Below are 143,595 nucleotides of genomic sequence, written 5' to 3'. Positions count from 1 at the left end.
GAGGTGATACCTCGTTGTGGTTTTGACTTGCATTTCTCTAATAATTAGTGATGTTGAGCATCCTTTCATGTGTTTGTTGGCAATCTGTATATCTTCTTTGGAGAAATGTCTATTTAGGTCTTCCGCCCATTTTTGGATTGGGTTGTTTGTTTTTTGGATATTGAGCTGCATGAGCTGCTTGTATATTTTGGAGATTAATCCTTGGTCAGTTGCTTCGTTTGCAAATATTTTCTCCCATTCTGAAGGCTGCCTTTTCGTCTTGTTTATGGTTTCCTTTGCTGTGCAAAAGCTTTTAAGTTTCATTAGGTCCTATTTGTTTATTTTTGTTTTTGTTTCCATTTCTCTAGGAGGTGGGTCAAAAAGGATCTTGCTGTGATTTATGTCATAAAGTGTCCTGCCTATGTTTTCCTCTAAGAGTTTTATAGTGTCTTGCCTTACACTTAGGTCTTTAATCCATTTTGAGTTTATTTTTGTGTATGGTTTTATGAAGTGTTCTTATTTCATTCTTTTACATGTAGCTGTCCAGTTTTCCCAGCACCACTTATTGAAGAGGCTGTCTTTTCTCCATTGTATATTCTTGCCTCCTTTATCAAAGATAAGGTGACCATATGTGCGTGGGTTTATCTCTGGGCTTTCTATCCTGTTCCATTGAGCTATATTTCTGTTTTTGTGCCAGTACCATACTGTCTTGATTACTGTAGCATTGTAGTATAGTCTGAAGTCAGGGAGCCTGATTCCTCCAGCTCCATTTTTCTTTCTCAAGATTGCTTTGGCTATTGGGGGTCTTTTGTGTTTCCATACAAATTGTGAAATTTTTTGTTCTAGTTCTGTGAAAAATGCCATTGGTAGTTTGATAAAGATTGCATTGCATTCTTAGCTTTCTATAATTATCTCCAAAACACTAGCTCATTTTTATGTCCTTTAAGGGAAAAAAAGAAATATGAGAAAGGGATATTGCAGAAATCAAACCCTGGAAACTTCCCTCAGCGATTAATTCTGAAGGAAGGTCTCAGTAGTCAAGGCTGACTTTTTAAGTAGACCAGATGAAGCACTGGGCTGACTTTTCCATTTCCTTTTTTTTTTTTAATTTTTCTATTTCCTTTTAAACGTAAATTAGATTAATTGTTGCAATTCCTTTTTAAAAACAGATTAATAGAGCACCTACAATGAGTACTAACAGGTACTTTGCATATTTGTAGAAAAGATACATGTAGAACAAGACGCATGGCTCTTATCTGGAAACTCTTCTTTTCCTCACCTGAGAAATCCCTCTCAGGGATATTTTGATGGAAAGGAAAAAGATGAAAAGCCTTTCACATTATTTCAAAGCCTTGTCACACGAGGCCAAGACAAGCCCAGATGTGGCTCTCCTGCAGGCTTGGGCGTGCGGATTGGCTAACAGGCCTGAGGAAGGGCGGGATGAATCCCCATGCCTGGCTGAAGAGGAAGCCTTTAATCTCTAGGCCCAGGAAACAACCAGAAAACCCAAATTTCTCATTTCTCCTCTTGCTTGCTTCCTCTCCTTCACGAGGGGAGACTGTTAAGTCCCCAGCAACCCCAGAAGCAGGACAACGAGTCATTGGACACGGAAGCATTTCCCACTCAAACAGGCCCCAGGGCTGGGTCTGCCAGTTTCTGGTTATTTGGGGGAAAAAGGCACAAATTAACTCTCAGTCCTCAGCACCCAAATATATGACTCTTAGGCAGCCTGCTGCATAAAGAAAGGACACAAAATGAGGAAATGCAGAGCAAAGTGTCAGAGACGTTTCTGGAACAAACTCTTTCCTGCCCAGGTCTTCCTAATCCAGATTTTCAATTTCTGGGGAAAATCGCTTTCTGCAGTGGAAATCCCCTAGCAGAGTGGGAGGCATGGAAGGGTTCATGGCCCCGGGCGGGTCAGAATCAAGTACCAAAGGGCTACAAAGGAATATCCCCTTTTCTGTGTTTATGAAGATTTACTGAAAAGTCCTTTGAGGAAGTCATTCTGCTTCTCAGAGCTCAGAGAAGCAGAAAAGCTCCCATGGGCCTTCTATAAGTTTTCTCCCAGTTCTTCTACTTGGAGGTGATGGTTGAAGATATATCCAACACAGTGATTTCTGTTAGTTCCATGAGTTCCTTCTTTTCAGGCTGTAGATTTGACAAACAGCAATTACAAGAACCTAAATGAGTACAGCTCTCACAGCACTTGTATTTCCCTATGCTCTAATAAAACAAAGCTCCTCACCAGTTTGACATACAAGGAGCTCCCTCTCCCGCCTCCACTCTCACTCATAATGAAAGGATCGCTCCTTTAGGGTTTTACAGCTTTCAAAACACTTTCACTTGTTCAAGTCTTATGCCACGGGGGCGTCGGGACCTCCTGATGCTATTCCTCCCCCCAGCCCAATGCCGAACAAGATGCCGAGTTCAGTACTAGAATAACCATACTTTATATTGATAGATCTTCTTAGTTTTCAAAACACTTTCTCAATATGGTATCTCATCTGAGCATACTAGTTCTCCTTTGAGATTAACAGGATGGAAACCTACATCTCATACTAAGGATAAAGGAAACTGAAGCTCAGAGCACTGAATGATTTTCCCAGGCCCCACGGCCTCTGACCAAGAGATCACATCAGAACTTCAACTCCACCCACCACTAATAATATACCAGTGACAGCTAAAGTTTATGGAGCATCTTTCGTAGTCCAAGCAGGACTAAGCATCTCATAGGCATTTCAGCCAGAAAGTGGAAAGGAAGACAGTGACCTTCACTCACTGCTGGATTCCCAAGGACATCAATCAAAATGCACTTTTTAGGCACCAACCTGGGCCCAGCAAAGCAGGAGCTTTAGAAATACAGGATATAGGGAATTCCCTGGAGGTCCAGTTGTTAGGACTCAGTGCTCTCACTGCCAGGGGCTGGGGTTCAATACCTAGTCAGGGAGCTAAGATCCCACAAGCTGTATGGTGCAGCCAAAAAAAAAAACAGAACATAGAAGATAGTCGCCTTTATGGTACTCATGGTAGAGTCAGTGAGACAAGATAAGATCCTTCGAGACAGAAAACAATACAATCTAATCCATATTTATGGCCTAAATTGGTAAGCCGACTAAACTCTCAAAGTTACAGTAGCTCAAAGGAGAACTAAGATGGAAGATTTAGAGCTGCACTATTCAGTCTGGTAGCCAATAGCTACATGCTACTATTGAGCACTTAAAATGTAGCTGGTCCAAACTGAGATGTACTATAAATTCAATCTGCACTCTGGATTTTAAAAATTTAGTACCAAAAAAATTATTGTAAACATATCGCATTAATAATTTTTAGGATTACACATTAACATTATAATGTTTTGTGTATGTTGGGTTAAATAAATTAGTAAAATTAATTTCACTTTTTTAATGTGACTACTAGAAAATTTTAAATTACATATGAGACATGCATTATATTCTCTTTTTTTAATTCAAGTATAGTTGATTTACAACATTCTGTTAGTTTCTGGTGTACAGCAAAGTGATTCAGTTATACATTATATATACATATTCTTTTCCATTATAGGTTATTACAGATATTGAATATAATGCTGTACAGTAGGGCCCTGTTTATCTATTTTATATATAGTAGTTTGTATCTGCTAATCCCAAACTCCAAATTTATCCCTCCCATAAGTTTGTTCTCTAGTCTGTGAGTCTGTTTCTGTTCTGTAACATTGTGTCATATTTTAGATTCCATATATAAGAGATATCGTATGATATTTGTCTTTCTCTCTGACTTACTTCACTTAGTATGATCATCTCTAGGTCTATCCATGTTACTGCAAACGGCATTATTTTATTCTTTTTATGGCTGAGTGGTATTCCATTGTGTGTGTGTATATATATACACACACACACACACACACACAATGGAATATATATATATATACCACATCTTTATCCATTCATCTAAATGTCGATGGACATTTAGGTTCCGTGTCTTGGCTATTGTAAACAGTGCTGCTATGAACATTGAGGTGCCTGTATCTTTTTTTTAATTAATTTATTTATCTTTTATTTATTTATTTTTGGCTGCGTTGGGTCTTCGTTGCTGTGCGTGGGCTTTCTCTAGTTGTGGCGAGCAGGGGCTACTCTTCATTGTGGTGCGTGTGCTTCTCATTGAGGTGGCTTCTCTTGTTGTGGAGCACGGGCTCTAGGCACTTGGGCTTCAGTAGTTGTGACACATGGGCTCAATAGTTGTGGCTCGCAGGCTCTAGCGCAGGCTCAATAGTTGTGGCACACGGGCTTAGTTGCTCCGCGGCATGTGGGATCTTCCCAGACCAGGGATCGAACCCGTGTGCCCTACATTGGCAGGTGGATTCTTAACCACTGCACCACCACGGAAGTCCCACCTGTATCTTTTTGAATTAGAGTTTTCTCTGGATATATGCCCAGGTCCCATTTGTTTATTTTTGCTTTTATTTCTATTGCCTTGGGAGACTGACCTAAGAAAACATTGCTACAATTTATGTCAGAGAGTGTTTTGCCTATGTTCTCTTCCAGGAGTTTTATGGTGTTCTGTCTATATTTAAGTCTTTAAGCCATTTTGAGTTTATTTTTGTGTATGGTGTGAGGGAGTGTTTTAACTTCATTGGTTTACATGAGGTTGTCCAGATTTCCCAACACCACTTGCCGAAGAGACTGTCTTTTCTCCATTGTATTGAATATATTCTTGCCTCCTTTGTTGAAAGTTAATTGACTGTAGGTGTGTGGGTTTACTTCCAAGCTCTCTCTTCTGATCCATATGTCTGTTTTTATGCCAATACCACACTGATTTGATTACTGTAGCTTTGTAGTATTGTCTGAAGTCTGGGAGTGTTATGCCTCCAGCTTTGGTTTTTTTTCCTCAGGATTGCTTTGGCAATTCTAGTTCTTTTTTGGTTCCATATACATTTTAGGATTATTTTTTCTAGTTCTGTTGAAAATGTCATGGGTAATTTGATAGGGATCACATTAAATCTGTAGATTGCTTTGGGTAGTATGGCCATTTTAACGATATTAATTCTTCCAATCCAAGAGCATGGTATATCTTTCCATTTCTTTAAATCATCTTCAATTTCATTTATCAATTTTTCTTTTTTTAAATAAATTTATTTATTTATTTATTTATTTATTTTTGTCTGTGTTGGGTCTTCGTTTCTGTGCGAGGGCTTTCTCCAGTTGCGGCGAGCAGGGGCCACTCTTCATTGCGGTGCGCGGGCCTCTCACTGTCGTGGCCTCTCCCGTTGCGGAGCACAGGCTCCAGACGTGCAGGCTCAGTAGTTGTGGCTCACGGGCCCAGCCGCTCTGTGGCATATGGGCTTCCCAGACCAGACCAGGGCTCAAACCCGTGTCCCCTGCATTGGCAGGCAGATTCTCAACCACTGCGCCACCAGGGAAGCCCTATCAATGTTTTATAGTTCTCAGCATATAAGTCTTTCACCTCCTTGGTCAGGCTTATTCCTAAGTATTTTATCCTTTTTGATGCGATTTAAAAAAAGGATTGTTTTTATACTTTCCATTTCTGATATTTCATTGTTAGTGTAAAGAAATGCAACAGATTTCTGTATGCTAATCTTGTATTCTGCTACCTTACTGAATTCGTTTATCAGTTCTACTAGTTTTTGTGTGGAGCTTCACATTATATTCTATGGGACAGTGCTGGTTTCAAATAATGATTAGTCATCATGTTTTAGATGCCTAACTAAATGCTAAGCACTTTATGTGCATTCCTTATTTAATCTTTTCATCATCTCCACAATTTCATTGTTATTCTATTGAATATTTTACAGATGAGGAAGCCATGGCTTAAAGGAGTTAAGTATATAACTATGAAAAAGGGTAAGTTAAAACTAAATGTGGGACTTCCCTGGTGGTCCAGCGGCTAAGACTCTGTGCTCCCAATGCAGGGGGCCCAACTTCGATCCCTGGTCAAGAAATTAGATCCCGCATGCCACAACTGCTACAACTAAAGATCCCACATGCTGCAACGAAGATCCTGCATGCCGCAACTAAGACCCGGCGCAGCCAAATAAATAAATAAAATAAATAAATATTAAAAACAACAAAACAAAACAAAAAAACTAAATGCATTTCAATGGAAAGTGTCCACAATAAATTGTGTTTGTTTTTTTTTTAAACAGTGATCAACCATTATCAGAAAAATAAAATATGCTTATATCATTTATTTTAAACAAGACATTAAGTGACTTGCCCATGGCCATCTAACTGCAGGGCCAGGACTTGAATCCTGGGCCTGGGATGACTCCAAGTTCATGCTCTTATCCCCATGACAACCCACAGAGGTCAAAAGGCTTTGGAGGGCATAGTAGCTAAACTGTCACCCATGACAGGTCTTCTCTCTGTAATATTCCTGGAAAGCAGCTCACTAGCGCCTGCTTGAATACCTATAGTAATGGGGAGTTCATTGCCTTGCTAGGCAGCATGCCCCATTGCTGGCTACATGGTTATTAAGACTTTCCTCCATTAAATGAGGAGGAATCTGTTCATCCTAAGTTCTGTCCTTGAGTTTGGGATCCTCTTAGTGGAGGTGGCCTCCTTGAGCTAGGCTGAAAGGATGGGCTGGTTTGCACTGGTCTCTAAGGAGAGAGCTCAGGAAAGGGTCCAGCAGGTTAGCCACTGCTTCACAGGGAAGGGAGCCCAAATCTGGTTACACCCCTCCTCCCACCTCCAAGGCCCAGCACTTCCTGCAGACTGACCCAGGTAAAACTTGCCTGCTTGGTGTGCACCGCCTCCCGGATGTGGGACCACAGCTGCAGCCAACACCTGACTTTCTATTCACGGTAAAGCCTCCATCCGCTGAAAGGATAATCATCTGCCTGCTGCTCTGACAGGTTCTCATCGGGTGAGGGTTGAACGCTGGGTCTTTAGAAAAGACACACGAAACGGCAAGCTCCTGGCCCGGCTTTGGCAGCTTCCCTCAGCTACTCTAAAGGGAAGAAAAGAAATTGCTGGGATAGAGGTTGGGGGTGGGACTAGGCATAGAGAGGGAAGAAGAAGAATTGGGGATGCTAATGAATTCCTTGTGATCTCACTTTTCTTCTTCCAGCACAGGTCCCTCTGCAAAAATTGATGGGGCTGCCTTGCCAGCCAGAGCCTGAAAATGTGCCCAGGTAGACAGAACCCCAAGTCCCAGGACAGCCTGTGAAATGCTGGCTGCCTACAAACATATAAAAGGGCAGGACAGAAAACAAGAGGGATCTGCAACTGACAGCCCCTCCTTGGCATTGTACTTCAGGGCTCTGCTTTCCCTGTCTGGCCCCTCCCAGGGACAGCAGAGCTGTGAACCCAGGAACACTGATAGCCAAGAGAAGTGGCATCACCAAACCCTACCACTGCCTCTTGCCTCCTCTCACTGCCACTTTCAACATCAAAAAATAATAAACTGGGACTTCCCTGGTGGCACAGTGGTTAAGAATCCGCCTGCCAATGCAGGGGACATGGGTTCGAGCCCTGGTCTGGGAAGATCCCACATGCCACGGAGCAACTAAGCCCGTGAGCCACAACTACTGAGCCTGCGAGCCACAACTACTGAGCCTGTGCTCTGGAGCCTGCAAGCCACAATTACTGAAGCCCATGCGCCTAGAGTCCGTGCTCCGCAACAAGAGAAGCCACTGCAATGAAAAGCCCACGCACCGCAATGAAGAGTAGCCCCCGCTCGCCACAACTACAGAAAGCCCGCACTCAGCAACAAAGACCCAATGCTGCCAAAAATAAATAAATAAATAAATAAAAATTTAAAAAATAATAATAAACTACTATGTTGTACACCTGAAACTAATATAATATTGTAAATCAATGGTGCTTCAATTTAGAAAAATACATAAAAAATAAAAATAAAAGAAATGCCCTCCAGGAGTTTTAGTAAAGGGTCTGAAGCCTATAATTTGATCCCCAGTTCCATTCCATCTGCCAAAGCTGTGTCAGGCCCCATGGTCACAACAGCAGGCCAGCCTTCTACCAGCAACCACGCCATGATTACAGGTTGTTCCTAAGAGCTGGTATAACTAGCAGGGTTAGGCTCAAGGAAACTCATAGTAGCATTATTGATTGCCAGTCATGTTCTAGGCTTTGCCCTAAGTGCTTTATATACTTGCAACAAATTTGTGAGCCAGGAATTATTCTTATTAACATTTTAGGAACGGGGAAACTGGGCTCAGAAGCATTAAATGACAAGATTGCCAGCCAAAAAATAGCAGGAAGGGATTTGAACCCAAATCTGTCCTGCTCTTAAAATCTGTGCTTTAAAAAAACAAAACGTGGCTTCCCTGGTGGTGCAGTGGTTGAGAATCTGCCTGCCAATGCAGTGGACACGGGTTCGAGCCCTGATCTGGGAAGATCCCACATGCCACGGAGCAACTAGGCCCGTGAGCCACAACTACTGAGCCTGCGCGTCTGGAGCCTGTGCAACAACAGAGGCCGCGATAGTGAGAGGCCTGTGCACCGCCATGAAGAGTGGCCCCCGCTCACCGCAACTAGAGAAAACCCTCGCACAGAAACGAAGACCCAACACAGCAAAAATAAATAAATAAATAATAAATTTATTTTAAAAACTAAAACAAATAAAATTAAAAAAACAGAACAAGGGACTTCCCTGGTGGTCCAGTGGTTAAGTCTCTGTGCTTCCACTGCAGGGGGCATGGGTTCGATTCCTGGTCGGGAAACTAAGATACATGCTGCGCGGCACAAGACCACCACAAACTAGCACCATGAATCGTCACCAAGTTATAGTGACCGTCACCAAGTTATAATGACTGTCAACACTGGGCTTTCCTTGTTGCAGCTCTACGCCCACGCGTTCTCCTTTACTGGGTTACTTTGAAGCAAACCTAAGTTTTGTCATTTCATCTGTGAATAGTTCAGCCTGTGTCTTTAAAGGAGAAGGATGCTCAAAATCTGTGCTCTTGACCTCCTCAAAATAACGACCCTGGGTGAGAGATTACCAAGAAAGTACCCAGAAAACTTGCAAGGTTTCCTTCACCGCCAGAGGGGAATGAAGCATTCCCCAGCTGCCTTCAGCCTTTCCGAATAATGTGGGAAGGGTACAGTCATTATCTACTAAGTCCAGGAATACCCATCTGGTAGCCCAACATCATGGGGACCTGGCCACCTGGCCACGTGGACAACATTCCTGCCTGTTACCCCTGAGTAAAGTTTATCTGCTGGAAAACGTTACCTAACCAGTTCTCTCCAGCTGCACTATCTCAGAACTTGTTACCTTGTTGGCTGTCATGTGCCCATGGAATAACGTTAACATTTACTTGACACACCTACTACGGGTCAGACACTGAGTTAGGGGTTTCTGTATGTGTCAGGAACCAAACGCTTGATTTTTAAAATTTTTTATCTGATTTTTGTTGTTCAAATTTCCATTTGGTTCAGAATTCCAAATTCTAGAATATTATGGGAAGGACTCTATATAATCCCTTCAGGGGCTGAATCCATCAATCAGCAGCATTTCTTAAGAACATGCACACTTGCATAAGTCACCCTGTGAGTCACCCTGGAGCGTACCAAGTATAGAAGACAGTTCCTGCCTTATACTACAGTGGAACACATTTCTCTGTATTCAAGTCTACAAATAGTAATCTCCTTCTCCTGTGCCACAGGGCTTGCAATCCCCATCCTAAGGAGCTTGGAAGTCTAGTAGGATAAGACAAAGTACACAAATAAGTAGATCTATAAACCGGAACACACCAACTGGCACAGCAGACGTAAAAATAACACGTCCTGGGAGTCAAAAGGAAATAGCAGTTATGCGTGACTGGGGGGAATCGGGAAAGCTTTGGTGGGGAGGTGTAAACAGATTGTTTCCCAGGTATTGGTGCAGTTTGCTCTACAAGCCACGTGCCCTAGACTCTAGAGGCCGCACACTGTGTTCTACTCTCCAGTTCTTCCTCGCCATGACACTGGTGATGGCCCTTACTGAGTGTAGCTGGCTTTGGTCCCATCTGCATTCTTCCATGAGTCCAAGGTGTGCATGACTGCTCTGGGCTGTCTGCCTCTTCCCATCCAACCCTGGTTGCTGCTACTGCTGGCTCTCGGGGTTTGCTTGTTAACCCCAGAAGCCTGGGTGATGCTGCAGCTCTCTGTGTCTCCAGCAGATGAGTTTGCTCATCGAATATTCGGTTTTCTGGGCATCATGAGGATGACAAGGGGGTTGGAGGCACCACTGGAGGAAAGAGTTATACCTTCTAGGGTTGGGCCTGAAAATAGACCCGTCATTAAGGTTTTTACAAGCAGAGGTGATGGGAGAGAGAACTATAAGAAGAAAGGCAAAGGCAGGAATAGAGTGTTTTCAGAGAACTCCAAATGGAGGATGGGCTTTTGTGGAGGGCAAGATGGGGAGAACCGTGGAGGTTCATCTGGAGAAGCAATCTGGGGCGTTTTGTGAAAACCCATAAGAACATGCTGAGGACTTACACGGGCAATGAAGAGCTAATAAAGGGACCTGGCAGAACTGTCACTGTACCTTAGGAATGTCAATCAGGCAGAGCAAGTGACATGGATTAGAATGGAGGGATAAAATGAAGGCCAGGAGACCAGCTAGAAGGCCCAGGGTGTACGCTCTTTGCAATTATCTGCTTACTTACCCATGACCCCCACTGGAAAGTGGGCCTCTTGAAATAAGCCTTCTACTTGCCCTAAACATCTTGGGGAATGGGCCTGTACTGCATTAATTTTTTTGTTTCCCTAGTGCCTGACATTAGTAGGTGTTCAATAAATATTAGTGCCTGGCACATAGTAGGTATTCAATAAATATTTGTTAAAAGAAAGAAAAAGATAGGGAGAGAGGGAAGAAGGGAAGGAAGGAAGAAAGAAAAAAAGCCACACCTGTGATAAGCTATGGAGATGGTTTAGGGGTGAGGTAATGAGGCCTTTCTGTAGGGGTGGAGGTAGTAAAAATGGTAAGGTCGGGGAGCCACAGATTTCTCAGAAAGAGCATCTGTAGAACTTGGCAAGTGACTGGTTGTGGGAGTAGAGCAAGAGCAAGGAACCTAGGATGATCGGGAGAATGGTAGGACCATTAATAGAAATAAGACAAACGGGAGAAGCAAGTCAGTGGGAAAAGGCAGGACTGTTACCTGAAAACTGTGTTCTCCTCTTGGTGGGTATCGAGCCAAAAGACACAACCAAGCCAAAGAGCAGGAGAAGGAGGGATTTATTACTTGCAGCAAGTAAGGAGAACACCAGGGATCTTTCCCAAAGCAGTATATCCCCAAACAGCAAAATTGGGTAAGAGTTTAAGCTAAGGGTATATGCATATTCATGAAGGGGCTTGGGCAGTAGGCAGAGTCCAAGCTTTAGTTGATGGAAGTCACGAGGGTCAGAAAACATCCACATCTTCATCCCTTAGGTTCTGGCTGATCTGGTGGTTGAGCGTCTCAGGCTAATCTTTACCATTGGGAACAGGACTGGGAGTCGTTACAACTAACTTATCATCTTTGCTATTGTTACTTCTCTTGCCTGATAACAGGCAGTGTTCCTGCATTCTTTGTTCACTTAAGATAATTAAATACTGAGACCTGAAGGGTAAGCTGGGATGAAGTGAGAGAGAGGCATGGACATATATACACTACCAAATGTAAACTAGATAGCTAGTGGGAAGCAGCCACACAGCACAGGGAGAGCAGCTCGGTGCTTTTTGACCGCCTAGAGGGGTGGGATAGGGAGGGTGGGAGGGAGACACAAGAGGGAGGAGATATGGGGATATATGTATATGTACAGCTGACTCACTTTGTTATAAAGCAGAAACTCACACACCATTGTAAAGCAACGATACTCCAATAGAGATGTTAAAAAAAAAATACTGAGACCTGTTCAAGGACAAGCATTGTGCAGGCTTAGATCACAAAACGGATTAGGCCAAAAATGGCTTCTCTTATGTCAACAAACCCATGCCTGGTTCTCTTCATCTGGGGAACCACTTATCCCATCTGCTTACAGGATAATTTTCATTTTGGACATTTGGAGTTTCAGGTCCCAGCAAGTCCACCCAAAGTAGTATCCAGTACACATGGAGCGAAAGTTCAGGAAGGAGCTTGGCTCTAAAAGTACAGACCGGCAGGCATCTGCAAAGAGGTTCTAGTGGCAATCGTGGGAGTGGGTGAGATCACCAAGCAGAGAAGAGAGGAAACAAGAGGCCTGAAGGCAGAGTCCTAAGGAATGCCAACATTTATGGGATGAGAACAAGCAACGTTGGAGAGAGAAAAGCGAAATCAGGAAAGTACAGGATCAGGATAGCCGAGGAGGAGGTTTCAAGCAGGGGGAGGCCATCAGCAGAGCCAGATGCTTCTGTGGTCCAGTAGGATGAGGCCTGTAAAAGAGCCCGCTGGATTTGGCAACAGGAGGTCTCGAGAGCCCTCAAAGGGTGCAGTGACTGTGACACGCTGAGAACGGGATCCAGATTGTGCTGGGTAAGAAAGGAGTAGGTGGTGAGAGCCAAGAGGTAGTCAGCTAAACTGCTCTTGAAGGGCTTTGGCAGCTATGGGCAGAAGAAAGGAAGGACAACGGCTTGAGAGGGAGGTAGGATTGGAGGAAGATGGGCTTTTAGAATGGGTGTAATGAGAACAGATTTGCAGGCGGAAGAGAAAGAAGCTGTGAGCTGGAAAAGGAGGGAGACGGGGCATTTGGGGGAGCAGAGCAAGGTCCCAGAGAAAGGGGAAAACCAAGAGAGCATATTTTTTTAAAAAGCCTACAAATCAAAGCAACACATAAGTGGTAATAATAAGTCCTTACATTTGAAAAGCAGTGAAATGCAATCTGCAAAGCATTTTAATATGCTTTATCTCATTTAATCCTTGTGACAGGCATATTATTATTATTTCTACTAAAATACAAGGAGGTTAAATGACTCACCCAAGATCACACAGCTAATAAACAAAAGAACTTGGGATCAAAAAGCCAATCAAGAGACTCATTGATTAAAATGCCTGGGAAGGGACTTCCCTGGTGGTTCAGTAGTTAAGACTCCACGCTCTCACTGAAGGGGGCTGGGGTTGGATCCCTGGTCAGGAAACTAGATCCCAGATGCGGGCCGCAACTAAGGAGCGGGCGAGCCACAACTAAGGACCCTGCCTGCCACAACTAAGACCTGGCACAACCAAATAAATAAATTTTTTAAAATAAATTTATTTACTTTATTTTTTTATTTTTGGCTGCATTGAGTCTTTGTTGCTGCGCGCAGGCTTTCTCTAGTTGCGGGGAGCAGAGGCTACTCTTTGTTGCAGTGCACAGGCTTCTCACTGCGGTGGCTTCTCTTGCTGCTGAGCACGGGCTCTAGGCTCATGGACTTCAGTAGTTATGGCACGTGGCCTCAGTAGTTGTGGCTCGCAGGCTCTAGAGCGCAGGCTCAGTAGTTGTGGCACGCGGGCTTAGTTGCTCCGCGGCACGTGGAGCAGGGTTCGAACCTGTGTGCGCTGCATTGGCAGGCGGATTCTTCACCACTGCGCCACCAGGGAAGCCCTGTAAATATATATTTTTAAATGCCTGGGAATTCCCTGGCGGCCCAGTGTTTAGGACTCTGCACTTCCACTGCAGGGGGCATGGGTTCAATTCCTGGTTGGGATCAGATCCAGCAAGCCGTGTGGCCAAATAAATAAAATAAAATGTCTGCTGTGCCTGGCACCATGTTAGGTGCCAAAGATCCCAAAGAGAGCAGGAAATAGCTCCCGCCCTCGAGGAGTTCACAACCCAGTAGACTGAGCTCCACGCTACTGACAAATAGGCTCCAAGACATAAATGTGCTCAACGGAGGGCACTAATTCAGACTGAGGAAGGAGGAGGAGGAGGTTTCAATGGAAGCTTTCAAGAGGAAGTGAAGCTGAGCTGAGACTGGAAGGATAAACAGCAAGGAATGAGCTGGCTAAGAAGTGAACGAAAAGAGGAAAGCGTTCCCAGCAAAGTACACTGGTGTGCAAGAGCCCTAGGGCCTTTGGGAAGTGTGAGTTATTCACTCTGAGGGCACACGGGGTGGGTGTGGCAAGGTACAAGAGAGGCGCATGCCAAGATAAGAGTAGGGGAGCTTGTATGCTACGTGGAGGGATTCTAACGTGTCCTGAAGGTGAGTGCCCCAGTGAAGGATTTTAAACAAGAAAAGATATCACCAAATTTGCACTCTAGAACCATCACACTGGAGAACCCCTGGAGGCAGTGTGGAGGATGGATTAGAGGAGGATGTTAGGGGAAGCAGGGAGATCAGTTAAGATGCAAATGTAGGGAACTCCCTGGCGATCCAGTGGTCACGACACCAGTGGTTACGACTCGGGGCTTTCACTGTCGTGGCCCAGGTTCAATCCCTGGTCAGGGAACTAAGATCCCGCAAGCCGCGTGGAGTGGCTTGAAAAAGAAAAAAAGATGCAAATGTAGTGGCCTAAGCAAGAAAGGATAAGGGCCAGGCTGGATGGGGCAGTAGCACTGGTAATGGAATAGAAAATGAATATATAATGATATACTATAATATAGAAATTTATATATACATAATTATATATATAAAGAAAAAACTGGCCCTCCTTAGAGAAAGAAGGAGATAAGGATATAAAGAAACAGAATGGTGTAAAATAGGTTCCGGCTGAAACAGAAGCAGGAAGAGAAGCAGATATTATTAGTGGAGGTGGAGAGCTGAGTGGAAAAATGAGTTGGGACATACTGGGTTGAGAAGCCCCTGAGCCATCCAGGTGGAGGTGCCCAGTAGGTAGCTGGTTATGAGGACCTGGAGCTCCTGGGGAGACTGACCTGGAGATACATCTTTGTGAATCATCAGCATAAAGTAGTGAACAGAGCCACAGGTGGGGGTGAGTGTTTAGATGAAGAAGAGAAAATGGTCTCTTGCACAGCCTTAAGGAACATTGGCATTTAAGGAGTAGGTAAAGAGAAAAGAGCTGAGAAGGAGGTGAGACGGAGAAACCAGAGAGATAGGAGAGAAAAAAAGGAGAAAATGATGTCCCAGAAAAAACTGAGATTGAAGCAGGTCACCTGGGAGAACGCTCCTGAGAGTAAGAAGAGAACCATCTTTGTTCGTTTTCAGGAGGAGTGGGGTATGGCTTCCTCCAAGCTGGTCAGAGGTTTTAGGAAATAGAAGGAAAGTGAGAAAAAGAAAGGCTGAGAAATAGAAGCGAGAGTTGAGCCCATCTCCTCTCCTCTTTGCCATGTTTTCTTGCTCTTGCTGCGATAATCAGTGCACTCATAGAAAATAAAACTTGTTATTTGATAAAATGTGGAGAATCAGATGCTCAAAATGCTTCTATTATGTGCTTCAAAACCCAACACGCTGAAAACAGATCATCCAATGTGCTCACGCTGTCCTTAAAAATGTTCCTTTGATAAACATTAACTGTTCTGTTTACCAGAGATGTTAAGGAGGAAAATAAACAGGGCAATTTAGAAGTATTTAAAAATTGAAGTTTAAACCATAAGAGAAAACAAGAGGCAAAAATGATCCAAAACTGCATGAACATTGCAGACCTCAGCTGCCCTTGAAATCTTTTTCTCTGCCTAACATTACATAATTCTTCATCAGCCAAAGATATCAGTTTCACATGCTAAAGTTCAATGAGTATGTGTCATACTTAAAGGACAGGGTATTGAAAGGAAAGAATAATATAAAGAGATGGAAGAAAGGTTTGGCACATAAAGGCAATGCACATAAAAGCCTGAGTATTTTCTAAAGAAGCTTTAAGAATATTATTGAAAAATAAGTGATGCAGACTTGCATTTTGGATGATACCATAAATCCAGGCATCCTAACTAATTCCCCTGCTGAAAACGAAAAATTCTGGATGAAACACGAAAAATATTTTCTTCTAAATGCATGAATAAAAACAAGGAATATTCATCCAAAACCAAGTGATGGTAGGAACCCAGAGATAAATGGAGAAATTATCAAACCAGTTGGCTCTCAGTTTTCAAGACCTCAAGGAGCTCCAGGGACAGGAGACAGAGCCCCAGGTCTGCCTAAGGTGGAGATTCTAACTGGATACCTCCTCATACAGGTCAGGCCCTTAAAGGCTATACTTTTACTGTTAGGCTAATCCAGAAATAAATCTAATCCTTCCACCTGGAAGGTCTGCAACCAAAATGGGCTGTCTTGATTCTTGTTACCACAGGAAGGTGAAACAACTTCCTGAAAATGTGTAACCAAAAGCTAGCGCTAAAACAAGTTTGCAGTGCAGATTCATATTAATTGGATGGTCTGAAAAGCCTCTAGCAGAGCATGTAATGTAAAGTGGTCCTAAGTGCTGGGAGAAGCAAACACAAATCCTCTTAGATGAACCCACCTTTATCTCAGGCCCTCCAAAATTCCCACAGATAAAATTTTAAGAAATATTAAATCACAGTCAAAAATCACAAAACCCTTGGGGGCTTCCCTGGTGGCGCAGTGGTTGAGAGTCTGCCTGCCAGTGCAGGGGGCACGGGTTCAAGCCCTGGTCTGGGAAGATCCCACATGCCGCGGAGCAGCTAGGCCCGTGAGCCACAATTGCTGAGCCTGCACATCTGGAGCGTGTGCTCCGCAACAAGAGAGGCTGTGATAGTGAGAGGCCCGCACACCACGATGAAGAGTGGCCCCCACTTGCTGCAATTAGAGAAAGCCCTCGCACAGAAACGAAGACCCAACACAGCCATAAAATAATAAATAAATAAATAAAATTTAAAAAATATATATATATATATCTGGTGCCCAGTTGAAGATCCTAGGGGAATAGGGAGAACCGGGATAAATTATTAACCCCTAAGAGTGCTGCAAAAAAAAAAATCACAAAACCCATAAACAAAAAGGTCCTACTGTATAACACAGGGAACTATATTCCATATCCTGTAATAAACCATAATGGAAAAGAACATGAAAAATAATATATATATATATACACACACATATATATACACACACACACACACACACACACATATATATATATATAACTGAGTCACTTTGCTGTACAGCAGAAATTAACACAACATTGTAAATCAACTATACTGCAGTAAAATTTTTAAAAAATGATTTTTAAAAGCTGCTTAACATCACTAATTATTAGAGAAATGCGAATCAAAACTACAATGAGGTATCACCTCACACCAGTTAGAATGGGCATCATCAGAAAATCTACAAACAACAAATGCTGGAGAGGGTGAGGAGAAAAGGGAACTCTCTTGCAATGTTGGTGGGAACGTAAATTGATACAGCCACTATGGAAAACAGTATGGAGGTTCCTTAAAAAACTAAAAATAGAATTACCATATGATCCAGCAATCCCACTACTGGGCATATACCCAGAGAAAACCATAATTCAAAAAGACACATGCACCCCAATGTTCATTGTAGCACTATTTACAATAACCAGGTCATGGAAGCAACCTAAATGCCCATCGACAGACGAATGGATAAAGAAGATGTGGTACATATATACAATGGAATATTACTCAGCCATAAAAAGGAACGAAATTGAGTCATTTGTTGAGATGTGGATGGATCTAGAGACTGTCATACAGAGTGAAGTAAGTCAGAAAGAGAAAAACAAATATCGTATATTAACGCATGTATGTGGAACCTAGAAAAATGGTACAGATGAACCGGTTTGCAGGGCAGAAGTTGAGACACAGATGTAGAGAACAAACGTATGGACACCAAGGGGGGAAAGTCGCAGGGGGGTGGGGATGGTGGTGTGATGAATTGGGAGATTGGGATTGACATGTATACACTGATGTGTATAAAATTGATGACTAATAAGAACCTGCTGTATAAAAAAATAAATAAAATAAAATTCAAAAATTCAAAAAAAAAATCACAAAAACTAATGAGAATATACTGTAGCATAGGGAACTCTACTTAATGCACTGTGGTAACCTAAATGGGAAGAAAATCCAAAAAAGAGGGGATATATGTATAGCTGATTCATTTTGCTGTACAGTAGAAACTAACACAACACTGCAAAGCAACTATACTCCAATAAAAATTAATTTAAAAAAAGAATTTATACCCAAAATATTTAAAGATCTCTCAAAACTCAATAAGCAATTCAATTTTTTTAAGTGGGGGGAAAAAATCACAAAACCCAAGGAAGCTAAGCTCCAGGAGCAAGAGATGCAGGAATATAGGCAGCAGAATCAGATTTATAAAAACTTTAGATATAGGAATGATCAGAAACACAATATAAAATAACTATTTTAGAGCTTTTAAGAAATAATATGAGTAAATAAGAAGAGCTACAAAAATGATCAAGTAGTTTAAAAAAATAAATAAAATTCTGGGACTGAAAAATGTAATAAATAAAATTTAAAACTGAGTGGACTGAATAGCAGATTAGACACACTGAAGAGAGAATTAGTGAACTAGAAAACACCTGAAGAAATGACTCAAGCTATAGCACAGTGAGACAAAGAAATGAAATATGAAAGAATACTCAGATTCAAGAATTCCAATTAATTTCTTTCCTTTTTTTTAATCTATCTATCTATTTATTTATTTTTGGCTGCATTGGGTCTTTGTTGCTGTTCGCGGGCTTTCTCTAGTTGTGGCGAGTGGGGGCTACTCTTCGTGGCAGTGTGCGGCCTTCTCATTGCGGTGGCTTCTCTTGTTGAGGAGCACGGGCTCTAGGTGCGCCATCTTCAGTAGTTGTGGCTCGCGGGCTCTAGAGCGCAGGCTCAGTAGTTGTGGCACACAGGCTTAGTTGCTCCGCGGCAGGTCTGATCTTCCCAAACCAGGGCTCGAACCCATGTCCCCGGCATTAGCAGGTGGATTCTTAACTACTGTGCCACCAGGGAAGCCCCCACTGAATTTCTAATAGAAATAAAAGGAGATTTCCAATCCAACACATGATAATAAAATTGCAGAACACCAAAGACAGACTAGATCGTAAAAGCAGAGAGAAAGGTCAGATAACTTCAAAGCTGCAACATTAGACTGATAGCCAACTTCTTAAGAGCAACAATAAAGGTAAGAAGATAATGGAACAGGACTTCCCTGGTGGCGCAGTGGTTAAGAATCTGCCTGCCAATGCAGGGGACATGGGTTCAAGCCCTGGGCCGGGAAGATCCCACATGCCTCAGAGCAATTAAGCCTGTGCACCACAACTACTGAAGCCTGCGTGCCTGGAGCCCGTGCTCTGCAACAAGAGAAGCCACCGCAATAAGCCCGCGCACTGCAAACAAGAGTAGCCTCCGCTCGCCGCAACTAGAGAAAGCCCACATGCAGCAACAAAGACCCAACGCAGCCAAAAATTTAAAAATAAAATAAGAAGATAATGAAACAATACTTTCAATGTGTTGAGAGGAAATTACAATCAACTTAGAATTCTATACCCACTGAAAATCTATAAAGAACGAAGGTGAAAAAGAAGGAATCTCAAACAAATGAAAAGGAGGGTAGAGCGGTAAATGGTAAAATAATTAACCACATAGGGACTATCTATTTTATCTAATCTATTGACTACATAAAACTATAGTAAGTTTCTAAGGCATTAAAAAAACTAACAAAAGGGTATCTGCTGCCATCTGGCCCCAGGGACCTCAGTATAGGTCTAACCATGGCTCTGTGCTACCCTGTGACCATGGGCTCAACAAGGGCCAGAAGGTGACCAAGATCATGACCCAGCCAAGACACAGCTGTGGCCTTGGGCACCTCATCAAGCACACCGAGTTCCCTCAGGACATGATCCAAGAGGTGTGCAGCTTTGCCCTAAATGAGCAACATGACACGGAGATGTTCAAGGTCTCCAAGGACAAGCAGGCCCTCAAGTTTATCCAGAAAACATTAGGGACACATATCTGTGCCAAGAGGAAAGCAAGAGAACTGAGCAATGTCCTGGCCACCATGAGGAAAGCAGTTGCCAAGAAACTGAGGCCCCTCCCTGCTCTGTGCATAAGAAAAACTGTACAGGAAAAAAAAACCCAAAAAACAAACAAACAAAACAACAAAACCCAACCTCAATTAAGGTAGAACTAAAATATACAACCCAGTAACGTAAGTCAGAAAGTGGGTGATTGGAATTAAAGTGTTTTCAGGTTCTCACAGTGTTTGGAAAAGGCAAAAGGGTAATGATTTACTTTGGACTTTGATGAGTTAAGTACTCATAACAAATTTTTAGATCAAGCACTAAAAGTCTAAGAATAAAATATTTAGCTTCTAAACTAATGGGGGGGGATGTAGTGATAAGAAGTTGGCAATCAAAACAAAGTTAAGAGGGCAGAGAAAAAATAATCATAAAAAGGGGAACCAAATAGCTAAAAAAAAAAATCAGTAATTGCAATAAGTATAATGCGATAGATGCTGCAGTTAAAGGCTTGTCAGAGCAGTGAAAAATCCAGCTCTATACACTTTTTAAAAAACCCATCTAGAATATAAGGATACAGAAAGGTTGACATCAAAAGAATGGAAAAGACACACTAAGCAAATACAAAGTAAAAGAAAGCTGACATAACTATGTAAGTAACAAAGTAACAAGATAAAATGTACTTGAAAGCAAAAAATATTATTAGATACGGAAAGTTCACTACATAATGATGAAAACTATACTACAAAAACTGACAGACTAAAAGACACGACTGAAAAATCCATCATCATAACGGGAGACAGTAATATCCTCAAGTGATCAATAAACCAAGCAGGCAACAAAAGAAAACAAAATCAGTAAGGATTTATGAAATTTGAATAGCACAATTACCAAGCTTAATTTAATGGACACATTAAATTAATATAAATTTAAATTTAATTAATTAAATTAAATTAAAAACAATGCCAAAGCAACATTCCAAAACATTACAAGGACAGCACAGAAAGGAAAATGATATACCAAGTTCACTCACGAACATAGGTGCAAATATCCTAAGTAAACTATTAGCAAACTGAATTCAGCAGTGTTTAAAAGGATAATACATTATTCCCAAGTTGGATTTACTCCAGGAATGTCTCGTAGACTGAGTATTAAGAAGTCAATTAATTATTCATTTTCCTAGGTATAACATATTACGTTTTAACAGGAAAAAGTCCTTATATTTATGAGCTGCATACTGAAGTATGTCATCATATTTGCAAGTTATCTTTAAATGGTTAAGAAAAAAAAACATACAGGGAATTCCCTGGCGGTCCAGTGTTTAGGACTCAGCGCTCTCACTGCCCAGGACCTGGGTTCAATCCCTGGTCGGGGAATTAAGACACCACAAGCCGTGTGACATGGTCAAAAATAAATAAATAAATAATAAAATAAAATGTGTGGACTCAAAGTTATCGAAAGAAAAGAAAGAAAAAAATATACAGCCCACTCAAAAAATGTATATATAAATATACTCAAAAAAAGAAAGAAACAAGAAAGAAAAAAATATACAGCCCACTCAAAAAAGTATATATAAATAAAAAAATAAAAAAGAAAGAAAAAAATATACAGCCCACTCAAAAAAAGTATATATAAATAAAAAAATAAAAAAGAAAGAAAAAAATATACAGCCCACTCAAAAAAGTATATATAAATAAAAAAATATATAGCCCACTCAAAAAAAGTATATATTATTTATATATACATAGATAAAGCAAAAATAGTAAAATGTTCACAATTTTTGTGCCTAAATTATAGGTATATGTGTGTTCACTGTACTATCCTTTCAACTTTTATGTACATTGGAAATTTTTCATAATGCAAAGTTATGAAAAAGGAAAACCAAGTAATGAAATGTACCACGTTAGCTGAGTAAGGGGGAAAAGTCTTTGACAAAATTGAACATACATACATGATTTTAAAAAAGAAAAACTATTAGCAAAGATAATGATGAGGGCTTCCCTGGTGGCGCAATGGTTAAAAATCTGCCTGCCAATTCAGGAGCCAAGGGTTCAAGCCCTTGGGAAGATCCCACAAGCCGCGGAGCAACTAAGCCTGCGAGCCACAACTACTGAGCCCGCGTGCCACAACTACTGAAGCCCGCACGCCTAGAGCCCGTGCTCCGCAACAAGAGAAGCTACCACAATGCGAAGCTTGGGTACTGCAACGAAGAGTAGCCCTAGCTTGCCGCAACTAGAGAAAGCCTGTGTGCAGCAACGAAGACCCAATGCAGCCAAAAATAAATAAAATAAATAAATTTATATTTAAAAAAGAGAGAATTTAGCAAGCAAGTGTATTAGAAACAAAATCAATAAATGAAAATCAAGCTCATTTCTATACACCAGCTACTAATAGATTAAAAATATGAAGTACCCAGGAATAAATCTAACAAAAGGTGCACCAGATCTCTATGGGGAAAAATTATAAAGCTTTATTAAGAGATATTAAAGAATAACAAAATAAACAGAGGGCTTTGCTATGTTCATAGACTGTAAGATTTGCATTAATAAAAATGTCAGATGTCCTCAAATAGATCTATAGATTCAATGCAATCCCATTCCACAGATGAATTTAAACCTTTTTTTAAGAGGAAGGAAATTCTAACATATGTTACAACATGGATGAAGCTCAAAGACTTTATGTTAAATTAAATAAGCCAGACACAAAAGGACAAATAATGTATGATTCCACTTATATAAGGCACTGGAGTAGTAAAATTCACAGAGGAAGTGGAATCATGGCTTCCAGGATCTGGGGTGGGGAGGAGAGAATGAAGAGTTAGTATTAATGAGTACAGAGTTTCAGTTGGAAGATAAAAAAGTTCTGGAGATGGATGGTGGTGATGTTGCACAACAACATGAATGAACTTGATGCCACTGCACCGTACACATAAAGATAGTTAAAATGGTAAATATCATGTGTATTTTACCACAACAAAAAATGGTTAATCCAAAATTCCAGATAATATTCATCTCTGGGAGGAAGAGAGGAGATGCAACTGGAGAGAAGTAGGCATGGGTCTTGACAATGTTCTATCTTGGCCTGGTAATAGATTCACAGGTATTCATTGTTGTTGTTTAAACTAAACATATATATTTTCACACCGATTTTGTATGCATGCCATATTTCTCTTAAAATTTTAAGCACATATATACACATAAATATAAGGAAAATAAATGTATGTGGTAAACCTGTAATGAAAAGCAAGGGAATTTATAAACACAAATTCAAGATAATGGTTCCCTCTGAGGGAGAGGGAAGGAAAGGGATCTGGGAGGGGACCCTAGGGGACTTCAGAGGTCACGATGATGTTTTGCTTTGTTTCCTAAAACTGAGTGGTGAGGTATACACAGGAGTCTGTTGCATCACGATTCTTTTCTCCTCACACATATCTTTCAAATATTCTTTTAAATTTATTCAGTGTTTAATAAATGTAATTTTTACAGAGATCCCTAACAATATATATTTTAGAGTTTTGGCTTTATTTGTAAGCCTGGCACAGTGTCAAACACTGAGGCCAGCTACTTAATTAGATATGTCTAGGCTACTTCTTTCCTAATACCTTTGTGGTTCCGTGGTCTAAAGAAGTACTTGTGATGTGATGAACAGACAACTTTAGTATATAATAAACCATAACTCTCCTTTATGCAAGTGGTTAAAAGGAGAACGTGCCCTCCTTTGGGGTATATTAAAGTTTTGCTGCAGCTCCTCTAGTTCCTTGCAGGGTAGAAATTGGGCCACTATGTCCCTTGGCTGCATTCATCCCGTTAGCTTTCTCTGCCTTTTTCCCCAACGTCAACAAAGAAATAATACATAAAATACAACCACATAAAAGATCCTGTCATTTTTGACAAAGGAAACATTTTTCCAGGATAAAGTACCAAGCATCTCTACTATTATATTAGAAAGTGAGTAAGGCTAATTATGGGGGCCCAGAGAGCTGTTTGGCAGAGCCCTCATAGCCACAAAGAACCCCAAATTTAGATCTTGGACCTCATCTCCAAATGAGATTACAATACAGTCACAAAGGCACACAAAAAAGATTTTTAAAAGACATTTTTTATGTAGTTTGAAGTGCATGTCCCAATACCAGACCATGATTCCTGTAGTGCCCTGTGAGTTGATATTTATTATAAGTCCCACCATTATCTTCTGACTAGCAGTTATATTAAAATATATTTCTTGGTTTGGCATTCTAACTTATTAAATGTAAATATGTTAAAATTTACCACTAATTGTATAACACTGCTTTGGTGTTTCTTCATTTTGTAATAAATCAGGAGCCTTTAAAAATTAGGGTTGCCAGGTTTAGCAAAGAAAAATACAGGATACCCAGTTTAATTTTAATTTCAGATAAACAACAAGTAATTTTTAGTATGAGTATGTCACATGCAAAAACGGACACTTTTTTAGTGTATGTATGTCCCAGATTTTGCATGGGACATACACATACTAAAAAATTACTTGTCATTTACCTGAAATTAAAATTTAACTGGATGTCCTGTGTTTTACCTGGCAGCCCCATTAATGGAAGTACCCAGCTTCTCCACCTCTGAGTGCCCCAGAGTGGGTAGAAAAAGGAAGTAATATTTATTGAGTGTCTGATATGTTATGAGCCAAGCGCATTGCAAGCGTGATCTCATCTAAACCTTGCAACAACCCTATGGGATACTTATTATCACTCCATTTAAAAGTGAACAGTATAGCACAGGGAACTATACTCAATATTTTGTAATAACCTAGAATGGAAAAGAATCTGAAAAAAAGTAGATATGTATGTAGGTATAACTGAATCACTTTGCTGTACACCTGCAACTAATACAACATCGTAAATCAACTATACTTCAATTAAAAATTTGTTTAAATATATAAAATAATTTTTTAAAGGAAATTTTTAAAAAGTGAACACAAAGCTTGAATAATTTATTCAAGGTGAGACAACAGAAATGAGATGGATGAAGAATCAAATTCAGGCTTGCTTCCCAAATCTGTACTTTTTCCCTGTCAGTGCGCCTCCCATCAGAAAGCTTTCAGATGGCCCCTCTTTCTTTTTTTTTAAGGTTTAATCAAAAAGGGAAATACTCCAAAAGCTTTTTTATCATACCTTAATATTTCATGTGAAATATTATATTTTTTCATATCTAATTAAATTTGTTTGCTTTGAGTATAATGTAATTATAAGTGAAATTTGCATAGCCTGATGTGTTTCGAGGAATTTATGTTAGTGAAGAGTTTTGCCTTAGGAAGGTCAGGTAATCTTTTGTAGCTCAGTTTCTTCATCTATAAACTGAAGGTGTTCTGTGACAACTAAAGCTCTTTCTAATTCTCCACCTTGAGGATTTCCACTCCTCATTTAAGAAAACATTAAATTTTACACAGCTCTCTGCTGTCACCTGCTGGAAAAATTACAGAACCTATTTCTACTTGAAATGCACTCTGTTCAGTAGCCAGTGAGCTCTCTAGATCCTGTGGCTTGTTTACTTAGTAATTTCAGTCATTAATAAGAATTATAGATTTCTGAGTTTCCCCAATTTCAGTGTTTTCCCAATTTCAGTGTTTTCAATTTCTAAAACATTCCAAATGAACCAAGCCATCTGAGTTGACCATCTGGAAATTAATTTTTTAGCAGTTTTTTTTTCCCCACAGGGGAGTATTTTCCGTACTTGTTCCGTGTTTTGTAATGACTGTCCTCCCAAAGCTACTCACACAAAATTTGCTTTAATAATTGCTGTTAGTGTTGCATTCATGAGATCTGATAAGAAATACTTAATAGAACAGAAAAAATTTTTTTTTCTTAAAGTATCTTTTAAAGATTTCTGGAACATTTAATTTTTGTCTTCTAAAAGGCAAGGGTACAAATGCTCATCTACTTTCACACCCTCACACACAACCTGGAATGCATGTACATTTTTTTTTTTTTTACCTAACTGCTTTATATCTGGAAAGTCTAGTTTTTTAACTGGAAAAGTGTCCCTGAATTAAAGACTAAGTGCTGGCCTTAACTTTTTTATTTTTTTAGAGCAGTTTTAGGTTCACAGCAAAATGAATGGAAGGTACAGAGATTTTCCATCTACCTCCTGCTCCCGCCCCCCCCCATCCAACCCCCAGCATCAACATCCCCCACCAGAATGTTGCATTTGTTAAACTTGATAGACACAGTATTGTCACCCAAAGTCCAAAGTACATTAGGTTTCACTTTTGGTGTTGTACATTCTAAGGGTTTTGACAACATATAATGACATGTATCCAGTATTACAGTATCATACAGAATAGTTTCCCTGCCCTAAAAATCCTCTGTGCTCTGCCTGCCCATTCCTCCCTCCTCTCTAGCCCCTGGCAACCATTGCTCTTTTTACTGTCCCCATAGTTTTGCCTTTTCCACATGTCATATAGTTGGAATTATACAGTATGTAGCCTTTTCAGATTGGCTTCTTTCACTTAGCAATATGTGTTTAAGTTTCCTCCATGTCTTTTTGTAGCTTGATAGCTCATTTCTTTTTAGCACTGAATATTCCATTGTCTGGATATACCATAGTTTATTTATCTATCACCTACTGAAGGACTTGGTTGCTTCCAAGTTTTGGCAGTTATGAATAAAGCTGCTATAAACATCCATGTGCAGGTTTTTGTGTGGACATAAGTTTTCAACTCCTTTGGGTAAATACCAAGAAGCATGATTGCTGGATCATATGGTAAGAATATGTTCAGTTTTGTAAGAAATTGCCAAACTGTCTCCCAAAGTGGCTGTACCATTTTGTGTTCCCACCAGCAATAAATGACAGTCCCTATTACTCCACATCCTCATCAGCATTTGGTGTTGTCAGTGTTTTGGAATTTGGCCATTCTGATAGGTGTGTAATGGGATCTGAATGTTGTTTAAATTTGCAGTTCCCTGAGGACATATGATGCATGGCATCTTTCATATGTTTATTTTCCATTTGTATATCTTCTTGGGTATCTGTTCAGCTCATTGTTTAATTGGGTTGTTCATTTTCTTACAATTTTAAGAGTTTTTCGTATATTTTGGGTAACAATCCTTTATCAGACATGTCTTTTGCAAATATTTGCTCCCAGTTTGTGACTTATTGGCCTTAATTTTTAAAACAAAACCATTTTCCAGAATTCTCAACACAATGCTAAAAGTACAGCCCAAATAATTCAATTATAAAATATAAAATATGGGATTAAATTTATTGCCAGTTGGACATGAAAAGATGCTCAACATTGCTAATTACTAGAGAAACACAAATCAAAATCACAGTGAGATATCACTTCACACAGATCAGAATGGCTATCATCAGAAAGTCTACAAATAATAAATGCTGGAGAGGGTGTGGAGAAAAGGGAACCCTCCTACACTGTTGGTGGGAATGTAAATTGGTGCAGCCACTATGGAGAACATTATGGAGGTTCCTCAAAAAAACTAAAAATATAGCTACCATATGATCCAGCGATCCTTCTCCTGGGCATATATCTGGAAAAGATGAAAACTCTAATTCAGGGAATTCCCTGCCTGTCCAGTGGTTAGGACTCCACGCTTGCACTGCAGGGGACACGGGTTCGAGATCCCTGGTCCGGGAATTAAGATCCCACAAGTCGTGCGGCCAAACAACAACAACAACAAAAACTTTAATTAAAAAAGATACATGCACCCCAATGTTCATAGTAGCACTATTTACAATAGCCAAGACATGAAAGCAACCTAAGTGTCCATCAACAGATAAATGGATAAGAAGATGTGCTTCATATATATAATGGAATATTAGCCATAAAAAGAATTTAAAAATGCCATTTGCAGCAACATGGATGGACCTAGAGATTATCATACTAAGTGAAGTCAGACAGAGAAAGACAAATATTATATATCATTTATATGTGGAATCTAAAAAATAATACAAATGAATTTATTTACAAAACAGAAACAGATTCACAGACATAGAGATCAAACTCATGGCTACCAAAGGGGAAAGCCGGGGGAGGGATAAATTAGGAGTATGGGATTAACAGATACACACCACTATATGTAAAATAGATAAGCAACAAGGATTTACTGTATAGCACAGCGAGCTATATTCAATATCTTTTAATAACATAAAATGGAAAATAATCTGAAAAAATATATATAATTGAATCACTTAGCTGTACGCCTGAAACTAACACAATATTTTAAATCAACTATACTTCAATTTTTAAAAAATTTATTGCCAGTTGGGGTTGAGTTGGCTTCTGAGAGTGGGAGCCAATAGCTAGTCCCTTCATATCTGAATCCACACTATCTCAGGGTTTTTTTGTATAGCTGCCTGGAGCCTGATGCAATCTAAGGGGTAATAAAATCAGAATCCTGGGGAATTCTCTGGCAGTCCAGTGGTTAGGACTCTGTGCTCTCACTGCCCAGACTAACATCCCACAAGCCATGAGGCCAAAAAAAAAATTCAGAATCCTACACCTTTCTAAAAACTAATCTTGAGGGAGGGCTCCTTTTGAAAGGAGATCAGAAAAAGATTTTGGGAAAAGGGCATAGTGTCCACTAACTGCTGTGCTATTTGTTCCTCAGCCTCATAATTTCCCAGACAGAGCTATCAACTGGCTTAAATATTTGAGTACATTTATTTATTGCTATATTTCGGTTTATGACAATACTCGTTTAAAAATATCCAAAACACCTTTTCAACCCTTCTCCATCTCTTCCATTTGTGCTACAGTAATATACAACAGTGTACATTTTAAATATTTTTTCTAATAATGCAAATAATGTGGACTCAATACAGAGAGCTTGGAAAACCCCGAAATGCACAAAACAAAAAAGAACTTACTTAAATCTCCCTTAATATTGCCACGCAAAAATAACTACTGCTGACATATTACTAGTGTCATTCCTCCTGTTACCTGAAAACTGGGTTCGCCTCTTAGTGGGTGTTGAGCCAAAAGACACACCCAGGCCAAAGATAGGGAGAAAGAGGGATTTATTACTTGCAGAAAGTAAGGAGAACACTAGGGATCTTTCGCAAAGCAGTATCTCCCCAAACAGCAAAATTGGGTAAGAGTTTAAGCTAAGGGTACATGCATATTCATGAAGGGGTCTGAGCAGAGAAGTCAGCATAGAATTGGGACAAAGGTCAACAGAGTTCAAGCTTTAGTTGATTAAAGCCAAGAGGGTCAGAAGATGTCAACATCATCGTCCCTTAAGATTCCAGTTGATCTGATGAGCGCTTGACGGGGGTTTGAATTCTGCAGAACAGCTCAAGAAAGTGCTTCAGGCCAATCTTTACCTTTGAAACAGAACCTGGAGTATTTACAACTGATTTATTATCTTTAATATTGCTACTTATCTTGCCTGGTAACAGTTTGTTCTTTTGTTCCCTTAAGATCATTATTACCCAGACCTGTTCAAGGGCAAGCAATATGACCAGACTTAGATCGCAAAATGACTTAAGCCTCAAATGGCTTCTCGTGTCAAAAGGCTATATCTGGTTCTCTTTCTCTGGGGACCCCCTACCCTATCAGCTTACACTTCCAGTATTTTATATACTTATATATACATTTTTTTTCATTTTAAAATAGTATAATACCACACACATTACTTTATAAGACTTTTTTTCTCTCTCTTTTTTTTTTCCTTCTTTTTATATAGTAGACTTTTTAACATAGCGCTTTTCCAGGCAAAATTTGACATGACCCAAACGTAATCACTAAAACTGGCTTCATGCTGGGAAGGACACTGGAGTTGAAAATCTTGGGAAAGACACAACTTGTTGGGCCTTGGTGTCCTTGTCTGAAAAGTGAAGAATTTCTTGCTATTCTCCTGCCAAAGCCTTTTATTGGATGAAATCTTGTCACCATGTTACATCCTAAGGACTCTATGTAACAGTCCCTGGTTCCACATACCCTTAGTTTATACATTTTTTACTCTCGTTTGTATATTTTATTCTCTGACTGCCCTATACAAGTCACTTGAACCTGCCTTATTATTTTTGCTGGCAATTTTTGTGATTCAGCTGACTAGTCTTTAAACATGAAGAGTCAAAAAAGAAAATACCCATCTTTTCCGTTAAAAAAAATGAGGACAAAAGAGAAGATAAAAAGTCCTCAATCAGTGGGCTTTGTTCTTAGTATTTAAAGAAATAAATGCACAAAAGTAAAGGACAAATAACTGTTTCAATTCAATTCAACCAGTTATGATTTAGTCAGAAGAAAAGGTAACAGACTTAGGGACCAAAATAAAGCAACATCAAGAGAAGATGAGAAATACATCAGAAGGATGGAATAGGATTTGGAAATGCCAAGGAAATCAAATTAGAAAGGAAATTACTTTGTCTAAAGAAGGGAATTTAGAAGTAGCTTTAGTTATTTTCAATTATATAAAAGATATAAGCCAACTATGTGTTTTCTCTATCAAGAACCAACAGGCCTGTTCTGATTTAGCCTGTTAGATTAATTAGATTAATTTGGACATTAAAAAACTGTTCAATAAGGGTTGGGAAATCAGAAAGTAAAACGTGGAAAATGTGCTTACTTTTTGTACAGGGACTGCTGTTGTACTCTGATATCTGCTCTTCCCTTCTTATATAGTAATAGAATCCCCTATTTTTAAGCTGGGCACAGGGCCCTCCAAAATATTTCTCAGTTAGGACTGACTATGTTACTAAATTCTGGCCAAATCCACGTCAAGGGAAGAGTCTTTGAAGTGTCAGGGAGAAGTCCCTTCTTCCCCCTTTCCTCCTTCCTGCTGACTGGAATGTGAATATGATAGCTTGAGCTCAAGCAGCCATCTTGGGCCATGAGGTGGGAGCCACAGGTTGAGGATGTGGAGCAACAAGATAGAAGGAGCCTGGGTTCCAGATGATTGTGGAGCTGCCACACCAGTCCTGATTACTTATCTCAAAACGTTGTTTATATAAGAAAAATTAACTTCTATCTTGTTTAAGCTACTGTAGTTTGGAGTTTTCTATCACTTGAAGCTTATCCTAATTTTAAGTGTTATCTTCTTAAAACCAGAATTTGAGAAAGTTTATCCTCAGATGAATATACAAAGTGCTCCTTGCAGCACTGTTTAATATTAAAAAATTGGAAACAAACTAGTGATGTGGAACCAATTAAACAAATGTGCGATATATCTTTATAGTGAAATACCATGTAACTAGTAAAAGGGATGATATAGATCTATATTTATTGGCCAGGAAAGATTCCAACAGGAAGGAGATGTACCGAAGTGATATCAGTGGTTATCTCCAGGTAGAAAGGTTAGGTTGATTTTTGGGGGGTGGGGGGGAAATATGTATATTTTTACATTTTTCTGCAATAAACATTGATTTCTTGTAGGAATTTTAAATTAATATTTTTAAGGAAAAGAAACCTGTATATTGTTTTAATCAAAGAAATTTGTGGAATTTCCTTACCTAAAATTTTTGTGTAATGTTACAAGTAACCAGCTGTTTTTGAATAATTTAGGTCAGCTCTCCTCCTACTCTGGAATTCAGGGATGAAGGTATAATTTGATCACTCAGCAGCAGTCAAAGGTAAAGGGAATGATATTTTAGGCTTTCATAACATAAAATAATAGTTAAATGCTCATTTTATTAAGTAAAAATAATTGCAACAGACTTTCCCTCCCACACATGGCACATTTGAGAGTCAATTTACATACAGATCCTTGCAAAATTCTGAGAAACAACTAAAACAGCACTAGCACCACCTAGGTTTGGGTTGGTTTACATGTGTGTATGGGGATGTAGCAGGGCAGCGAGAGGAAGACCAAGTCAACTAACTCATCCCTAAATTGAGTTCCACCGTTACTGCCGTCAGAGAGCTCACAATCTAACAGGGTAAGTTGTACATAATTAACCATGAGTCAAGGCCGAATGAAGTGACCATAGAGAAGTACCAGCAAAGAACGAAGAAGGTTCAAAAGAGGAAAAACATTTCTCACTTTAGGGATTTTAAAGGGTTGAAAAGGAGGAGGTGGCCTTCGAAATGTTCTAAGTCGGTGTATCTCAAACTTGACTGTGGATTTTGTTAAAATGCAGTTTCTGATTCAGTAGGTCTGGAGCTGCATTTGAGTTTCTGCGTTTCTAACAAGCTCTCAGGTCACTTGGTTCATCCAGGGACCTCTCTTGCAGGAGCAAGGGCCTAAAGGCTATCTTAGGATGTCAAAAGGTAGAGTTGGAAGAGACCTTTCCGAGCAGAGAAATCAGTATGAACAACAATACCAAGGTGACAGCAAGGGGTTCAGTTAGGGGGAAATAAGGCTGGAGACATAGAATTTGGCCACATGGAAGCAGTCCTTGAAGGCCAGGTTGGGAAACTTTTATTTAATTAAAGGCAATAAGGAGCCACTGAAGGCTTTTGTGCAAGGGAATTATATAAGCAGTAACTACAATTCTCATATAGAGCCCTATAAATAAAACAAGCTTAATAAGTCAACAAATATTTGAAGTTAGTAAATTCAGAGACCATCAGCAAATATGTCTTCAGTTTTCACCCACTGTTTATGAATACAAAATTAAGTATGGGGCCTTGGAAGGGACCTATGCAAGTAGGAGGCTCTGAAGCTTAAGTTTCCAAAGCCCCATGGTAGATCCATCTCTGTGTCTGTTGTTCTTTCATCTGTGAAGGATACAAAAGAGATATATGGCATCTCAAGAAGTTTACAGCGTGGTTTAGGAGAGAAAGCATACTTATTGAAGAAACAAGCTTTATGCAGGTGTCAATCTTAAAGTGGGTCCTGGAGGAAGATTTAGAAAGAAAGGAAGTCATTTTTGATGGAAGGTTCTGCACAAAGAGTGGGGGTGAATCTGCTGAAGAAGAGACACCTCCTCCCATCCCTCTCCCCCTTCCCCCCCATCCTCGCTGAAATAGCAGATTTGATTCCTGCTACATGTTACTCCAGGATGGGTGCTTGTGACCATGAGCCACTAGAAGACAGAATCCGTACTTACCCTGCAATTAACACGGGGCTTGGCAGAAAATGAGCATGGATCATAAATAATGAATGAACCAATAGAGGAGGAATAGATGATAGAGGACATTGAAGAAATGGCAGAGGGATTTGAGTTTGATGTGGCTGACAAGGCAAAGTCACCATAGGTTCCTGAGATGGGGAATGACAAGGTGGACACACAGTACTTCTACCTAAACTAGATTGCTAATCCAGCGGACACCTGGCTGAAATCAGCACTGGGCACAGCTGACCACTCTCGTTCTTGAAGCACTCCCTTTCAAGGCTTCTCTGTGACTCCATTCTCTCCTGGTTTTCTCCAGTTTACTCCACTAGATACTCCTTTTCAATCTCCTTGCAGAACTTGTCTTCCTTTCCCCAATCTCTGAAGGTCACTATTCTTCTATTGCAGAAAACTCTTAAATTTATATATCCAGCCCAGATTTTTTTCCTCCAACCTCCAGATGTAATTCAACTGCCTCCTTGACATCTCCCTTAGATGTCTCATAGACATATCATATTTACCATCTGCAAAATTAAACTTTTAATTTTCTGCTAGAAAAACTCCTCCCCACTGGCATATCACAGTAAATAGGATTACCATCCACTCACTTATTAAAGTTAGAAGCCTGGGAATCATCCCTATCTCCTTCCTTTCCCTCCCTCCCATATCCAATCCATCAGCAAATTCAGTTACTTTTATCCCCAAAATATATCTCAAACCTGTCTCTCCAAGGCCACCACTCCAGCCCTGCACAACATCCTAACATGTCTTACCTCTTCTACTCTCACCCACCTCATTCATTCTCCACATAAAAGCCAGAGCAATCTTTAAGTGATGTAAATCAGATTGTATCACTGCTTAAAACTCATCCATGACTTTCCATGACACTTTGAATAAAATCCAAACTTCTCATCACTCCACACCTTGGTATCCACTAGGCACTCATAGCCCACAGCATAGGGGCTGAGACCTTGTCGCAGACCTAAAAAAAAATGCTTGAGACAGGGGAGAAAAAAAGGAACTGGCTCTGAATAAACTTTGTAAGTCAAAATTAATGAATATTTGTGACTGCATGATATATGTCAATTAATCCTAAATTTCATCTCAACCTTTATGAAGTTATTTATATATTTTATTTTACTGAGGGATGTGGGTACATATTAATTTCTTGGATATAATGTGGAGTGGGTCCCCAAAAGCAGGAGTATAGAGAGCCTTCAGGGGGTCGAAAATGGCCCTCATTTAAGGCCTTTATATAAGGTCCTGCACACCCCCATCTATGCTGCCTTCTCCACAGTCTCCATGAGGCCACTCCTAATTGCTCACTAAACTCAACCAGCCGGCCTTGCAAATGCCTAGAACATACCAAGATCTTTCCTGCTGTTCCATTTTCTCCCAGCCCTTCTCCTGACTGGCTCCTTCTCCTCCATTAGTTCTCAAATTAAATGTAACCTCCTGAAAGGGACCTTTCTGACCAGTCCATCTAACGTAGGTGTACACTCCCTACCCCCAACCTTCTCATTTTCTGTTGCCTTATTTCCTCCATAACACTGCTCTCCATCTGCAGTTTATTTTGTCTGTTTATTCTATATTTCCCATTAGATTAATGAGCTCCATCAAGGCAGGAAACTTATACATCTTGTTCTCTGTTGTATCTTTAGGGCCTACTCCAGTGACTGACCCAGAGCAGGTTTCAACAAATAGCTACTGAATGAATAAATGATTGAGAACTTAATCTTTAAGGGAGGAGGGCCATGCAAGGAAGATTTGTCTTGGACCCCATCTTGAGATGCCGGAGGCACTCACCCTCCTTTGATTCTAGGCACCCAGATAGGTTTAAAAAGGAACGTTTGGAGGTTTTTCCCAACAGAAGTTTTCATGAAAGCTCTTGTAACCTACCCTCTTCTGGGTCGGGGGGGTCGGGGTGGGGGGAGGAATTAAAAACCGGCGCAAAACTAGGTTAAAGGGAAAGGAAGTGGTTTGGGGCAGATGTGTGCTGCGCCAGGTTCGGGCTCTCTTCGTTTTGCACCCTCCCCTCCCCGTCTCTAACGGCTCCACCCCTTCCTCTCATCAGCCTGAAGCAAAGGGTGGCTTTGGGTTAAGCTCAGGATCCAAAGGCCTCATCCTCGTTAATTATTCATGGTGTAGGAGGGCACTGTGGGTGTCGTTCTTTTGAATATTTATGACGGGGCGGGGCCTCCCTGCCGCTGTGGCTCCTGGGAGGGTTCTAAAATATTCTTGTGGAAGGAGGGTACTATGGGAGCCGAGGTTCTTGCTATTCATGAGGGGGCGGGGCCTCCTTCCCGCTGGGGCTCCTGGGAGGATTCTAAAATATTCTCGAGGCCAAGGGGGCGCCTGGGAGGCTGGAGCTGACGGGAGCCGGAACCTCCCTCTTACCGGCGGCAAAACCTTGAGGAAATATTTTCTTTTTTAAACAGTAAGAAATTTGAGGATGGTAGGACAAAACGATTAAGTCCCATTTTCTTGTGATCTTTTAGCCGGAAAACTGTCAAAATCTGTGGTAAAAAGAGATTTTTTTCCCCAATGCTTTCTGGAGATAGTTTCATCTTTTCATGGGCTGAAGAGGGTCAAAAATGCACCACAGTGTGCTTTGACTCTTATATTGACCAGTTTCTCTTTTATGGCCTCCCTAGTTTACCTCTTTGGAGATGTTTTGGGCTAATTCCCGAGCAGATGGGGGTGGGTCTCTTCAAAGGATTTTCTTAGGTTAAAACAAAGTAGAAATCCTAGTGAATTGCTGTTGGACGGTTTTCTCTGAAAAGGGGGGGAAAAGTTCATCCAAGAGGGCCCTCAAAGCCTTTCACACGTGGGCAAGAATGAGTCGGGTGGAGCAGGGTATTGAAACATCGTCTTATTAGGATTATTTGGGCTCGTGATTCTCATTCTCTAGAGGGCTGAGAGGAAACCAGAAATAATTTGGAATTACACCTTTAGGGTTTTCAGAAAAGCCTGCTATCTCCCCCAAAACGTTCAGGTCTGAGGAAAATAAAGAATTGTAAGAGGAGAGTTCAGTTTTAGAAGAATTTGGGTTATTGTGTTTCAGTCCTCTCAGAGGTTTAAAAATATATGTAGTGTGTAGTTGACACACTAAAGTCCCCTGGGTATTGGGTGTCAGTGAGTCTCTGAAGAGCCCACAGGCCCCCATCCAAATCCCAGGTTACCTGGTCCTCAGAGAAACAGAACAAATCCTAGGCCAGATGTATATTTTACTATAATGAAAATGCTTTAAAATGCCTACTGTGAAAAGTTAAAAGCAATCTTATGGATTAAATAAATTAAGATTCTTCCATTTGATGGAATCCCATGCAGTTCTTAAAATATCAGTACATATACTTGCAGAAGTGTATCTATTGGCATGGAAAGAAATTACAATTCTAATTACAATTAAAACTGAAAAAGCAGATTGCAAAATAGTGTGAACAGAGATTCCCTCTTTTTTTGTAAAAATGAAATGTATATGTAAAATTCTGGAATGATATAAACCAAAGTGCTTAATTTTAAATGTTAAAAACCAAATGAATTTAATTTTCTTTTTGTTTTGCTGTATTTTGTAAAAATTTGACAATGCACACGTTACTTGTGTAATTTTAATGATTATTTTTAAATATCTGCTAAATTGAATGCTGAAGCAAAGTGCTATGTATAGTATGTTTTTTTTTTTTTAATTAATTTCTTTATTTTTGGCTGTGTTGGGTCTTCGTTTCTGTGCGAGGGCTTTCTCCAGTTGCGGCGAGCGGGGGCCACTCTTCATCGCGGTGCGCGGGCCTCTCACTGTCGCGGCCTCTCTTGTTGCGGAGCACAGATTCCAGACGCGCAGGCTCAGCAATTGTGGCTCACGGGCCCAGCTGCTCCGCGGCATGTGGGATCTTCCCAGACCAGGGCTCGAACCCGTGTCCCCTGCATTGGCAGGCGGATTCTTAACCACTGCGCCACCAGGGAAGCCCCTTTAAAAATGTCACATAAAAATGTCACATTTCTTTTCTTAGAATATATCTCATCCAAATACACATCTCATTTTCTGCTAAAGCTCTATCTAAAATATTTGGCTAAGAGGGAAAAGATCTTTAAGTATTTCATATCATGCTGAGATGAATAAGTAGACTCTACTGGTTGGACTCCATAAATTGGACATCACATTAAAAGTTTTGTAAATATAAAGAGACGGGTGTTGCCCATCAAAGTATGAACCTCTCCATTTAAAAAAACAACAGCTCTTCATCATTATGACTTCCTTTCTTCGTTGTCTCTTTTACTTTGTTTTTCTAATCAGGATAAATCCATGAGATAAGAAAAAGGATGGCATCTAGAGTAAATACCAGTTTCACTTTGATTCCCAACCAGAAATACAGACGTAGTAATCATCGATCCAGCCATTTTCCCAACATCCTTGACCCAGATTCTCAGCCCTTATCAACGCTTGGAAATTTTAAAGCCTTGCCTTTGGAAATATTCCAAATAATCTTAAGATGTTTGTCAGGTGAGGTTTGGGGTCTATGAGTAGGCTACATGGACAATTGAATGTTTTATTTTCCCCAAGAACTAGTTTGTCATCTTAGGCCCTGCTAGAATGTTAATGGTGTTCACATTTTTTATTTTTAAAATTTCATCAGTGTTAGGTAAGTGGTACTCAAAGAAAATATGATACTCAAATGCTTTAAAACATGCTTCTAATTATAATGACATGGTAATTTGACTGTTACATCCCCAATGTTTCTAATTCATTGAGAACTAGATTTAAAACAATTTTAAGATTTTCCTTTTTCCCCACTTTTATTAATTTATTTATTAGTATTAATAATATTATTATTGTTATTAATCTATTATAAATTAATAGATTGTGCTAATAGTGATGTTCTTGTATTTAAGCCGTTCATATATATGTGTGTGTATGTGTGTATATATATATATATATGTTTCTTTTGATAGTGAAGGATATCAGCATGCTAAGCATGGTGTCCAAAACAGTCAGCCAGCACATTATTAATTATATCTCAACCTCATCAGGAAGCAAAAGACTTTTACTACAGGACTTTCATAACCTTGAGCTGCCTGACAGGAGACAAGACTCCACTATATTGGAACACTACAGATCTCTAGGTAATTTATGTAATGTAATAAGAAGTGTAACAAGTAAAGAACTATACTTAGTTAAGGGGATTTTATTATACAATTCTGTAAGGCCTGTGCGAAATGGAATACTTCCTATTTCTATGATGCTTTTACTCTTCAGTGTGAGGACTTTCCCTTAATAACAGTCCCTTACACTTATATTTAAAGATGAGAGAATGCACTTTAAAGTGTCAGTCCTTGTGATTTCATGTGGATACAATGTCACCTGTGCTTATTGTCTAGGTGGCTTGCCAGTTTAGGAAATTGATGTATTTTTCTATGCTTTACTTCCTGTGAATCCAATGAGTTTTATCTCTGTACTGCTTTTCCCTTTCAACCATAATCTAGTTCTTAAAATAGAAATTTAAGCATATTATTGTGGAAAATCACTTATTCTCTTATCAGAAACAGTGGTTTTCTTCTTTTTTTAAAGCACTGTGCACATTTACTAATAAATCATTATGCTATTATTAAATTAACCTTATCAAAGGAAATTCTGGACAATTTCTTCCCTTGATTTGTAATCATTTATGTCTTTTACCCCATTCATTGATTTCATTCTCCCTAAGAGTGCTGAAATAAAATTCTAATTTTGACTTGACTAATGACACCAGTTTAATTATGAAGCTACTTATAATTAACCAAAACATGGCAATAAAACTAAATATCAGAGTGATGTTGAGATGTAAATAAAGGCATAAGAGTAAGTTACCTTTTAGTAGCCCAAGGATGCCTAGCTTTAAGATAATAAAATAAGACTATATAGATGTGTAAATACATCAAAGTGTATTTGACAAGTATACTTAGTAAGGCTAAATGAAAGGTCTGTAATCTGGTTACAATGTTATTGGTTTCAGTATTTATGATTAGGCTTTGTGAAGCCTGTAACAGAATAGGGCAATTACTTTTTGCTACTTGTCATTGTGAATATCTTTTTTCCAGTATCATCGGCTGCGGAGGAAGGCTACTTGGGAAAAACTTATTCTTTAGTTTTAATTTGAAAGAATTTTTTCTCCCTGACCAGGTTCAATTGCATAAACAAACAAGATAGCATTAAGACAATTATGTGGATAATTCAGTTAAAAATACAAATATGTATTAATCTTAAAAGCTAGCTTTTAAAAATGGTTTTACTCATGTAATGATTTCAACCTTCCATTTAAATTTTGTGCAGACACCTAGCTTATGACTAATTCTTTAGACAAATGTTTTATATACTTACCATTTCCTCATGTTGCCATTCCTATCTGATCTGTTCTTGTTTTCCGACATTAAAATAACATTTTCAGAATTCTCCATTCTAAGGATTATAAATTTTAATTTGCTTCTTCATACAAAACAGAGCAGATGGCCAGTGTGGAAAGAACATTACATCTGACTCTATTTTAGTGGGAAGAAATTAAAGAAGTTAGTCTCTAAAGGGTATAGCAGAGCACCTGTGTTAAAAGAACAAATAAGTCAGCCAGTATTGGTTTTTATGGTAAATTGAAACCCTTAAAAATAGGCGTTCTACATTAGAAAAGGCAACCAACATACAGTTATAGCTTACAATTCCCCAGCTATGATATGCCATGGGACTGGATGCCAAAACATGAAAGGAAGAGAACTCAGCCTGAAAACTAAACACTGAAAATGTCTTTTTATGTACAAAAATAAGGAGGGCTTATGTTTAAAACTCAATTCTGGTCATGTGTTGCCCAAACATAGCAACTTCTAAAAATAGATTCAATTCCCATAGATTCTACAGAATTATATATAAAGTAGTTATTATATTATGTAAAAAAGTAAATGCAGAGAAGATGAAAACTGAAGAAAGTCGTGATATTCAGATATATATTTTCCTACCATGTATCTTATTTTTAGTTTGAGGACATTTGGCCTTATAGGAATGTTAACAATGTATTGCCATTTTAGGAAAACAGAACACTTAAAGTTAGAGGAAACAAATTACAACCATACACTTCCTGTCACTGTAGTTCAAGTTACATATCTCACTGGGAAACTGAAGGGTTTTTTTTTTCTTTTTTAAATATCTAAACACAAAATTCTATACATTCTTAACATGCAAGCCCCATAAAAGGATATCTCTGAAGGAAGAGATAAATATTTCATCCAAACTGGATACTTTCTGTGAGAGAAAAATCGACTTCTAATCTCTGAAATTTTAAGTACTTACGACTTCAAGTTTTTGTATTTGGAGAAAGGAGTACAAAATCTCTTTTCTCATTCTTTCCATTAGCAACTCTTAAAACATTTTCCATGGTGGACATGAGCTTAATTTTAAGAGATATTGGAATATGTTTTCTGTGGAATAAAGACAGTAGAGTTTCCCTGTTGTGTTTTGTGTTTGGTTATTGTATCTTTTTAAATCTAAATACTTTCTCGTATCTGTACTATAGCATCAATTTCACAATTTTTTGTAAGATTTTATGCCATAGCCTCTTAGGTGGACACCAGAGTCACTTGGTAAACACCATATATAAGTGTTCTGCACCCTTCCTCCCAAACTTCCTCTTAAAAACTCTATCAGCTCACAGCCCACTATCGTATACTTGACTTTCAGGAAACATTATGCTGTGAGTTATAGATATTCTTAAGTTAGTTACATTGTTGTCATTTTTTCATGTGTCTCTTTACTTTCTCAGGTCTACTGTTTAAAAGATGTACATTGCTGCTACCCACAAAGGAAAGACTAAAGTACATTCACAAGATACTCGCAGAAGTAAGATCATACTTCTGAATTAGCTCACAGTCTTGATTTCCAGTAAAGATATTTTATTATTAATGTCTTATATTCATTTTAAATCTATCTTTAATTAGTAGAATTTCATGAATTGGTACTAAAAAATTGGTTGATGATAATCTAATACTTTACCAAGTGCTCAGAGATTATAAAACACCAAAATGTAGTATAGGAGTATTTTACTTATTATAAAATAATTTTTACATATAACTAAGTACATCATTCAAGTTTATTAGGTTTATCGGAGTAATAAAAGTATTTTTACCTCATGTGGGAATTCTGAGGTTATTTTAAAGTGGTGATTTAGATATTTTATTAAAATGAAAATTATTTTCAAATGTTAACATTTTACTATTTAAATATATGTATTAAACTATTTTTAATATATAAAATGACAAACCTTTTATGATAATTTATGATTTGGAAATGTGTATCAATATGTTTGGGCATAATCTCTGTTAGACATTGAGTTTTACTATATAAACCTAATATATATCTAATACTGCTGATTCAGTTTTACACTCAATATGCAAACTGTTTCTGATCCACTGGCTTTTTTCATGTCAGTGTTTGCATTGAGTTCAGCTGTATGTTATTGCAGCAGCTTCCAAGATGATCTTCCTGCCATTCACTTCTTCACTTCCCAAGACATTCTAAATGCTGAATCACTTACATCAAATTAATTTTCTTGCTTTTAAAAATATTTCCGTGGCTACTCAGTTTCATCAAGATAAGGTCCGAAGTCCACAGGTGGTATTTAGGGTTCCCCCTGACAGTGCAGCCTGACTTTCTACTACTTTGAGCCTAATTAAGCTGCTCATATCTTTCTGTCCAAATGAATATTTTAAATTTTTACCTCTATACCATTTTGCCCTTATTGTTTCCCTCACCAATACGATCTATTGATTATATTTGAATCCTACTTAAAGACATTGCTTGTTTCACATCCTTCATAAGCTTTTTTAATCATTCTCAAAATTATCTTTTCCCTGCTTTCATTGTATCTGATATGTTTGGTCATTTTAGCATTTATACATACTTTATCCTGAAATATAAAATTAATTTCATGTATGTATATCTTATTGTTCTAAAAAAATTGTGAGCTCCTTGAGGCAAAGACTTTGTTTTATATTTCTTTCATAATCCCCACCTATATAACATGAGACTAATCAGTTATTTAGTGTTTTAGTTATTTTCAGTTTAGACTGAAAACAATCCTTGCGTATTTCCATTAAATTTGAATGTCAAATCATTGCACAGTTCCACTGAAAAGGAGGAATTAACAGTTGTTCTCTTTACAGGTTTCCTGTTTTAAATTTAACGGCTGTGTAGCTCCATTGCAATGTTTAGGATTACCATGTTACGGCATGTTTTTACAGGTACATTTTTTTTTTAGTGAAAGAAGAAAAGGAATTCTTTTTGAACTGTTATCAAGTAGAGCATGTTATCTGTCTTTCTATAGGATAATAAAAGTAATAATGATCTAAAAAGAAAACAAAATAACATTGTAAAGGTTTGAGAATGTGTTAATCTAATAATATGTTTGCCACCTCAGATTTTTTTCTTGGATTTCTCACTGGTAAGAAATGTTTAACACTTATTTGCTCTATACCCTGAATGTCCTTGAAGTTTCCAGCCAATTGTAATGACTAGAAATATTGTGGGGTAGAGGGTGTGTGTGTGCAATGAGTTTTAAGTCTTGGGCTAGTTATTTAGGATATGATCTTAGAAATGAACTGTATAAAAAAAATAGTAACTATAGGAAATGATAGGGATAACTAACCTTTTTGTGGTAATTATTTATATACATATATATATATATATATATATATATATATATATATATATATATAATTACTGTGTTATATGCCTTTAACTTATACAATGTTATACATCAATTATATCTCAGTAAACCTGGGAGGGGGGAAGAAATCAACTGCATGATTTTAAGAACATTTTTTACTATTTTATTATAAACAAAGAAGATAATAACATTATTATTAATGCTGTTCAATATATTATTAATATATTGCACTGTTCTAAGCAGTTTGCATGTATTAACTTACTTAACTATTACAGCAACCTTATGAGGTTTACAACAATCTTACAACAGTCTTGCTTATATCCCATCCTGCCAGCCAGCCACCATCTGTGTGTACAGATTCCAGGGGCATAGGCCCTCCTTCTAGCCCTCTTCCAAGATAGATAGATTTCTGCTTTTTCTTTTTCCCTTTGGAACAGGTAATATGAGCACATGTATTCATATAAAATTCAAAAGGTACAAAATGGTATAAAGTGAATTGTAAGTCTCCTCCCAGGCCTGTTCCTTGTTCACAGATTTCCCTTCAACAGAAGTAACCACTGTTAGCAGTTTCTAGTATGTCCTTCCAAACAGAATAAGATTCATTTTTAAACTACTGAAATGTAGTTCAACTATTTTAAGAAAAATTGATATGATTAATCAACTTTTTCAAAATCTACATATAGTTGAATACCATTTGAATTTTTTCATATATGTTTAACTGTACATTCTGGTCTCCTCAAAGATAATTATTATATTTGGTCCTAATAAAAATTGGTTTTTGTTCACACCCAAATGTCGTAAATAAATGCTCATAATTGTCACATTAAAATGAGGTCATTATCATTTGTAAGCAATAGCATAAATGATAGCTAGAGGGGATCAAAAGGGTTCTACTGTAGTCTAAAACTAAGCCACAGTATGGTTGTGAGTCAGATGTCTAAAGTTGTATCTATATTGTCAGAATTCAGGATTCAGTACCATTTAGTTCCCTGAAAAGATACTCCCTATGCAACCAAAAAGAAACTGGATTTTGGAGCATTTCTAGGTTTTATTTATATAAAATTTCCTACGAATTTGAACAGTTCCATAGTGGATAAAAATTGCATATTGCCTCGATTTTATGCTACCGCAGTTATGGTCATAAGGCAATAGTGACTTACGTTTTGATTTGATGGTTTGAACATCTGAAATGTTTCCTTTATCATCCTCAGACCTTAACAGCAGGATGGGATGAACTTGAGTGCCATCGTGTTTATAACTTCTTATGTGAGCTGACTAATCTCTCCCGCAAGATGCAGACAGTTGTCTGCAGCAAACCAGGTAAAGAACGAAAATTCAGAGATAACATTATACAGAGATTAAAATAGAAAAAAAAAAGTATAGTTCTAAAGTGTATTTCAAAATAAATTGTGGCATTCGTTTGTAGTAAAAAGACAAAGAGATGTAAGGGAATGATAAACACTGAATCAGATAGTGAGGCAGAAGTGGCCTGTGATTAGAGAAAGAGAAGCGCTCACAGGGCTTCAACCACATTAATAATCTTTTATTCCTTAAACTGGTGGAGGATACAAAGGTGTTCATTATAGTATTCTTTAAACTTCTATATATACCTGAAATAGTTCATATTTTAAAAATTATAAGAGGGACTTCCCTGGCAGTCCAGTGGTTAGGACTCCATGCTTCCACTGCAGGGGGCATGGGTTTGATCCCTGGTCGGGGAACTAAGATCCTGCATGCCACACGGTGCAGCCACAAAAAACATTATAAGAACCCTACAATTTAGCAATTTCACGCTGAGAAACTCCCACAGTATGCACAAGGAGATGTATAAGAATGAGCATTGCAGCATGTAACCAGGGAAAGCTGCAAACAATGTAATGCCTGTTGTCAGGAGAATGGATAAATGAATTATGGCATATTTATACAATTAAAACCATTAGTAGTGGGCTTCCCTGGTGGTGCAGTGGTGGAGAATCTGCCTGCCAATGCAGGGGACATGGGTTCGAGCCCTGGTCCCGGAAGATCCCACATGCCACGGAGTAATTAAGCCCATGTGCCACAACTACTGACCCTGCGCTCTAGACCCTGCGAGCCACAACTACTGAGCCCACGTGCCACAACTACTGAAGCCCGCGCGCCTAGAGCCTGTGCTCCACAACAAGAGAAGCCACCACAATGAGAAGCCTGTGCACTGCAACGAAGAGTAGCCCCCGCTCGCTGCAACTAGAGAGAAGCCCATGCACAGCAACGAAGACCCAACCCAGCCAAAAATAAAAATAAATAAATTTATTAAAAAAAAAAACAGTAGTAGTTAAAATGAATTAACTAGAGCCATGTGTATTACTATGGATAAATCTCAAAATATAATTTGAGAAAAAAAGGTTACCAAACAATACTTTTAATATGATACCATTTATATACATATTAAAAACATGCAAAACAATTCTATATATTCTTTATGGTTATATACATATGTAAAAAAGTATAAAAACATAGTTGGGAGGTATGATAGTTAATTTTGAGTGTCAACTTGGGTAGGCCACAGTACCCAGATATTTGGTCAAACATTATTCTAGATGTTTCTTTGAAGTTATTTTTTAGATGAGATTAACATTTAACTCAGTAGATTTTGAGTAAAGTAGATTACCCTCCATAATGTGAGTGGGCCTCATCCAATCACTTGAAGGCCTTAACAGAAAAAGACTCCCCTCCCCAAACAAGAAAGAATGCTACCAACAGACTGCCTTTGGACTTGAACTAGAACTCTTCTCTTGTCTGCAGCCTGCCACCCGACCCTGCAGATTATGGACTTGCCAAGCTTCCAGAATCCTCATGAGCAAATTCCTCAAAATAAATCCTTCTCTATGTATATACACACATCCTGTTAGTTTTGTTTCTTTAGAGAAAGCTGACTAGTACAGGAGGGATAAAACCCAATTCAAGATGGTGATTACCTCTGGGGAGGAAGGAGATTGGGACTGATACACAAGAAGTTTTAACTATATCAGAATGTTGTATTTATTTTTAAAAATCTGAAGCAAATATAGCAAAAAAATAAAGATTTGACAAAGCTAGCTGATCAGTACACAGTGTTTGTTATAGTATCTCTGCTTTTCTGTCAGCTTGAAATATTTCATTATGAAACAAATCATGGCAGATTTTTTTTTAAAGGCAGACATAGAAGCCCAATGAAACAATAACAAAATTAATTTATCATGTCCCTCTCTTGATCAAAAAGTTTTATTAGCTTCCTTATATCTTCAAAATAAAGCCCAAATTATTTATATTGGCCTTCATATTCTAATCCTAACTTACTTTTTCAAAATTATTGCCCACTACCTCTGTATCAGTTTGACATAGGCATATTGCTCTACTCACTGTATCTCAGACACCTCTTACACATTTCTACCTCATACCTTTTATTCATTCTCTCTTTTTCCTGAAATACCATCTCTCCTTTTCACCCTTTAAGACCCAATTTACCTGACCTCCTCTGTAAAGCCTTTCCTGATCTTCCCAGACCTGCAATAATCTCTCTCCTCTAAACTTCTGTGTTACTTGACTTAACACATCAGGAGATACTTACATATGGCCTTAGTGCATTGGCAGACTTTCCATTTACACTTGTCTTATCTACAAGTAAGTAGAACATAAATGGTATAAAAATATAAAATGTAAAATGGTGCCACCACCAGGGAAAACAGTTTGGACATTCCTCAAAAAGCTAAAGGTGGAGTTATCATATGACTCAGCAATTGCACTCCTAGGTACATAACTAAGGAAATTGAGAGCAGGAACAAGGACAAATACTTGTATACCAGGGTTCACTGAAGCATTATTTTCAATAGCCAAAAACTGGAAACAACCCAAGTGTTCATCAATAGATGAATGAATAGACAAAATGTGGCATATACATACAATGGAATATTATTCAGTCATAAAAAGGGGTGAAGTTTTGATACAGGCCACAACATGGATGAACACTGAAAATATATAATAAGGGGCTTCCCTGGTGGCACAGTGGTTAAGAGTACGCCTGCCAGTGCAGGGGACACAGGTTTGAGCCCTGGTCCGGGAAGATCCCACATGCCATGGAACAACTAAGCCTGTGTGCCACAAATACTGAGCCTGCGCTCTAGAGCCTGCGAGCCACAACTACTGAGCCCATGTGCCACAACTACTGAAGTCCGTGCGCTTAGAGCCCGTGCTCCACAGCAAGAGAAGCCACCGCAATGAGAAACCCGCACACCGCAACGAAGAGTAGCCCCCACTCGCTGCAACTAGAGAAAGCCCATGCGCGGCAATGAAGACCCAACACACCCAAAAATAAAATATAATTAATTAATTTTAAAAATATATATATATGCTAAGTGAAATAAGTCAGACACAAAAGGACAAGTATTGTATGATTCCACTTATGTGAGGTACCTAGAACAGGCAAATTCATAAAAACAGAAAGTAGATTAGAGGTTACCAGGATGTGGGAAGACGGGGAATGTAGAGTTATTGCTTAATGGTTACAGAGTTTCTGTTTGAGAAGAGGAAAAAATTTAGAGTAAGACAGTGGTGATGGTTGAACAACACTGTGACTGTAATTGATGCCACTGAATTGTATAGTTTAAAAATGGTTAAAATAGCAAATTTTATATTATATATATTTTACCACAATTTAGGAAAATAATGTAATATATCAAAAACTGTTGAATTATATACATTAAAGGGTAAGGTATACAGTATGTAAATTATATATATTTCAATAAAGCTGTTTAATAAAAACGTGAGATACCACTTCATACCCACTAGGATGGCTAGAACCAAAAAGTCAGATAACAAGCGTTGGTGAGAATGTGGGGAATTTGGAGCCCTCATACATTGCTGGTGGGAATGCAAAATGGTGCAGTCACTTTGGAAACAATCTGGTAGTTATTCAATAATTAAATATAGAGTTACCACATGACCCAACAATCCCATTCCTAGGTGTATCCTCAAGAGAAACGAAAACATATGTCCATACAGAAACTTGTACATGAATGTTAATAGCAACATTGTTCATAATAGCCAAAAGGTGAGACAACCCAAATATCCATCGATGGGTGAATTGATAAAAAAATGTGGTATATCTATACAATGGAATATTATTTGGCCATAAAAAGGAATGAAGTATTGATACTTGCCATAACATGGATATACCTTGAAAACATACTAAGGGGACTTCCCTGGTGGTCCAGTGGTTAAGAATCTGCCTTCCAATGCAGGGAACGCGGGTTCCATCCCTGGTCAGGGAACTAAGATCCCACATGCCACGGGGCAACTAAGCCCACATGCCACAACTACTGAACCCACGCACTCTGGAACCCACGCGCCGCAACTAGAGAAACTCATGCGCTGCAATGAAAAGATCCCGCATGCCGCAACTAAGACCCAACACAGCCAAATAAATAAATAAATAAAAAGAAAATAAGTATTTTAAAAAAAAAGCATGCTAAGGAAAGAAGTCAGTCACAAAAAACCACCTACTACGTGACTTCATTCATATGAAGAATAGGAAAATCTATGGAGATGGAAAGTAGTGCTTAGTGCTGGGTGTGGTAAAGGACAGAAGGATAGGAGAGTGATAGCTAAAAGAGCAGGGTTTCTTTTTGAGGTAATCAAGATGTTCTAAAATTTACTTGGTAATGGGCACATATATCTGTGAATATACTAAAAAAAAAGTTGAATTGTACACTTTAAATTGGTAAATTTTATGGGATGTAAATTGTATCCCAATAAAGTTGTTTTAAAAAAAGCAGTTCCTTGATAATCTCAAATTTTTACAGAGTAAAATGAAGTAACACTCTCAGTACAAAGCATTTAATGATGTATGTCTTGACCTATCCAATATGCATATCAATCTTTCTAGGAAGAATTGTTTACAGTTCTTTTGTCTTCATAGGAAATGCCCGAAAACTGGAGTTAAGGATCAGACTGTTCTGTAGGAACGTTCTTCTTGATCATTGGACCCATCGAAGTGATTCTGCATTTTGGTTGACGTGTATATTAAAACCATGGCCAATGGTGAATCAGGCAAGATTACTGTATATCATCTTTGGACCAGTAGCTCCTCAAGATGGTGAGCATTCATTTCTTAGGGATGTATGTTACAAAACTGGTTAATTACTTTCACTTTAGGAAACATATCTTTTTGTACCTGCTTAGTTTCATCATTCCTAATAACTGAACCGTGTTTCATGATTTCATAAATGTATACTACATTAACTTGTACGTAACTTAAGCATCAAGACAGAAATTGTTCTGCTGGAGGCCATTTCCAAATATATTCTCATCATCTCTGATTTACCCAAAATAACTGCATTTCATTTTTATTATATATATTGGCCATGCTGCACAGCTTGTGGGTTTTTAGTTCCCTGACCAAGGATCAAACCCAGTCCCACGGCAGTGAAAGCCCGGAGTCCTAACCACTGGACCACCAAGGAATTCCCTGCATTTCATTTTTAAACATTATTATTATTTTTTAAAATACACTTATTTATTTATTTTTGTCTGTGTTGGGTCTTCGTTGCTGCACACGGGCTTTCTTTAGTTGCGGTGAGCGGGGGCTACTCTTCCTTGCGGTATGTAGGCTTCTCATTGCGGTGGCTTCTCTTGTTGCGCAGCACGGGCTCTAGGCGCACAGGCTTCAGTAGTTGTGGCACGTGGGCTCAGTAGTTGTGGCTCGTGGGCTCTAGAGCTCATGCTCAGTAGTTGTGGCACATGGGCTTAGTTGTTCTGCAGCATGTGGGATCTTCCCAGGGCTCGAACCCGTGTCTCCTGCATTGGCAGGTGGATTCCCAACCACTGCGCCACCAGGGAAGCCCTTTAAACATTATCTTAACCCAAGATTATATTTGCTGCTGTAGGGGACTAATAATGCAAGGGAAGTAATGTGGTAGTCAGAATTGATGTTTTACTTAATTTGGGGTGCATCATATTATTTTTTGCAAGTTTTTGGCCTTTCTAATTAAGTTTTGCTTGGATGAATGTTAAAATTAGCATGTATTTAGTTCACACTGCCTTATATCAGGAGTTAACTAGTTTAAAGTGTGTTGAGTAGCAGCAGGAAGCCAATCTGGGATCAAATTTTGTTTGTGTGTGTAATTCACAAAGAGAATTGGTCATAGGTAAATAATAAAAAATTGACTGGATTACTCTGTTTTGATATAAATGTCTGGAAAATTCTCAAATACAAATTCTCTCTTTTTGGAAGTCTATCACTAGGTTTTATTTCATTTTAGTAAGATTACATCAATTGTTTATTTTAATTTGTTATGGGGTAGCATTATCTTTAAACCAGAAACAGTGTTTTGCTTGGTGAAACTACCTTTTCTTTTCCTCATTTAGCTATTGTTGCTGTGCTTCATCACATCAGTCAGAGACATTAAAATTTATACTGTTATCAGAATTGACCTTTCATTATGAAAGTTAAAATGAAAGTAGCATATATAAGTAATGGATTCCATTATGCAATCCAATTTCCTTTTTAAACAATCTGTGTAATCTTTATCACAAAGCCAACTATTCTGTCATAGCCTAGCTTTTGTTTCAATTATCATTCAGGACAGGTGGTTTGGCAGAAAATGATAGAAGAACCTGCAGATGAACCCAGTCTGAAAGGTTTGGCTGATGCCATTAAATTACTATATGATACAGGCACCAAAGGATGGACAGCAGATGATGTTATCAGTCTTGTAGATGAACTATCAGGTAAAAAGAATTATTTACCACATACAGTAATAGAAATTTGTTATTAGAATACAGTTATAAAATTGTAAGGACAACTCTATAGGTAACAAAAGAATTGCCTATTGGAAATCACTAAATGCTTTAAAATATTTAAAGTTTGGCTTTTTGTTTGAAGAGAATGCATATAATCAACTTACTTTCCTTCCATTTTCCTTGCCAATTTTATAAATATGTATTTACTGCTATTATTTGAAAGCTTCATAATTTAATTAGCTTAATTATTCCCATTTTGAAGTTCTCAGAAACACCTCCGAATGTTGGGTAAGAAGAAGGCCCTTTCCTGTTGGTACTGGCGAGATGAAACAATGTTTCTCATTCCTGCATAATCCTTTAGATTCTAAAGTTTACAAGATTTCTTTCTTTAGCAGGATTACACCACCTTGTCTGTTGACCTATGTGTAGGAGAAATGCTTTGACTGTATTACTAGTATATTTGTGAGAGTCGCTGTGACTTGGCAATAAATAATCTCTGTCCCCGGTTGAATGCTGTAATCGGAAAACTAAAGCATTTTTTCTGAGATTCTCCCTCGGCACTGATTGTATTTCCAATAAAGTAATATAATATTGCATGTAGTTAATGATGTTTACTATAGCTATTGTGTAATTTCTCATTAAATAACTGTTCTTTCTTTAATAAAAGTGGTTCCCCATGAGTGGCTTCTAGAGAATAATGCACATCTCCTAATCCTAAGTGGGAACAGCATCTGTTTCACTTTCATGGCTAGTAAAGCTGTGAATGGACGGGCCATTGAACTGGCAAAGCTGATAGTCTTTTTGGCTTTGGTAAGTATAAAATAAGTTTTTTCTAGCAAATTGTTTAACATTATAGTTGACCTACTAGGGAGCTGCCCTGAAGGAACTGAAATATGTATGAAACATTTTGAAAGAATATGTATTTAAGTATATATTTTTATATGTACTTTATATATATTTTAAATTTTTAAAATTTATATAATAAACTATCATATCTGGAATCATTCCTTGTGTTAATCTCTCCCCACTTCATATCTGGATTGTCATTATATAGCTCTGCCAAGTTATATTCTTTTTTTTCCCTTAAATTCCATTTAAAAATAAAGCATCCCTTATGATTTGCTCCAGGATAATCCCTGGGCAGCAGGGAGAGAATGTGTAAGTGAGTGGTGGTAGAAGTGAAACAAGATTAGTAATTGTTGAAGCTAGGGAATGGATACTAGGGGGTCATAATACTACTCTCTTTACTTTTATATAGTTAAAATATTTTTCAAAATAAAAACACTTAAAAATATATTTAATATTCATTCATTTAACACAAATTGAGTGTTTACTATGGGCCATACCTGTGAGAGATTTTAGGACTGTGGAAATTAATAGAACAAATCCCTGACCAAAAGCTGCTTACAGTCTTCTAAGCAATATCAAAGTATATATAAATAAATTCAATGTGATAAGTGCAAAAATATGTAAAAAAAGATACAAAGGTATCAGAGAGGAGCCAATATTGGGTGGGCGTAGAGTACAGAGAGGGCTTCCCCAATTCCAGTAGATATAAGTTTTTTAAATGAATAGGAAGTGTTCACCAGACAGAGGGGTTCGATTATTCAAGCATGTACCTGCATGTGTTGCATAGATATCTCATTTATTTGGCTTCCATCACAGATGCCAGCCCAACCAGTGCTTCAAAAGCAATGGAATAATCTTCAGCTGGCTGTTGTGAGGAATAATTGAATGTAATCCATTTTCTACAAAATGGAGACAGGATCTTCACCAACTCAACTGCTTAAAACATGAATGAAATCTCTGTGGCTCTTTTAAAATGTGAAGAAAGCTACTAAATTAACTGTATTCTAAATGTAAATGTTTATTTTAATAAGCAGAGGCCCTCAAAAAGAAAAAAAAAGGAAAGAGAGAATTGGAACTGCATGACTATATCAGGGAACTATAAGCGGTTCAGTATTATTTCTGAAGGGAAAAATGTGCAGAAGAGGAGGAGATGGTAAGTTTAGATAGGAAGGGAGAGGCTAGGTAAGGCAGGGCCTGGTAGACCATTCTGTGGAGCTTGAACCACAGGAGCCACACTGCTGACAAGTTTTAGGAAGCAGGGAGACATTGTCAGTTTTACGTTTTTGGAAGGTGACTTTGGCCACACTGTAGTAAAAGGAATGGAGAGGAAACCGCTAGGGGTGGAGAAACCTTCTCCGGAAAGCCTTCTCTGTTTAACATCTCAACTCTGGTCATTAATTTTCTCTAAATGGCCTCAGATTTGTCTTCTCTTTATCTTCATTTACCAGTGGTGTTCTAAGGCCACTGTATGTGTGGGGTAAGTCATCTCCCAAAATAGATTGCAAGCTCTTTGAAATCCAGGACTATGCCACTTATTTTTTCGTAGTGCCTTGTACAGTGCTTTACACATAATAAGTAGTCAATATATCTTTCTTGTCATGTTAACATTATTTAGTTACAGTACTATATAGTTTATTTTCATGCTGTATGTTATTTGGCTATGTGAGTTAAATTGACCATTTAAGATGTTAGTAAATAAACCTTTTTCCTTTCAGTCAGTTTTACCTATAAACATGTAATTTTCACTTTATCTGTCTTTTAAATAATAGAGAAATATTCCCTACTACTCTCAATATGGAAAGTTGGTGTCACCATAGGGTTCTCTTGCCTGTTGAAATTGTCTGTCACCCTCATTGGACTCCTTGAAAATAGAGGCCGTGTCTTTATGGCTTACCATTGTATCCCCAGCTCTTAGCATGTGCTCAATAAACACTTATTGAATGAATGAGCAGGAGCCTTATTTTTCATGTTTAATAATTGTTTTCAATATTATTTCTTACATTAATAAATAGATATTCTATGATAATCTTTTTTTCTATGATAATCTTGAACCAGGCTTTTTTTACTTCACACTTTTCCCCACTAAATTTATACCATTTGAAAGCAAAGAAGTATTAGATATAAGAGCATTTCCCATTTAAAGACTCAACATGATGTTATATATATTAAATTCTGTAAAATTATAAACGGTCATTGTTAATACCATTTTCAAATTCTACAGCTTTCTTCAAATGAAGATTTACCATAATGCTTTGTATGTCTAAATCAGGTATGTGAGAAAGAACTATACTGCATGGATTGGGCAGTTAAAATGACGCGAAAAGTCTGTAAAGTCTTTAGCACTACGGTGGAAAGAAATAACTTCCTGCAGAGTGTGGCAAATGCATTTGCGTATGTGATAATGGAAATGCTACAATCAGTTATGTCTGGTGAGTATGCATGTAGATGGTGCACAGTTGTGAGTAAAGTGCATTCTAGTCTCCCCTTAAGACATAGATAATTCTGTGTAGACTTTTATATCTAAGCTAAAAATAGAAAAATCAGACATTGTTTTTCCATGAGATATATTTAGTTCCTGGTTTCGTCACTTTTTAAATCTGGTATTAGTTTTAATGGAAAACATAAAGTTGAAGAGTCTGCTCTGAAAGGAACTAACTTCACTTCTGCACAGCAAAAAATTTTAACTTGCTTACTTAACCAACTATCATAATCGTAATATTCTTTATTTGTATAGTTTACACATATATATTTTTATAGTTTTATTAGGTGCCCAACATGATAATTAACCCTATTTTACAGATGAGAAAACTAAGGCTTAGAGAAATTACCTGACTTGCCCAAGGTCATGAAGTTAGAAGCAGTAAAGCATGCACCAGCATCTTTTTCTTCTGATTTCTAATTCAGAGCTCTAAATATAATTCCATGATTTCAATGGTTAACGTCTGACTTAGGGAAAATCACTAACTAGTCTTCTGTTACATATTATTAGGGAAATTGGAACATCTTATGTTTCAAATAAATCATATATTTAGAAACTTAACTGTCATTTTCTTTTCCCTACTGTCTATTCCTGTGTATGGCATATAGGAGACCATGATGAAGACGACAGAAGCTTTCTGAATTTGTTCCATCTTGTGCATGCTCAGGCTAACTTCCATAAGGAGGTCCTGTGTTTGACCATGAATAATACTCTCTCTACCTAAATACTCAGAAAGCCTTGCATTTAGAGAATAACTCAGTGAACTAACTATTAGAAGAGTGCTACTTTTCCACACTCAGAGAATAGCATTCATGGGACTTTTTATCACCTAAGTAACCTAAGAATTCAAAAGCTGCATAAAAATTTAGAAGCAACTGCTTACACCATTATTAATATAAAAATTTCAGGCAAACCCAGGAATGTATTAAGATTTCTCTAGAAAACAAGCTGTGCCGCTCTAGATTTTGGTAAACCTAACACCAAGCTAAAATGGAACATTAGTGTTCAAGAATCTGGGGCCAGCCAACCTGTATGTGTGGGTCTTCAAAGCAAGAGAAAATTCTGATACATAGTTAGAACAGACCCAAATTCACTAAATGGTGTGTATCTGTTCACTTTGCTTAGGTTGTGTAAACATAGCGTAGAATGTTTTGTGAAGATTTGCAGTATGATGTTTTGGAATGTGCAGATATAAATCACATTTTTTTTTACCACCTTCTTGGCATATGATTACAAAGAACATTTTATTTGCTTCATGTTTTGCAGATCAAAAACCAAAGGAAGTATGTGTGTGTGTACGTATATATCCATACATATATATATATATATATATATATATGTATATACACATACATGCACACACATATATTTCCTTCTCTAAGACAAATAATCTAAAAAGTCTATAAATAGAGGAAGGCATATATTGTCTTAATACAATCAAGTCATCTTTTATTCTTTCCTGGGGATTAGAGTAAAATGTTGCAAGTAAGGAGAAATATAAAATGAAAGAAAGTAGCTATTCTGCTCCTAAAGCTTTTCTCCCTATCTATCTTAAAAAATAGGACTTGAAGGAAACTGAAAGCATGGATGGTTCGAGCAGCCCATGAGAGAATGGGGTTTATCTTCACTCAAGTAAATGGATTCCAAGAAGCTCCAGGACTATTTCAGTTTGACTAGCTTCTGCCACTGCCACTCTTACTATTAAAATAGAAAAAATAGTGCCTAACAAGCTGAAATAATGCTGGAGCCCTCCTGGATCTCCTATTTTCTTCTCCTTGGGTTTGATCACTTTACTTCTGCTGAAGACACACCCCTTCCCACTGGATTTCTCAGAGGCTGACTTTTTCTTTTCCTAAGCCCTTGACTTAACTCACCTCTGGAGTTGAGGAAAGGAAGAAAAACTAGAAGATATGGAAATTACCCACAGGAGTGGGGTACAAATTGTGGGAAATTCTCAAGTTTGGCAAGAGGGGCTCAAGTTTGGGGTACAAATTGTGGGAAATTCTCAAGTTTGGCAAAAAGATGATTTTTACTCCCACTAATAACAATCTAATGACACACCTTAATAGGATTGAGAAAGAGTGAAAATTGTGGAGAAGATATGAATTGTGATAACAAGGTTTTACTATGTTTTCGTAGCAAAAGGACTTACCTCTATTTTTGGAGGGTCAGAAATTAACTGCCTTTCTTTGATGGATTGTCCAACTGTAATTCCATCAGTGGCAGGAATTTTTTCTCCAGAGTTTAGTATTTACATATTTATGTACAAAATTCTTGCTTTTATCCTGGTTTCATTTTCTTCCTTTCAATTTAAGGATTCACCCACAACTAAATTATAAAGATTAAAAGTTGGCAGATACCGGAATACAAAAATAACACTTTAATTAGCTTTTTCTTTTCCCTCTCTCACCCTTTTTTCCATATGTGCTTTGGAAAGCCTAATCCATTTCTTTGTCAAAACACTGGTGACTCCAAATTGAGAATATTATATTATATGGGGGAAAATAGAAAAATAAAGGAAAAAAGTAAAATTTTTCATATAAATAGTGAATATTTTAAATACTTTACTAAATAAATGTTAAGTTTCATTCCCTTAGAGAAAGAAATTTGGCATTGTGAAATCTCCTTGAACCTTGAACTATCCAAGTCTCCACACCAGTTATTTTCAGCAGGTTTACAAAATAAGCATGGTTTAATTTAAAACATTGCTTATCTGGATTGTGAATCACACTACACGCTTCAATTGACATGACTGCTGCTGTAAATTTTTTTAAAACTCACCTTATTTCATTATTCTTAATAATTGTGAGATTATTATCTAACCCTCCCCAGAAATTTGGAAGGTAAGAAAATCTGTTTCATTCTTTGGGTACAGTAGATAAATGATATCATCTTGCTACCACTAAAAAATAAACTGACAAATTCTTCATTCAATTATTAATAGATAAAATAACCTTTGAGACCAAATTTGAAGTTTCCTCAATTTGGCAGTTTTTTGCCAAATACATTTGTCATCAGGAACAAAGTGTGAATCAATTTTTAAGGTGGGAAATTAACTTGCAAAAGTATATATTATCATTAGTATTGATGTTTAAGTGATGGTAGAGGCAGTCATATTGCCACAAAAAGAGGGAGCATTTGCAAAATAAATAGGCTAAAAACACTGGGAGACTGTCCACTTCTAATTCATTCTAGAACAGTCATAAAATAACGATGTAAACTACCAACAGGTCAGATAACTTATCTCACACTTTCTTTCTAAAGTAGGAGATTAACCTGGGCTTCTAGCTTTTTTCCCCTTTTGGTAGTGATTTCCTCAGTCTCTTTTGACCTTGATTTGTAGGACGATTTTTACTTCCACTAGAAGCAAGCTCAACAACACATCATTATATTTATTTTTACTATTGTTTCTAAACACACACACCACACCACACCACAATAGCACTAATAACAATCTAATGACACTCCTTAGAAACTGAAGTTTATATATTGTGATAAATACTCCGTACCTTATGAAACTATAGAACGTGTATCGTTAATACTTTTTTGGATAATTCCTTCTCATGCCCTGCTGACCCCTCAACTATATCATCTTCATGATGCAGGCAGTACGTTACTGTACTTGGGAAGCCATTCAAGCATTCAGGAAGCTCAAGCAGTTGTTTATCAGGCCGCTCCCCATAGCATGAACAATAGGCACCTTATTTCACCTTTATCCATCCCTTCATGGCTTAGTTGGTGCTTCCAGTTCTTCTGTTAATAACAAAGATTTTATTGCCAGGATAATTATTCACCTTTGGAGATTAGAGCAAGCATGAGGAATCCAGCAAAAAAGTGCAACTGGAAGAACCACCTTATATCAGTAAAAAGCAAACATGAGCCTCTTTGTGTGATGATTCCTCAAGAGTTAACCCCTTTAAGTGAATAGTACTCAATTATATGATTACACATTTTCATGTCAATAAATATTGTGAAGGGTAAAAACACAATGCTACCACAAAAACCTCTTTGGTTATTGGATACCTTACTAGCAAGGAGACTTCTTTACCAATTCCACTAGCAGGTAGCTCTGAAACCTGTAAGAAATCAGGCGATGGAAATATGCTCCTTGGCTTATTGAGACATCACTAAGGTAGGAAAGATGACCTGAAAGACAGCTGTATTGGACAGTCTTCTCTAGGTTAAAAAAAAAAAGTGCCAAAGGACTAAGAACACTTTTTTTTTTTCATCAAGAAAGCAAATACAACTCCAGAAAATTCCTCAAGTAACTAGACTTAAAAACAAAAACTTAGTTTAGCTCTTGAAAGGCTTTTAAATTTTAAAAAATTAATAATTGTACATATTCTAAGATCACTGCTTTCTTAAAGGTGCACAAAACTGAAAAGTACTCATTGTTATTTTTAAAGAATTGTATTTCTGGTGAACTCTCTTTGATACCTAAATATTTAAAATATTTGCTAATTTTATTTAATTTGTTATTTATTCATATTAATAAAATAAAATTAAAATTGAAAACATTTCTAACTTGTTCAGAGTTTGTCATGATGCAAATCATTGAGCATGTAATTCCTTTAAATTTTTTTGTATTTTTAAAAATTAAATGTTTAAAATTGAAGTATAGTTGATGTATAATACTATATAAATTACAGGTGTACAATATAGTGATTCACAATTTTTAAAGGTTATACTCCATTTATAGTTATTATAAAATATTTGCTATGTAATTCCTTTAAATTATTTCTTGTGGAAGAACTTATTTTTATTTAAGCTGTTAATTATAGCCCTACCATGATCAAAAAACTAAATGTCTTAATACAAAATAATGTTTCAATTAGCTATATATTTATGTATATTTTTATGCTTAATATTTTAGTGTATAAATAAATAATTTCATTTACTAGCAACAACTCTTAAATTGAACAATAAATCTATAAGCAGAACAGTATCCTATACTATTCTGTTATTTAATTCAGAGACAAAACTCCCAAGCAATTAATATTCCGATTGCTGCTAATATACTACAATTGTCATAGTTTAACACCAGTTTCAAAAAACAAAATATGTGATTAAGTATTGTGGATTACCTGCAATTTCCCATGACTACAAGATCTTACAGTGTATTTCTATGAACAGAGTTCTTAAATATTTCTAAAAAATGTCTGCCTTAGCAGATTTTTTTTTTAGTTTATAATGGAAGTTGTGTCAGTGACTTTTTCTGTTTCCCCCTTTATATATGACTTTGCTTTTATTTTTACTTAAAACAGATGGAAGCAAAACTAACTTAGAAGAGGCCATTCTAGGCTTAGTAAGCATTTGGTCTGTGATAAAGCCAAAGCATGTAATTTACAAAGACAATTTTCCCACTTCAACTATGTTTAAGTCCTTTATTAAGGGACATTCCCATTATTTTTAAATAATTTAAAGTTAAAATGATACTGTTAAAGGATTTTGAAGTTTGAACAATGCTAATTTTAAGCCTTTTAAAAGAAAAGAAATTTTCCGAAATTTAATAAATCACGTCATGCCAAGTTTCAAACTCAAAGTTTGGATTTGATTCCATATAAAGTACCCAAACAATGAGTTTTAGGTGGCTCCAACTTAGTAACATTTATCTTCCCATTATTTAACTGTTTCCCAAAATATATTCTCTTTCTCCTAACATAAAATACATCATTTTTCCACCCAAACCCACTATTTTTTTAAATCAAGAAAGCAGGTATTAATATAATGATTCTTAGCATTATGCCACATTAATTTTTTTCTAAGTAATCTGCAATTATTTAGAGATGTTTTTACTACATTGATGTGGGCCAAGTACAATCCTCATTTTTATAGGACATGATTGCCCTATGACACAGATTTATAAAATTTACACAAAACTTTATAATATTGATACAAAAGTAATTTTTTCAGTGTTTTATTATATTTTAGGATGGCAATACACAAATAGTTTAAATGTGAAATTTAGAAAATTTTATCGAAATGAACACAGTAAAACTCTGTTATAAACTGTCATATTGGGACTTCCCTGGTGGTCCAGTGGCTAAGACCCCATGCTGCCAATGCAGGGGATCTGGGTTCCCTGGTCGGGGAGCTAGATCCCACGTACCACAACTAAAGATCCTACATGCCGCAACTAAAAGATCCCATATGCCGCAACTAAAAGATTCCGCATGCCGCAACTAAAAAAAAAAAAAAAAGATCCTGCATGCCACAACTAAGACCCAATGCAGCCAAATAAATAAATATTTTAAAAATTAAAAAATAAACTGGCCTATTATAGCATGGATATAGGCACAAAGTCATAAAGTTTCTTCCAAAATGTAACTTTATTTTTTAAAACCATAATATTTCACAAGTAATTGAAAATAAGGGTGTCTTTCTGTCTTTATATTGTGGCCAATACCAGTGGTATATATCACTGGTGTATAACTGAAATTGGCTGATTGTTTTCACTGAATTGATTAGTTGTTTCAACTTTGTATGGATACAGACTGAAGAGCCTTGACCTCATAAAAGACTTCAGAGGGAGCTCGGTTAGAGACTATACCACAAAGATCTACACTGCCATAATTAACTGTGTAACTTGGATCCCTCCAAAATACTGACACTTGCCCTAATTACCTAGGTAAGGACATAGAGCTGCTCTCTTGACTTGAAGTACAAAATTTTAGTTTGAAACACAAGTTATACCAAAGAGTTAAGAGGAATGTTTTAGTGGGAAATGTTATGTCATGGACTCCACAGAAAACAGAAGATCATCCCTGAATGTATTAATGCCGTGCTTCTTGCATTAGTGTATCTGTCAGATTACCCCTTTTTGTTATATGCCACTATGTAGTATTGGACTTGTTAATATTCCCTAAGCAGCTTAGACGAATGATCACTGATATATGTTTGGGGTAAATAAATATTTTCATTTTCTCCTCACAATGTGGCGGTTGGTACCCTAAAAGAGTTTGAAGTTGAGTTTTCATTATACAGTGTCATTTGGGGAGGGCAGAAAAGCGGACTACTGGTAAACTGTTAAAGAGTTTGTTCCTGGGAATTCTGTTTTCAAAGATGTAGTTTTTCATCCTAGAATTATAGAATTTTGAAATGGAAAGAGACATTAACAATTTTCTAGTCCAACCATTACATTTGTCAGAATAAACTGAAGCCCTGAATGTTAAATCACTTATTGAAGGCCACATAATTTGTTGCCTAGACAAGCTCCTAGAACAGTGTTTCTTCTTGGCCAGTATTTTAAAATGCAAGTTTTCCATCTTAATTTTGACATATACTGCCTCAATTTTCTTTCTTTTTAAAACCTGGAAGTTGAACACAATGTTATAAATAAAAACTATTAAGTTAATCTTTCTCCTTGTTTATTTTTAAGCTAGAAATAAAAATCAAATGTAGAACAATCAAGACAGACTTTACAAAGGAATAGATACCACAGATTTGGGGCCCAAGTCTACTCTGGACCCTCAAATATATGGTTTCTTCAACCCTACTTGGACAGAGAAATATGTTGAAAGTTTTCTGTTTTGTTTTGCTTTTAAGAAAAGGAACATTTGACCATATAAAAAACATTTACTTGGGGCTTCCCTGGTGGCGCAGTGGTTGAGAATCTGCCTGCCAATGCAGGGGACACGGGTTCGAGCCCTGGTCTGGGAAGATCCCACATGCCGCGGAGCAACTGGGCCCGTGAGCCACAACTACTGAGCCTGCGCGTCTGGAGCCTGTGCTCCGCAACAAGAGAGGCCGCGATAGTGAGAGGCCCACGCACCGCGATGAGGAGTGGCCCCCGCTTGCCACAACTAGAGAAAGCCCTCGCACAGAAACGAAGACCCAACACAGCCAAAAATAAATAAATAAATTTATAAAAACAAACAAACAAACAAAAACATTTATTTGAGGGTAAGAGATTTTTCCCAAATAACAAGATAAGTGTAACCATCTTGTTTCAATAATTTATAATTCAGCTATTCAGAAAGAGTGAGGACTATATAACTGTTTCTTTCTTTAAATGAGAAGCTGGAGCACAACGGGTATGGAGTGGGGAAGATATGATATATCTTAAAAACTCAAATGACAACTTCCTTCTAGAGAGTGAGACATGGGAAATCACACAACCCCAGATTGTGCAATCTCTAAAGACAGTGATAAAGTGACTACTTCATAGATGAAGATAGACAACATGCTCTTGGACCTACAAGGGAACCCCCTCGTGTGAGAAAGGAAAGAACATACTTTAGCATAATATGCAGTTGCATTTAGACCTAAGGAAAGGCTATCAAATAAATTTTTGAGCAGTTCTCCATAGTAACTTTAATGAGTCTACATTTCAGCTCTGTGTTCTCAACACCTCTGTCTACAGCTCAAACGCACGCAGCAGCTGCCAGCCATGCCCATGAATTCCTGATGTCCCAGCCGAGTGAGTGCCTCTGCCTCTGAGCTCAAAAAGCCCCTTGCTTGACAGGGGTTAACCATATCCGGAAGGCTCTGGAAGAGGTCTGCTGGGCAGCAGGACTGCTGTTGATGAGAGGCTTCTTGTTGGACTGGAGTCCAGGAGCTGTGGGAAACCCAGAAACAGCAAGGCTCAGATAGGAATAGCAGCAAAGGTATCAGCTTCCGATACTGGTCATGGGCTAAGACAAGAATTAAGAGTTCTTCTTGCCACTCCGCCAAACCCCACAGCTGGGAAAGAATTGACATCTCCCGCAAGACCCCACTCCCAAGTAAATTTGATTTGCTATATCATCCTCCAGTTAGAATGAGTCACTAGTTAATTAATTAATGCAATTATGCAAGCATAATTGTAAGCCACCCTGCTGACATATAAAGATGTTTTTTACCTTTAATTACCAGGAGAAAATGGACAAATTGGAGTTTGAGCACCTAACTTGAAGAAAAAACTAGGAAATATAGTCCCTCCCACCATGCACACCACTCCCAACACATTCTACTTAAAAATCCTTCGCATTGTGGGCTTTATTTTTCATTTTTAAAATTGTTACTTTAAATTAGGTCTCAAAGAAAGAAGTTGGCATTTCTTATTCTTTTCAGAGTGGTCTGGGAAATGCTACATCAGTGCACCTGAGAAAAAAATAGGAAAACAAGATCCTTGTAATTTGGTTTTTGAATCAATACCCGAAATAATGACCAGAAGCAAAAATCCACCGGTGCGTCAGCAAGCAGGATGCTCGGCCAGTCAGCTTCATCCTTCCCCCCTGAGCTGTAGGCTCCACGCCGCCGCTGCGGGCCCCTAGAGCAGATAGATAATGTAGGACAGAATGACCAGACCTATGATGGCAAAGAACATCAGGATGAAAATATCCAGCATTGTGGAGTCCTTGGCCGAGGAGGCCTCTGGGTCCCGGGGAAATGTGAGCTGTGAGCACGGAGGTTGCAGTCAGTGGAGAGAAATGGCTCCCTCTTCCCTCCACTGCTCAGCCCTCCTTTCCCCTCCCCCTCCCAGGGCCTGAGACTAAGGGATGCTGCATCTCCATCAGCAGCTTACTCTCCCCCCTCACCCCACAGCCAACCAATCACAAAGCCTGGGAGCGGGTAACCAAGGAACTGCTCGATTTCGACCAGGCAGCAGTGAAGAGGCTCAATTTCTCCCCAGGAACCCAATCCTACCCCTTTGTATCTAAATGGAGTCTGAATGTTATGGAAGTAGGAAGAGATCTGATCTGTATCCAGGTGCCCAAGGAATGAATCCTCCTGAGTGCCTTTCTTCTCCTTTTTCCCTCCCATCATCCTTGACAAATAAGCTCAGAAAATAATGGTTGGGAGCTGGGTGGGCCACTGGCACGTTGTAAAGTCACGTTATGGAGGGACATGGATGAAGTTCTCACGTGAGTCTCAGCTGACATGTCTGGGGAGGGAGCTAACACTTATGGGATTCCTATGCTGGGTCAGATACTGCACACGTGGTGTCATTTCAACCTCCCTATAAGTCTTTTATAGATGAGGCTCAGAGATGGTCAGGAACTTCCCTAATGTTTCACTGGAAAGGGCAGAGACCAAGATTCAAAACTAGGCTTGTCCACTCCGGAGTCCACGTTCTTCTCTCGCTCCAGACTGGCCCACCCTGTTAGTCGGAAATGCCCCCTCAGCCCCACCTGCACTGCTCAGTTTGCGATGCATGTTGCTCAGATCCCTCCGATTACAGTATGAGCCCCAGAGGTCTCTCCTCTATTGATTCCTTATCTCTTCGTGGTCATTTCCCACATCCTTGTCCCTCTTATAGCCTCTTCAGAACTCATTGCAGTGTTATACCCAGAGAGGGCACTAAAGAACTCTGTTAGGCCCATCCTTCTGCAGTAGGTGTCTAGAAATGCAACTCAAGTGACTTTTTTTTTTTTTAATTGAAGTATAGTTGATTCACTATGTTGTGTTAATTTCTGCTGTACAGCAAAGTGACTCAGTTATACATATATATATTCTTTTTCCTATTCTTCAAGTGGCTTCTTCTGAGGGGAAAGGAGAATTGGTGTTTTATAGTTTAAGCTGGGTGGGGGGTAGTCTGTTATGTCTTATGTAATTTTTATGCCTTTTGCCTCATTTCCTACTAAATTAAAAAAAAAAAACGAAAACTCCCTGTGTCACCTCTGAGGCCTAGTGTCCTTGGCTCCACCCCAGCTAGTTCTTTTGAAGGACCCAGAATGAGGGCATGAGCAACCCCTTCGTCATGCTAAGCCTCAGGAACTTAGGCCATTTCTAGAAGGGGGTCCAGAAATTCCCCGCATGGGTTCCAGCGGGCAGGGAACAGAGCTGTTAGGGAGTGGAGACTTGGCGCTGGTTCCCTCCCAAGCAGACTGTCCCTGAAATCACTCCGGAGGTGATTAAAGCCTCCTGGGGAGAAGAGGCTCCACAGACAACAGGGTGCAGGCCAACGGAGGCAAGATTTGCCAACTCATTCCCCGCTATTGGGGCAATATTAGGCAGCCTGCGCCTTCGGAAGGGGAGCAGGTGTCAGTACTGACTTTAATTATCCTACCCAGTGCTGCCTCACCACTCGCTACACCGCTCCAGCCTGGCAGCCGCCTCGCCCCCTAATTACAAAGGCTTACTCTGGGGAAAGGCCTTTCCTCTCCAGCCTGCTGCTATCCGGAAGCCAGGGAAAGCCTTAGTTCTGCGCCCGAGTGGGCAATGCTCCTCTCCACAAAGCCTGACTGGTGGGCCCACGCTGGGGCTGAAGGATCTGGACTCCTTCTCTACCACTGTCCCTTTCCCAACCCTGCAGAAGAGGGGAAGCTGGCTGCCGTGCCTGGTCAGAGGTCAGACCCAGGGCACCTGGAGCAAAGAATGGAGCATGGGAGATACTGCCGGGAGAGGGGCAAAGGGCATGTGGCAAGGTCATGGCGGGAGGCTGGGAGCATCACACTGGGGTCCTAACACCTCCAGCCCTGCCACCAGCTGTGTGACTCCCACCAAACATTTCTGCGTTTCTGGGCTTCAGTGAACCCCATCTGTAAGATGGACATCACAGTAGTTACTTCTCTCACAGAGCTGGTAATAATGTCAAAGGGAAAAAATGTGTGTTTAAGATCCATTCGTCAGACATCGTGAGTGCTGCTTCGGGTTGCCAGAGCACCTTGTGGATGACTTCACCCATGTCATCCCACTGCAGACCGTCCCCAGGCCATCTGTCATTTCATTCCTCAAACGCGTGCTGAGTTCCTCCTTTGTGTCAGGCAGAGCCAAAACTGCCCCCACCCCCAAGCTGAGCTCATTCATTAATTCAGCAAACATTTGCTGAGCAGCTATGTGCCCAGCCCTGGGCAGGCAGCGGGGTTGGAAAGATGAATGAGCCCCATTACCTGCCCTGACAGCGCACTGGCTAGTGGGGAGACAGGTGCATTACAAAGGAAGTAAGACAGTTAAGACGAGAACATGGGAGCTCAAAGAAGCTTCTGGGAGTGTCACCAAGCTGGGCAGAGGGATGTAGCCAGGAGCCAGCCGGTGAGGAGTTCTCCACAAGGAGGAAGTAGGTGCCAAGGCCCCCGTCAGAGCAGACACACCACTGCTCCCTTCCTCCCAGGGTGACAGCTTCCAGGCTGGTCATTCTCCCCCTGAAGGGCAGCAGAGCTCCCAGGAGGGTGATGGGCCAATGCTCCCCAAGCAGACGGGACACACACACACAGCAGCACCTCAGAGCCAGAGAGATAACCAAGTCCGCAGGTAAAAATTATACTTTTATTTGAGTCACCAGGAGAAAGAGTCACTTGTGGTCCAAGTCAAATGTTCAAAATCATAACAGCCCAGAAAGATTTGATCCCAAGCACAAGCCCACGAGGGAGGGGACCAAAACAGACCAAGGAAAGACAACCACCCCATATAAAAAGATGAACAGACGGCTTCACACACACACACACACACACACACACACACACGGATGAAATGTTTGGACAGAGGCAAATTTCACATGGTCATTTCTGTTTCTTTTTAAATACAGGTCTGTGGGGTGGTATTTTTTTTCTCCAGCTATTAAAAAAAGAAGAGGCCCAGAAGTGCATATGTGAGGGGGGAAAAGGTGGAAATTAAGCAATAAAGTAATCTTCCCTGGAGGGACATGAGGAAGAAAACAGGAAGCAATATTGAGAGAATTCACTTTTCTCACCATTGGGCTTCTTGCATTTTATTATTGGTCCACTAAAGTTATATTCACATTCTAGCTTTGCTTTCCTGGGATTAGATCAGCTAAAAAACCTGTGAAATGTAAGAAAAGACCAGGGACTCGGCCCAGCCCTCAGGTTCTGTGCTCTTCTAGGGATGGATGGTTCTGGAAAGGAATACGGACTCCCAGCAGCCCCTGGGTCCCTCAGCACCAGTGTGACAGTCCCTCCTCTCTCTGGGGGTGTGTAAGAAAAGGTCCCCTATTTTTAGGATGGGAGGCATAGAGGGCTGGCAGCAAGATTCCAGCGGCTGGCTTGCCTTGTTTTGGAAGGAAATTTAAGCCGAGTGAAAACAGGCTACTTCTTGCTCCCCCAGGTCCTCCTCCCACCCTCTCACCACCCTGCCAACCGCAGGTTCTCCAACAGGATGTGTCTCTGACCTTTGGTCCCAGAATCCACATTGTGCTTTGAGATCAAGAGGAAACAAAATGGACCAGCGCCTCCCTCAAGGCTCCCAAAATTGTTCCCTCTCTGCCTCCCTCATCCCCCAAACTGCCCAATATAAGACACTCCACCTGCCTTCACCTTGGCTCTGGCCAAGGGCAGAAAGGGATTGGTCAGGCAGGGGCTCAAGCCTCTGATTTGGGGTAAATATTCCCAAGTCAACTCACAAGCAGTGAGGACTTGATGTTAAATATGCCTGCAGGGCACAAGGACGCAAAGATGTCAACCGTGGGGCCTGAGTCAGCGGACTCGGGGTGAAGATGGGAGGGGGAGACCCAGAAGGGTGACAAGAAAGCCCAGAGATGAATAAAGCCAGGCAAGGGTCGTCACAGCCACCAACGAGCAAGAGAAGGGACTTGGAGATAGATAGCACCATCTTTCCCTTCCTCATCCTGGGTCTGTGCTTCCAGTTTTCTAGCCCTGGGACCCTCTCCCTTTGCTTCAAGGAGGCTTTAAGTAAATGGGGAGCGAGCCTGGGCAGGGTGGCGGGGGCGGGGGAGACAGTGCGGGTGACACAGGGTCCCCTGGCCCCCTATTCTGCGGCCCAGGACACAGAGATGGGGGAGAGAATATGCCTGGAGCCACAAAGCCTTCCCCCCACCCCTCCCCCACCAAGCACACCCCCCCTCCCCTTTACTTCTGCCTGGCACATTGGAAAGGGGGTTGGTGGGCTTCCTCCATTCACGGATAGAAGGAGGGATTTTTCACTCCAAAACATAAGGAATTTCTCTCCCCCAGCGTCCTCCCCTCTCACTGTGGGTTTCGAAGAAAATATCGGGGAAGACAGCTCTGCACACAGCCCGCACCCCGCCCGCTTCTCTCACGCTCACACTCACCCTCGCCTGTCGCAGACACCTGCAGACACTCGCTCCTTCCCCCGCAACAAAGTCCTGGAGGTACAGAGGGTCCTGTGGTTTCGCATAGTCCAGCTGGGGTCGGGCGGGAAGTGGGGAGGGGGGGAGGCCATGGAAGGCCTGGAGACACCTTGCCAGGAGGAGCGGCCTGTCTAACTAGATCTCACGGGAGGCTTCCTTGCCCCACCCTTCACAAGGAGGCAAGCCAGGGACCCTGGAGACCGGGGTGGGAGTGAGGGAAAAGGGCTGCGGAGAGAACACCCCGTTCCCCTCCTTCCTGCAGCTGTCGCTAAAGTAAGAAATGTGAGAACCGGACCCAAGCCGAGCTTCCTGGGGAACTGCTCGCCCACACCAGGCTCGGGTGGGCAGCAGAGCAAAATCACAGTGTGAAAAGGAACCGTGTCGGGAGGGATGAATGAATCCCAAAGCAGGAACTTCACCCTCCTCTGTTGCCCTTGAGTTGGGGAGAGGGGGGTGAGGGGGCCCCTTGGAGGGCTGACAGCCCCATCTTTGAGAAGCAGAGGCAAAGCCCATCTCACTGGTCCCTGCACGACGGCGGCAACCTCTCCACCCCCGTCCCCATCCCAGGGGCAAGGGCGGTGGGTCCCACTCCCGGGAGTGTGGGGAGCAACTCCCGGCCGCCCTGGGAGTCCTGGGGGTCTGGGGCTCACCCCAGCCTGGAATGTTTGGGTGTGTGAGGAGGTGGGCAGGAGCGGCTGATGGGGCAGTAAAGAGAGAAGGCAGAGGCCTGGGAGCTGACGGGTCGCCCCCCCAGACCAGCCCCACGGGCCTCGGCTTCCCCCAGAGCGGTCCACACCTGTTCCATCCAGAGAGAAAATCAAGAAGTTGGTCAAGGGGAAAACCTGCCAGAGGAAGGAGCCGCGAAAGTGGCAGAACAAGGCTTCGGTTGGCAAAAGAAGCTGGAAGAGGGGGAGAATAAACAAGCTGTTGCAGATTTTAAAAAACAGAGACACCAAAGGGTGGACAGGTCACGCCCAGGACGGATGCGATGCTGCGGAATGCACTGAAGACGGATGGGGCGGGCGGCGCCCGGCGGGCTCAGATGGCCTCCACGTAGTTGGCCGGCAGCATCCCCGTGTCGCCGGTGCGCTCCACGGTCCCGTACATCCAGCCGTCGTCGATCTGCTGCACGTTGACGATGGTGTCCCCGTCCTGGAAGGAGACCTCATCCTCGTCGGCGGCACTGTAGTCGTACACGGCGCGGTACCGCCTCTGCAGGGGTCGGGGCGCGGTTAGTCAGGGGTGCCTAACTCTCTGGGACCCCAGAGCAGAGTGGACCAGGAGCTGGGAGACACGGAAGGGCTGGGCTCTGCCATGAATTTTCTCACCTCTGTGTCTCATTTTCTGAGAGCAACCACCTTTTTAACAATGTATCTGGCGTCTGCTAAGGGCCAGGCACAAACAGGGATGGAGGTTACAATAGTTCTGCCCTGTCTCTCGGAACAGGAACACAGTAATGTCCGATAGACACCATGCTGGGTAGAGGTTAAAAATATGACATGTCCTGTGTTCTATTATCTGCATTTTTTTTTTCTTTTGGCCGCCCCGCGTGGCATGCGGGATCTTAGTTCCCCGACTAGAGATCGAACCCGTGTCCCCTGCAGTGGAAGCTCAGAATCTTAACCACTGGACTGCTGGGGAAGTCCCTATCTGTGTTATTATAAGCACCAGTCTTTCTTCTTTTTTTGAAGCTGTTGATGAATCTGGTTCCCAAATTCAGGACAAAGACCAATTCCTGTGAGAAAAACCTCCAGGTGACACAAGACATATCTGTCAGGTCCCACCTTCCAACCTCAGCCAAAGTCTTGTGCTTAAGCCCCAGCTCTAGGAAATGTCCAGTAAAAACACATGAACTCTAGCTGTGATCTTGGAAGTAGGCAAGATTCTAACGTCCTCTGACCCTCACTGCCCTTGACATCGACTTGTCTCCGGGGGTCAGCTCAGGCTTTACGGTCCCCCAGGCCAGGCTCTGGGATCAGTGTGGGTCCGGGGCTGGACGAGCCCATTAGAAACCTCCGGGATCTGCCCCCACTGCCTCGCCCCACCACCAGGACCCCCGCTCAGACCTTCTGTTTCCAGCCTCCGGTCTACCTCCTCCAACTGTTCATCTATTGTGATCTCGGGGGAACTTTCCAAAATGCAAACCTGAGGATGTTACTCCGTGGCTTTAAATCCTTCAGAGGCCCCCTATCCTCTTCAGCATGAAATTTCAAACTTTTTTTCCCCCCCGCAGCAGAAACCAGCTTCATGAGCCCCGAAGGCTATGGAAAAAGAGTTCACAACCCTCACGAAATGACTGAAGTGACCTCGGTCTCTTATCACCAACTCTGCCTTTAATCTCTTGGGCCAAGTCACCACATCTAAGCCTGCATCCTGCAATAGCCGCCTAACGCATCTCCCTGCTTCCGCCCTCAACCTCCTATTGCTGCTTCTCAACGCAGCTGCTAGAGCCATCTTTTAAAAACACAAGTCAAACCCCTTACTCTGCACAGCTCACCAGTCACAAAGGCCTTCCTATGGCCTACAAGTTCCTGCATGATCAGACCTCATTCCCTACCCTCTTCCCCTCTCTGGTCACCTTGGCCTTCCTGCTGATCCTTGAACTTTCCTAGAACATTCCTGCCTCAGGACCTTTGCAATTGCTGTTCTCCTCCACCACTCATTCCTTTACTTTACTGAGAACTTTGCTCTTCTCTCCCCTCCTCATTCGGCTATCTTTTTCTTCACAGCTTATCTTTGACCTTTTGTTACATACCTACTTATCTATTGGCTTTCGTGTTTGTCTCCCGGCTGGAATGTAAGCTTCAAGAGGGCAGGAAGGTGGACTTTTATTCAGAGCCAAATCCCTTCAGTCCAGAACAGGCTTAGTGAGTGCTGGAAGGACCGGCTGTTCTATCTGGAACCTTATCCTTCACGCTACCTCTCCGGCCCACCTGACACCCCAGATAGCACTGACAATCATTCCCTCGTTTGTGTGGCCAGAGCCTGAGGCCCGAGCAGGCCACTAATCTCAAGCTACTTTATTTCTCGGAGTATTGTCCCTCCTGCTCCTACATGAGCTACTTTGAATTCCAAGGCACCCGGCACAGAGGAGCTGAGCTTGGCTGCACCCGTCACTGGGATAAGTAGCAGGACTTACAGACCGAACTTCAAGTCTGACGGCTGGTAGGCCTGATCCCACCCCACCTCCCACTTTGCTCGTTAATTTATTCACTAAATGGATGAGTGCCCATTTTGTGCCTGGCTCAGAGGAGGTGAACCGAAGAGACACTGCCCTGCCCACATGGAGCGTCAAGTCCAGTGGGGGTGACAGTCAGAAGATGACAAACCCAGAGAACTGTTTTAAGGTGGAGAGAGTGCTCTGAAGGAAACCAGTGGGGCGGAAGGACAGACACGTCAGGGGAGACCCACTCGATACAGGGTGGTTTGGGAGGGCGCCTCACAGGCAGGGGCAAGCTGAGATCTGAGGGACCTGGCGGGTCGTCGTCATGGAGACTGGGGAGCAGGGCGCAGTCCGGAAGGCCCCAAGCAGAAAGGTGCTTTGTGCGCTCCCAGGTAGCTGGAGTAAAGGAACGTGGGCCGGGAGCTGGGTAGACGAGACTTGCCCAATGTACAGCTGTGGCTGGAACACTGGGTCCCAATCTGCCCCCTATACCACACTTCCTTTCTGCTCGAGAGGCTGAGACCCCTATTATCTGCAGATGGCAAGGGAGCTGGGGTCAAAGGTCAGGGGAGGCCAGGCCTCCTGGGTGGGTTTTCTAAGGAAAGTCCAAGAATTACGTCCAGGAAGTCTCCCCTAGGCCCACTCACCTCCCACACCTCCTCTGCCCGCGGCCAGGGCTACTCACCCCGCCCCCGCCTGGGGCACTGCGCTGTATGGAGACCGGGGCTGCAGGCTCCTTGTAGCCACCGTAGGACTGGGCTGCCTGCTGCTGCTGGGGCTGCTGGTAAACTGGAAGCCGGCAGGAGACGGGCTCAGAAACTGTCTTGCCAAAGCCAGCCTGATCCCTTCTTCCACGAAGCCCATGCCATGTATTCCCACCGCCCGTCACCTCACTCAACCGCCACGCTGCTCAAAGGCTTCTGTCTCTGTGTGCACATTTGCTGGTGCCGCGTATTCTGCAGCAGGGGCTGCGTCTCCCCCCGTGGCGCTGGGAGCCCAGAACGGGCCCTGACCCTGGTGCCTGTGCCCTCGGTAGGGATGGGGCCTGGGGGTGTGTGTGTGTACACGAGGCTTCCCTCTCACCTCCTCCCCGCCCTGCAGCCGGCCCGGCCTCAGGTCCTCTGCCCTCACCGGCCTCACGCTCACCTGGGGCGCTGGTTGGGATGTGGTGAGGCTGCTGCTCCTGGGGCCGCCGGTAGCCAGTGTCCTGGGGATCTCGGCGCTCCGGCTCCAGGCCCTCACCCCCGCTGGGGCCCATGCGGCTCTTCTCGAACTCTTCGTGGTATTTTATCTGCGGGGGCAGAAAGTGCTGGGTGAAGGACCCACAGCAAACCAACCAAAGTTCCCCTTCCGCTGCCACTCAAGATCCGGGGACGGGAGAGACTCCTGGAGGTCTCCAGGCAAAGAGAGCTGGGTTCTTGTTGGGGGCGTACCAGCTATGTGCCCCTGAACAAGCACTTAACCTTGCTACACCTCCATTTCCACTTTACAGGGGTTGCTGAAGGATGCAATGAGATAATGGATGTAAAAGGGCCACGTAAACTAAAGCACCAGACTAATATAAGTGGTCATTTTTCTGTGCCTGTGGCAGGGGCTAGGGCTACCCTGCTTTCACACTGGTCCACAGCAGCAAAAGCAGCAACTCCTGTTTATTGAGCACCTACTAGGTGCCAGGCACTGTGCTAGGTGTTCTGCATCACACGCTCGTTTTACCTTGACAGCACCTACAAGGGGGTACAGTATAGTTGCCATTTAACAGACAAGAAGGAAACGAAGGCACCGACAAGCAGCATGAGTTACCCATGCTCACAGAGACTCCAGAGACTGTGCTCTTAACCAGCAGGCGACTCTGCCTCTTGTGGGCATGACCTTGCAGAGTTCTGCTGAGGACCCTAGCCTGCAGGGCAAAGAAATGCCAGGCCCTCCCTTGAGGGTGGGTTGGTATCTAGAAGATGAGTTCCTTCTCTCCTCAGGTTCCAAAAATGGGCAAAAAGAGGCCTAGAGAAGCCACACACCCCAGGGTCCTCAGCAAGGGCTGGCTGAACTGAACACACCGGGACCCAGAGCTGCGTTCTTAAGATCTGGTCTTCAGACTGTCTGCTCCCAACCCACCTGAGCTGCTTGTTAGAATGCAGGTTCCAGGACCTTCCACAGAATCTACAAAATCAGGGCTTCGGTTTTGGACTATGCACTTTTTTCTCTTTCTTTCTCTCTCTCTCTCTCTCCTTCTTTCTTTCTTTTTTTTTGTGGGGGGTACTATGCACTTTTAAAAGATTCCCCCAGGTGAGTCTGAAGCAGGCTCAAGTTTGAGAACCAGTGATCTAGAGCAGAGGTTGGCAAACTCTGGTCCACGGGCCTGCAGCCTGTTTGCTCACGGCCTGCGAGCTAAGAACGGTTTCTACATTTTGTAATGTTTGGAAGCTAGGGATGGGGGAGTTGGGGGAGAATTAAGAGGAGTAAGATTGGTAACATGTGAAATTTCTATGACATTCAAATTTCAGTGTCCAGAAATAAAGTTTTACTGGAACACAGTCTCACCATTCATTTCCCCATTACCTATGGTTGCTTCCATTGCAGAGCTGAGTAGCTTTGACAGAGGCCCTTCGGCCCATAAAGCCTAAAATATTTACTATCTGGCCCTTTACAGGAGAAGTTTGCTGATCCCCGCTTGCCCAAATATGTTGACTGCATATTCCTGTCGGTAAAATCTGTTTCAACACAATCCTCCCAAATTTCATCTATTTTATCAATTACACACAAGCATCACGTCACAAATACGGAATGTCTCCTGTAAAACTTACACCAAAAATATGAATAAAACAAAGGATGAGATGAAAAAGAACCACCTCCAGGAGTTCTAGGGTTTTCTCCCTGTACTCCCAGTGGCACGTAGCCCACACCCCACCTTGAGGACCCCTAGCGGGGTCTATTCACTTTTCAGAGAGGACACTGGTGGGGAGGAAGCAACCAAGGAGAGGTGGAAGGCCCACGGTTTGTGTGTTCCGGGATCACTGGGCTGGGCCAGCGCTCGGGGAGGAAGTGGGACAGAGAGTGACAGAATAGCTCCCCCTCACCCCCCAGAGGAAACCTGGAAAGCAGGACACAGAAAACTGGTCCTGTCCTGAGCAGACCCAGGCCTGAATTCTCTCCAGGCCTCGGACCAGAAGCCGGTTCTCACTTCCTGTTCACCAGGATCCTGCCCCGTGCTTCTCCCAGTGAAAAAGGGGGTGGGGTTGAGGGGACAGGGAATGGATGGGGGCAAAGCCTGCCCTGTTTCCCGGAGCAGAAGCAACAAGCGATCTGGTGCCCCAGAAGCCCCTGCCAAGGCCTGATCCAGCTGTCCCAGCCCCGGACCTCCCATGGGCCACCCCCTCCCACTTTCTTTGCAAGGAGGGCAAGAGTTAACACTCAGCCAGGCAGGCCTTACACAGGAGTAGCTGGGCTAAAGGTCTGCAGGGGTGGTCGGCTGGGACCACCCACATCGCTCTGCTGCTCTTCCAGCTGTTGACTGACGGTGACCCACTGCAGCCCAGGCTGGGAGAACAGGTGGGGCAGCAGCAAAGCCCAGGATGGGCCCTGTCTGGAGGCAGGGAGGACCAGCCCCCTCCTCCCCCGCCCCTCCCCTTCATGCCCAAGTAGGGACCCACACCCAAATGGTGAAATAAACTGAGCCCATTCCTGAAGGGGAGGCAGCTGGCCCCGGTCAGACTGAAAACCCATCGAATCCCTGAACTCCCACAAGGAAGAGCACCCAGGGGTTAAGTTCAAAGACACAGGGCCAGTGCCCTGCTCTCAGATTCCTAAGACAAGGGCAAAAGGTGAGTCTCCCTTAGCCCCACTCCCTCGGTGACCCTGTCCTCCGGTGAGCAGTCGGGGGTGGGGACAAGGAGAGGCCTCTAGGCTCCCAAGGCAACTGGCCTTCCGACTTTTGTCCTGGGGGGTGGGAAAGGTCAGCTTCCCTAATTTACTGTCTGTTAATGAAAAGAGGTCTGACTCTGGGAGCCGATGACTAGGGGAGGGAAAGTGCACATGTGGAGGCCGACAGAGGCCTCCGGGCCCTGAGGGAGCCAGGAGGTGGGCTGAGGGGCAGGTGTGTCCCTGATGCCGGGGCCCAGCTACCCCGGCTGACAGCCCACTTCTCTGCGTACGGCTCTGTCTGTATTAGTGAAGGGGTGACTCTCTGAGGAAGAAGGCATGTCTGGGTCCCAGGCCTGGCGCCATCCCCTTTTGTGTCCTACAGACTTAGTCCTTCATCGAGAGCTGCAGCGACCCTCCCACGCCTCATCCCTGGGGTCATGAGCCCGTCACTTGCTCACGTGAGCTTGGAAGAGTCCCGTCCCCTCTGGGCCTGAGTTTCCTCATCTTAAAAAGAGGTTACGGAGCTTCCCTGGTGGCGCAGTGGTTGGGAGTCTGCCTGCCAATGCAGGGGACGCGGGTTCGAGCCCTGGTCTGGGAGGATCCCACATGCCGCGGAGCAACTGGGCCCGTGAGCCACAATTGCTGAGCCTGCGCATCTGGAGCCTGTGCTCCGCAACAGGAGAGGCCGCGATAGTGAGAGGCCCGCGCACCGTGATGAAGAGTGGCCCCCGCTTGCCGCAACTAGAGGAAGCCCTTGCACAGAAACGAAGACCCAACACAGCCATAAATAAATAAATAAATAAAAATTAAAAAAAAACACAAAACACCCTACCTTTAAAAAAAAAAAAAAAAAAAGAGGTTACGGCACCACCTGCTCCCACGTGGTCTTGAGGCTCCCGACTACCTCTAGGAACCCAGCCAAACTCTAGCGCTGAAAGCAACTATGGACATGTGTGCGTTTCCACAAGTGGCTGATGGGATCCATCTTGCTCCTTAAAAAGCCACCCCACATGCGTAAATATCCATAAAATTAGGGCCAGCTGATCCAGGTGGACAGAGTAGTGGCAGCCTCCCCACCACCGATGCAGGAACCACCTGTTAATCATAATAGTAATAACCTTGACCTCTGCTCAGCTCTTCACACTGAGTTCTCTGCACATAATCTCCCTTGGCCCTGACAATAATCACCCTAAAAAAATAAGTCGGATAGGTACACTTTAATTCCTATTTTACAGAAGTAAATGAGGCTCACAAGTTAAATGACTTTCATTACTCGGTCAGGGCTGAGGCTGGTGACACAAGGACAAAGCCACAGCTGGATGGGCCCTTTCCCGGGTCAGGGTGACCACATGCCCAAGTCTGCCCCTAGTCCCAGTTCATGCCTTCTGGAATAAATATGAATAGCACTGCCTTTCACTCTCAAAAGGGATGATCATCACAAGGTCACCCTAACTTTGAGAGAAGGGGTGCCTGGCACTGAAGTCAGGAGTTGCAGCACAGAGGGGAAACGCACTGCAAAAAGTCAGGCTGCAGCTCCCTTCTGCCCAGCCCCACCTGATAAAATTTCACTCCTCTCAACTTCCTCTCCCTCCCCTGCCCAACAAGCGAGGAAACTGTTATTACTTTGCCGATCAACCTAATAGTTTGAGAAGCAAGGAGGCACCTTAAAGGGTGTTAGCACATTCAAAAGGGAAAGGAACATTGTTCAGAGGCCAAGGCCCTGTCTGATCCCTCCCTGTTCCAAGCTCAGCAAAGTTCTAATCGTCTAAATGCCCTGAAAAGGTGTCACCATAAGCTCAGAAATGTCAGCAGAGCCCTGGTCTAAAAACTGTCCTGGGATCCCATGGAAGGATGCCAGGCTGTAACTGTGCCCATGAGATCCAAGTGCACATGGGTGGAGGGACCCAGGCCTAAGGACCCTCCCCGCTCATCCAAGGGCCCTGCCAGCCAGGACTCCAGGATGACTAGTTGAGGGTCCATTCCAAACCTACGAAAAATGCATTTTTTCTGCTAGCTGATGTTCTGTTTTCTGAACCCCTGCTCTCCTGATTGTGGTGGAAAACAAAGGTCTGACTCCACACTTGCTTCCACATGATTCTACATCATGAGCAAGAAGGGAACATCAGGCTTTGAATGGAATAGTCAACTCACCAGCCAGGGTCTGTTTTTTTCTAACAGTGTTTCCGTTTGTTGCAGTCCTCTGTGGTGCCCTTATATGTATAACTCATTTCCTTTTCTCAGCCAGCCCAAGAACAATGTATCATTGTCATCCCCATTTTACAGATGGGGAAACCAACGCTCAGGAGGTTGGTAAGGGGTGGGTGAGTCCTAACATCAGCTCCTAGTTCTCAACCACCATGTTATGCTGTGTTCCCTGTGAGAGACTAACACGATTTTGTTCTTAAAACAAATGTAAATCTGTGCTCGATTTCATTAGTAATCAGAGAAATGCAAGTTAAAACCATGAGATACCACTACACACAATCAAAATGGCTAAAATGAACAAGTCTAAGGATGTAGAGCCACGGAAACTCTCATCACTGCCGGCGAGAGGGTGAATCAATACCACCGCTCGAAAAGTAGTTCAGCTTATCTGGTAAGGCTGAAGGAACATACGCTCTGAGATCTGGCAATTCTACTCCACCTTAACACTAGGAAATATGTATGAAGCTGTCCACAGCCATAGAAGCAATCCAAATGACCATCAACACCAGAATCAATGTAAGCGTTTTAAATGGAATGCTATACAACAACAAAAAAGAACAAACTACAGCTGCATGCAAACATGTACATGATTCTTTAAACCCAATGTTGCCCAAAGGAGGCAAGACACAAAAGAATAGATATGTTCAAAATTGGGAAAAACAAAACTAAATTATTCAGAAATGCATAGTTGGGGTGGGAGGGATAAATTAAGAGTCTGAGATACATATACACACTACTAAATATAAAAGAGATAATCAACAAGGACCTACTGTATAGCACAGGGAACTATACTCAATATCTTGTAATAAACTATAAGGGAAAAGAATCTGGGGGAAAAAAAATATGTATATATATAACTGAATCACTTCTCTGTACACCTGAAACTAACACAACATTGTAAACCAAGTATACTTCAATTTAAAAACAATAAAAAAAAATTACATGCTAAGAAAAGAAAGCATAGCTACATTTTAAAATTGTAAAGAAAAGAACAGCACACGCTTTCAAAAATTAAACTGCAGGGTTGTCCAACAAGCCCACCTCCGGGCCATTTGTCTCTGGGGCTAGAATTTTCTTTGACTTTACTATTTACTACTGATTAGGCCTGGACTATAAGGAATGAAGTTTATTTAAGGAATATAAGCTACTAATTATTTCTGACTGAAAGAAATGCAAAGGATTTCTGCCTGTAGCAAGCCTATCTCCAAAGCTTATGGTTTTGGGTTTTTTAATAAATTTATTTATTTATTTGTTTGTTTTGGCTGTGTTGGGTCTTCGTTGCTGTGCACTGGCTTTCTCTAGTTGCGGAGCGGGGGGCTACTCTTCGTTGCAGTGCGCAGGCTTCTCATTGTGGCTTCTCTTGTTGCAGAGCACGGGCTCTAGGTGCCCGGGCTTTAGTAGTTGTGGCACGTGGGCTCAGTAGTTGTGGCTTGCGGGCTTAGTTGCTCCGCAGCATGTGGGATCTTCCTGGGCCAGGGCTCGAACCCGTGTCCCTTGCATTGGCAGGCAGATTCTTAACCACTGCACCACCAGGGAAGCCCAAAGCTTATGGTTTTATAGTCCTGGAGGACATTAACTAGTTCTGCAGCTAATGGCAGAACACTAACTAGTTCTGTATCTAATTATATCCAGTGCTTTCTTTCACAGACTAGGCATCACCTCTGCCTGTCAGATGTTCCAGCTGGTTCCTCATAATTAAGGTAATTATATGATAGGTACTCACTGCATGAGAGTTACATTTTTTGTTGTTGTTTTTTTTAACGCTTTGAAAACTCTATTTTGACAGGGGTGCTATCATGCTCTGCTTCTTGACTTGCATGGTGAGTACACACACAGGTGTTTATGTGTTACACTTCACAGAAAAAGGAAAAGTTAAAAGACCCAAAATTGTATACAGAAAATCAGTATATAAGTAGATATGTAGATAAATAAAAGCTTCTCTGCTTGAAGGCTATGGCTCCCATATAGGGACCTCAGCAATTAAAGACTCCCGTCCATTACAGCCATCACAGCTGGTGACCAAAGGCCAGGATAAATTTCAGCTCACAGCCTGCGTTCCTGGCCTCTCACCCCTTCAGGTGCCTTTAATGAAGACACAATTACTAAACAACAAGGTCCTACTGTATAGCATAGAGAACTATATTCAATACCCTATGATAAACCATAATGGAAAAGAATATAAAAAAAAAGAACGTATATATATGTATAACTGAATCACTTTGCTGTTCAGCAGTAATTAACACGTTGTAAATCAACTATACTTCAATTTAAAAAAAAAGACACAAATACGCACCACAGATGTCTAACTAGCACCTTGCCCCCTCAGTTTTCCAGACATCCTCAGTACTAGACAATGGCCTAACTTTTCAGCCAAACTTTAGTCCATGTCCCTTCTTTAGCCACAGTGTAGAAAGCAGACAAGTCTGCCTTTAAATTAATAGCAATTGACAATATTTATCACATGCTAAGTGCTTGACATTTTCCTCGCAAATGAGGAGTCATTTGACGTTAACCTGGGAAGTGAGTGACAAGCTACACACAGGAACGCTATTTTGGATACAAAACAAAAGGTGTGGCTCTAAACACCATCTTTCCCAAAACTCTTCTGGAGGAGGGACAAGTTAACAACATGGTTTAAAGTTCCCTGGGGGGTTCTGGGATGTGGCCAGGCCTGGCACCTCTGGTGAAGCTTTTTCAGGCTCTTGGTGACGATTCTCAAACTTCAGGTAACCCAGGGAATGTGTTAAAAATGCTGGTTTCTGAAAAAGAAATTTTATTTTCTATCTCTTTAATTTTGTATCTGTATGAGATGATGGCTGTGCCTTAAACTTACTGTGACAATCATTTCATGATGTATGCAAGGCAAATCATTATGCTGGAGAGCTTAAACATATACAGTGCAGTATGCCAATTATAGCTCAATAAAAATAAAAAGGAACAACAAAAATAATTTTAAAAATAAAATGCTGGTTCCTAAAAAAAGAGAGAGAGAAAATGTTGGTTCCTGGGTTCTGCTCCCAGGTGGCCTGGGGAGGAGGCCTGTGAGCCTGCATTTTCAATCAGCCTTTGCAAGTGATTCTCATCCAGCTGTTTGGAGGCCCACAGTTGACAGACTAACTGTACTTGCTAAAACCAAGAGTCTTCCAGAACTGTGGTCACAAGTCACAGGTTCCAGCTAAAGCTGCAAAAGCAGAACCAGGTCAGGCTCAAGTCACCTCCCCCACCTCAGAGCAGAGGACAATCAGCTAATTGCAGCCCTGTGGTTAATGATAAGATGTTATCTCCTCAGGTGTGAGTGTCTTGGCCAGAGTGAGCTCTGTTACCAGGGCTCCTCAGACATTAACACCTCCAATAACTAGTTGGGGGGGAGGGGGAGGGGAGGGGAGGGGGAGGGGGAGGGGAGGGGAGGGGGAGGGGGAGGGGAGGGGAGGGGGAGGGGGAGGGGAGGGGAGGGGGAGGGGGAGGGGAGGGGAGGGGGAGGGGGAGGGGTGCGTACAGGTGCAATAGGCCGTGTGTGAAGTATTCTGGAAGCCTTCTCAAAAGGGAGGCAGGGATGACTGGGCTTGTCTCCCTTCTTCTAAAAGCCCCAGGCTGGAAGCAATGAGTGAATGTGCTGGGGGTTGGGTTGTAGGCGGGGAACAGGTATCCAAGATAAGACAGTCTTCACAGTGAAAAGCCACAGAGGCTGAAGACCCAAGATTCCAGCTTTGTGAGCCAACTGGGTCTTCCTTCCGTTACCCGTGGCTTCCCCTCCCTCCCGTTTTCCATGGGGAGAGCTGAGACCCACACCTTCTTTCCTCCCGCTTTACCCTTTGGAGGTTGGGGCACAGACTGGCAGGGAAGCTCTAGGGTGTGAGGTCAGGTCCTGGCTTATGAAGAAGCAACTGAGACAGGATTTTTTTTTCCCGGCGGGGGTGGGGGGCAGAGGAGCAGGGGAGCAGGTAGGGATTACAGCCCTCAGAGGCGTCCTAGCCCAAAGGAAGCACTCCATTTCCTCAAGCCATGAATTTCAAGCTGCTGGTCAACAACCTAGTTGCGAAACCCATTTAGTTAAGTCGGCAACCAGCGTCTTTCACAAACTAAGATAGAACAGAAAATATCCGAATGCCCTCTGAGCGGTAAAGCACTCTTTCCTGGAAGTTTTGATTCTGTTTCCCTTAAATAAATCAGCAGGCCTGTTCGGTGGGTCACGATGTGAAATGTATTTCATACTGCAGGTTGCTGTCAAAACTTAAAAGCCATGGTCTTGGGCATGGCAGGTTCTGATGGCTTGGGCCCTGGCTTCTGACATCCACCTGAGCCACTGCCGGAGTCCACCCTAAGCACGGTCCAGCCAACTTCTAGAAGGAGTGCCCGACCAAGGAGGTCGGGTGGAGGGCTGAGGGCTGGATGCCGGGTGGACCAGCTAACACACAGGCCCTCTGCAGCCTCTATCCCCAGTCCCTCAGCCCAGTGACACGGGCAACGTGCCAACCCCTTCCTGTTCCAGACATGAAGACAACCGCTTGCCCGGTCCTTTGTAGGACCCTGTGCGACACGGGTCTGCGGCCCACGTCCTGTGCTTGTGGCTCACAGTGGTGCCCCCCCGACCCCACGTTGCCCAAAGCCCCTTAGGCAGCCTTCCCACAGCCCAGAGCCATACAAGCTGCTGGCCGTGGCTCCACCAATCAGGGAACTGCGGCCTGTCCCCTGGCCACAGGTGCCACGGGGCGCATCGATCCACTGCCCGCTCTCCACACCCAGCCCTGCCATGGCCAGACACTGGTCACCGCCCCGGGCCCAGGAGTGCCAGGCCAGGGGGAGCAGGGCCAGCGGGCAAAACCGGCTGGGGTTTTTACACAGGAAGGAAGAGCAAGCCGAGGTGGGGGAGGAGGCAGAGGGGGGCGGAAATGACTGCAGTGTCAGCACCCAGAGGCAGACAAGGGGGAGGCCGGTCTCTCCCCACCTCTGCCACCCAGTTTTGACCTTTGTGCTCAGACAAAACAGCCAATCTGGACCCTGGCACTCACCACAGCCGGGGGGTGGGGGGGATTTTCAGAGAGTAAGGGGTACGGGGGGTGATCTAGCATAAAGTCCCTCCCTGTACACCCCCCCAAAAGTCCAGTCCTTTTAAGGCGGAAATACTATGTGGGTAGACGGTATCAAAGGGGGAATCTGGGGGTGCACAGAGGAAACGCATCTGGGAACCCCAAACCCTCCCCTTCCCTCTGCTCAAGCAGCCGCCAGCCAGGCCCGCCTAGGAGAGCAGGGGCGGCAGAGAACTGGCCTCATGCATCTACCAGGCGGGCGGGGAGGGGATGAGAAGGGAGGGCAGGGTGTCAGTATGGTACCCCAGGGAGCAGGGGAGCTTACGTTACTGATCTGGTCCTGGGTCTTCTTGATCCTCTGGAGTTCGGGTGTGTCTGCCACCACGCTGAAGCCTTTGCCCTTGTTCTTCTCAAACTCCTCCTTGTAACGCACCTGGAGGACCACAGGGTGGAGAGGGATTGGAGTCGAGGCACGGGGAGCAGAGAGGGCCCCAGCCGGCAGCCACCTCTAAGGCAGCAACCAGCCAGGAGAGAGACCCTGACCAGAAACCCCCCTGCAGTGACATCCACCTCCACGCCCCAACTCAAAGCACAAGCCTTGGCCAAAAAGTATTAGACTAATGAGAATAAACCATTAATACGTATTCAGTGTATCCTGAGTGCCAAGCGCTTTACATGAACTATCTCATTTAAGTCTTGCTGTATACTATCATTAGCTCCATTTTACAGACAAGGAAACTGAGCCGCAGAGAGGCAAAGTCCCACGCCCAAGGTCACGCAGCTTAGCAGCACATGTCCAGAGCCACCAGGATGAAACCCTCATCCGCCTGACTCCTGACCCTTCGCCACTGGCCCATCCTGCCTGAAAGCCAGAGGAAGAAGGTTCTGTCCAGAGCTCCAAAGACTGGCCCAGCCCTCACCCTAGCCAGGATGTGGCTCTACTCGCCGAAAGCCCGAGGGAGTTGCTAAGTGACCAGCTGAGGGAGGGCTGTACCAAGGGACAAAGTTGGTGCCCAGGAAGGGGGGAGGTGAGACAGCCGCTCGGAAAACTCAATCAATGAGCCTTTGACAGGCCCCGGCGGCTGCCAGGCTGGCTTCTGAGGTCAACGCCACAGGAGGGGATGAAACTGGCGGGGGGACAGACAGCACTTTAGAACGGGTTTCCAAGCTCCGGGGAAGACCCCTACCACACCTCCACGGCCCCCCTCTTTTCTGAGAATTCCATGGAAACCTGAGTACCAGAGGGACTTGAGTCAGACGTCAGAAAGGACTTCCCAAGCACTAAAAGAATTGAAATATGAAAACTATCCTGTCCTTCCCTGGGGGTTTTGAGGAACAGAATGGAGGCTGGAAATGCCCCTTGGCTTTCTGAGTGTGCACTGTCCACCTCGGCAGCCAGCTGTTCCAAACCCCACCAGCTGCCTGGCTCCCCTCCATGGGGGCTGTACTGTCCTAGAGGCAGGTCAGCCCAGGACATGAGGCCCAGGACCTTGGGAATCTCCAGGCAGCTCCCAGGAGTGGAGTCATCTGGCCACAGGGCCAAGCTGCACCGGGACCCGAGTGACAGTACCTACCTGTCAGTTCCTCTGCACGTCCCCCAGGGGCTGGGATCCCTGTTTGTCTCCTGAGCCCCAGCTTTACCCATCCATGGGGTTCTTGTGCCTAAAAGGTTCCAGAACCTCTTTTGTTCTGATCCAGACTAAAAACAAAGGCCTGGATGTGCCTTTGGAAGAGAGTAAGGGGTACTGGAAGTTAACACAGTGGGTACAGGTACCAACCCACCCCAAGGGCCCAGAATTGCCCAGCATCAGCTCCTCCAGGAAGGCCTGGGCCAGCACAGCAACTCTTAGTGTTGGGGGTAGGGAGGTGGAGAGGACCCTCTGGGAAGGGGGCATCAGGAAAGGTAAGAAACTTAAGAGTCAAAAATGTGTAGCTCCATACACTAATATGTATAAAATGGATAACTAATAAGAACCTGCTGTATAAAAAAAAATTCAAAAATTCCAAAAAAAAGGTGTAGCTCCAGATGCAGAAGCCCAGATCCAAGGCCTCTGGGCTTGGTTTCCTCACCTATAAGAGGACTGTCATAGGAATCAGTTAAAATATGGGGAGGGGGCTTCCTATCACCAAGCATAGGCAAAGAGCCAGAGGGAGCTGGTATGAACATAGGCTGTCTCCCACCTGCTGAGTGATCTTGGGCAACTGACTTAACCTCTCGGGCCTCAGTTTCCACATCTGTAAAATGCGGCTCATGATAGACCCATTCCAATGAACAGTGTGGATTACAGACAGTGGCTCTAAAGCAGCAAACACATTGTGGGGCACATAGCAGGGCTCAATGCGTACTGATAAGGGTGGGTGTGAAAGTGCTTTGTCAACCTTGAAGTGCTGAACAAATGCCAGTGCCCCACTCCTTCCTCCTCTACTTCCTGGCCTCTGGAGCATCAGGCCCCTAATCCAGGGGAATAATTGTCATGGCAACACTACAATGACATCAGCTGGTTCCCAGGCTCGGGAACTGCCTCTCCCTCCCTACTGGGGAGGGTAATTCATTTCACTCCTGGCACAGGCAGCCCAGAGCGGGCAGGGCTGGGCGGAGCAGGGGCGAGAAAGGATGCAGGACTGGCTCAGCACTACTTTGCTGTACGTTCCTGGGCTAGTCAGTCCGCCTCTCTGGGTCCCCTTAGAGGGGCTAGCCAGCTGATCTCTAAAAGCCTTCCCAGCTCTGGAGTCTGTGACCATATTTATTAAGCACCTGCAGGCCCTGACTATGGAGAATCAAGGTGGGGAAGATTCTCCAGGAGGCTGTTTGGAGCTGGAGTGTGTGGCAGAGGTAAAAGGTGGGGAGCCAAGAGCGTGGGGAGGTCCGTGCCTAGAGCCTTGCTCATCACCCAAGCAGGAGTGTTTGCCCTCATCTGGGATGGCTCACCAGGACATGACAGGGGGCTCTAGGAGGGAAGTTACCTGCCCAAGGTCACTCAACCTGCTTTGTTGGTAGATGCAGGATACAACTCAGCACGGCAGCTAGATAACTGCAGCCCGGATGCTGCGTGGGCCTCCCATCCTGGAAACTCCCAAGGCAGGGCTGGGAATGATGCCTGAGGCCTCAAGAAACTCTACTTTTTAATATGTAAATTTATTAATTATTCTCCCAGGAACTATCTTGTTCATCACTATTGTAGCAAACAGTAGGTATACACATGTGTTTGTTGGGTAAATGATGAATGAATTGAATGCAGACATAAAAATCTCCAAACAGGCAGCGTAATTTGAAAAATAAAGCAGAAACTAACACACCATTGTAAAGCAATTATACTCCAATAAAGATGTTAAAAAAAAAAAAAGAACTGCCCTGCTGACCCAACATAAGAGAAAAGATCACGACTTCAAAAAATTTTATTGAAAAAAATATGATATCAACAATTTCCATTTATTATGTGCCTACTATGAGCTGGACCCACATACTGTGTAACCCACCCCCTTCTAACAAAAATGAAATCGTTTTAAAATTAGACACACACAGGAACTTCCCTGGTGGTGCAGTGGTTGAGAATCCACCTGCCAGCGCAGGGCACACAGCTTCAATCCCTGGTCTGGGAAGATCCCACATGCCGCGGAGCAACTAAGCCCGTGCGCCACAACTACTGAGCCCGCGAGCCACAACTACTGAAGCCCACGCACACTAGGGCCCATGCTCCTCAACAAGAGAAGCCACCGCGGTGAGAAGTCCGCGCACTGCAACGAAGAGTAGCCCCTGCCCGCCACAACTAGGGAAAGCCCGCGCACAGCAATGAAGACCCAACGCAGCCAGAAAAGATAATAAATAAATTTAAAAAATACACAACATTAAAAAAAAGAGGGATTGTGATGAATTCATAACATAAATGGAAAAAATAAAATAAAATATTCCCAGCGAAAAATCAAAAACTAAAAAATAAAAATAAAATTAGACACACACGGATGGGGAGGAGAGCCAACGAAAAAGGTCAGTTCTGGAAGCAATCATCAGAAGGTCTAGTATTCCTCAGCTTTATCATACCCAAGTTCCATCTCCTCTCCTTTCCAGGAGAATAGTAACAGTGAACATTTATTGAGTGCTGATTGTATGCCAGGAACTGTTTTAAATGCCTAATATATACTAGCATCCTCACAATAACCTTTGGAGGGAGGTAATCCACACTTTACAGATGAAGGCACTAAGGCTCAGAGAGGTTAAATAACTTGCCCAAGGGCACACAGCTAGTGATGGCAGATCCAGCATTTGACCCTCAGCCAGCTCCAGTAAGAGTGACACAGGTATGCTGCCTGCCTTGCTGGTCACAAGATTCAGGATAAGAGAGTGGGAACCCTGCCAACAGCAGGGCAGAGCATGAGGCTCTGCTACACTCTCCTGTGCCCTGTGGCTTGTGCCCTGTGGCATATCCCACGCGCAGCACCATGGACGATGAGGGAAAAATGAAAGAGACCTTCTTGCACTTCTGCCTGGGCTCAGGGGCCCGCACCGCCCCAGCTCAGCCCCACCCTAAAGCTGCTGCTTCTCAGCGCAGGGCTGGCGGTGGGAGAGCTGCCAGGCCCGGCCACCAGCGCCCTGCCTCAGCCAGGCCTGGGCAGGACCACCCAGAGGGTCATTTCTGGTCAGCTCTGTGGCTGCTGTCCCCACAGGGGAGGCTCCAGGTGTCCCAGACACCCAAAGTACCACTTTGGGAACCAATCTAGAGACAGGAAAACAAAGTTGAAATAGCATGGGCAACTTCCCAGAGACTGAGAAGAGACACACCAACGCAGGCCCAGGAAGCGGCCTGGAAAGAGACCAGCTGACACCCTGGTGGGGTGGGGCAGACGAGGTAGAAGAGGTTCCCACTTCCCTTCCCATCGGCCACAGGCCACACCTCCTGCCTCCACAGTGGCCAAAGGCACCAGAACCCATCACCGCCCCCAGCCAGGCCCGCTCAGCCCTTCAAGCCTCAGAGCATCGGGCCCAGCCCCCAACCTCTGGGTAACTGGGTTTGCTGTCCCTATTTTACCGGGCAGGAAAAAAAAAAACAACTCTGAGAGGCAAGGGGCCAGACTCAGACCACACAGCTGGGGGGAGGTAGGAGACAGAACCAGGCTTGCAAAGAGGGCAGGACCGGGGTCTCCACCCTCCGCCTATCCCAGCCCCAGCCCCCAGGAGCCCAACTGCAGATTACAGCAGTGGCCTCAATGCAAAGCCCTAACTCACACCCCTCACAGCAGCTCCTCGGCTCCCTCCCTACCCCACAGCCTGGCTCCAAGCCTCTCGGAGCATGCCTGTGGGACCAAAAGCCCTCATCAGAATCACCAGGGCCGCCAAAATGCAGATTCCTGGACCCGCCCAGAACTGCCAAACAGAAGCCGCTTGGGCGGGGCCTAGGACTCTGCATTCTAAAAAGCCCCCCTGTCCCCACTGGTGACTGGTGCATCCTGGGCGTTAGCGCACAGGGCTGGGTGCCACAGCAGGCTGCAGAGGGGCTTGACTTCTGCCTCCATCACGGGGCTCTGGCAAGGGGCATGGCCTCTCTCACCTGTGTCCCCATCTGCACCACAGGGACAAGAGTTCCTCGTCATCAGGTGGTTGTGAGGATTAAATGAGGTCCTATGAAGGACGCAGTGAGAACCTATGAAGAGTGACTGCCTTTCTCATGATTTCCCCAGCCAGCCCCAGAGCCAGGAGCCCAGGACCCAGGAGGCGAGCAGTGGGCCAGGCCCCTGGGGGACAGGGGGGTCAGAAGAGCCTTCAGACCCTGGGCAGGGGTTGCTTCCTCCTACAGACCCTGCCCCTCAGGGATCAAGTTCCAGGGGCAAAAAGAGCTGCAGCTCAGCTTTTGTGGGACCAACAAAGGCTGAGGGAATTAACAGGGTTTGAATTTCTCCTTCTGAGAGTAGGGGTGTGTGTGTGTGTGTGTGTGTATGTGTGTGTGTCCCTTGCTTCTGCCTGTGTACACACACTCCCACACTCCTCTCAAGCTGTGGGGTGACTACAGGTCACCCCATGGTGCTCTGGTCTGCCTGCCCCACGTAGCCCCTTCCACCTCTGGCCCCAGTAGGCTCCAGACAGGATGGGGAGTCCAGGGCGGTGGTCAGGGCCTGGCTAGGGTCTTCCCTGTGCAGATCAGGCCCAGGCCCCAGCGCTGTCTCAAGCCTACTTCCTGCCAGCTGGGCTACTCAGCCCTCCTCAGTTGGCAAGGCTCTGGTATCCACTCCGGCTCCCCCAGTGACTGTGGCTTTCACACCACAGCGGGGGCGGGGTCTGGGCTGGCAGATGTGAGCTGCTGCTGACATCAGCTTCCCCTACTTGCTCCCCATCACTGTGGGACACACGGCGGGGGCCTGAACCTCTGGCCTCATCAGGGTTACACGCGGTCAAGGTCACTGTACTCGGGAGTGAAAAAAACAGAGCCCAGACCCTGAAACCTCACTTAGAGTGCATGTCAACAGGCAAAGTCCAGTGCCTCTCAGAGCCTTGGTTCCCTGTCTGACCCCTGGAGTCAGGTCAAGGATAAATGAGGCAAAGTAACTAAAGTGCTTGCTAAGCTGCAAAAGTTCTCACCAGCATGAGGAACTATCGTGTTTATTATCAAGTTAGAGATAGTTTTCCTTAGGGAGTTGGATGGAAAACTGGAAAGAACACAAGCCTCAGAGTTAAACAAATCGGCATTCCAAGTCATCAGCATCTATTTCCTCTTCCGTAAAGTGAGACCGATCCTGCCAACTGCACAGGGCTGTTGTGAGGATTGAACATTAATACGCCCAGAGCACTGAACACTCCATACGTTAATAACTATTAATACAGTTATTACCTCTACTGCTACATATATGATCTTAGCAAGTCCCTTACTGTCTCTGAGCCTCAGTTTCCTCATCTGCACAATGGGAAAACTGCACCTTCCTCGCAGGATTGCTCGGAGGAGTCAACGAGAGAATGCATGTAGATGGCCCAGGGCTGATTCTCCTTCATGTGACCAGAGAAGTCACATCAAGATCTGGCAGCAGGAGCCCCACTCTGGAGGGATCAGGAGAGATCCCCCTCTGAGGCCCTGGTGGATGCTGCAAGACATTTTCCTGGCCCTGGGCACCCTGCCCACTTGGTTACGTTCCCCAAGGGGTCTCTGATGAAGCCCCGCTCTGCCCCACTCCACCCCAGAGTCCAGGCCAGGCTTGTCCCAGAAGCCCTCCCAGACCCCCAGGCAGGGTTAGTCGTTCTGGCCTAAAGGTTCTGGACCTTTTGCTTATTCCTCAGTGTCCCCTGAAGATCGAGTTTTCCCTGGCGCAGGAAGCCCGTCTCCTCCCCTACTGCGGTGACACGCAGGGCTCCCCACCCAGCAGGCGCTCAGGAAAATCAGGCCCAAGGAGACACAGGCAGGACAGGCCCCCTTCGCAGCCTGCCCTCTGACGGGGGCTGTGAGTGGAGAGGAGGGGGAGGGGACCAGCTTCCTGGAGGAGGTGGGCTCTAGGGGTCCCCCACAAAATACCTGAAGCAGAAAAAGTCCGACGCCCACACCCCTCCCACCCACTTTAGGTAGGAAGCGGGATACGCTCTCGCCCACTTCTCTGATCAAGTCAGGAAATGTGAAGTAACTGGGGGTGGGGTGGGGGCAGGGAGATTGGTAACTGCTAGGATTTCAGCGCCTTGGCCTTGCCGAGTAACCACAGAAGGAAGGAGCCCTTGTCAAATCCAGGGGTTGCCCCGCCCCCAAGGGCCAGGCCCCGCCCCCTCACCTGACTCTGGAGCTCACTCTGTTGCTTGAGGCGGAGGTTTTCCGGGGTGTCGGCCACCATGGTGAAGGACTGCTTGGGGTAGTGTCTGCAGGACAGAAAAAAAAAAAGAGTGGGGGTCATTCAGGGGGAAGGGGCAGGAACCTCTGGGCTTCCATTCTCTTATCCTTGGGCAGCCCCTGCCCCTGTCCTAGCATCAGAACCACAATGCCCATTGCCCATGGCCGAGGGGAGGCAAGCGTTTCTCAGACTCAGCCTGGGCTGAACTGGGAAGACGCATCAGGCCTGAGTGGCTGGCTGGCCACCAAGAACTCCAAAGGGAGGACATGGGGACACTCTCTAAGGGTTTCAGATCACCCAAGTAATCCATGTCTATTGCACAGGAAGGTCAAGGGGGCCAGGCACCCAGGAGGGCCTAGCCAGGCTGGGAAGAAGATGCTCATGGGGTTAGGACAAAGCTTTCAGCTGAGACCAGAAGTGGAGACCAATGTAGCAGAGGAAGGGCGGGAGGGATACAGAGACAGAAGTAAAGGGGAAAGAGATACACATTTCCAGGGGGGCTTCCAGGAAAAGGCAGTGAGACAGAAAAAACACACACATCCAGAGTGGTGTTTCAAACAGCTAACAAGGTCCAACATAATCGGAGGGTAGATGAGAGATCAGCTTGAGGCCGAGAAGAGGTCACCACGGGTGACAGATAAGAACACTGTAACAACAGTTGATGTTTCCCTGTGCTAAGGGTGTACATGCCTTAGTTCATCAACTTCTTACAACCGCCCTATTATCCCCCTTTGACAGATTGGAGAACAGCAGCTTGGAAAGGTTAAACAATGTGGCTAAGGCACACGGCCAGTAACTGGAGGCATCCAGATTTGTACCCAAACGGTCTCCCAGGACCCAACACCCTGAACCAAACCCTCTAATCTCCAGACACAGGACAGGCCATGGTCCTGTCGCCTAGAAAGAGGGCTGGCTTGGAGGTAGCACGAACCAGTTCAGCCCTCAGAGCCAAGCCTGCGGGGACCTCCAGGACCACTCGGTCCAACCCCCTCATTTCTCCCAGAGGAGGAAGTCGTGTGCTGGCGCCAGGCACTTAGCTGACTTCATAATTATTTATCACATCGGTTTACTGTCTTCTCTCTCCACTGGTTCTCTATGAGGTGAGGGGATTCTTGGTCTTTTCTTCATTGGTTTATTCCAAGCTCCCCAAATAGTACCTGGTGTTCAATAAATATGTGTTGAATAAACGAATGTCCTACCATGTGTTGAAGCTGAGCCAGGACCAGAACTCGGGTCTCCTCCATTCCCCTGGGTCATCACAAAGTCCCCCAGCAAACCAGCTAGAGGAGAGGCAGCCCTGAGTCACTGTGGTCTGTGTGTAGATGCTGGTATGGGAAAGGGCTGGGGGTCTACATAGGCCCCAATTATTTCAGGGACTGGTGGGTGGCTTCTCGAAGCAGGAGCCAAAGCCTGGCCATTCTTAGCTCTGGCTGGCCACACCCCACCACTACTGTGACCACTAGCCGATGCCAGACTCACAGGCTGTCCCCAGGTAAGAGATGGATCGCCATCTTCCAGCCAGCCAGGTTGGCTGATGTGCCCTGGAACTGGACACCAGCAGCCCTCCACCTCTGTGTGTTTCACCAGGCCTGGCATGTTTTCCAGCTGCCCGGCCCATCCTGAGCGAGAGCTATTGGTAATCACACACAAACTTCCCCGTGCCAAGGGCGGGACTCGGGGGCTGGAGAACTCAACTAAATGGTGGGGGGGAGGGTGGGGGGTGGCTAGAAGGAGCACAGTGCTGGGTGCTGCCCTGCCACTGTCTCACAGGGTGACTGGCACATCGTTTTTCCCTCTGAGCTAACTTCATCATCTTGGACCTAGAATCACAAAAGGTGATTGTAGCTGTGCCCCAACTCCTAGCCTGCACTGCCCTGCCTGAGTCCTGCCTCCCAGATCAGCCCAGGCCCATGGCTCCCCGAGCAGAGGGAAGAGCAAGGCAAGAGACTAAAAAGCAAATACAGCTGCCTGCAGCCGGCAACACAAATGTCCCGTAGATGAATGTGGGGCTAAGGCTGTGGGTCCAGTCCCAGGCTTGGCCCAGCTCCGCAAAGCCAGGGCCACCTACAGCTGAGGTGCTCCATTCAAACTCCCTGAGCAGTTCCAGGAAAAGGGAGGATCAACTGGGAGTCTGTTCCTGGCGACTAGAAAGAGAACAGCAGGAGGGATCTAAGTAAGATCTCCAGCAGAACTGGCGGGCCCTGAGGTCCTAGGAGGGAGGGCTTTGGAGATGACCCTCCCACCAAATTAGAGCCATTATGAAGGTGTCAAGGGGTGGGCAGTGTGGTGAGGAGAGTGTCTGTAAGTCGGGGCTCATGAGCACAGGAGGGAGGTTAGGTCCTGAAGCAGGGGGATGGAGAAGACCTTCAGGGCAGCTCTGACCCAGAGCTTGAAGGGTCAGTTCTGAGATGGTGGCTCTGGTTAGCACTTGGTGGGGAAGGGTGTCTGGCAGGCTCGGAAAACACACATGCACAGGAGCCAGTCTGCAAACCTGTGGTTTCCCATTTGCCTGAATGTACAGGGTTAAAACGGAGTGCCAGGTCCCGTGGCCCAAGGTCAGCCAGACGCAACCCCACTCCGCAATTCCGAGGATCCTGTGCACTTTGTGTTATTCCTCACACATGATGAATATCTAGGCGAGCCCTCTGCAGCAATGCACTTCTCCTAGACACTGAGGCCAGCAGGTCCACGTTTGTATACCTCCTACACGCCACCAGAAGGGTCTCAGGAGACCCCCCAACATGCAGTGGGTGCCTCTGGATGGGGCTGGCGGGTCTTTCATCCTCTCTTTGGAGCCATCATGACCCCCAGATCTCAGCCCCCCCACAGCCAGAACACTAATCCCATCAGAAGGGAAGGGGGGGACCAGCCTAGATGTCGTCGACTCAGCTTAATCTGGTGGGAGGAGGAGGGGGATTTTAAGCCTGCATCAGATTAAAATAGATTAAAGAGGGGCTCTGGAGCCTCCAGTCTCTTACCCTTGCCTCCTAAACCCCAACCCCAGGCCAAAAAATGCAGGCAGCCATGAGCACGGGCTATATTCCTCCTGCTGGGTCAACCCTGTCCCCTACCCACAGCCCCCAGCCCTGGCGAGACAACTCTGCCTTTCCTGTCCCCTGCTCACTGAGCTTCGGGTTCCCATGGCAACCTCATCCTCGGCTCAAGGCAGGAGAGCGGTGAGAGCCGGCAGACAGAGAGAGTCTATGGGGGTGGGGGAAGAGACACAGACAGCCAGGGTCCTCAACTGCAGAGGAACCCACGAAGGCAAAACTAGGAGGCTGTGTCTGCAGGATCCTTGTAGACAATTTAGGTGAGGAAGACAGGTGCCACGGGTTTGTTTTTAGAAGGGAGGTTATACCAGAACGCCAGTGCTGTGCCCCTCCCCCATCCACATGACTGCCTTCCAAGAGGGCTACAATCGATTTGACCTCCTTCCAGAAACAACTGCTGGGAATTCTACCTTTTCCCTCCCTCTCTATCCTCAGGTTGAAGTGCCCCCCCAACCCATTACCCTCAGATCCCAGTTGAGATGAATGGATATATGCGTATCCCAATGCAGACGCAAAGGCAGAAGAGGGGTCCCCCCCCCAGCTAGTGACCCCACTGGAACCCCAGCCCCACCAACAGACTGGGCCACGGTGAGGGAACGAGGGACCAGGGTGGGGAGAACTGGGTGTCCCAACCCTGGCCTGGAGCCGGGTCCAGGGCACAGCTGTTCTTTGTCCCTTCTGTGGGCCAGCCTGCACCCGGCCCCTTGTTAACCATGCCAAGCGGTGGGCCCTCTGCCGATGCCCCTCCCCACCCTCAATGGCAGGATCAGCTGCTCTGGGAAAGAGAGAGGCATGGAGAGAGCCCACTAGGACAGGAAGCCTGGGGGGCAGGACAATCAGGCAGCTGCTGGCAGCAGCCCAGGCCTCTAGGAAAACTGAGTCACATAAAGTGACTTCTGGATACACTGTATCCTGTGCACATTCTCTCCTGAAACCTGCCACAGGGCTTTGGGCTAAAAAGGGCAGGCGTTATCACTGTGCCCATTTTACAGATAAAGAAAACTGAGGCTCAGTGTTTCAGAAGAAAGAAACTCAGGACAGAGATCTGGCCCAATGCACTCTCCCCTATACCACACCTGCCCAGCCAGCTAAGCACAGGCTGACATCCCTCCCTGCCAGGTGAACGCCTGCCCACTCCCAGCTCTGCGGAAAGATATGCTTGGTTGGGTGGGTAGAGAACTTCCTCTTCTAAACCCAACCAGTTTCCAAGCTTGGCTATTATGAGAGAACCCTCTGGGGTCTCTCACCACCCCCAGTCAGAAGCCACCTACTCCTTAAGACACTTCTAAAGCAGGTGTCTCAAGAGTCCAGACATGACCTGTGGGGATGCAGGAGAAGGGGGGCTTGCCCCAGAGGACCTCTGAGTCACCTTCCTGCTTGGAGGGACGATGAGGACAGGGAGGATGCTGAGAAACTGCAGGGCTCCTGCTATGGGCTTACTGGGGACAGAGATCACTCGTAGGAAGCCCCACTCCCAGTCCCGCCATCAGCTGTGTTCCAGAGGCAGAACAAGAACAGACCAGATATCCTGGAAGCCCAGCTCCCCCTTTCTACAGGCAACCTTGCCTCTTCCAGCCTTGGATCCCTTCAAAAACCACAGCTTTTTGTTCAAGGAGGAACAAAAATACATCAACAAAAGCAACAAGGAGCCTTTGGTTTCACCAAAAGGGGGGGAAAAAAACCCACAGTCCCTACATCCTGCCTCTGGAAGGAGCTGCTGATTCCCCTGCTGGGAACACTGCCCACGGGCAGGCGGGCAGGGAGGGCTCCCTTCTTACCCAGTTTCTCACCAGTTCCCCAGGCCAAAGGGGCTGAAACGGTGGGGATAGGAAGCAACAAGGAGGCATTGTTTGACCAGAGGGAAAAAAATGAGCAGCCGAAAAGATCAAGGCTAGACATGAAGAAGAACTTACCAGCCCTCAGTGGTCGTAGACAAAACGAAAAATGGCAATACACAAAGAGAAATGATTCTGCCAAGTCAGGAAAGGCATGGAAACACTGCGCCTCAGTTTCCTCATCTATAAAATGGGCTGTTAGGAAGCACAGTGATCCCTGAGGTTCCTTGAGGCCCTGACATCTGAGTATAAGGATTTGGGGGTGAGAGGAGGTAGGTAGGGGCTGCCTAGAGGCCACACTGCTCGCTGTGGATACCCCTTTGGACTCCCCGCTCCCAAACATAGCACACACACCCATCCCACTCCCTCTCCTGGTGCTACCCCCAGCTCCCCAAGACATCTGATCCCATTGTTCCCAGCCAGAGGCAGAGAACTCTGGGGAGGTGGGAAAGCCCCAGTCCCTATTCCTGGATTTGCCCACCGCTGCCCCATCCCCTAAGAGCAGCTAGGATTCAAGACAGTTTGCTAGAACCCAGAGATACTTCAAGCCCCACCAGCACAGGCCCCACCCCACTCTCTGAGGCCTGGGGAAGGAGTAGGACCACAGTCCCTTGTTCCCCAGAACCAGGGACACCTCCACCCTCCTCAGCCCCTCAGCCCACAGCTCAAGGCAACTGAAGGACAGACCCCTACCACTGCAGTCAGTGAGGAGGGGAAAGGTACAATTGAGCATCCCCCCCGTTCTTCCCCAGCCCATGTCCACCCCCTACTTGACACCCCAAAAGCTGGTTCCCCTGGCCTGCAACTCTGCCTCAGGTCTGCAGCCTTTACAGACTCATGGCCCCCAAGGAGAAAGGAACAGGCACGTGTCCCCCTGACCGCCCCCCCAATCCCCCTGTCCTCCGGGCTCCTCAACTATTTGCATGGAGACAAAGGACCAGGTTTGTATGTGGACCCATCTGCCCCACTTTCAGAAAGAATAGTTTACAAAACAAATCATCGAGGGCATAAATGAGGGCATAAATATTCCTATAACAACTGGAATAGGCTCACCCCACCTACCCAGAAGCTTCAAGAGAGAATTCGATTAACAGCGTGTTCTTCCACTGCTGGCTATTATGCAAATGCAGGCACGCTCCCCTCTACCTTGTCATAGCAAGGCTGAGTGCCTGTGGCCTGGGAAGTGTGAACACAAACGCAGCCTATACAGTCCGACATCCTGGCGTTTCTCCCTGGCCCCACAGCTGGCAGCAGCGTGTGTGTCTGGATATACACAGGCACGTGTGTAAATGCACGTCCTTGGGGGTCCACTACCACCCAGAAGGCTGGCTGTGGGCTCTGGCCTATGTTCTCTCCCCGGCCTCACCCCAGGTAAGTCTGGTGCAAAGAGAGAAATAGAAGAGGCCTTTTTGCTGCGTTCAGTCACTCTCCAGAACTTAAATCTCAATCTTGAGAAGCCACTGGAGAGAGACAGACAGCTTTCTTCTTTCTCTTGCCCACCCTTCCTGCAAGACTCTGGCTCAGGGACTAACCAGAGATCGGCAGAACGTAGAGGTCCCCCTGCACACCAAACTTTCACGCTCCCTCCCTGGGTGGGCTCAACTCCCTGGCAAAGGGCTGGGGGCCGGGGGGCCGGGAGCGATCACCTGTCCCTCTGGGTCTTGAGCGGGACGTGCTGAAAAGCCAGGCCTGAGCTTCACAAAGCAAGGCCAGGCTGGCCTTATCCTGGAAACCCCAGGATTCAGGAACTGGAATGTCACTGGGGGATGGAGCCAAAGGCAGGAAGAAAACAGGAAGGGATGAGAGTGAACACTCGACACCCGTGCCTGGCACGTCGCAGGTGCGCAAAACTTTTCGGTCTAGGCTCCAGCATCCCTGGGTAGGAATTTTTAACCACGGGAAAACTGAGGCCCCGACAGGTCCGGAGGGTGCCCCGAGCAAGCCGGGCCTGCCTCTGGGTTATCCCGGCATCCCCACGTCTGGCTCGCTGGTAAGGACCTGCAGCTCAGCAGACTCCAGCTGAGGGAGTGTGGCTGCCTCGGGCCAGGTGCTACCACAGCGCGGGTGAAACACAGCTGGGCCACAAATCCCCCGAGTGTGCGGCCCCTCATCCAGGGTCCTTCCCAGGTAACATCCCAGCTGGGCCAAAGGTCAGCTAGGCGTGGAAGAATAAGGGCTGTAAAGGCTCAGGGAATGGACAGGGGTCAACCTGCTTCTCTGGCTGGAGGCCAGGAGAGAGACGGGGGAATCTCACCCTCGGCAGGTTGGAAGCAGTATCCCAGGAGGGGTGTTTCATCTTCTGCCTTCCCTGGAGCCCCCCAACCCCTGCAGGAGCTACCCACCCCTACTTGCTGCAGCCTCCCTAGAAGAGGGTGAGAAACGTAAGCTGGGACTTTGGCACTAGACTGCGAACAGGCAGAGAAAACAAGGACAAGCCTCTGATTTCTTTCTCCAACTCCCAGCGCTTGCTGCATTCTAGGCTACCGGAGTCTTAGGAAGAGACATGAAGAAGCCTTAGTCCCTGCCATCCACGGGGCTCCGGGCTCAGCCAGACTTCTGCCTGGAGGGGCCGAGGCGCAGAAGCTGCCCCCAAAGGAGCCTAGGTGCCCAGAATCTAGCCTGAAGTGGGCCAGCAATCAAGGGGTTAACTGCCCCAGCCTCTGGCTTGGCTGAACCCCACCCTACTCCCCAACAGAGGGAGGAAGTTGCAGAGAATCAGGGCTTGTGTGAGCCTTTAAGAATTTGAAGAATGTCCCATTTCCCTTGGGGGGGGGGGGGGTGGGAGAGGTCGGTATGGGGAAGAAGACCAGTGGAAGCTAATAGAGGAGAAGGGGCAGCTGAAGGAGGAGGCAGGACAGAGCTGTGACCCTCCTTCTACCCCAGGCAGTCTTCCCAGTGCCCCCAATCCCTCCCAGAAGGGAGGTGATTCATGGTGCTTCTTGGGCTTGAGATTTTATCAGAAAATCTGTTTTCCCAGCACCTGGCACAGGTTGGCATCTAGCAGCCGGCAGGGCAGGCAGTAAGCGCCTGATGAATGCTCCAACCCCAAGGAGAAGAGGCTGTGGTATGTGCAGGGGAGGGGAGGGCAGTAAGGGGGAAGACAGCCTTTCACAGGGGTTTAAGGCCCCAACGTTCCCCTCCCAGGTGAACTTCAGCTGCAGAAAGCCTCCAGACTGAGAATTTAAAAAGAAAAAAAAAAAGGACTCAAGTCAGATCCTGAATTTTTTTGAACACTGATCTTGCCGCCTACTTGCAGTGACTTGACCTTCTGAAGCCCCACCTAGTAGCGTGGCTGTGAGGTCCTACATGAGCCCTGACCTGAATGCAATCAACCTGAAACTGCATGGGGTGGGAGGGGGGTATCCCCCTGGAATGGGGGACCCCACCTCTACCCACCTCCCCACAGCAGACCAGAGCAAACTCCACTGGAAAAGACATGAAGGTCTCCACCTCCCACCAGGCAGGGAATAGATCTGCCTGGGGCCAGGCCGCTCCCTTCATGCTGCCCCCACTTCTCAAGAAATGACTACTGGGAAGGGCCGTAGCCAGGAGCCCCCAGGCCTTGTGCCCAGACCGTCTGGTAGGGGGCAGGGGAGAGGAAACAGTCAGGTGCTGTCATGGGGAAAGAAATGTGGAAGGCGAAGTGGAGAACACAACTGGGCAGAAACAGGACTTTTTCTTGAAAGCCCACGCTGGATCCCTCTCTCACAGCAGAGTGCGGTGGAAAGAACAAGCTTGCCCTACGGGGTTTGAACTGGCCTGTCACTAGTCATTCATCTTGGGAAAGCCCCTTCCCTTCCTCAAGCTTCAGTTTCCTTCGCTGTAAAATGGGCATATTAACAGCCCTGACTTCATCCAGCTGTGGTGAGGAGGACTCAATATGGTTAAAACACATGAGGCAGAGCGTGGAAATGCTGGGCCATGTCATCTTGTGGGTATCAGAATGGAAGGAAGCGCTAGGAGGGAGCCAAGTGCCCGCCCAGCCCCTGCCCAAGGCAGGACTCACGCGTTGCAGTAGGGCTTCTTCTCATAGCCCTTGTAGTTCTTCATGTTGAGTGTCATCTTGCAGGTCTCGCAGTGGAAGCATGCTTTATGCCAGAACTGGGGACAGAGGCAGAGGGAGGACACCCGTCAGACACCAGGATTCAGGAAGGGGGCTCGGGCCCCAGGAAGGAGCTCTCCATCCGGGGACTGGAACACAGACACACCCCAGGTGAGCCGGGGCCATCTCAGGTCACAGGCTCTGGCAGCTGATGACACCACCCTCCCCTGTCCCATTGGAGCTATCCGGAGGGGGAGAAGGGCAGACACAAGGTTGAGTGGGGAAGAGGCCAGTTATAACAGTCGCGAGCAGCCCCCAGAAGGTCTGCTCCACCTCCCCCAGACCACTCCCTCTGACGGAGCAGGAGAAGCCTCATTGCTTATGCAAAGCTGCGCCAGGGTTGCTAAGAAGCCGGTGCTGAACGTGAGGGGCAGCTCCTCAGCCTTGACAGAGGAGGAGGGCCCAGCCCCCATGCACCCAGTCCCTCCTAGCTCCCACACCAGGGCCTCCAGACACACCTGGGCCTCCAGACACACCTGGACCTGGGCAATGCGCCAGCCCCACTGCCTCCCCTTCCTGAGCGACCCCTGCCCAGACTGGGGGTGGGTGCCCCAGGCTCTAGCCTGGGGGCTAGACTGGCACCACCCCGGGATCTAGCCACCACACCCACACCCTTCCCCCATCCCTCAGCTGGTCTTCCTCTGAGGCACCGCCCTCCTCTGCTTGGAGGTGGACCCCCCCCCAGTAGTGGACATCAAAGCCCCGCCCTGACTAGCTGTGTGACCTTGGTCAGGACCTACACCTCTGAGCCACTTCTGCGTCTGTAGAATGGAAATCATAATACCCATCTCTCTTGGGATCGTTGAGGTTTAAATGAGAAATCACCTACAAAGCCCTCAGCGTAGCACCTGGCACCCCTACATACTCGAGTGTCAGGTGCTGGGCGCGGCAGAGACGACCCTCAGCCGAGGGGGCTCGGCGGCTCGGCGGGAGGTGGGTGTGTCTTGGGGTGCAGGTGGGGCTCTGCCGTGCCCAACCACACCTACAATGCGTGTGAGTGAGAATGCGCGGCAGGGAAGACTCCAGTGAAGCCCAGGGACCCAGAACGGAACAAGGATCCATCCAGGGTGGCTGAGGGAGGGGAAGAGAGTCAAAGACCATGAGGGCAGGGGAACTGATGCCACAGAGGTGACCCCGTCCTGAGAAACGCCGATGCTCACGCAAACCCAAGCAAATGAGAGAAGTCCGTCCCTGGCAGCCCAGGACGAGGCCCCCGGATCAGCACCCACCAGGAGTCCAGCTTCCAGGACCCCAGAATCCGGGCTGCTGGGGTGACCCAGCTGGCCCGTCCCTGCCCCATTTCCCAGCAGCCAAGGGAGACACTCCTGACCCCTCAAAGAAAGAAGCCAGAAGCCAGGGAAGGGCACAGGGAGGCTTTCGAGGTGCCCAGCACACGCCCGGCTCTTGGCCACCTGTCAGGAAATTTCCCCAAGGAGGTGCTTTGCAAAATGTGTTTCCCAACCAAGGCGTGCTTCTAGGACACTTTGGAGAAGGGGACAGAAAAAAGGAAGCTGAGACGTTGGCATACCACCTCCCTCACCCTGGACCACTTCAACCAGAGACGACGGGGTAATCTGGGGGGTAATCACCTTCTAACAGGGTACTTTCCCCATCAAGGAGACCCAAAGGACTCTCCAGTGGTGGAACAGTAAACAAAGTGACAGGAGAACTGCTCTTTGGGAAGAAGGTCAGCGGGAAATCTGGAAGCAAGGGATGGCTGTTGTAAGCTGGGCCTCCACCCCAACCGGGGCCTATCCCTGAGTCCAGCCCACACTCCTCCCGGTGCAAAACCCCAGCACAGACAACCCACCGGAAAGCTAAAACGGGGTAGTCCCTGCCCCCACCAGCCCTCGAAGTGAAAGCCCCTCTCCCTCCCCCAATGCCTGGGAGGCGCTGGCAGAGTGCCCCAGCCCTGTCACCACCCAGTCTGCTGGCCTCCGCCTGCTTAGCTGCACATGCCCCTGCCTGGGCCCCTACCCCCGCAGGGGCCTGCCAGGAAAAACATTTTCTGCAATCCAGACCATGACCCACTTTCACACACATGTAGGCAGGAATCCGCACTGTCCTAGGCCTGGGGACCTCCGAAGCTGCCCCCTGATTGACTTGGGGGAGAGAAGGAGAGAGACACAGACACTTCCACCCTAGCAGACAGCCAGGTCCCCACCCTGGAGCCAAGCCCCTTGGGAAGGGGGCAGAGTATACTGGCCAGGCTGGGGTAAAAGGCCAACAGCCAATCCGGGGGTTCCACAAGACACACACACACACACACACACACCCGCCAGCTGCCACTGGGAGGAAGGGGAGCCCTGTACAAGGGAACGGTGCCCATTTCCATCGGTAGCTCCTCCCCACCTCACCCCCACCACCCTTGCTCGCGGCTACACACGTTAGAGGCTGAGGCAGTGGTCATCTGTTCTCTTACGGGGGGTCCAGTAACAGAAAAATGAAAACAAGAGTGGACTGAGTACCTTCAGGGTAACTACGGAACTCGGTCTCTGCATCTGTAAAGAGGAGCTAAAACTCCCGGTCCCAAAGAGGTGCTGGGAGGAGACGACACAGGCGCCAAGCCTGGCACCACTAGCTGCTTCTCGTCACTTCCCTCCCCTCTCTGGAGGAGGGCTCCAAGGTTCAAGAAAATCCAGCAGCTCCTGCCACTGTGTCCTTTTGGGGTAGGAAAGCGAGGGGAGCAGGGGCAGAAAATGACAAGTCATTCAACAGCCCCTTTGGGCCAAGCCTGGGCCGGGAACCCTGAGGGGACCCCAAATGAAAAAACCCCATCCCTGTCTCAGTTGGGTCTGGTGAAGGACACAGGGAAATAAGTCAATACAACCCCACAATGAGCCTCTGTCTGCCCCTTTCCCCTGCCCCACGAGCCCTGTCTCAGAGCAAGAGTCCCCTCTTTCTTTTCAATTTCTTTTTTTTTAATCTTTTTTGTATTTTTTGGCCGCACCATGCGGCACGTGGGAATCTTAGTTCCCTGACCAGGGATCGAACCCACGCCCCCTGCCTTGGAAGCACAGAGGCTTAATCACTGGACCACCAGAGAAGTTCAAGAGTCCCCTCTTTCTTAGAGGCCACAGGTAAGAAGATTTCAGAGAAGGATTCCCGGGACTCAGGGAGCAAAGTTACCTCTAGGCATGCAACTCGAATCCTCCCTGCTGCCCCGGAAGTCCACTGTTTCCCTATTCACCAAAAACCAGACCTCTGGTGCCTGTTAGAAGCCTCTCAGCCCATCCCCTAGGCTCCAGCATCACCCTCAACTCTCCCTTGCCTGCAGCTCCAAAGCTGCAACCAGCTCCACAGAAAGGCAAACAGAGGCTGACGGGACAGAAGCAAGATCCCCCGCACTTGGGTGAGGCTTGTGCCAGCCCTGTCCCTCTGGAATCACCGTGGAGGTGGCAGAAGCGGCTGCCCACAGCTCTGGGTGAGGGGGATGCGGTGAACTTCGGGTCGCTGTGCCTGCAGCCTGGTATCTTGCCCTCTGCACCCAGGCTGCCTATGACTCAGGGTTGGAGTATGAGACCTCTCTCCCTCCCTTCCTGTCACCCAGGGTTACAGTTTCTCACTCCTCCAGGGGCAACCCTAGCCCCACCCGGGCCAGGTCACCAGCCTAGCTCAGTTGGCCACCTGGGAGGCTGGCTTAAAGGCATAGACCGTGGCTGCACCACCACAGATTCCCAGGGAGTGTTATTCCTGGTTCAAGAGCCCAGGCCCAGAGCATTCCTCAGGCCAGGGTCAGGAAGGGGAGGGACCACTATTAACGAGATAGTGTAAATAAAAGTACTTTTTGCAAACACAACAGGCAGAAGAGCTGAGCAAGAAGAACTTTAGATGTGAATTCCTGCTCTGGCGGAAAGGGGAGTGAGCCGCATGACCTGTCTGAGCCTCTGATTGTGGGGTTCTTAATCTACAGGAGCGATCACATCTGCTTTGTGAGGCTCCTGCGAAGACGAAGATGGAGCCTGGCACATTCCAGTGAGTCGTAGCTGTTATGAATGGATGGTCACGGGATGATCGTGGGGTGCTCTCAGCTAGGAAATGAGGCACCAGGGCTGCAAGGCCTTTTCTCCTTTTTTGTGTCCAGCCCAGCTTCCTTCTACCTTGCTGCCCCCTGTGGGGGCTGAGAGGAAGGTGGTTCAGACAGCCAGAGGCAGAGAGCTCTCCCAATGGGGGAGTCCGGGGAACTGCCTCCACCTGTGTTCAGGAGGCCGGCGAAAGCAAGCCAGGGGAGAGGGACATGGCAAGACTCTTGACAATGCAGGTCCCCAGATACGACTGCTTCCTCACAGGGTCTAGGACAAAACTCCACCTCCCTCAAAATGTAGAGGACGTTGTGAGACACAGCCCCTCTCCCTCCCCAAAGGCCCTGCAGCAGCCCCTGAGAGTGCCTGGCACAAAGTAGATGCTCAATAAATATTTGTTGAATGAATGAGTGACGTCACCCTGTTTCTCCCCCAACTCTGATCCCATAAGTCCTTGGGGAAGTGAATCTCAACCTCAAACACCAGCAACACATATTTATTCAGCACACAGAGCACACTGGGTACGGCAGGTTGAGGGCAGGGTGGCCATCATAGGGGACACAGCCTTTAACCCAGCTAAGCCTTTGGGAGATAAGGCTCAGGGAGGAGAAAAGGCTAACACCAAGGACGTAGCTTTTGCTCTGGGTCATGTTGTGTCGTAGGGAAATTGCAGTGAAACAGGCGAGTCTAATTTGACTCTCTCCTGTTATAAATGGGAAGCCTTGGGAAGTTGGTTAGCAACTGTATCTATGCGACCGAAGGTTCCCCCTCAGGTCTCAGTCCTCCAGGCACCAGGTCCCCATTCCAAGTGCCTGCCCTTACTACCTGAAGGGGGTTGGGAGGAACAGGTCTGATACCTGGATATTCCAGGCCTCCTGCTCAGTGCAGGGGTGAGGTCTCCCCAGGGCCACCTCCTGTAAGGAGAGTTCTAAAAAGAGAGAGGAATCACGAACTCTCACTTCCCAGGGCAACCTCCACCTGAATGTCCTCTTTCTGCGAGGGCAAGAGAACAGCTGGGGAGGGCACCTTGAAGGATCCCTGCACCACTCCCCTCTGACTCCAAAGGTATGGGGCTGGAGAGAGTACCCCAGCAAGGTAGGGAGAGCACAGCCTATACCACATCCCCTTCCGGGCACTTTAGTGCACTTCCCCACCTTCAAGGAAAAGACATTACCATACCCATTTGATAGACGGTGAATACTGAGGCCTAGAGCCATTCGTAGAGCTGGCAGGAGCAGACCTGGAACTAGGACCAAGTCTCCCAACTCCCAGGCTAGCAATCCCTCCATCATATATTGCTTCTGCCTTACGTGGGTGGAAAGTGGCCACAGCCTCTTCCCAGTTCATGACCGTGCAGAAGAAGGAAGGCCCAGGGAACTCAAGATGCAGAGACCAAAATCCCTATCACCGGGGAAGGGCAAAAACCCCAGTGTGTAAGGACAGAGAGCTCTCAGCTCCTGCCTCCAAGCTCAAATCCTGCCTTCCGGCATGGTCATCGGGAAGGTCAGTACCCACATCCCTTGTACCCATAACATGGCCTTCCTCTCCACCTGCCCAGCCAGGCCCAGGACAGTGAAACAGCAGCAGCCCCATATGCCTCTTTCCTCCAAGAGCAATTTCAAATGTACCTCAGAACCTTGGAAACCCCACCCCCTCACCCTGACTCAGAGACCAAAGGTCACTGAGGAAGCACCAACCCCAAGGTGGAGGGGAAAGACAAAAGTATCCAACGAACTACCCTTTCCCAAACAAAACCTGGCTCCAGGTGGGCTCTGCACCCCTCTTCCATCCCATGCCCCCCAGCCCCTGCCACTCCAGACGGGAAGGAGGGAATCTTTGGACTTGGAGCCAGCTTTAGGAGGTAGATGACAGGCACGATGAGGAGGGGGACAAAATCACACAGGCTTCTCCTCCAGACTGGGGAGGGGATGCAGAGAGGAGGTGGATTTTGCCTTAGGATCTTCGGGAGATTAAAAGAGGCCAGGATCCTACCCCAAACTGCCGGAAATACCCAGTTCTACTCTCCGCCCCCCTCCAAAAGTATAATGGCAACCAGATGAACGAGTCCAGCATGATTGGGGGGGGGGGGGAGGAGGAAGACGCGTAAGGGCCCCCAGGGGACAGTGAATTTCCAGAAGGCCACCTTCCCTTCCCCCTAACACCTCCCCCTTTTCTTGGCTTCCCCTGAACTCAGCCAACCCCACCCTCCACTGGGGAAACCTGCTTTGAAAAGTTAGCTCTTTGTTCTACAAGCTGGACTCAGCCTCTGAGCACAATTTCAGATTTCTGTGAAGCGACCCCCACCCACCCTACTACTCCAGCACGCGACCCCGCCCCGGTCCGGCTGGGCGGACCAGCACTGGGAGTTGGCCTCCAATTTGAGGTGGGGGCTGGGAAGCTACGGAGGACGTCTGCTAGGCCATTAACCGCTGACCCACCAAGAGGACTGCAGGTCGTGCAAAAAAGGGGTCTCGCAGTGAGGCTTGGGGCCTTATCCGAAGGCCAGTTCACCAGATGCAACACTCGCCGACTGATAGCCCCCGCCCTCCAGTCTCCAGGCCAGGAAGCCCGGCCATTCGCCGCCGGAGCGGACGGTTTCGCGGGGGCCCCCAACCTCTGCCCCGCCCCCCCCGCCGCCCCCTCCCCCAGCGCCCAGCGCTTCCGCCTACTTGGCGCTCGGCGAGGCGGGGAGAGGGAGCGGCCGTCTCCTCTCACTCTCCCGGCCCTAGGGGGCGGGGCTGCACCCCTAACCTTCCCTCACTCCCCCCACCCCCACTCCGGGGCCTGGCTTCCCTACTCCACTCGCGTCCTCCCAACCCCTGGGCACAGAGCCCACTCTTCTCCAGTAGTGGCTGCCCGCCACGCGTGGACTCCTTGCCTCGCCCCGGATCTCCTGGTTTCCAGACTGGGGTCTGTCCCCACACCCCACGACACCGCCCTCCCTCCCTCCTCTCAGGATCGCGGGGATGAGGCGGCATAGACCCAGCCCCGCTCTCCTCCCCCGATCTGGAGCACTGCTCGGGGATTGCAAAGACGCGTCTCCGGGTCCCGCGTCTCACCTTATCCAGACAGTTCACCTTCTCCGTAGGGTACACGATCTTGCCGCACCGGGCGCAGTTGGGATTCATGGCTCCGGGAAAAGCTAGGGCGGGGACGCCGGAGCTCGCGCACGTTCTCTTTCCCCGGAGCGAGCTGGCGGGAGACGGCCGCGGCTGCAACTGCACAGGCGACGGCGACGGCGGCTGGAGCTAGGGAACTGGCCTCCGCCTCCGCCCTCCTTCCCCTAATAAACACAGCGGGGAGGAGGGGCTGTACCGGGGCGGGGACGCGCCGCGGGCGCGGGCAGGGGCGCGCGCGGCGAGGCGCGCTCCCCGGGCGACCCAGGGCTGCGCGGGGGCGGGTTCCGGGGAGGACTGCGGGACCGGGGGTACGCGCCTAGGTGAGCTCCCAAGCAAAAGGAGCCCTGGAGAGATAGGCCCGGAGGCTAGGCGCGGACAGACGACCTTGCCCAGGGCACTTCCGGCGGGGCGGAGCCGATCTGGCTGCACATCTGGGCGCCTGGGCTGCAGGAGACGGGCAAACACCTCGCACCCTTCCAGGGTGGGGTTTGAGCCCACCCGAACACCAAATCAGATTCTCCAGATTTGGAGACTTCCTTTGTACCCGTCGGTACCCAGCGAGAACCTGCGGACCGAACGGGAAGCCCCTGCTCCGCCCCCATTAGCCTTCCCCTGCAACATCCTTTCCCACATTTGTAGGGCGGAACCAGTCCCTCCCGCCAGGACTCAGCGCCTCGCAGCCGAGTTAGGTTTTCCCTCCCCGCGCCTCTGCCGTGTAGCTTTCCTGTGGTTCCCCGGATCCGGGGGCCTTCTGCTTTCTGCTTGGCCCCTTTTCCTCTTTCGTTCCTTTCTCCATATCCTTACTCTCCACCTTTGGTGTAGCGTTGACTTAACGCCCAAAAGAGCACTATCCAAGCGCAGAAACGGCGTGGGGGTATAGCTCAGTGGTAGAGCATTTGACTGCAGATCAAGAGGTCCCTGGTTCAAATCCGGGTGCCCCCTCGTAGTCTTTTCCTAAACTTATGTAACTAGTATAATTTATTCTTGACTCATATTTTAACCTTGGGTTCTACGTTAAAGAAAGCAGAGAAAAGCTACTTAAAAATTCCTTCCCCATTTTCCAACCGTAACGGAAAGCCTTCGGCTTTACTTTGTACTCAGCAGGAGGAGGGGGTGGGTACAGGCACAAATCAGGTACAAAAGCTACAGGTCCCCACTACCCACGCCAGCGGTATCAGGACTTCTGCGGTCACCGCTGGCAGCCTCAGGGGTGTCAGGCAGTTCCAGGAGCTGGTTCAGGAGACAAGACTCCCCCAAGTTCCTGTTCAGTTTTGGGTGGGGCTGGGTCAAGGGAAGGAAACCCACAGACACAGACTTTCTCCAACTTCACCTTTCTTTATTACCGGTGACAGGCGCATGCCGTGTTTCCCTATTGCTCATGCCACCGGCAGAGTGAAAGCACCTCGAGAACGTCGAAATGGCCAATGCCGACCCAAAAGTTCATTTAATTTACAAAAATAAAGTTACATCCGGATGTAAACTGATATAAACTAATGTAGTGGTTCTCAAACTTGAGCTTGCGTCAGAATTACCTGGAGAGTTTGTTAAAGCACCTCCCGGTTTCTGATTCTCTTGGCCTGGAGTGGGACCCCGAGAATGTGCATTTTTAACAAGTTCCCAGGGAATGCTGATGCTGCTGGACGACACTTTGAGAACCACTGAACAAATAATAAAAGGCCATCAAGTTTCATAACCTAAAGATGGGGACAGATATCTATTGGCTGCGTGACTGACGGTATCAGTGTTGGGTCGGAGGAAAACGAGAAGGGAGCAAGGCCCCTCGACTAAGTTTTGCCCAAAAAAAGGAAAAAGAAAGGATAGTGGGAGAGGCATGCTTCTTCAGACAGGGGGCAGTTGTGATATTTTAAACTCGGAATTTGGTTGTGTCAGCCCTCGGGGCCCCGGGGGAATACTACTCGAATGCATTTTTCCCCACGGCTCCCACTACTGTGCGACGCGTCGCGAAGCTGGACATGACGATTAAACAGATCTGCCGTGCGGTGCAAAGCCCAGACCCGAGAAATAACTAATATTTCACCCCTTTCCTGGACATCAGGCCTCAAACTCACCACCTGTAGGTGTAACGGGCCAAAGCCCTGCCTTTGAACTAATATAAAGAAGGAGAAAGCCGTCCACTTTTCACCCTCCTTCTTACATCTATGCTGTGTCTCGTTAAACTTCGCCACTATATAAACCTTCTGAACTTGGATTCTGTTCTAATCTGCCTGGTCAGAGTATGAACTAGGCAAAATAATACTGCCCCGCCCCAACATTCCATCCCCCCCCCCCCGCGGCAAAGAAACTGTAATTAACGTTAAACCAATAAGTCTTGAAGGGTCTCAGGGACTGGAAGGGTCTCAGCCTTCTTTCTGCCTGCTGAGGCTTCTTGCCACTGAGTGGGGCTATTCAGCTGAAACATGGTAGAGTCACCCCTGTGTGACTTCTGCGGAGAGAAAAAATTCACCTGGTGCAAGAGGATCTCTAGGATCCTCTTTGGATCCTGGATTCAGAAACCTCAGACTCTTGGGTTATTCGGGGTTAACCTGAGTGGCTGTGAAAAACAGAAAGGTAGACTAGGGGGAACCCGGATTTGAACCGGGGACCTCTTGATCTGCAGTCAAATGCTCTACCACTGAGCTATACCCCCTCTTCTGCCAAAAACTTGGTAAATTCTTTTTAAATCCATTCCAAATTTTTCCTTCTGAAAATATCCAAAATTAGTCTCTTCTTGTTACATGATACTGAATTTAGTAATAACGAGTTTAAAAAGACTAACTAAAACCGTGGGATTTTGAAAACATGTGAACTTAGGTACCAATCTGCCTTTTTCTAGGTTCAATTCTTTATCCACAATCCCACTCATCTCTTCAACCTAAGAAGTCAGAGAAGAGCTTCTTGCAAAACTGAATAGGGAATCCTTTCCCCTGGTCTCTCTAAAAAGAATGCAAACACCAGCTGAACAGACATCTCCACTGAGAGACTTTCCTGGTGGTCCCTCTCTCTTTTTATGGAGCAACTACTATGTGCCCCACTCTAAGTGCAGAACATACTTTCAAATAGAAAGACACACAGGTTCTCAGCCTCACTGAGTTTAAAATCTAGTGGAGTCAGAATAGAAACAAATGCACAAATGAATAAACAAGGAAATGCCCAGTAGTAATAAGGGAAGTGACTAAAATGAAAAACAAGATGGTGTGTTAGGGAGGTCCAGGGGGGTATTTCAAGGTGGAGAGTCATGGAAAACTTTTCTTTGCAGGTGATTTTGGAGTTAAGATGTTAATGATATGAAAGAGACAGCCATTTGCCCAGTCCATCTGTCAGGGGCAGGCATTCTACCTAAAGGAAATGGCCACTGCAAAGGCCGGAGGGCCAGAGTAGCTGGAGGAACATGAAACAGGGGAGAGTGATTCAAGAGAGCTGGAGAAGTAGCCAGAGAGCCTTATAGGCCCAAGTAAGGAGTTTGGATTTTATTCCAAATGGATGAAAAGCCAGCCGTTGGACAGTTTTGAGCAGAGGGACTGGAAATCATCATTCACGCTATTGTGGGGGAGATTTACAGGGAGTGAAGAGTAGAAACAGAGAATACATACAATGGACTACTATTCAGCCTTAAAAAGAAGGAAATTTTGCAATATGCGGCAACAGGGGACATTATGCTAAGTGAAATAAGCCAATCGTAGAAGGACAATTACTGCATGATTCTACTTACATGAGGTACCTAAAACAATCACACTTATAGAAGCAGAGAGTAGAATGGTGGTTGCCAGGGATGAGGAGAGAGAAACCGGGAGTTGCTAATCAATGCATACAGTTTCAGTTATACAACATGAATACGTTCTAGAGAGCTGCTGTTGAACATTGTGCCTATAGTTAACAGCATTGTATTGTACACTTAAAAATCTGTTAAGAGGGTAGATCTCGTGTTAAGTGTTCTTACCACAATAAAGGAAAAGAAGAAAAGTGGACACAATAAAATTTTTAAAAAGAGAGAGGGAGAGGTTAGGTAGGATTCTATTGCAACAGTGCAAGTGAGAGATGGTAGCAATGTCTGAGACTACAGTGACGTATTAGTTTCCTGTTGCTGCTGTAACAAATTACCACATACTTATTTGCTTAAAACAACACAAATGTATTATTACCTTACAGTTCTGGAGGTCAGAATTCCAAAATCAATTTTACTGGACTAAAATCAAGGTGCTGGTATGCCCACATTTCTTCTGGAGGCTTTAGAGTAGAATCAGTTTCCTTGACTTTTGTAGGTTGTAGAGTCCGCCAGCATCTCTTGGCTCATGGCCCCTTCCTCCATCTTCATAGCCAAGGTTGCATCTCCTCACCTTCTGATCTCTGCTCCTATCCTCACGTCTCTCCATCTCTGACTCTGATCCTCCTGCCTCCCTCTTATAAGGACTCTTCTGATTACTCAGATAATCCAGGATAATGCCCCCAACCCAAGACCCTTAATCACATCTAGAAAGTCCCTTTTATTATGTAAGATAACATATTCACAAGGGCCTTGGGATGTGGACATATTTGGAGGCCCATTGTTTAGCTTATCACAGGGAGAACAGCAGAGCTAGAGAGGAGAGCAGGCATCCAGACTGACCATAGCAGGGGAGCCATGTCCTTCCTGTACACTGGATGGCTTGAGAAAGATGAGGGAAGGAGCAGAATCAAGAATGGCTTTTCTTTAGAGTCACTGTTGGTGGGAAAGTAAATTGCTGCAGCCACTATGAAAAACAGTATGGAGGTGCCTCAAAAAACTAAAAATAGAGTTGCCATATGATCCAGCAATCCCACTCCTGGGCATATATCTGGACAAAGCTATAATTCAAAAAGATACATGCACCCCCGTGTTCACAGCAGTACTATTCACAATAGCCAAGACATGGAAACAACCTAAATGTCCATCGACAGATGACTGGATAAACAAGATGTGGTACATATCTACAATGGAATACTACTCAGCCATAAAAAAAGAATGAAATAATGCCATTTGCAGCAACATGGATGGACCTAGAGATTATCATACTAAGTAAAATCAGAAACAGAAAGACAAATACCATATGATATCACTTATTTGTGGAATCTAAAATATGACACAAATGAACTTACCTAGGAAACAGAAGCAGACTCACAGACATAGAGAACAGACTTGTGGTTGCCAAGGGGCGGGGGAGGGATGGCTTGGGAGTTTAGGATTAGCAGATGCAAACTATTATATATAGAATGGATAAACAACAAGGTCCTACTGTATAGCACAGAGAACTATATTCAGTATCCTGTAATAAACCATAATGGAAAAGAATATGAAAAAATATATAAAAATATATGTATAACTGGATCACTTTGCTGTACACCTGAAACTAACACAAAATTGTAAATCAACTATATTCATTTATTTTTTTATTGATCAATATATAGTTTTACCAAGTGAATCTCTATGTTGAAGGTATCTAGTCAACTCCTGCCAATAGTAGACATTATTTTAAAGAAATACACTAATACGCCGGCCCCCCCAAAAAACATGTTGTTATTTTACTTATTTATTAGACATTTCAATTTCTTCCTTTGTTATATTACAAAGCTCTCAGGCTCTAAATTAATTAAAGTATGAGATTGGCAGAAAAATAGAAAAATAATTGGAATGGGTAAAAAAATTGAATGTAGCATATTACAGACATGGCATTTCAAGTCATTTATGAGGAGAATTTTTCCAACGGTTTTCAAGGTACTCCCTGGAGCCTCTCCTGTAAGGACCCCCAATGGGGGTAGGGAGTGTTGCCAGGTTGGAATAACTCTCATTCTTCCCCATTTGAACCAAATTTAACTGTTTTACATAGTGAACTTATTGGTAAGTTGATCTGAAGGGTTCTGGACCTAGGATCCTGTGCTGCCAGCAGACTCTGGTCACTAAGCCCTTCCTCTCCTTAGACATTCCAGAGCTGTCACTGCTGCTCTCTGGAAAGAGTCACGTTGTCATCAGGAGAGAAAGGCTCTGAGGAGTCCTTCTTCACCGAGAGCCTTTCATTCCCCTCCCCTTCTAGGAGTCGTGAACTTCAGAACCTCTGCCTCCGACACCCATTCCGTTTAATTCTCCAACTATACTTTAATAAAATAAATTTTTAAAAAAAGAATAACTCTTCTTTTTTGTCTTCACTATCTGGGTGGATGTGGTTTCCTGAGATAAAGAACTGAGAAAGGAGTAAGTTTAGGAAAAACAAAAACAAAAACAAAAAAACCCTCAAGAGTTTCTTTTTAAAGCTCTGAAACAGAACGTAATAAAGTACAGCCTCCTATCCTTATAGACTTCACATTCTAGTATGAGGTCAATATGCTAAGTTTGAGGTGCCCTGTAGACATTTAAGAGGAGATGTTAAGTATGCAGGTGGAGATCCAGTTAATTCTGAAGTTCAGGGAAATGTCTAGGTTGGAAACATAATTTGGGGAGTTGTCAGTGTATAGTTGGTAGCTGGTGAAAGAGGGAGTAAATCCCAGAAGTGCACTAGATTCGACTCATACCGGCTTGTGAGAACCAATTGTTAAATTTTCAGGAATTTTTAAAGCCAGTTGACTTCACTGGAAATTATCAGGTGGGCAAATTTGCACTATGGGAATTGGCAAATGCTAAAAATCAGGTCCCCTGGAGCCAGTCGTTAGCCATTTATCAGCACAACCCTGCTCCTGACTGATGCTGACTTTCTCCAGCAAGGAAGAGGCCGGCTCTTCAGCACTCTCTGAGGAGGAAAGATAAGGTGTAGAAGGTTTGAGACTGGAGAACGTATGTGAAATAGTCATTTTAGAGAGTGAGAAAGTGAACCTAGTCAGTCAGTGGTGGAAGAGTAATAAACAGGGAGACTGTCTGAGATTGGTGGAGCGACCCAGACTTCTGAGCTCTCCCCTAACCACATTCTGCTTCTTGGGTGCAAGCTTGGTGGAATGCCACAGTTGAGTTTAATTAGGTTTGGCTGATAGGTACCACCCAGGGCTTATAGTGAAACAGGCACTGTGCCACTGTGGGGAATACAAAAAGAAATGCAACATGATCCCTGCCCTCAAGGAACTTACAGTCTAGTTGGAGAAACAAGATACATACTCCAAGGGGAAAAAAATACCTGACAGTCGAGAAAGTAAAGGTAGAGAGTAACAGAACTACGGAGACAGCTTGTTGATAAGGAGAGAAATGAAGTCACAGACTTTCTTAAAAATTGGTAGTGAGAAAGAAGAAATGGACAGGCGATAACAGCTAAAGGGAAGATTTTCCAGTCTAGGGAAACCTGTTGATGATTGAAGGAGCCAAGTGAGTGGAAGAGACTGAAGATGCTGGAGAGAATGGAGATACTGCGGGCACGTCTGGTACAAGAGCAGGGGTGTCTTGGGAAGGACAAAGGAAGCACTTCCTCTCCTGTGCAAAGCACAGGCTGGGGATCCAATGCAGCTCGGGGTGCAGGCAGGGAGGATGGAAATTAGACTTAAAGAATTCCAAGATGCCAGAGGTACAAGAGGTTGTTGTTGTTGAAGGAGAGAAATCCCATCGCACACCCCACAGGACCTTCAAGCCCAGCTCAGACCGGACTTCGCCCTCCCCTTCTACCACTTGGGTGCGAATTGCCTTTTCTCTTGGTTCTTTAGCATCACCCCAGGAAACCTGAAACAATTGGTCATACATATCAAACTATTGTTAATGACCAATGCAATGTCTGGTCAGTAAACACTACAAATAAGCTGTAATCTCCTACTTGCCAGCAGAGGGGGTATAGCTCAGGGGTAGAGCATTTGACTGCAGATCAAGAGGTCCCCGGTTCAAATCCGGGTGCCCCCTCAGGTTCTCCTTTTAAACCTTAAATCATCCCAAAGATGGTAGAAAAGAAAGGTGGTACTAACCAAGCGAATATTTGGTCATTCTTCAGTGTTTTCTGGGAATACAAAAAGTAATAAACTACAGCATCGTAGATTTTATATTCTAATGAGGTCAGTGCGCAAAGGAATTTCCTGTGTTCTCTATCTCTACGTCAATGGTTCCCAGTCTGTGGTTTGGGAGTTGAATTCTTGGAGGTCTGCCTGTGAGACACTTTCTACATAGGAAAAAAGAATTTATTTCATACTTCGTTACTTACCTGTTTCATTCTTATCCATTCATGAGTACAGTGGAGCTTTCCAGAGGCTACATGATGTCACAACAGACTAAACAGTGAAAATCCAGCTGTCTTTCATTAAGCCAGATATTAAAGGGATTTCTAACAGAATGTAAAGCAAAGCTATTCTTCTCATTATTTTTAAAATTTAAATACAGTTCTTTTTCATTTTAAAATGTTATGTATTTTAACAGGTAGTGGATTTATTACCTTAAGCATTTCACAATTTAAATTTCTAATCTGGTAAATGTCAATAGATATAACTGTATAAACAAAACCTCTTTGGAGTTCTCAATAACTTAAGAATGTAAAGAATATTCAGACAAAGATAATTGAGAATGACTGCTCTAAGTAAAGAGGTGGTTTGGGGAAGAGCATGCTGGAGTTGTGAAATGGCACAGGGAAGAGACGGCTCGTTCAAAAAGACATGACATCGAAAAGAGTTTTGAAGAACATGTAGTGGATAAAGCAAGAAAGAGTCCTGAAATCCTAAGCAGTTTGGTGTTTCTGGAGTGTGAAGTGTAAGAGGCGAGGTGACGGGAGATGAATCCAGGGAGAAGGTAAGCCATTTCAGGAAGAGACTCCAATGTCATGCTAAGGAGCTTGGACTTTATTCCATAGGCACTAGAGGGCCAGTACAGGCTTTAAAGCAACGAGAGGTTATGGTCAGACCATTTGGAGGCTGTTGCAATAGGCTTGAACCAAGGGCAGACTTTTAGATGCATGGACAGAAAAATTAGTAGCACCAACCAAGACAACTAATATAGGCAGAAAAGCAAAATTTCTGGGAAAATCATGATTTCGGCTTTGGACGTCAGGTTTGAAGTGCCTGTGGGGTGGAGGTGTCCCAGTCTTTGGTTCCATACATTGGCTACAGCTAAGCAGAAATGTCTGGGCTGGAGATACAGACTTGGGAGTTATCAGCATATTGATGGTAATGGAAGCTACTGGGTGGTGTGATCACTCAGGGAAATACACTTAGAAGGGACAATGAGTAAGGAGGAGAGAGCAATACAACAGAGTGGCTTAGAGCCTGTGCTTTGGAATCAGCCAGACTCAGGGTGCCATTCCATCTCAACCTTTCATGATCTGTGTGATCTTGGACACATGGCTTAACCTTTCTATTTCTCAGTTTTCTCATCTGAAAAATGAGAATAATAATACCTAAGTCACAGGGTTGTGGGGAGGATTCAAGAAGTCACATTCCTGTAAAATGCTTAACTCAATGACTGGTACTTAGTAGCACTCCAAAAATAGTAACTTCTATTATTATTAGCATCATGGAAACCATGGGTGAAGAGTGTCAAGAAGATGGGAAGGGCCCCAGTGTGAAACGTTGTGAGGTCAAGTAAGATAAAGACTGAGGAGGGTCCTTGGATTTTGGAAAGAGTAGGTCATGGTGACCTTTCTACTATAATTTTTCAGTATATATAATTTGTAGTATACTTTCAGTCATGTAGTGAGGACATAAACTACACTACAGGGGTTCAAGGAACATGTGCATGCAGGAAGTAAGGAAATAGAGACAGATCATTCCCAGACCTTTGGTTTTCATGGACCACTGAAATTACAAAAAAAAAAAAAAAAGGGCAGTGTTGGGATGGTAGAAAGTTGACAGTTGACATAGGGTTGAAAGGAACATTTTTAACAAGAAAGATGAAAAAAGATAATCCTAGAATAATAGGCAGTCCTTTAAATTGAGCAAATGGAGCTTTATAAGAAACACTGTGTTTTCCAAATATTTCTAATTTTGCCATAGATGAATAAAAATTCCTTCACACAAGGATGCTGACGTATGGAGACCATAGAGGTAGACTTCTTCATTTGTTCAGCAATCATTCAGCATGTATTTACTGAGCCAGGCCCTGTGCTGAATGCTGGGGATATACCACTGAACGAAAAGGAGAACATGGGCTCAGCCTTTAATGGAGCATATAGACTAGTTGGGGGTGATCGTTATTCAACAAAGTCATCAAATATATATTGAAGAATTGAAATAAATAGTAAGAAGGAAAAATACTACGTGAGAGAGGTCAGGGTAGAATTTCCCTAAGGAAAAGATATTTAAGCTGAGATCTGAAAAATCAGTAAACGTAAAATACATGATACGGGTAGGCAGGGTAGAGTATTCCAAGCATGTGTGAGGCCTATGGGTATTCAGGAGCATGGATGGTATCTGGGACCAAAACGTCAACCCTGCAGAGCAAGACAGAGCACGGTACAAGATGAGGTTAAGAGGTAGGACAATGCCAGATCAGGGCCTAGTAGGCTGTGATATGGATTTTAACTTTGATTCTAAGAGTACAGAAACCATTGGAGGATTTTCAGGAGAGTGACATAGTAATGTTTACATTTCTGAAAAATTATTTCTGGCCATTGTATGAAGAGTGAGTGGATGGAGGGGGGAGAAATAGAGGTCAAGAGACATGTTAGGAAGCTTCAGAAATAGTTTAGGCAAGAGATGGAGGTGACTTGGTCCAGAGCATTAGCAGAGGAGATGGAGAGAAGTGGATATATTCGAGAGACATTGAGAAGGCAGACTGAAGAGAAATTGGACAGGAATCCCAGAGGGACACCTGGATGGATGCTAGTTTCATTTATCAACAGAGACAAATATGATAATGAAATCATACATTCAGAAACACATGGAATTTGGCTGAGAAGTGAAGGAGAGAGAAAAACTGGTAACTAGAGAAACAGGCAGGAGCAAGTGAAGGATTTAAGAGTGATAAGAGAAATTTATAAATGTATAAATTTATAGACCTCTTAAAGTTGAAGTACCCCAGAGCTTAGCCCACGGTCTTTTTTATTTACCCTTGCTTCTTTGTGAACTCATCCACTATCATGTCTTTAAATATACTTCTATGCTGATGACTGCCAAATTTATATCTCCCTCTTTCTGGAACTCCAGGCTAATATGTCCAACTTGCTATTTAAATTTCTTTTGGTTGTCTAACAGACATCTAACTCAACATGTCCAAAACTGAACTCATACTCTTACCCCCAAACCTGTTCCTCCCATAGCTTTCCCCATCTCAGTTGATGGCAATGCCATCTTCCACTTGCTCAGAACTAAAGCCTTGGAAACATTTTCTTCTCTTTCTTTTGTACCCCACATTTTGTTGGCTCTACCTCCAAAACATATCCAGAATCTGATCACATCACATTACTTCTATTGCTACCTCTTTAGTCTAAACCACCATCATTTCTCTCCTGAGTTACTGCAAGAGCTTCCCAATAGATCGCCTTATTGTATCTTTGTGTTCCCTCCCACAGCCTAGTCTCAAATAGAGTGATCCTTCTGACATATTAGTCAGATCATGTCCCTCCTCTGCTTATGACTCATTGGTTTCCTATTTCAGTCTGTAAATGTCAAAGTCCATAGCAGTGTACAAAGCTCTAATGGTCCAGTTCCATTATTTCTGACCTTCTGTCCTACTACTCTTCCCTTCACTTACTCTGTCCAGTCACTCCTGGCTTCCTTGCTGGTCCTCACATTGTTCAGGCACAATCCCACCTTAGGGTCTTTCATTGGTTGATGACTCTATCTGGACTGCTTTTCCTAGACAATCATATTGCTAGCTCCCTCACCTTAAAAATCTTCGCACTAATGTCAACTTCTTCCATGAAGCCCACACTGATCATTCTATTTTGAATTGCAATCTGTCTCTCCTCCCACTTCCAGACCTCTCTTACTTTTTTCTACTTTTGTTTTCATAGTACTTATCACCATCTAACATACTATATACTGCAATTACTACGTCTATGGCTTAGTATCTAATATCCACCTTCACCGCCACCCTGGCTGAATGTAAGCTCCACAGGGCATAAATGTTGATCTGTTTTGTTCTCTGATGTAGTCTAGCGTATGCCCAAAACAGAATCTGGCATAAAGTAGTCGTTTAATAAATATTTGAATGAATATATCGACAGAAAGAAGTCCGAAGAATGGGAGAAGTGAAAGGAGTAATGAATAAAGCAAGATATCTAAAATACAGATGGGTATGGGACCAAGTACACACATATGGAATTATCTGTAGCGCTATAATGGTACTTCTCAGTTATATCACAACCTCATGAAACCGTTTCGAACTCTTTCCCTCTAGCCCCCGACGCCGTGTGTTCTTTGGAGGCCCCTATACAGCACAGACCATTTAATCATTTCTGAACCTCTAGCGTCCATCGAAGTCCCTGGCACATACTTAGTGCTCAGAGAGGTTTTCCGATAAATTAAACCAATGTTTCTCTGTCCCAAACAACTACTTTCGAGTTCGTATGCAGTGTACACTGGGTAACATGCACGCTCCTGCAGCCCTCAACCCCTCCACCGCCCACTTCGCAGCGAGAGCCCTACACGATGTCCAGGATTTATGACGTAATAAGACCGCGCCCTGGGGAAGAGAGGCGGATTGAACAAGCACCAGATCACGTGACCAGATTAGGCGGGGCGTTGGAGTTGAGATCTCAGTGTCCTGTATAACTACTTCCTTTTTGTCCCTTTCCGGCGTTCAAGATGTCGAAGCGAGGTGAGTTTTTGGCTTTGGGAGATCCTTCGCCATCTGTCCCAAAGTTGCTGCTGGCCTCGCCGGGAACGGCGGCCATGGGCAGCTGGGACGCTTTGCTCTGCTCCGGGCCGGAGAGGGAGTGGAGGGACACCGCGAGAGCACCGGGAGAGCCCCCGAAAGTGACGGGGGGGCCTGGAGGGTTGAGTTCGCAGGATCCAGTCGTGATTCTTGACCGAATCCCGCGGGTTCACTCCGCGCCTAGCGCTTCAGTAATGGGGTTGGAGTTGGACTGGCTTAATCCCCAGAGTGGGCGACTTGTGCGGTCTCTCGCCTTGTAGGAAGAACTACGTGGTGCAAAAGTTGGATCGAGAATTGAGTCGTCCAGGTCCCTTAATCTCAATGTAATGTGCTAATAGTGAGGAATTGGCTATTTGCCTTGAGAACTGGGTGGCACATGGGGAGGGGATAAGGAGTCCTAGAGAGAGCGAATCTACAGTGTACCGCTCTCCGAAGCACATGCGAATGAATATATAGCTTAAGAATGTGAAGGGACCCCTCCTGTTTCCCTTCTTTCTTACAGGACGTGGTGGGTCCTCTGGTGCGAAATTCCGGATTTCCTTGGGTCTTCCGGTTGGAGCCGTGATCAACTGTGCTGACAACACAGGTGAGACCTTCGGCTGCACTCTGCCAAACTGCCCCTTTTAAAAGCACTCAGTGGGCCTTTTGCTAATGACCCACTGAGCCGTCAAGAAAGGGCAGAGTGAAAACACCGCTTTTGGGTGAAGCAGCAGCATGTTGTGTTGTTTTGCTTCAATCGGTGGTGTGACAAGGTGTTCCACCTGGGGGACTAACTGCTTGGGAGTGTGTGTGGAGGGGGAGGCCTTGGAGGTGTTGGGGAAATGCAGAACTGCCTAACAAGCCCTCAAAAAAAACTTTGTTTTTTGTTTTTGTTTACTTTTATAGGAGCCAAAAATCTATATATCATCTCTGTGAAGGGGATCAAGGGACGACTGAATAGACTTCCTGCTGCTGGTGTGGGTGACATGGTGATGGCCACAGTCAAGAAAGGCAAACCAGAGCTCAGAAAGAAGGGTCAGTAGAGAGACCAGATCCTCCTTTTGGTCTGTGGACAGTTGAAGGACTTCTCTCTCTATTGGAAAATAGAACAGTAGTTTTACCATTCTCAGGGCCTCTTAAAGCTTGATTTTCTTTGACAGGCAGTGTGAGATAAGCTGCAGTTGAAGTTCTATTCTTGCTGTCTTAAAGACCATTCTTTTATTTTTATTGGCGTATAGTTGCTTTATTTACAATGTTGTGTTAGTTTTTACTGCACAGCAAAGTGAATCAGCTACACGTATACATATATCCCCTCTTTTTTGGATTTCCTTCCAATTTAGGTCACCGCAGAGTATTGAGTAGAGTTCCCTGTGCCGTACAGTTCATTAGTTATTCTCATTAGTTATCTATTTTACACATAGTATTGATAGTGTATGTATGTCAATCCCCATCTCCCAATTCATCCACCACCACCACCCCACCCCCAGTTAAGTTCTTAGTTGGCTTCCGAAGTAAGCTAGGGGCTCTGCATATTTACCCTGCCATTTCCCCCAGCAAGTTCAGCGGATAGTTAACAGACCACCTCACATATTTATACCTATAGAAACAAAAGCTCTGTCCTGGGATTTACAGTCCATCCACATAGTTCCTTCCCCAGCTCTCCTTTTAGTTCTTGGTTTTTTTGTTCCAACTTAAATCCCTTCCTTTGTGCCTCAGATTTTTGCTGTGCCCCCTACTAGGGTTGTCTCTTCTATGAGAGCAGGTCTCTAATTAATTGCTGACTCCTAGGCTACAAATGAACATGGTGGTACCAGGTGAGATCACAGCCTTAAGACTTAAGTCACCTCAGGCAAGTTTCCTTTTCAGGAACTACTAATTTGAAAAGGAATAATTATACAAAGATGAGATTAACTCAGGGTTGTGACTTGTCAAAAGTTTGGCATAGTTGCTTCTAAATGTCTTCTGGTAGAAACTAAAACAAGGAGCTGCTCATTGCTTAATCGTGGACAACCCCCAAAAGTTTTCCTACTAGATGTATGGGTTAGAGAGGGGCCTCAGACACTTCTGACTTGACTGACTTTAGAGCTTCTGATACTCAGTGTACTTGAGTTTCCAGCTCCTGAACTTTTCTCCTGTGCCTGCTTAGTTTGTCTCTGGCCTGGGATGTTTTGCTTTTTCTGAGAAGTCCTCTTAATGCGCAGTACACGTGTGACAGGTCTCAGCCATGTATCACAGTTACTCTTTGAAGGTCTGTATCCTACTCTATCCCCAGGTGTTTAGCCTTTTGGTCAGAAATCTTACTTTGTTGACCTCTAATATTCACTTGGGGGCTTGGTAGGCAAGGAATAAGCATTGTGCTTAAGCACTGATAAATCAATGTGTTGATTGGGATCAGCATGCAACTAGACAGGCTTTCCTCTTAGAACACTTGCTGGGTCTGATCTGTGGCCTGGGGAGCTGTCAGGGAAGGGCAGAACAATTGTCCATCACTATGGGTGAGGTGGCAGCAGCATGTGCTGTCTGTCTCAATCAGTTGTGGGACAGACCAGAGGACACTTCATGGTTATAAAAATAGTTCTGACTTTCCAACTCTTAATTTTTTCTTTGGTCCTTGTTTCTTCTAAATGAATACAGTTGACCCTTGAGCAACGAGCAACGTGGGTTTGGACTGCATGCGTCCATTTACGGATTTTTTTTTTCCCCCACAATATATTACTGTACTACGCTATCTGAGATTGGTTGAATCAGTGGATGCAGAGGGTCAACTATAAGTTACACATGGATTTTAGACGGCACAGAGGGCTGGCGCCCCTAACCCTTCATTTTTCAAGGATCAGCTACATCTCCTGGCCTTAGACTTAATTATAACATACAGAAATGTGGAAAGGAGCAGGACTGGAAATCCAGAGTCCTGTATTCGTGTGGCCTTATTTATTTGCTAGATGCATTTGTGAGAATTTAAATTGTTCTAAGTAGATGAGAGTCCAACGGAGGAGGGTCTCAGCCAATATTATCTGTCACTCAGTGTGCTTCCCATTGTTAAAAAACTCAGAGACCATCTATGTACATAGATAGTACTTGCTTCAAGGATAGCCGGGATCTCTGTCCTTAGAAGATCCTACATTTCTAGTGTCTGATATTAAATATGGAAATGTAACTATTATCCCTACTTTACAAGAGGAAAACTTGAACTCCAGAAGATTAAGTAACTTGTTCAAGGTCTCCAGGCTACTGTCAGTCAGGATTTGAATCCAGGCTTTCTTTCAAGTGCAGTAGATGCTTTGAATGTCTGGAAAAATGTTCACTTTAGGAGCAGGTAGCGTTTTTTGTTTGTTTGGTTGGTTTTAAAAATTTTTTTTTTTTATTTATTATTTTTGGCTGTGTTGGGTCTTTGTCGCTACACGCAGGCTTTCTCTAGTTGCGGCGAGTGGGGGCTGCTCTTCGTTGCGGCGTGCGGGCTTCTCATTGTGGTGGCTTCTCTTGTTGGGGAGCACGGGCTTTGGAGCGCGTGGGCTCAGTAGTTGTGCCTCGTGGGCTCTAGAGTGCAGGCTCAGTAGTTGTGGCGCACGGGCTTAGTTGCTCCACGGCATGTGGGATCTTCCCGGACCAGGGCTCCAACCCATGTCGCCTGCATTGGCAGGCGGATTCTTAACCACTGCACCACCAGGGAAGCCCTGGAGCAGGTAGGTTTTTTAAAGTTACTTATGACCCTGGAAAACATTTCCTCAAAAAGTTAAACATAGAGTTAATTAAATAAGAAATAGAAGTTGAATTTCAGTTACCCAGCTCTTAGACCTCCAAGGGATGATCGTTTTTAATATTTTATGTCCTACTTTCCAATGTAAATGGGACCATTACCTTCCCGTAACCCATTTTTGCTTCACAAATTATTCTTGCATATTAAAAACTTAAAGAAGTCCATAATCATTTAAAATCGTTCTGTTCTGTGCATGTGTCATGAGATATTTAGGTTAATTACAGGTTTTGCTCTTAAAACAACATGTGCCCTGCAGTTAGAAAGGCATAAAGTGCTAATTTTTAGGTCAAGGTTTGCACTTGGAGGTTTTGATATAAATTGGGATGGAATATTGCATAATAAGGAGTTAATAGCTTGGCCTCTCCACTCATTCAGTGTGAGGAGGGTCCCATTCCCAATTCTATGGCATTAGGATCTTTTTAAAATTTATTTGGCTGTGCCGGGTCTTAATTGTGGCACATGGGATCTCTATTTGCGGCATGCAGGATCTAGTTCCCTGACCAGGGATCAAACCCAGGCCCCCTGCATTGGGAGCATGGAGTCTTAACCACTGGACCACCAGGGAAGTCCTGACATTAGGATCTTAAATAGTACCCACCTCTTGGGTGAAGTGAGGAAAAGTATAGAAAGTGCTTAGCAAGTTTCCCGCTGGTGCGTTGCTAATCGTACTCCCAAAGTACAGATTTACACTTGCAAGGAAATGCAGGCAGTTTGGAATTGAAATGAGTAAGGTCTTTCCTCAAGGGGTGATTGGTGTTTACACTGTCTTTCACACTTGATTTTAGGAAATGAAAAGCTAATGAGTATACGTTCTGTCCAAATGGGAAATGTTGGAGAGCTAGCCAAGGTGTAAATTGCTTTCTCGTGGTGGCACTGGAACTTGGCAGGTTAAATGACAGCTGCTTTTTTTTCCCCCCTCTCAGTACATCCAGCAGTGGTAATTCGACAACGAAAGTCATACCGGAGAAAAGATGGTGTGTTTCTTTATTTTGAAGATAACGCAGGGGTCATAGTAAACAATAAAGGCGAGATGAAAGGTAATAAAGAATCCACATCGTTGTTAGGCTTTTGAGACTGGATGATTTAACTTGAGTACAAGGAAAGGGCCCTTTGAGCTTAAGTGTCACATCATTCTTTTATGCAGGTTCTGCCATCACAGGACCAGTTGCAAAGGAATGTGCAGACTTGTGGCCCAGGATTGCATCCAATGCTGGCAGCATTGCATGATTCGTCGGTGTATTTGTAAAAGAAAAAAACGATAATAAAAATTATTTGCTCCATGTCACTCTTCTTGACACCACCTAACCCTTACCCCCTCTGTAAAATAAAACTACCCAGTGCAGACTTTCTGTGGGCATGTGTAAAAAAAGATAAACAGTCATTGCACTTCTGTCAGTGTGCAGACTTTGGGGACTTTGCAATTTCTGCTGTAAAAACTTGAGTTTTTTAGTTCTTAAATTGCAGGTGGTAGATACTGCTTGGTGACAGGTTATTCCAGGTGACTGCCCTACAGTTAGAAAGGTATTTGAGATAAGGTAGCATGTGTGGTCAGATCCTTAACACTCATGGAGTTCAAGGAGTGATGTGAGTAGGAACCAGGTACACGCATATATATGTGCACTTCTGCAGTTAACAGGTTTCCTCTGGGTAAGTTGGCACATAAATGAGTTTACATTTGTAAAACCTGACACATAATAATTGCTCTCATGGAAGATGACTAAGTTGTTAATATCTGCAAGTATTTTTTTTTTTTTTTTTTTTCATACTATGTCATAATATTGACATTCAGTACAGTAATCCTCCACTGTAACAGCTCCTTTACTTTGCAGTGAAAATTGATTTGTATATTCTTTGCCTCTGAGTCCTTGTGGGATTTTTTTTTTTTTTTTAAATTCAGACAGAAAGTCACAAAAATTATACTCATCCTCATCAGTTCACTCAGTCCCATGTAATTAATTTTTTTTTTCATCTTGATCTTTTGTTAGCACTTTTATGAGTTCATCAGTTTTTCATTAGAGTTCTGAAAATGCTTATTCATTCAGTTCAGCAGTACAGTCAGTTACCAGAAACCTGTACTTGTCAGAGTCTTTTCCATGAATTTCTTGAAGATGAAACCCTTTTATAGGAACATATTTGCAAAATCATCAGAGTACACCCAGAACTGTCTGTAAATGACAAAAGACTTAAAAATGACCACGGTTAAAGATTTGATGAAAGTTCATAATAATGCAGTTGACAAGAAAATTAGTTATTTCTAAGATATACATTTTAAAGTAATAACTAGGGTTATTACTTATAACATTATACCAGAACATATAAGATTTTTAGAAATTTCATGTAATGTCTGAAACATTTATATTAACATATTTCCATACATATTTCCATACAAATACAAATATAAGATTTTTAGAAATTTCATGTAATGTCTGAAACATTTATATTAACATATTACATGAAATTTCTAAAAATCTTATATTTGTATTTGTATGGAAATATGTATGGAAATATGTTAATATGTTAATATCTGCAAGTATTTTGCTATCAAAAGTATTTTGACACGATGGCCATATATCTGCCAAACCCTAGCTTGAGAATAAAAGATGATAGAATGCCAGCACAACAGGCATGAGCCCTGGCAAATTCTGCCTGAAGGTATTGAACATTAGCCTTTTTTTTCCTAGCCATGAGAGTAACACTGTAGCTTTTTTTTTTTTCCAAGCCATGACAGTTGATTTAGGTGACATTCAGGGTCTGGGGAAAATGAGCACTCAGCTGGTTTGGATCAATAGTCTGGCCTGAAGATGTTGGAAGAGGATTTTTACACTAAAGTTTGTGTCCACGTATCTAGTATCTGGAAATTGTTTTATCTGTAAGATTGGGTACAATGAAAGGCTGAGGATTAGAGTGTATGTGAAGACCCTAGCACAGTCACTTGGTGAGATGGCTTCCCTTTTGTCCTTCAGATGTACCAGAACTAGAAAGCAGTGGTTCTCAATCTGAGGAGTTGAAAATGTGCCCAGGTCATATCTCAGACCAATTAAGTCAGACTGTGGAGGTGGGACCCAGGCATCAGGACTTTTTAAAGCTCCCTAAGAGATTCTGAAGTGCAGCCAAGGTTGAGGACCAGTCTTCTGTCTAGACTGAGTCAGTCTTGGTTTTAGGAATATTAAATCCCAAAGTCTGTAAAATAGACCAGTCTTCCTCCCCTACCCCATCCTCCAGGCTGGTGAATTTCAAGTCTTTAATGTGACATGAATCCCCCAGGTACTCCATTTAAAATGAATCTTTTTTTATCCCATTGCATAATATGAAATTTCTCACTTGCCTTCCTCAAAAGTGAGGTGAGAGCTGGGCCTGTCATTTTTTCCCCTCGTCCTCTCAAGTCCTCTAATGTTCTTTCCAGGTTCTTTTCACGTTTTAATAGAATGGGCTCAAATTATAGACTTCCTATAATTTCAAATTTGATTGCTAGGAGCTCACCTGTCATAGTGTAGAAAGATTAAATATGCTGAGCATTGAGATGCTGGGGTTGGTGACTATTACATGTAGGTATAATGCAACCTTCTTCTAATTAATACATGTGCCTTTGTATTATATTATTATATCTAATAAATTTGTTACTAGTATTATAATAGTAACATAAAAGAATTCGTGGATTTATTGCCTCATCTGTAAAATGATAATAGCACCTCAGAGTTGGTGTGAGGAGCAGAGGAATTTGTATAAGCCACTTTGATATGTAAAGCATCTATATAAGGGTTTATTATTCAAGGGGGAAATTTGGGAAGTAAAAAATAAATATAAAGGAAGGAAAAATCACTTGTAACAACAATAACTAGGGAAAATCACTGTTCATGTTTTGCTGTATCCTATCATATATACATAATATTAGACAGGGAAGTATGGTACTTACTGTTTTATTGATAAGTATACAACTTTTACTGTTTTGTTGGTTTTTTAAATTTAATGGGAGGAGGAATAGCTGATGAAAAGAATTGGGTGGGGAGGGGAGAAGTGCTTTAAGTGCGTTTACTGGAAATCAGGAGATCTGAATTCTGGTTCTGGATCTGCCACTAAATGGATTTAGGGAATATTCCAACATTTCTGAGCTTCAACTTCCAGTTCTGTACAATGAGAGTTGGAAGTAGATGCTCTCTGAGCTCTTTCTGATCCTTTCTGGGTACAAGCTTTTCAAGGGAACTGGGTTTGGGAAATATATATAATAAAGTGGGAGCAGAGAACCTTGCTCTTAAAAGGAAAACAGGGAGCTGGGCCCGACTGCGTTAACACTGCCCACATTCAGTAATCCCCCTTCTCTTCGATCTCTGATTCCTCTTGCATGGTTCCCTCCTAGACATCCCTGACCTCTGAACCATTTAAGCAACTTCCCCCGCAGCCCCGAGAGCCTACCGCGTAGGATGGGGACAGTAGGGTTTGTGTCACAGGAGTCTTTGACATCACGTAACAATGCGCAGGGGAGCCCCCACCTAGGACCCTCCGCTCGCGCTAGAAAAGCCTTCGGAGGCTGCGGTGGTTAGGATGGCGCACTTTTGCGCGTGTCCTCTGTGGCTGGAGAAGAGCTTCATCTTGGATGGAGTGGCCGTGAGCACAATGGCCCGCACCTATGAGCACGTAAGGCCCAAGCTCTGGTCGGCGATTCCACCCTACAACGCGCAGCAGGACTACCACGCCCGCCGGTACTTCCGGAGCCGCGTGGTTCCGCCCATCTTGCGGAAAACTGATCAGGTACAGGAGCGCCGTGGAGGACCCCACCGTTTGTGCCCGCAGAGCTTGGCCCTCGTGGCGGGGCCGACTTCCCACATCCGGGCGTCTCATGGCAGCGCCCTCACCACCAGGGAGGCTCCCCGACTCGCACCCTCTCAGTTTTCTTAATGAAACCCGGGAACTGGCGGAGGCGGGAGACAGGTGTTGAGCGCAAGCTCACTGAGCTCACAGAACCACCTTCCACGCCTGAACTTGAGAATGATCTCATTTTGGGTTTCTGCAAGCCTCTGCCAAACAAATGGGTTTCGTTGTCCTTTTTGGCACCACGGATCCACCCTTTGGGGTGACCTCCCGCCGCAAATTCTCAAAAAGCCCGACAATCGGTAAAAAGACAAAGAACTGCCTAGGTGAGGTGCCCTCGGTCCGGTGACGTCATAGTTCAAGAGTGCTCGCTCGCTGCGACCTTCTGTGAGCTGCCTGGAAGGAAACCTCCCAAAGTTCTGCAGCCCTCGCTTCTCCCCAGGCCTTTTCCCTCGTGGATGTTGCCCCTCCCCCGCAGAGTACTTCCCCGGGATCAAAGATTCTGAGGCTATTGTAGGCTCAGCTCCAATTTTTTTCAACACTTTTGCTTCCAGTATTTGTGTCTATAATACATGTCAGTGACTTAGGGAGAGGAGGACTTAATGCGGGTTATTCTGTGAACAAATCTTGGGAGTTTTTGTGGTCCCGGGTGTTCGTGTGTGCGCATGTGTGTTCAGTACATGCATATGGACACACACATCTGTGTGTGCCATGTTTGTGTGTGTTTGCTGTCTACTCGTAATTTTTATAGAAGAAGGAGCCAGAATCTGGGGGAAAACTCGAGAGTTTAAAAGCTTGAGAAATAATATGGTGTACACACTTCTGAAATTTTCTATGTTCCATTTTGTAAGTATTCTTTAATCGTCACAGACACCATTTGTGGTAGGTATTATTTTCATTTACATGAAGATCATGTTTATTGAAACTTTAGTATGCCAGGCCCTTTATTTGAAGGCCCTTTATATCTCACTTAAGTTTCAAAGCAAACCCCCATTTTACTGTTGAGGAAATTGAGGTCCAAAAAAGCTGTGTCATTGTCCTAAGGTCACACAGCTTGTTAGGGGTAGAGCTGGAATTAGAACCAGTCTCTCTGGCGTTAGACATTGAGCCCTTAACTGCCAGGCTACACTGCCTCTCCCTGAAAGGCAATAAGTCACTAAGTATACTTAATCTGTCTGGCCCTGTTACCCCTGGCTGTGACTTCTCCCTCCCTCCAACAAGCCCAGAGGCGGGGGTTGGACTGTGCATCTCTCTGCATCATGACTGACAGTCTTCTGCATTTTCTCCCTCATTCTCAGGATCATGGCGGTACAGGAAGGGATGGCTGGATAGTGGATTATTTCCATATCTTCGGGCAAGGACAGAGATACCTCAACAGGAGGAACTGGGCAGGGGCAGGCAAGTGCCACCTCCCTGTCCAGTCGCACCATGGTCCCACCTAGGAAGAGTGGTGTGCATTCCACAGAGAGAGAAACTGGGCCATAAAGAGACCTGGTTGGGGGAAGCGACCCAGGGTCTGACTGCATCCTCCAGCTCTTCCTCTCATACATGTGCAGATGGTGTCACAGTGCTCCCTAATAGTTATTGAGCATCCGCTGTATGTCAGGTGCTTTTTACCCTCAGAGTATCCTCAGGTTACAGCCAGGGAAATTGAGGATTAGGGAGTTAAAATGATTTGCTAAGAAGGGCTGAGCTGGGGTTGGAATTCTACTCTTTCCAACGAAAGCCTGTGTTCTTCTCACTGCTCCCAGAGCAGGCTGTGTCCTGCTCACTCTCTAGGCCCCATTTAGCAGCAACAGGAAAAGGGAGAGTTGAGACCTGTTTTTCTGGCAGGGTGAACCCTCCTCCCACCCCAACTCCACCACCCTTTGGCCACATTCTAGTCACATGTCCCCTGGCACCATTGGCCAAATTGAGCTCATCCATTTTCTCCAGCTGGGTCAGATGCAAGGGTGAAATTTTCTCAGTTCTCCTGGCAGCAAAGCAAGTTCAGCCAAGCCCAGAAATTTCTGGCCCTTCCCGTCCCAACATGTACCATTCACGCTCCTCCTGCATGCTATTCCTAGTATGAGGTTTGGTTTCCAGGATGCCATCTGTCTCCTCCACCTCACCAACCCTTGGCTTTTCAGGATTGAGGGTTCAGCTGGGACATGGGAGCACTGTGACTATACTGGATTGGCCTCCTGTACCAGCCCAATGGGAGTGGGGAAAGCAAGAGGGGGCTGAATACAGGCTCAGGCCTCTCTCTCTGTCCCGCAAGGGCATTCCCTCCAGCAGGTGACCGGACATGACCACTATAATGCCAATCTGAAAGTGACCCAGGGGTTCAATGGTCAGTTTGGCTATCGCCGGAACACCCCAGCCCTCCGCCAGCGCCCATCTGTCTTTGGAGAGGTCACCCAATTCCCTCTCTTCTAACAGCAGCTCTTCTCTTCACACTCCTCGACCTGACTTTCTAAGATGTGTATATGAACTCTCAGTGTTACTTTATATTAAAACTTTTGTGTGTGTGTCTCCAAGTGTGCTGTTTCTTCTTTGAGGCTGGTGGAGGGGGCAAGCTAGTTTCTCCATCCTCGGCTTCCCTACCCTATGGAGGAGGTGGGAGGAGAAAGGGCATCTCAGGCTGTGCCCTTAAACTCCATGCAAACGGAGTGCCAGGCTTGAAAGGAGAGGCCTCAGGTCTCCCCTGCCGCTGTGATAAGGAGGAACCACACTGCTTAAGCCCTCATCCAAGCTCTTCCCCAGGCATCGGGACGGCCCAGGTCAGAAGCTGGCTACTGTTTCCATCAAGAACAGAGCAGGCAGTGTGGCCACAGGGATTGGCATCGGTTGCCCTGAGAAGGAGTTCCTGATTTTCCTGAGTCATCCCATCCGAAAGAACTGACATCTTCCTTCTCCTTCCCACCCTCAACTCATCAAGAGGCAGAGGACGAACAGAGTGTATCTGGGGCCGAGGATTCTGACACAGTAATACCGTGTATACGGAAGCTTTCTCTACTAATGCTATGTCAGTTTCCTTTTCAGCTAGTTTCCAGCATGTCATTTTTCAAGTGCCCCACCCAGTTTCCTGGTGGCCAAGAGGAAAACCAGAGCAGATGATGGATAGAAAAGGAGGTGGAGCTTTCGAATACAAAGCTTGCCGGAATGCCAGAGTGGGTGGAACCTGTTTGTATTGAATCACCGTAAGTGGACAAGGAAGAGAGTCCCAGTAGGCGATGGGGTTATAACTCAGAGGTAGAGCATTTGACTGCAAATCAAGGGGTCTCTGGTTCAATCCTGGTTGCCCCCTCCCTTCCTCCTTTATCCTTTTACTTCCATTAAGTGGAAGTGAGTAAATATTTCTTCACTCCCAGCCCCAGGGTCACTAGAGGAGGAAGACAAGAATTCTCAACAGATTCTTGTTCAGAAGTACTAGTTACTCTCACATTCTAAATGACCACTGAGAACAGATCCCTGGAAGACTCTGTTGGCTTCAATTAAGACAAAGTCCATGAGGAAATTCTTAGTCTAAGATTAGATCTGAGCGCTGTGAACAGAACTTAGCAATATGATGTGTGACAGAGTAAAGATAAAGACATTCGTACAACATGTATTGTTGAGAGCTTAGTACACGCAAGGCTGCGGTGAATTAAAAGATGAAAGAGGGCAGCTGTCCTCAGGGAGCTTTCAGTCTAGTGGAAGTTGACACATTCACACACAGCCGTCAGAGGAAGAACACTCTGTAGCTCAAGAAAGAGATACCTTTTAAAAAGACCTATTCAGGGACTCTCACCTTTTAAAAAGACCTATTCAGGGACTCTCCTGGCGGTTCAGTGGTTAAGGCTCAGTGCTTCCAACGTAGGGAGTGTGTGTTCAATCTCTAGTCGGGGAACTAAGATCCCACAGGTGCTGTGTGGCTAAGAAACTTTTAAAAAGACCTACCCACTTCTTCTAGATATAATTTAGAAATCCAGCTCAGTCTTGTCCCTGGAAGTGTCCACTGCTTGTGCCAAGAACCCTAGGCACATCTTCAGGACAATTCCTCAAGTTTGAAAATGCCAAGTGGAAGCATTTGATTGGCCGAGCCGTGGTCAGACATGCATGTCGTCTTCCTCCAGGAAGGCGACAAGGTGGTCTTGCCTCACCAGGTTTGACAACACGAGATATTACCCCAGAATTAGAGGGGTGGGTGTTTGGATGTAAAAATGAATGCATCACCACTACACCTTTTTTCCTCCTTGAAGAAACTACTGTAAGGAGAGAGCATGGTAAGTTATAAATTTCAGTCCTGGCAGTCAAAGGTTTGCTTTCTCACACCCCTTTATTTCCCATTTGTTAAAATTAATTAAATCAAAATTTTGTATTAAATCATGTTCACATTTTATCATGAGTCTATCCATATATACTGTGATAGTATTTCCTTTCTTAAAAACTTTTCTGAAGAAAATTACCTCATTTTCTCATTTGTGTATTTTTCTTTGTGCCTATTGGTAATTTGAACTTCAACAGGCTCACAGTACAATTATTCACCTGCTCCAAACCTACCAAATTAATTTTTCAAGGCAGTCCTCCTGACACCCTCCATCCTTCTGTTTCAGGCTGTTTAGATCTGCCACCCAGTTTGGGGTGCCTTGGGAATTCCCATTCTGTCTCCTCTGTGTTGGATTCTCTCTGTTTCCTGGGCAATGTCTTCCTTTTTCTTAGTTTCCTTCTTTATATGGTGGAGAATAATCCGCAGGAGCTTCTTGAGAAAAAATATATGGGAGGCAAAATTCTTGAGTCCTGGCACGTCTGAAAATATTTTTATTTTACCCAAACACTTGAGAGATAGTTTGTCTGGGAATAAAATTATTGTTGAGAATTTTTTTTTCCAGAAGTTTGAAAATCATTGTCTTCTAGCTTCTCTTGGTAGGTTTGATGTCATTCTTATTTCCACATGTGACCTGCTTCTCTCCGTAAAATCTTAGAATCTTTGTTCCTGATGTTCTGAAGTTTTTCAATGATGTACATGGTGATCCCTTTCAATCTAGAGATTCAAATCCTATCTTAAGTTTTATTTTTCTTTTATACTTTGTTCTCCATTGTTTGCTCATCTGGGGACTTACCTTTTCTCTCCTACCGTTCCTTTGTCTTTTTCTTCCCCCCTACTCTTCATTTGTCTTTTTGTTGTACTTTCTAGGAGATTTGCTCATTTGATCTTCCGACTTTTTTGTTAGCTTTTTGATTTCAGTTTTCTCATAGTTCCAACTGCTCCTTTGCTATTACATTCTGTTCTAGTTTTATGGATACAGGTTATTCTCTGGTTTCTTTAAAATTATGGTTGTTTCTGAAGTATTCTTCTCCAAGTATTGTCTATTTTTCCTCAGTGTCCTTTTTGCTGCTGTTTCCTTTGGTTTTAGATTCTTGTGTTGAGAGCATTCACCAAATAACTGGCACTCCATAGGGTACAGGCCATTGGAAGCTCTGTGTTCTTCAGTAGGGCTTGCTGACTGATGGATTTCCTTGTGGGGAGTCCAACTGTGAGCCAGCCTTTTCATTTGGGAACTTCCAAATGCCTATATCTGTGGATCACCATGCCCCTATTCCTTGGGTCATTTAGTTTCTCCATAGAAAAATTCTGAGGTCTCCTGCCTGGGGAGTAGAACAAGGAGGAGGAAGGGAATTAGTGACCCCATTTTTTAATAAGCAGACTTTCGCTTAATCCTTACAGCCATTCTGAAAGCCCTTGGCCACCCAGTTGGAAGTGGAGGGGTCTCACAGCTTCAGTCTCCCCAACAGATCTTTCACCCTTGGGACTGGGGATAGAGATTAAGGATCTTAACTGCTCCTTATATAGACTTTCACCAAAATTCCCTATTTGCAGCCCACCTGGTGGTGCCAAGTTCCCAGCTTTTCTGGGATTCCTCAAGTATCAGTCAGTTCTCTTCTCTGTTCCTCTCCACAGTTCTCACTCTTGGAAACCACCATTCCATTTTCTGTCTGTATGAATTTGACTACTGTAGTACCTCATATAAGTGCAATCACACCGTGTTTGTCTTTTGTGTCTGGCTTATTTTACTTAGCATAAAGTCTTCAAGATTCCTCCATGTTGTAGCAGGTGTCAGAATTTCATTCTTTTCTAAGGCTGAATTTTATATATATAAAAACATAAATATAAACACTTTGTTTATCCATCCGTCAGTGGACACTTGCGTTGCTTCCATCTTTTGCTTACTGTGTATAATGCTCCTATGAACAGTATGAACAGAATATACAAATATCTGTTTGAGTGCCTACTTCAAATTCTTTGGAGTATGTACTCAGAAGCGGAATTGTTGGATCATATGGTAATTCTATGTTTGATTTTTTGAGGAACTGCCATATACCCAGAGATATTTTAAAATTTGATGCCTAGTGGGACCCAGGTCTCCAGATTTGTTTTTTTATCTCCCAGGTCATTTTAATGTGCACTCAAGATGAAGAACCACTGTCAGAGCCATTACTTAGCTTTCAGCTTCCTCTTCTCTGCTAAATCACACCCCCCCCCCACACTGCTTTCCATCTTCAAAAACTGTTTGACACAGCTCTTCTGTTCCCTCTCCAGTTCTCTTTGCCCTTGTCAAGTTATATATGCTATTGTTTTAGAAGAGTTTTGGGAGGGAATGGAGCTATTGATAAATACACATGTTCCATGTTTGTTTCTCTATGATAATTATTTTTATATGGATTTTAAAATGTGCATACATGTGGCCTATCTCTTGAGTTGGAATTCCTTAGGAGCAACTGCTTTGCTGTGCTTGCTCTTTCTTTACAGTGGCCAGGAAACAGTTTTCTTGCATTCTCCCATTCATTCATTCACTCATTTGTTCATGTAGCCACAGTACAGAACACCTACCACGTGCTGGGCGCACACCGTATGCCCCACATAGGATGGCAGTTGTTGGCCAAACAACAGATATAACTCTACCAACATATACATTTGGTCAAATGAAAGCTGTCTTCAGTTCCTTGCCCTTTTTGTTGTGTCTTTGTTTTGATAGACACATGCCAGGATGATATTTGAAGTTGCTTTCAACACACTGAGCCACCTCCACCTTTTAACCCTAGTAATTAAAAGGTCACTTTTTTATTTATTTATTTTTTAATTAATTTATTTATTTTTTGGCTGCACTGGGTCTTCGTTGCTGTGCGCGGGCTGTCTCTAGTTGTGGTGAGCAGGGGCAATATCAGTTGCAGGGTGCGGGCTTCTCATTGCGGTGGCTTGTTGCCAAGCACAAGCTCTAGGTGCGTGGGCTTAGTTGCTCCGTGGCATGTGGGATCTTCCCGGACCAGGGCTCGAACCTGTGTCCCCTGCATTGGCAGGTGGATTCTTAACCACTGCTCTACCAGGGGAGTCCCCCACCCTTTTAATTAAGGGTTGCAACACTTAACAGAATTTGGACTTATTACAGCAGGACTAGAATCTTTCATTACCCAGCAGGAGTCCCAACCTCAAGTCCTACTGTTCCCTATGCAATCACTACACCTTTTCTGTCTCTTAGTAGTTTCCAGGAAACCTGGGGGCTTTGGGTTCAATTCTACCCAGTGTTGCTGAGGAAGTTTTTGAGAAAGCTCAGCTGAAACTGCCTTAATTAATTAATTAATCATCAAAGTGTGGAAGAAGGGACTTGCTGTCCCTTCCTTTTGCTCTCACAGGGCCCCAGCTGGGGAGAGAGTACTTCCTTACAATATTCAGAAGGAATGTCTATTAGTGGATAATGGCAATGCGCTGGTGGGGGTCAGAACTCCGTGGTGGAATAGTTCATCACAAGGCAGCTGGTCCCTATTTCAATTCAGTTTTCTTCCCCAGAAATTCCCCCCTCTGTTTCTAAGAGACAGCTTAAACCCAATTGGCATCACTTTTAGAAGCCTGTTTGTACATTGATAGCTGAAATGCTTTTATGTCCCTTCCTTTGCCACTTAGTAAGAATTGCTTAAGTGGATGGAGTACATGCCACACACTCGGTGCTGTACTTTGGCTTCACATCTTGTACCTCAGTCTGTCCCAAGGGTGGGATGGGTATACAGGTACATGCAATTTGACAGCAGCTAGCCAACAGGTCACAAAAAACACTGAACCACAGAGTGAAACAATTATTCCTTTTTCAATTCTTTTTTGTTCCTGAGTAACTTAAGGGGAAAGTTTTATTTGGTGTCAACTGTCTAACACTTCTGAATCCTCTCTTTTTTTTAATCAAAGAGAGTAGATGTAACTATCTAGCTAGTGTTTTTTATTTGTTTGTTTTGGCTGTGCCACGCGGCGGGCCCTGGGCAGTGAAAGCATGACGTCCTAACCACTGGACCGCCATGAAATTCCCTAGCTAGTGTTTAATAATTTGTATTTGATTTTCCATTCTATTTATGGCAAGTGATACTGGTTTTCTTTTTTTTTTTAAGATCTCAACTTCAATTTACTTTTTTTTTTAAATTTTATTTATTTATTTATTTTGGGCTGTGTTGGGTCTTCGTTTCTGTGTGAGGGCTTTCTCTAGTTGTGGCGAGCGGGGGCCACTCTTCATCGCGGTGCGCGGGCCTCTCACTGTCGCGGCCTGTCTTGTTGCGGAGCACAAGCTCCAGACGCGCAGGCTCAGTAGTTGTGGCTCACGGGCCTAGTTGCTCCGTGGCATGTGGGATCTTCCCAGACCAGGGCTCGAACCCGTGTTCCCTGCATTGGCAGGCAGATTCTCAACCATTGCGCCACCAGGGAAGCCCCTGGTTTTATTTTTTTAATGACTTTATTGATATAATTCGTATTTGATAAATTTACCTATCAAACATGCACAATTCAATTGTTTTTAGTATATTCACAGAGTTGTGAAACGGTCACCACAATCAATTGTAGAACATTTTCATCAACCCCAAAAGAAACCCCATACCCATTGGCAATCACTCCCCATTCCCTCCAACCTATCCATTTCTAGGCAACCACTGATCTACTTTTTGTCTCTATAGATTTGCCTATTCTAGACATTTCATATATATTGAATCATATAACATGTGGTCTTTTGTGACTGGCTTCTTTCACTCAGCATACTGGTTTTCAAAGTTCATCCATGTTGTAGCATGTATCAGGACTTCACTCCTTTTTATGGCCATATAATATTCCATTGTGTGGATATACCACTTTTATCTGGCCATTCATCAGTCGATGGATATTTGGGTTGTGTCCATGTGTTGGCTCTTATGAATAATGCTGCTATTGTCAAAGAAAAAAAATAGTTGATCTAAGAAAGAAATGGAAAATTTTATTCAAGCCAAATTGAGAATTATAACCCAGGAACAGACTCTCAGAAAGCTCTGAGAACTGTTCTGCCCATTAGAGTCAAAGCACAGTTATATATGGTTTTGAGACTGAGGACTGTACATTAAATGACAGTTTACACAATCCAGGTCCACAGGTACAAAGCAAGTAGTGGGTGGGCCACGGGTCACAAGATTAAGAAGGAAGGTTATCTCCTAAGGAGTTATGAACCTTGAGATTAAGAAGGAATGTTATCTCTAAAGAGATCTGGTTAATGCAGATGTACAGTATACACTAAAGGGGAGGGGGAGGAGGCTCAAATGGGCAAAGACAAATTTTCTGTTTAAATTTTTCTTGCTATAAAATACGAGTTTTATTTCATCACTATGAATATTCAAGTTTTTGTATGGATATATGTTATCATTTAACCTACATCTATACTGAAGAGTGGACTTGCTGGGTCATTTGGTAATGTTACTGAAAGTGGGGTCCGGCTGCTCACCGCTCAAAAGCCAATAAAGAGGCAAGGTTGGTGGAAAGGAAAATTTGCTTTATTTTGGATGCTGGCAACCGGGGGGAGGGCAGACTCCTGTCCAAAGGCTGACTCCCCACCATTGACAATCAGTGGGCAAGAGCTTTTATAGATGGAGGGAGGGGGCTACACGCAGAAAGCTCTGACAGTTATCTTAAAATTGGTCATGCGGTGGTCTGACCAGCGTCATCTTGATTGTTTTAAGTACAGTTAATCTTCAGTTCCAGGGTCAGTTTGTTCCCATTTCCTTGAGGCCAGTTCTCGGAATTGTAGCAGCTTATGTCATGGCTACAGTCTGGTCATCACGTAGTTAACTTCTGGGGGGGGGGGGTTTCAGTATCTACAAGACAGCTCACAGGACATGGCTCAGAATATTATCTATAGCCCTTGAGAAGGAACTAAAGGTCCTTGACTATGCTTAATGACTAAACTATCTTATTTCTCTGATTAAACTTATTCTTTGGCTAAAGTTTTTTCACAGACAAAAGGCAGGCAGAGGATATGGCGGGGAAGGACCATAGGAACCTGCTCTGTTTCAGTAATTATGTTTAACCTTTTGAGGAACTGCTAGACTGTTTTCCAAAGGGTTGATTTTCTGTTAAAGTTTCTTTTTCAAATAAATTTAAGTAAATATTGACTCCGTATACAACAGCTACAAGAACTAATAAGTGGGGAATTCCCTGGCGGTCCAGTGGTTAGGACTTGGCATTTTCACTACCAGGGCCCAGGTTTGATCCCTGGTGGGGGAATTAAATTCTACGAGTGTGTGGTGCGGACAAGAGAAATAATAATAAAGTAGCTTCACAGTGGTGATCATTTTGAAACGTATAGAAATATTGAATCACTATATTGTGCACCAGCAACTTACATAGTGTTGTAGGTCAATTATTCTTCAAAAACAAACAGGGACTTCCCTGGTCGCGCGGTGGTTAAGAATCCACCTGCCAATGCAGGAGACGCGGGTTTGAGCCCTGGTCCGGGAAGATCCCACATGCCGCGGAGCAACTAAGTCCATGCGCCACAACTACTGAGCCTGCGCTCTAGAGCGCACAAGCCACAACTACTGAGCCCGTGTGCCACAACTACTGAAGCCCGCGCTCCTAGAGCCCGTGCTCCGCAACGAGAGGCCACCTCAATGAGAAGCCTGCGCACTGCAACGAAGAGTAGCCTCTGCTCGCCGCAACTAGAGAAAGCCCATGCACAGCAACGAAGACCCAATGCAGCCAAAAATAAGTAAGTTAATTAACTAATTTTTTAAAAAAGCTGCTGGATTCTGAAAAATAATGTAGTTATTAAAAACAAACAAACAAACTCATAAAGAAGGAGATCAAATTTTTGGTTACCACAGGCGGGGTGTGGGGAGAATTGGATGAAGGTAGTCAAAGGTACAATCTTCCAGTTATAAGATAAATAAGTCCTAGGGATGTAATGTACAACATGATTAACATAATTAACACTGTTGTATATTGTATATGAAATTGGTTAAGAGTGTAAATCCTAAGAGTTCTCATCATAGGGAAAAATTCTTCTTCTATTTCTTTTACTTTGTATCTATATAAGACGATGGAAGTTTGCAAAAAAAGAATATAGGTGAAAGAGTACACCTAAGAGCATTTGGAGGAGGCAAATTCTGCTCAGTGAAGGAAGGATATAGAGGCAAATACATCCAATAAGTATTTGTTGTGTGTTTATTATGTGCCTGCAGTGAGATCACACCCTAGTTGGGGAGACAGAAAATAAACAGATGCATAAATAATCCCATGTCAGGTCCTGATACGGGCATAACCCAGGCAGAGGCGTCCCCAAGCAAACAGCGGCATTCAGTGCTCAGCCACAGCAACAGAGGTGCTCATTCAAGTTCTGTGCCAGGTTTGGGAAGCATGCTTGGACCTACAGCCCCAACCCTGCTTCTTCAGCACTTACGGATGACATTTTGCCCTACCAAGTAGCTCTGTGTTGATTTCTTTCTGTGTGACTTTCGTTGACGCATACACAGAAAAGAGCACATATCAAAAGTGTGCAGCTCAATGAACATCCCACCCCAAGCACACCTGGGTAACCAGCATGCAGGATCCCTCGCCAGGTGCCCTTGCAGTCCCTCTGCCACTAACGGTTACCAGTGTCTTGACACGTACACCATAGATCTGTTTTGCATGTTTCTGAACTTTAAATAAGTGGAATTAACAGCACATGCTCGGTGCATACTCTCTGGTTCTTTTACTCAAGATTAGGTCTGTGAGATATATTCATGTTGTTGTCTCTATCAGTGGCTTGTTTTTTTCATTGTCATCTTTCATTGTCTGACTCTCACAGTTTATTTACCCATTCTATTAATGGACATATGAGTCATTTCCACTATTCTCTCTCTCTTAAAATTTTATTGGAGTATAGTTGATTTACAATGTTGTATTAGTTTCAGGTGTACAGCAAAGTGACTCAGTTATATGTATATATATTCATTCTTTTTTAGATTCTTTTCTCATATAATTTATCACAGAATATTGAGTAGAGTTCCCTGTGCTATACAGTAAGTTCTTATTAGTTATCTATTTTATATATAGTAGTGTGTATATGTTAATCCCAATCTCCCAGTTTAACCCTTCCCCCCACGTTTCCCCTTTAGTAACCATAAGTTTGTTTTCAATATCAGTAAGTTTTCCACTACTCTTTTTTTTTTTTTTTCAGCCAAGCCACGCCAAGTCCTAACCACTGGACCACCAGGGAATTCCTTCACTATTCTTTTAATACATTTTTTTTCTTGCTAAAAAAAGAATAAAAGTGAAAGAAAAACATCTCACTATCAAAAAAATTAAAAATACAATAGTGTCACACAGACACACAAAAATACTGGGACTTCCCTGGTGGCCCAGTGGTTAAGACTCCGTGCTTCCAATGCAGGGGGCTCAGGTTCGATCCCTGGTCAGGGAACTAGATCCCACATGCATGCTGCAACCAAGAGCCTGCATGCTGCAACTAAAAGATCCCTCATGGACTTCCCTGGTGGCCAATGCAGGGCACACAGGTTCGAGCCCTGGTCCGGGAAGATCCCACATGCCGCAGAGCAAATAAGCCCCTGCGCCACAGGTACTGAGCCTGCGCGCTAGAGCCCGCGAGCCACAACTACTGAGCCCAAATGCCACAATTACTGAAGCCCACGTGCCTAGAGCCGCTGCACCACAACAAAGAGTAGCCCCTGCTCGCTGCTACTAGAGAAAGCCTGTGCACAGCACCGAAGACCCAATGCAGCCAAAAATAAATAAATAAAATAAATTAAAAAAAAAAGACCCCTCATGCCGCAGTGAAGATCCCACGTGCTGCAACCAAGACCCGGCACAACCAAATAAATAAATAAATATTTTAAAAATACTTAGGAATAAACTTAACAAAAGGTGGACAAGACCTCTATTCTGAAAATTACAAAACAGTGCTGAAATTAAAGAACACTCAAATAAATAAAAGAATATACCATGTTCACATATAGAAGACTCAGCAATGATAGGGGATGTCAGTTCTCCAGACCCATAGAAACAGCACAATCCCAATCAAATTCCAGCATTTTTAAGTTGTCAAGCTGATTCTAAAATTTATGTGGAAATACAGAAGTCCTAGAATACCCAAAGTCATCTTCAAAGAAAGGAACAAAATTGAGCGACTTAACACTGCCTGCTCTCCATACTTTATATAAAGCTATGGTAATCAAGACAGATGGTACTGGCATAACGATCAACAAATAGATCAGTGGTGGAGAATCAAGAGCCCAGAAATAGATCCCACTTATATGGTCATTTGATTTTTAACAAGGCACCAAAATAATTCAATGGGGAGAAAAAGTCTTTTCAAAAATCGGTGCTAGAATAACTGGATATCCATATGGAAGAAGATGAATCTCATACCATATACAAAAATAAATTCCAGAGATGGCTCATCACTACCTAGGGTAGACCCAAAATGTAGTGATGTGAGCTAGTTAAGCCTAGAGTTGACTATGATTTAGTGACATCCAGAAGTGTGTACTCTTCAAGGCTCTCTAGATTACAGGAAGTCTCCTTCTTAATAACCACAAAACCAGGCAAATGCTATGGGCTAATGACCCAGCCACAGAAAATGCAGATTGGTGAACTGGAGACTATTATTATGCTCTGTGACTCCTGTTAAAAAGCAAAATTCAACTGAGTAAATTTGAAGATCTAATTGGTTTTATATAACAATTCATAAGGAGCTCTGAGGAGCTGTACAAAAATGGAAAACTTTTATAGGCGGAAGGGGGCAGAGCAAGGAAGTTATTCTAGCAAAGAATGGATTGTTTCAGGCAAGGTCACCTTTCTTTGGGGATAGTTGGGGGTCTATCAAGTAGATTACCTCACTAGTGTTGACCAGGTAATTCCAGATTGGTCACATTCCTGGGAGAAGCTGAAACTGCAGTTACGTTAGGTATTAAGTCTTGGTTTGCTGATGTGAGACTTAGCACAAGTGACCCCATTTGGGGGCCTGTTGTTTATTTTTTTAACACTCTCTAATTGTTTCCTAAGCATTGTGGCTTGTTTTTGAGTGGCATGTCAATACCTTCCTGGTTGTATGTGGCCTGTTTCCGTTGGAGTTGTGAGCATTGATGCTTGCAACCCCAGGCTAAACACGTTTTTATGATGTCCCCCTTTTTAAATGACCTTGTCCTGTCCAATAAATAAATGATTGTCTCCAAAAAGATTAATTCTAGAAGGATCATAGACCTAAAGCTGTTAAAGGAAAACATAGGAAAATATCTCTCTGACTTTAGGCTAGGCAAAGGTTTCTTAGTGCATGACTAGGAGTCTCTCCATGAGCAAACTTAGGCATGCACACTCTTCTGAGTTCTCTTTCAACTAAGCCTTGACTTTTGGACTTCCATGTTCCTCTCTGCATTGTCCAATTTTAGCAAGAATCTTGCGAAGTCAGTTTAGTTAGAATCAAAATCCTCCCTCCGCCATATCTGACCTGGTCCCTCATCCCCCATCATCCTGCAGGTGATGTGTGATCATTCTGGCCTGCCTTTACTTTGGTTTAGCCAGAATTCTATCCCTGCCCCTGATATTTTTTCTTAGTAATTTTTCATCCACTAACCCCTGCACTGCTGCTTGGCTGTAAATTCCCACTTGCCCATGTTTCATTCAGAGTCGAGCCCAATCTCTTTCCCCCACTACAAGACCCCATTGCAGTGGTCCCTATTGGCCCTAATCTTAAATAACATTATTCTTTAACAAGTGTCATGAATAATTTTTCCTTTACCAAGAGGACACAAGAAACATAAAAGAAAATATTGATAAATTAGACTTCATCAACATTTAAAGTGTCTGCCTATCAAAAGACACTGTTAAGAAAATGAATGGGCAAGTCTAGACTAGGAGAAATTATTTGCAAAATATATATCTGACAAAGAACTAGCGTCCAGCATATGTAAAGAACTCTTACTACCTGAAAGTAAAAAGATTGTAAGCAATCCAATTAAGAAATGGAGAAAAGATTTGAAGAGACATTTCACAAAGGAAGAGATACAAATAAATGGCCGATAAACCCATGAAAAAATATTTAATATCATTAGTTATCAGAAAAATGCAAATTAAAACCACATTGTGACACGCCACATGTATCAGAATGTCTAAAATTAAAAAGACTGACAACACCAGATACCAACTCTCAAGCAAATTGGTGGGAATGTAAAATGGTATATACCATTTTGGGAAAAGGTCTGGCAGTTTGTATAAAAATAAAATATATTCACCGCGATGAAGAGTGGCCCCCGCTCGCCGCAGCTAGGGAAAGCCCTCGCACAGAAACAAAGACCCAACACGGCCAAAAATAAATAAATAAATAAATAAATAAATAAATAAATATTTAAAAAAAAAAAAAAAAAAAAAAAATAAAAAAAAAAAAATAAAATATATTGACCTACCTCTCAGCAATTCCATTCTTAGGATTTTACTCAAGATAAATGAAAACATATGCTCACAAAAGACCTATATAGAAACATTCATAGCAGGAATTCCCTGGTGGTCCAGTGGTTAGGACTCTGCACTCTCACTGCCAAGGGCCTGGGTTTGATCCCTGGTCGGGGAAATAGATCCCTCATGCATGCCACAACTAAGGAGTCCACATGCCGCAACTAAAGATCCCGCATGCCACAACTAAGACCCGGCACAGCCTAAATAAATAAATAAATATTAAAAAAAAAAAAAGTGGTTGCCTGTTGGGGGAAGGGACAAAGATTAACTGGGAAGGGGAATGAGGGATGATGTCAATGTTCCATTTCTTGCTGGAAGTTTGGGTTACACAAAGTTAGTGAACATACACCTAGGATTTATGCATTTCATTTAATGTAACTTTAATATAAACACTGTAAAAACTGAATATCTAATTATAGTTAATGATACGCATGCTGAAGTATTTAGGAGGAAGTGTACTGTTTGTCTGCAACTTACTTCAAAATGTACTAAAAATAGGAGGACTTACTGGATGGAGAGAGGGATAGATATGTGTATAGAAATGTAATAAAGCAAGTAGAATAAAATGTTAACTGTAGAATCTAGTTGGTAGTATATGGGTGTGTCATGTAAAATTCTTTCACCTGTGTTGAATGAAAAATTTCGTAATAAAATGTTGGAGACTTTTTTAAAAAGGTGAATCAATGTAAGTAAAAGTATTAAATATCATTGCTTTATGAATGTGACAAAAATTTTGAGAGTGGTACTTGAATGACTGAAGTGGAGAAGTAGAACATTACTTCATTGAATCTGCACAGCAACTTTATGAGGTTGGTTAGGTGCTAATAAAATCATTGTTTTAGTAATGGGGGAACTAAGGCTCAGAAAGGTTAACTGACCTGCAATGTGGCATGCCAGGATCTTAACCCAGGTAT

General features: G+C 44.1%; 4 protein-coding genes, 4 non-coding genes and 1 pseudogene across 8 annotated transcripts; 7 read left to right on the top strand and 2 right to left on the bottom strand.

The window, feature by feature from the left end:
* The first annotated feature begins 19,534 nt into the window (after positions 1-19,534).
* On the top strand, positions 19,535-34,063 carry LOC118886665 (annotated as a pseudogene).
* Positions 34,064-37,761: 3,698 nt separating this feature from the next.
* FBXO47 (F-box protein 47) lies at positions 37,762-54,335 on the top strand. Its single transcript, XM_036837466.1, has 7 exons — positions 37,762-37,875; positions 43,646-43,754; positions 48,367-48,543; positions 50,031-50,177; positions 50,857-50,999; positions 53,308-53,467; positions 54,126-54,335. Exons 2-7 carry the CDS (start codon positions 43,727-43,729, stop codon positions 54,239-54,241), a joined length of 771 nt encoding a protein of 256 aa, XP_036693361.1. The 5' UTR covers positions 37,762-37,875; positions 43,646-43,726; the 3' UTR covers positions 54,242-54,335.
* An 11,357-nt stretch (positions 54,336-65,692) lies between these two features.
* LASP1 (LIM and SH3 protein 1) lies at positions 65,693-105,862 on the bottom strand. The gene is made up of 7 exons (XM_036836774.1): positions 105,620-105,862; positions 98,443-98,537; positions 89,495-89,579; positions 82,083-82,190; positions 71,814-71,958; positions 71,353-71,456; positions 65,693-68,716 (listed from the first exon to the last, which is right to left on the bottom strand). The coding sequence occupies exons 1-7, from the start codon at positions 105,686-105,688 to the stop codon at positions 68,543-68,545; spliced, it is 780 nt and encodes a 259-aa protein (XP_036692669.1). The 5' UTR covers positions 105,689-105,862; the 3' UTR covers positions 65,693-68,542.
* Positions 105,863-106,549: 687 nt separating this feature from the next.
* On the top strand, positions 106,550-106,621 carry TRNAC-GCA. The gene has a single exon. It is a non-coding gene; the product is annotated as a tRNA-Cys (tRNA).
* Positions 106,622-108,254: 1,633 nt separating this feature from the next.
* Positions 108,255-108,326, bottom strand: TRNAC-GCA. The gene has a single exon. It is a non-coding gene; the product is annotated as a tRNA-Cys (tRNA).
* Positions 108,327-113,426: 5,100 nt separating this feature from the next.
* On the top strand, positions 113,427-113,498 carry TRNAC-GCA. The gene has a single exon. It is a non-coding gene; the product is annotated as a tRNA-Cys (tRNA).
* A 4,723-nt stretch (positions 113,499-118,221) lies between these two features.
* On the top strand, positions 118,222-123,474 carry RPL23 (ribosomal protein L23). The gene is made up of 5 exons (XM_036837253.1): positions 118,222-118,337; positions 118,897-118,980; positions 119,280-119,408; positions 123,054-123,167; positions 123,275-123,474. Exons 1-5 carry the CDS (start codon positions 118,325-118,327, stop codon positions 123,355-123,357), a joined length of 423 nt encoding a protein of 140 aa, XP_036693148.1. The 5' UTR covers positions 118,222-118,324; the 3' UTR covers positions 123,358-123,474.
* LOC118887572 lies at positions 119,012-119,147 on the top strand. Its single transcript, XR_005018052.1, has one exon. It is a non-coding gene; the product is annotated as a small nucleolar RNA SNORA21 (small nucleolar RNA).
* A 3,195-nt stretch (positions 123,475-126,669) lies between the features above and the next one.
* Positions 126,670-129,354, top strand: C20H17orf98 (chromosome 20 C17orf98 homolog). The gene is made up of 3 exons (XM_036837855.1): positions 126,670-126,876; positions 128,235-128,334; positions 129,197-129,354. The coding sequence occupies exons 1-3, from the start codon at positions 126,670-126,672 to the stop codon at positions 129,352-129,354; spliced, it is 465 nt and encodes a 154-aa protein (XP_036693750.1).
* The last annotated feature ends 14,241 nt before the right edge of the window (positions 129,355-143,595 follow it).

This window comes from Balaenoptera musculus, chromosome 20, assembly GCF_009873245.2.
Source record: "Balaenoptera musculus isolate JJ_BM4_2016_0621 chromosome 20, mBalMus1.pri.v3, whole genome shotgun sequence".
Classification (NCBI taxonomy): domain Eukaryota; kingdom Metazoa; phylum Chordata; class Mammalia; order Artiodactyla; family Balaenopteridae; genus Balaenoptera; species Balaenoptera musculus.
This window is presented reverse-complemented; position numbering and strand designations above follow the sequence as displayed.

Excerpts from the sequence above, each read along its gene's own strand:
- LASP1 (XM_036836774.1), bottom strand. The coding sequence starts at position 105,688 with ATGAATCCCAACTGCGCCCGGTGCGGCAAGATCGTGTACCCTACGGAG. Across the intron at positions 98,538-105,619 it reads AGGTGAACTGTCTGGATAAG|TTCTGGCATAAAGCATGCTT; the intron begins GTGAGACGCGGG and ends CTCTGTCCCCAG. Across the intron at positions 71,457-71,813 it reads CATCCCAACCAGCGCCCCAG|TTTACCAGCAGCCCCAGCAG; the intron begins GTGAGCGTGAGG and ends GCCGGCTTCCAG.
- C20H17orf98 (XM_036837855.1), top strand. The coding sequence starts at position 126,670 with ATGGCGCACTTTTGCGCGTGTCCTCTGTGGCTGGAGAAGAGCTTCATC. Across the intron at positions 126,877-128,234 it reads TCTTGCGGAAAACTGATCAG|GATCATGGCGGTACAGGAAG; the intron begins GTACAGGAGCGC and ends CCTCATTCTCAG. Across the intron at positions 128,335-129,196 it reads GAGGAACTGGGCAGGGGCAG|GGCATTCCCTCCAGCAGGTG; the intron begins GCAAGTGCCACC and ends CTGTCCCGCAAG.
- RPL23 (XM_036837253.1), top strand. Across the intron at positions 118,981-119,279 it reads CAACTGTGCTGACAACACAG|GAGCCAAAAATCTATATATC; the intron begins GTGAGACCTTCG and ends TTACTTTTATAG. Across the intron at positions 119,409-123,053 it reads ACCAGAGCTCAGAAAGAAGG|TACATCCAGCAGTGGTAATT; the intron begins GTCAGTAGAGAG and ends CCCCCCTCTCAG.
- FBXO47 (XM_036837466.1), top strand. The coding sequence starts at position 43,727 with ATGCAGACAGTTGTCTGCAGCAAACCAG. Across the intron at positions 48,544-50,030 it reads ACCAGTAGCTCCTCAAGATG|GACAGGTGGTTTGGCAGAAA; the intron begins GTGAGCATTCAT and ends ATTATCATTCAG. Across the intron at positions 53,468-54,125 it reads GCTACAATCAGTTATGTCTG|GAGACCATGATGAAGACGAC; the intron begins GTGAGTATGCAT and ends TATGGCATATAG.